The sequence below is a fragment of the Lampetra planeri genome, chromosome 46 (assembly GCF_965212315.1).
Source record: "Lampetra planeri chromosome 46, kcLamPlan1.2.h2, whole genome shotgun sequence".
NCBI classification, from domain to species: domain Eukaryota; kingdom Metazoa; phylum Chordata; class Hyperoartia; order Petromyzontiformes; family Petromyzontidae; genus Lampetra; species Lampetra planeri.
The window spans coordinates 5995982-6140160 of record NC_136152.1 but is presented as its reverse complement, the minus strand read 5'-3'; positions in this window follow the sequence as shown (position 1 = coordinate 6140160).

Sequence of the window (144179 nt, the reverse complement as noted above, 5' to 3'; positions counted from 1 at the left end):
TTTTAATTGAGAAAGCTCAAAACGTTCATCCTTACTGATGTTGCTGATTGGTGTGTTGGCGTTTTTGAAGATTGCAGCAATTTCCGATTTTGCTACGTCTGCAGCGATGTGTCCCAAACCCTTAAGGGCTACATCGACATGGGCAATTATATCATCCACTGGGATGTGTTTAGAGGTGATTGCCAAGTTCAACCCTTTAGACATAACCGATTTTAGGCCGTCAGAAATTTGACTAATACTCAGATTAATAACAACCTTGTCAATGTCTAACTTTTTAACGTGTTGATTTGGCTTCTTCTTGGAAAGGAGGTTGAACATGGAAATCAGGTTATCTTTACATTTTGCTGACATTGTAGCACCTAACGAGGCTGTCATGTTATCTACAGTATATGTTCCCAATCAGATGTAGACATTTTTTCTGTCAATGTTAAGTGTGATTTCAAGAGTGTCTTATCCACATGATTTTGTTCAAATCGGAGCAATTTAATTCTTTCTGAGATCAGGGCCAAGGCTGCTCTGAACCCTTCCCTTGCTGCCAATGGAATGGCACTTGAATGGGGCTACAAATGCATTTTTAAGGAATTGCAGCAAAGAAATCCAAAGGATGTGTGTGTTTCTTTTATATATAAAGAAACCAGCTCTGTGATGTTAAACAAGTGTGCTAGTTAAAAGCATAGCCTACAGGTTGTATTCACCCCGAGTCAGCCTACCGGATTACCGAACTTCAAACCAGGGCCTCTTGCAGCTTTTTCAAGATTTTCGTGCTGCGTTTCCCCCACCCCCCCCCCCATCTCTCGTTATAAAATGTATGCAATGAGTAATGTTTTAATGGAGAGGAGTTGTCACACGTCACACCGCACGAGGTGATAAGCGGCTCACACGTTCAGAGCAGAACGTGGCGGCAAAGGATTGCAGTTGCGCTCATGAAGAGGCTGCAACGGGCGCGGAAACGTTGGGTGGGATGGAGAGCAAGGATTAATAGCGGTTGGTGTGGGCCAGGTGCAAGTGTAGTAAGTTGCAGGAGGCTCGGACGACGTCGTTGGAGGCACACGTATTTATTAACACCAACGTATTTACAGAGCCGGGGATACACAACACTTGAAGGGGTATCGGCCCCTTCACCCGTCTAACAGGGAGGCCCCACGTCTACCCCAGCTAGCCTGCTCCCAGGTCCTCCACTACAGAGCTAAGGGAGGCTATCTATCCCAGCCCTGCTCAAGCTGGGATTCCCGGCACCCTGAGTCTCCAGACCAGCTCTTATAAGAACATCAGTCTGGGCTCTCGGGGCCACGCCACCGGCTTTCCCTGGTCGGTCCTGACAAGGACAGCGAGCCAGGGGAGTTCCTGGGCCTACTCTAGCTGGTCTTCACTCGTCGCTGGTTAAAGCTAACACTCGACCTCGAGCCCTACGGCTCACCACCTTTTATAGTTATCGCCCCCCCCCGGGGGGGGGGGCCGTGGGGGATGCATGTGCGGACGTCGGTGTGAGCACCTTCTCTGTGTACGGCTATAACCACGCCCCTTGTGTTTGTTACCCATTCATGCCAATACACCTTTACAAATACACCTCTACCAGAGGTGTGGACTCGAGTCATGTGACTTGGACTCGAGTCAGACTCGAGTCATGAATTTGATGACTTGCGACTCGACTTGGACTTGCATAACAATGACTTTGTCCCACCTATGAGATGTGGACTCGAGTCATGTGACTTGGACTCGAGTCAGACTCGAGTCATGAATTTGATGACTTGCGACTCGACTTGGACTTGCATAACAATGACTTTGTCCCACCTCTGGCCTCTACACAAGTGTAGTAAGTTCGAGGAGACGAGGTCGGAGTTGAGGCACACTCTTTTTATTAACTCAGTGACAGGCACAATAGTTGAAGGGGTAACGGCCCCTTCACCTGCACTATGGGGAAACCCACCCTAGTACTAAGCCCCCTGTCCTGTTCCCCAGTCCTCCTTTAATGGGCTACGGGAGGCTGACTGATCTGGACCTGGCAAGCACAGATCTCGGCACCAGCTAAGCCGGCTTTGCCCTTACAAGGGCAGAGGTCCGGGAGCTCTTGGGCCGCGCCGCTGGCTTACCCAGCTCGGCCCTGACAAGGGCAGCGAGACAGGGGAGTCCCAGGGCCTAATCTCCGAGTCTTCGATCTTCACTGGTCAGCTTCGTGTCGAACTGGCCTCGAGCTCTCTGGCTCCCCGCCTTTTATAGAGATCCCCTCAGAGGGGCGGGGTCGTGGGGGATAACGGATGCGGACGTCGGTGTGACCACCCGTGTGTGTGAGTGCAGACACCCCTGTGTTTCTCGTCCGCCGTTTCTCCCGTAATAACCCCTACACAAGTACTGAAATGTCCCCCCCACCACCTCTCATTAGCCTGGTATCGTGGGCCCCACCAGCCCGTGGGCCCTGGTGCTGTTGTGCCGCCTCCGCACTTGATGGCCAACACTCATAGCCAAATGATCCCGGCAACCGCCGATTGGCACGGTTGGCTACGTACGGCGCGAAAGAAGTTCCACGTACATACGCACATGCTTTCAAAGGATGTTTGTTGAAGGCGGAAACATTCCGGGAGCCAAGAAATGCTGTGGGTTTTGTCCAAATTGCTGCGGGTCTCTCTTAACCTAAGCCTGTTGTGGGGGGCATCGAGCCCCCCACGGCGCCTACAGTGTCCAGGCCCCTGCCCCCTGCGGGAATGATGGTGCAATTCAACACGTAGGCTTTCACGACCAATATCCATAATATATATTTTCGGGGGGGTTAGATCGTGTGAATATAAATGCGTCGTTTAACCCGCCGTCACCCGACACGGCCAATTAGTAAGGTTTGTCACAAAACAAAACGCGCCAATTAGTTGCTAGTTCGGCACACCCAGTGTGTTGATTGGCTCACAAGTGACGACACCACGTTCATCCCTCTATTTAAGACCTAAAAACAGGAGGATTTCTCCACAATTCTGGCTATCACCTGATGATGCTAGTTGTAATTACTGGCGAAACATCGTATTCGAATAGTAAGTGTTGTGGGTTTACTCTACAACGCACCGGTATGCTGAACTAGCAACGAATTGACATGTTTTGTTTACATGACAATCTTTATTAATTGCCTCTGACGGGTGGTGGCAGGTTTAATGACAGATTCATATACAATGCGATCTATCCCCAAAAACAACTTTTTATGGATGATGGTGCAAGTACCCCGTGGTCAGGACACAAACTCACGACACTGGCTGGATGGTGTTATTTATGCACTCTGAACTTATATACTTCACATATTTTACGTTCTCTAGTGATTTGCTTACCTTTTCTAGACTTCACACTCCAATCGGGTTTGTTTTGTATTGTTTGGTGTTGTAACTTTATGACCCGCCCCAACTGGACATCTGTGAAAGAGATCTTCAAAATCTTGATTTGAAGCTTTCGTGACTGCAGGAATCCGTACTCTTTGGTTCTTTCGGTAAAGTCACGTAGGTAGAAAATGAAATAAATCATGACGTTTCGATCGCAACACAAGCGGTCGTCCTCAGGCGGAAAAATATAATCCAGCAGTGGAATTGCTGAACATCGGATTTCTGCAGGATAAATAAATGTTCTGATTCTGAACCGACACACGAATAGCTTGAGCTGTATGACAGCTTTTAGAGTTGTTATATGTGAGCATGTGTGTGTGAGGTAGGCCTTCATTGGTTGCTCGCTAATAAAACTTGCCCGGACGGTCTGTTAAGGTTGTACGGGGAATCTTTGTGTTTGTAACATTGTAGTGGTTAGTACGCCTCGTTACAAACAAGGCCACCTGGGTTCGATTCCCGTTCACGGCTTACACTAGTGACGATTATCTGAACCTTTCCTGGGCCTCTCCTAGGTTGGCTCAGCCTCAAATGAGTACCTGGTGCAGTGTGTAAATATCGCTACTAGGGAGACAAAGCCGGCTGGACGCGGTGCTGGCCACCCTACCCCCTCGTGTGCCGTGCCTGCCTTCATAGGTGCTCGCTAACAGCACTTGCCCCAACAGTCTGTTGAAGGCTATATGGGAGATATTTGTTTTGTGTGTATGGGAGCAGGAGTGCCGTGGTCGGTGCACTGCGCTGCGAACTCAGCGACCCGACGCTTGATTCCCACACAACATCGGGAACGGATTATCCGAAAAAATCCTGAGCCTCCCCGAGCTCGACTCCTCTGTCTGATGAGTAGCTGGTGTGATGTGTAAACATCGCCACTTGGGGGACAAAGGTGGCTGGGCGTGGTGCTGACCACCCATCCCCTCGTGTGCAGTGCCGGTCTTCATAGGTGCTTGCTATGAGCACTTGCCCCAATAGTCCGGTAAAGACTACACGGGGGTCATTTGTCTTTGTTATATATATCCCACAGTGCGCTTTAATATTATGTGAAATGCAATAATCATGAAAAGATCCAGTCGCTATATATTACTCCTCAAGGAGGTGATTTACGAGTCTCATGTTCATTTAATGATTGATTATCCTCCTTCTGCCAGCACGGGAAGGTATTATGCATGCGATGGCTTTTTCAATCTTGTTTTTTTACAATTGTATTAACATTTAATTCTAAATCGCTAAGCGGGGATGAGCCTGGCCAGAACTAGGATGTGCGACTGCCACCCATGCCAGGTTGTTATATGCGAGTGCTGGCTAGGGGGGCTCTGCTGGTTCGTGGTCAGAAAAGAGCAGTGCCTAAGAGTCAATTGTTGTACTGTACTCTGTGCTTGAACGTCTGTGCACCCCAAGAACCAGACTGGTGAAGTGTGGTCAAACAACGTGCATGACCAGCGGGAAGTCGTTCATTCAGCAGGGGATTAATAGAGGCTGTAAATTGTTGTTATTGGCCTACCGTAGTAGTGATAACATTGTTTTTATTACTACGATAATACTGTGCACAAATACAACCAACTTAACCTCCAGCCCTTGTCGCCTAAGTGCATGAACATTAATGCCAAAAAAGCGAGGCAGCACTAAAGCAGAAAAGTTTAAACTGTGAATAATAGTAATTAGTTTTTTTTTATCGAAAGGGCACCCTCCTGGGTAAGCCATAGCGGACGCCTCGAGCGCTTTGCCTCATCTCGTCTCAGCACATTTTGAAAGGGCGCCCTCAGTAGCAGCAGCCCCTGTGCAGAACAAGGCGACCTGGCACCTGGCACGCATTCGTTTGCCAGTAAGAGGGGGGGGGGAGGGGTGGGGGGACGGATGACGATTGCTGTGTATGGCCCCAAATGAGTGACTTGTAGGTAATCGTCAAGTTTGGACGTTGACTCCGAGACACGGTGGCCTGCTCATGCGAATGACGTCGGAGCGATGTTTGGCGCCCACGGTGAAGTGGACGGCGCCTAGCGCTGTTGCGACACACACCCACAGGAGCAATGGCCACAGGGTGGCCCGCTGAGTTCGAACCGCAAACCTCTGCAACGGGATGGCAAAATGCGCGCTCTCTCCTGCTGTGCCCACATCACCGCCCATTAATCGCACGGCATTGCTTAATGTCTTCAAAAGAATCATGAAAAATATCAATACATATTTATGTATAGCCCCATTTATTTGCTGAATGAAGACCTCCTGCCATGCCGTATCGGTAATGAGGATGTGTTTAACCACACTGTTTGGTCCCCGTTTGTGATGTTAGCCATGGCCAGGAATCGAACCGAGGTATTTAAGTTGTGGAGTGCGATGCGATAACCACTGCGACTGCACCACCCATCCCGAATCATTCACCCCCATCCCCCCCCCCCCCCCCCATGTGTAAAAATCTACGGTTATTGTGAACTCGGATTGCTCCCGGTACTTACACAAACTTCCCACCGTTCCTCTTCGGCGAGCAATGAAAGCTATTCACTGGTATTTTATTTGGTTTTCGTTTTGTTTTACTGCAGCTGTGGGTGTGCTGTCAACTAGCGGATGTGACGGAGGAAGTACGCTTACTTCGCGATCCTCAGGACGCCAATTACGAATGCTCTGGCAGTGGTTACTGCTGGGCAGATACTTTGCAAGACTGCCAATTGAGTTTGCAAGGCTGCCACAAAGTGCTCGGTGAACCTCTGTTGTAGGGCGAGGCGAATGCATTGTAGAGCTGATAATTATACTGGTAGGAACCTCCTGGTTACACCAGCCCACAGGGGATTATTGTGTCCGTCCGTCCGTCGTGCAGGGAGGGGCTCGGTGGGGAGGGAGGGGCTGGGTGGGGAGGGAGTGGCTGGGTGGGGAGGGGAGGGTGGGGAGTGGCTGGGTGGGGAGGGGAGGGTGGGGAGGGTAGCTGGGTGGGGAGGGTGGAGAGGGGCTGGGTGGGGAGGGGAGTGTGGGAAGGGGCTGGGTGGGGAGGGTGTGGCTGGGTGGGGGGTGGGAGGGGTGGGGAGGGGCTGGTCACCCCGTGGTGCCCTTATAAAACTGAACGTTTAACCTACTCACGCCGGCTTGTGCCCGCCCTCACAGTCGGCCATATTTGCGGAATACACCACGCCGCCGTTGAGCCTGGCCATTGACCGAGCAACCCAACGTTCCTACCAGCTCCCTCCGCAGGAATGTGTTTGAAGGGTTCGGTCTGTTACTCAAGATAAACGATTCATTAGGGTGCCATGGTGGCGAGATATTAACTACCTCGACTGGTATGCAAGAGGTCGTGTGTTCGATCACGACCCTGACGCCTGTATATTTGGAGTTTACATGTTCTCCCCGTGGTTGGGTGGAGTTTTACTTCGAGCCCTCCGGGTTTTCCTTCAACATTTAGAATCTATATGCGTTTCGAGTATTTCGCTGCTGTAAATGTCCATTTGTGGCCAGGTCACTTCTGAAAAAGAGCTTTCTAGTTCGATGGGCCTTACCTGGTAAAATAAAAATAGTTTAACACGTAGGCTTTCATCGCGACCAGTATTATCCGTAAATATAAATGTGTCGTTAAACCCGCCACCACCCAACACGTAAAGGTTTGTCATGTTAACAAAACATCCCAATTAGTTTCTAGTTCAGCACACCAGTTTGTTGCAGAGTAATCCCACAACATTTAAAATTCGAGAACTGTGACGTTTCGCCAGTAATTACAACCAGCGGCATCAACGCTGAACTAGTAACTAATTTTGATTTAAAGCTTTCGTGACTGCAGGGATTCATATTCTTGGTTATTTCGGTAAAGTCACGTAGAAGAGAAATAATAACATAATATAAAACAATAAAAATTCTCACGAAGTTTCGACTGCAATACAAGCAATCATCATCAGGTGTGAAATCCACAGCAACAAAATAGAAAAAAAAATTTGAAAAAAAAATTATTGCTGTGGATTTCACACCTGATGATGATTGCTTGTGTTGCAGTCGAAACGTCGTGAGAATTTGTATTGTTTAATGTTTATATTATTTTATTATTTCCCTTCTACGTGACTTTACCGAAAGAACCAAGAATATATAGTAACTAATTTTCAAGTTTTGTTTACGTAGAAAACCTTATTCATTAGCTGTGTCCGCGTGGTGGCGGCTTTAACCACACATTTCTATTTACATGATATAACCCCCCAAAAACACTCTATTATGAAAAATTGTTTAGTTGAACATTCCGAATTTTTAAAACTTGTAATCAGAATAAATAAAAAATTATTCTCCTCAGGCCTCCTAGTTTAGAGTGCCATCTCCGACTCTTATTCACCACCATCTCACTGGTCGCTCCGTGTGTGTGCTGTGAGTGAATGCAGCGTCACCAAATACATTGATTACTTAAGTAATCGATTAATTCTACCAATAATCTTTGTTGTTCTTCCGCACCACCAATTAGCACGGTTGGCTATGCACGCTACGAAAGAAGTTCTACATACACACATACATTTGCTTGAGTAATCTGATAACAAATAGCTGTGAAAAAAGCCTCACCTGCTGGTGCTTCATGTGTGCCGCTGGATGGGAGGTGATGGGCGGGGATTAGCGATGTCGTTGGCATAATCAGCTGCATCACCTGGGTGTGGCTTGTAGGGGGTTTCCCTCCTTCAGGAGGCAGCAATGTCAGAGTGGCTGCTGTTTTGTTGTTGTGGCAACTCTCGATCAGATCTTGAAACTTTCACAATTTTTATAGCGATAATTTCAGATTATTTTCACATTTTCTGATAGCCTACTTCATTTCCGAATGTGAAATGTCTCCATGCTACCGATGGTGACGTGACCCAATGCAACGTGAGACCACTTTTCCAATGGAAGAGGCAATTATTTCGTCATTCGTAACATCGCTAACCCGTTTTCAGATGAAGCTGAAACAGCATCAGCAACACATCCTGACTGAGTTTCCTGCCCCCAACCACAACTTAAATAGGATCTGCTTGAAAAAGTCTTGAGACTGAGGCTTGCCTATGTAATTTATTCTTTATTTTATTAATATATACGTAAAAGTTTTCATCGTGGAATATTAAAGTACGTGTGCAGACTATTATTATATCAACCTGTCCAGCCAAGTATGCAAGCAGGCAGCAGTGAGCCAGATGAGAAGATAGACTCCCAAGAGCATAAATGCTCAGCGTTGCCGTTTCTCTCTCTTTATATATAATAGTCGTCCGTCAATCATCCCAAATCTAATCTCATTCCAATATAGTGTGTATGGGAGTTACAAAAAAAGGAATTGCATAACAGTTGAGGGAAAAAATAGCTTGACATCTGCCATTAGGGGAAGAACATCTCTGCCAAAACTAGGTCGCAGGAGGATTTATTTGTATTTTCCTTTCTCGTTGTACTTTTTTTTAATGCGATGGGTTGGCTTGAGAGTGCCTTGGGCCCAGTTATTGCTTCAAACTTTTTTTTTGAAATCGTGAAGATGCCAGTGCAGACTGGAATTGGTGTTGACAAGTGTGACTGTTTGGAGTACTCTCTCTCTCTCGCAAGAGGAAAAAAAACCGATAATAATGTTGGCCGTGGGAAATCGTGCCATATGGGATGTCGTCTGGCAAGGGAGATGTCGTGTGACCTACAGCGATAGAGTCGGAAAGGTTGCGGGTTCAAAATCCTGGCTCGGGGTTGACTCAGCCCCCCCGCCCCCGTCTTCAGGTTCGATAAAACGAATCCCCACTTCGTGGGGAAGTCAATTGTAGTTGGGCTATCGAGACACTCGCCTGGAGGAATTAGACATGGGATAAATGACCCTATAACTGTGATTTTTATTCAAACTACCGTTCCACCATATTGTCAGTCGCAACATCAAATGCCCTAATATACGTTGATTTTAAATTGCGATGATTCGTTATTGCGTTGGTCATCATTTAACACGGCACTAGTTGACATGTCAATCGCCCCTGATGTGCGCTAAGGCTGGGAATTGATTTTTTTTATCACGGGCGTTCGCTGCGCAGTGTGCCAACCACTTTCCCACCGCTCCACCAATTAAACAAAATCATCTACCAATATTAATTACCAAAAAAACCCGCATTTCTAATTGATTGTTGCAAAACAAGCCACCATATGGCAGGGCCTCTGCAACTTAATTTTTCTCTGCTTTTATGTTTGTGAAGCACATTGTGTTCACACAAAACATATCAGTGTGCATGCCTTTGTGTTTTGTTTTCTTTCTCAAAAGTACGTTTTATTAACAAAACAATTCAGGTACACAACACAGATAATGTCAAAGGGGGCTGACACCAGCACTAACCACACATTACGGAATACAGTGCAATGGAAACCTTGTCTAAACCGCATGTTTCAATACACTCTTACTACCCTAGTGTCTTGCTAAGCTCTGATACTCCTGTAGGAGAAGAAGAAAATGGGGTGGGGGGGGCCTAAATGCCCTCATGAATGCTCTTAAGAATCGATGCCCACTGGAGGAGAGGGAGTCAAGGGGTTCTATCTGCATGCCTTTGTTTAGTCCAGCACGCACTGCCTTCTGGGGGTTAACTTACCAAAGGAAAGATATTTTAAAAATATAGGGTTTTTTTGGGGTTAGATCGGGAAAATATAATTGTGTCGTTATTTACGCGATTTAAACAAAAAAATATATATTAGGGTTGATGTTGGTTGCGAAAGCCTACGTGTTACACAAAGGTGTTTATTTCCCTTTAGGCGAGCTCGATCTGTGAGTAGGCCTCCTGCAGTGATCGTACTTGGCCCTCAAACTACTCCCACCACCTCGTAACGGCATTAACACCAAATGTACGCAGAACCCCATGCTGCCTCCGTTTACTAAACATGCATTTTTTCGTGAGTCCATCTGCTTTTTATTGGCTTTCCACACACACATTAGCAAGCAGCATTATATATATATTTTAAAGCAATTAAATGCTTGATTGGCAGCGTGATGTATGAGCAATCTAGGCAAAAGCTGTGCGCCCCTAGCAGCTCAAAGGGCCTCGGATTCATAAGGACACAAAATGTCTTAGATGAACATGAGGCACCACGGTGGAGAGATGTTAACTACCTCGCCTGGTATGCAGGAAGTCATGGGTTCGATCCCAAGCCTTACGTCTATATGTTTGGAATGTGTCTTTCCCCGTGGTAGCATGGATTTTTCCCTCCAAAATTTAGAAACGTGCGTTCGGAGTATTTGGCTGTTATACATTCCGTAACTTCGTTGGGCTACGAATTTGTAGCCAGGTCTCTTCGGGCTACAAATCATTCAATAAAAATAGTTTAATTACATATATGGAGGTAATTAATTACTCATCTCTCGCCTGTCTGCATCTCATCTATATGTGTGTCCATTGTTTACATCGCACTTAACTATCTCTTTCTTGACATCTTGCTACATCTCGAGCATAATCTCTTTTGCCCTCTCCATTCGAATTAACAAATCGAGGATAAATTTTGTATTAACTTTCATTAGTAGAATAACAATAATGATATTAAGTTATCTTCTTGGTTCTTTCGGTAAAGTCACGTAGACGGGAAATAAAGTAATACAAATAAAACATAATATAATAAAATTCCCACGACATTTTATTATGTTTTATTTTTATTACTTTATTATTTCCCTTCTACGTGACTTTACCGAAAGAACCAAGAAGATGAATCCCTGCAGTCCCGAAAGCTTTAAATCGAAAGATATTAAGTTATTTACGTAGATTCATTTGTGCAACTGCATTGCATAATGCTGCGAAAATCTGCAAACGCGGAGGCGCGCGCACAGATTTAAGATGTTTTCGGCCGATCTGAGTATCTATACAAGTGGTCGGAAAGCGGAGCGCCCGGGGGAAAAGCAATCGACAAAAGTGCGATGAAGCAACACTCTATCCCACACAGCTTTAAGAGATGATATGAGTCCACATTTGCTGTACTGCCCTCTGACAAGTCGGGGTATATTCCCCCACACCCCTGCCTCTGCTCTTTGCGATAATTTGCACGATCCACGAACCCTGGCAGCCTCAATTAGCGCTGGAATACAGGGCACGTGCGTAGACACGAACAGCAGCACCAGGGAGCATTATGGGATGAATGTCTGCACTGCTCCCACGGCCCTACAAAGGGAATCCCCGACGTCCCACGACAACGCTCGATGTCGCTTGTGCGCCGATAACGTGAAGTGATCCTCCAGCGTCTTCATTGTGTTACCATTCAGAAGGGCTGCCACCGTCATAACCCCGACCCAGGGGATTAAATCTTCATAGTGTGGGCTGTTATGGCCTAGAAATTGCATGGGCCGTCCATTAAGGGTATCATCCACTATTAAACATTTTTTTTGCATTTGACAGGGGGATGTGGTGGCTCAGGAGTCTGAGAGCAGAGTTGGGATTGCTCCGAATCCTGTGTTACAATGCAGGCGGCCTGCTTGTGGTTCTAACCAGGTTCTGGGTGTAGTGAGTTTATGGTCTCGGCACGGGCCAACAAGGCGAAACAAAATCAATTTGGTGCTGTACTTATTTTGGGAGAAAATCTGCAAGTCCTCACTCAGCGTGTGCTCACGCAGCACGTTTTCTCCACGGCACGCTTCTTATCAAGGAATGCTTCTTTGTTTCCCTGCACGCAACGCAGAACGAGCTCGCCGTCGCGCGTTTATGAGCCGACACCAACGACCAACTAAATTTAGATTTAAAGCTTTCGTGACTGCAGGGGTTCATCTTCTTGGTTCTTTCGGTAAAGTCACGTAGAAGGGAAGTAATAAAATAATAAAAATAAAACATAATAAAATAATTCTCACGACGTTTCGGCCACAACGCAAGCAGCCGTCCTCAGGTGAAACCAGGTCTGTCGAGACGACAGCGTCTGAATGAACCAGCACACGTGCTTGGAGCATATATATAAGCTGGGTTGGAAGGGGGGGGGGGGAAGCATATTATATTTTTTACGACGTAGAAGTGTAATGTATTACTTACTGTTAGTAACTCAGCTTATTGTAGAGTATATTTAGTATAATGATGATACTATGTAGTTTATACTTTAGTTGTTTACGTGGTGGTTTTAGTTACTGCAGCTCCATACTATTAACACTTCTTCCCTTTATTAATGCTACCCCCTATCCCCTCCCTGTGATGCTGCTAATCCTGCATAATGCACGGGCAAAGTAGCACTAATCACATACCTGCATTTCCCATATCCCCTCCCTTGGATGCTGCTAATCCTGCATAATGCACGGACATAAGTAGTACTAATCACATACCTGCATTTCCCATAAATATGCTAAATTCCTCTTGATATGCAAATTATTTTGTCAAGGCGCACATGCATACATATGTGTGAACCCGAGGTAATTTTTAAGGGATTGCAGAGGTGGATCTCTGGTCGAATGCTTCTGACGAATTTTTTACACAACCAAGTACGCAGGAATACTTTTCTGAACCCCAATTCACACTGCTATCTAATATTCGTTCGTAATTGATGTTTATGGACAAAACATGTGTTATTTGTAACACGATGATGATAGATGACAAAATCATGCGACAACTTGTGATTGTGAAGATATCAACTAAACATTAAAAAAAATTAGCAGGTAAGGGCCATTGAGCTATATAAATATATATATATATTTTATAAGGAACCTGGCCATTAATGATAGCTCGAGGAAGTGGCTTATCATGTGGACATTTATCCCAGCCAAATATTGTAAACGCATGACTACTGAAAGAACATGCAAACTTCAAATATACAGGCATCAGAGTCTGGATCGGGATCGAACCCACGTCCTCGTGCAAATCAGGCGAGGAAGTCAACATCTCGCCACCGTGGCCCCGTTATATTTGACTGTTGGTATCCTGCATGCCTCATTGCAATTTTTGTCCAGCATGGTGACTCGTTAAACTTAAAAAGAGTTGACCTTTTAAAGGTAACAAAAAACAAATCTAATGATTCATTTTATATAGCCATCATTCGTGCAAATCGCATCTCACAAGCTTTGGGGAACCACAGACCAAGCTGGAATGTGGCAGCCAGGCGGTCAGCTGGTGCCTCCCAACAATTTATCTGCCAACAAACGCACTCGCAATGGGCCATACTTCACCTCTCACGTGCACCCTCCACCAACCACATAACAACTGTAAAACGAACTGAATCCATGTGGAGTGCTGGCCGCAGAGGTTTCATGCGATGCGCTACGCGCCGGTTGAGCCGAGTTCGATTCCCAGCCCAGGTTAACATCAGTGGTGAGTATCTGAAACCTTTCTTGGGCCCCTCCTTCATTGAATCCACACTGATCTGGAGTGGTGAAGTACTATCTAGGGTGATGGCGGTGGAATTGTTCACATGTCGTCCGACTAAAGGGTTTCTCGCTGTGTGATGTGACTCCATAAGCAAGGTGCACGCGTCGTGTAACCTGGCACGGGGATGTTGAAATAAACGAGGGCGTGTGGTCAAGAGGTGTTAAAAAAAACGTGTTGGGTTGATGACACACTGTCCTTTTTAAGGTCTTATACTTTATCCATGGATGTAGTACAGCAGGCATTATCGCCAGTATAAGCTACTCTATGGGATGATCGGGATTTGTTTTGTTTGCACAGCATACAGGCTCTGGAATGTCCTGCCCTTGGGGATTGGGAATTTGCAGTCATTGGGGACTTCTTAAGTCCCATCTGAAGAACCCATCACCATCCACCACCTTGTGTTTTAATGGTCTCTCTCTCGTACTCTATCTGGCCTCGTTAGTTTCTATCTCTCTCCCTGGTGACCTCTCACATATTCATTACTTCCTCATCTACGCACTCGGCGCTCTGAGATCCATCGTTCATTTTGGAAGATGTTACTGGCTCTGGATCCACAGGTCCTAACACTTATTTATTCCTCTGTTGGGTTGGATTTCAACTTGACACGGCATGGGAAGGCGTTCATCCAGCAGTAGATTGACCATGCTGTTAGTCTCTTATTATTATTATTTTGTTTACAACAGCTCCTCTCACGGCATAGCTGTAGTTCGTTCACTGCAGCGCTCTATGGTTCGAATCCAGCGGCTAACCTGATTAATACTGTGGGTACGGAAACCATGGTAATAATAATAGTTAAAAACGATCCCCCTGATGTCATTCATTGTGTGCCAGCGGCATGGTCCAAATTTTGCCAAATTTGAGCGATTACCTCCAAATTACTCCGGCTGGAATTGCACGGTAATCGTCGCCCCCTCAGATGGATACTTGGCAGGAGCCTTCTAAAAAAATGGTCATGAGACCGAGTGATTCTATCCTGGAAAAACAAGTCTTAATCACGCAATAATTTTCTCTCTTCTTTTTAGACTATTCACTTGCAACTTTCGATAACCACATTCTCGCCGATGAGGAGTTTCACCTGCAAAAAAACAATTCACGAGAAAATCTTCCTCTATCATAGGCAAGTACGGGGCTATGCGTTTGTATAACACGTGTAAAATCTTCTCCCAGTAGACAGAAAACCGCATTTACACAGAGAAAAAGGGATAACGTTACAAACATTTTTCATTTTTTACAAATTGCATTTTCGTTTACGCGTACGAGACGTGCGCAGCAGAGAGATTCGTCGGCTTCCAATCCGTTGTTGTTTCTTTTTGAAAGCTCAAATAACATCGGAGGTGGCGGTGGCATGGGTGGTTATGAGTAATGGTGAAATTAATCACAAAGAGTAGAGGACGCATCGGTTATGTCCCAAACACGTGATGTTCATCGCTGTCCCAGATTGTGAGTTGATTTTTTGGGGGGGCCCAAGGCATTGGCCCCTGAGTTTCTATAACAAGCTGATGTCTGTCACCTTGTATTCCCATTACACTCTGCATTACGTGTGTCCCCTCCCCCCTTCACTGAATGTGTTATAGGGCTGTCATATGGCTTTCCATTCCGATGATTACATTCTCTTTGTGTGCAAAAGGTGGCGTAAGCCGTGTCAAGTGTGCGTGTGTGTGCAGCACGGTGCAACCGCACCAGGGACAATGGGCCGAAGGCACCAGCCCAGGTGAAGAAGGGGGGGAAGGAACTCGGACAGGCGGAAGGTGTTCGTTTCATTTCCTTGCGGCAGGGCCCTTGCTGCCAACGAACAACTACACGACTCTAGCAACAATATTGCATTCTACATGTAAATCTAGTCGAGGATTGAGTCTCTTTCATCCGACTGAGTGGAGCAGCGGTTAGAGCATGAGGCTCGCAGATCGTAAAAAAAGGTTCACCGGTTCAAAGCCCGCTCGGAGAAAGATGACGTGGCCTGGGATTGATAAATAAACGTGATCACTTTGTGAGAAATCAAACATCCCAATGCGGCATATCTTCCTGGTGAAAGTCTTGACACTCGGTGAAGAGGTACTGGATAATTAAGGGTTGTAATTTAGAACGTGTCAATGTATAGCCCGTGAATATAGTTATATACACTTCGATATAATCAGATTACTTAGGAAACGAACGGTTAAATCCTGATGGGGTCGAGTGGTAGCAGTGGTTAGCTCACTGGAGTTACTGCACTATGAGCGTGAATTAAATTTCTAGCCACGGCTTACAGAAAGTGGCAAGTTGCGTGTGAACCAGTCCTGGGCACGCGGACTTGAACCAACCCGCTCTGACCAGCGTGATCAAAGTGTGGTCAATGAAAGGTGTGAGTGGGCCTTCATCCAGTGGTAGTTTGATAACCGGTTGTAAATTGCTATTTTTGGTACATGTGTAGTGTCAATGATTCAGAGACAGCGTTTCTAGGAGGCACTTTCTTTATTATTAATAACTTTCACTGTCTCATCCACAGTAGCTTAGCCTAGCCTGTGCACAAAACTAGTCATCAAACACTAACGGCGCTGACTTAGATAGTCAACGACTATCCTTCGTAGCGCAACATCTAGCGGAGACGTTTAGCGACGACGGCGACGAGACGACAGCGACGACGAGACGAGTCCATTCCCAGAACCAGCAGCCTCGAGCTCCCCGCTCTTGGCTCCTTTTATGCTCCCAGCGTGGCCTGGCTCCGCCCCCTGACCGCGCCTCCCTTCTCGAACCCGCTAGCAGGTTCCAGGGGCCTCCAGATGGGGTCCTCCATGACCCTTACCCTAGTTCCTCCCCTCTGCCAACACACCCTGCACGCCCTCACCGGCACGTGTACTGTCTGTCCACCACAGTTGCCGCTGCTGTCCACCAGCCAGCGCTATTACACTACACATGCGCAGCCCATTTTGTTAGTACGGCAACTTGCGGGCCGTGAGGGTTAATTGGCCATACTTCACCATGCTCGTCGTGTCTGGGATGGTGCAGGTGGGTAGAGGATGACAATGGGCTTTGTTACATTACCCGCTACTGCCCACAACACCGTCTAGTCCTGTATTCTGTATTCTGCGCAAAGCTGCCATCCATCCGAGCACTGTGCAGGCTCAACTCTGCTTCCCTTTCGTCAGAATCAGAATATTTATACTGGAGAAATCCAATGAGCTATAAAGCTCTTTATCATCAATGTCCATATTCAATAAATAGCTTGTGAGTGGCAGTGTTAAACATGATTCGCGATTGAGTTTGGGTTATGGACACTGATAATCACGGGTTGGAATTGAACCTTTGATTCTTGATATTTATTAAATATGACCAGCATTATGCGTCTGAAGTTTGCACAAAAAAGAGGTCCTGGTAATGCTCTCTAAAATCTTGGACGTTGCGTTATTACATGAGTCACGGGGACCAACTGAATGTGCTGGTTCAATGTTGCATTAATATATTGCTCATAACTACAAATATCATCCCCCATATAGCCTCAACATAACTGTTGGGGCACATGCTGTTAGCGAACACCTAATGAGGGCTGGCACGGCACACTAGGGGGTGGGTGGCCAGCACCAAGCTCGGCCGCCTTTGTCCCCCTTTTGGCGATGTCTATTACTCTACACACCGCACCAGGTGCTAATTTCAGGCTGCGTAAGCCTAGGAGAGGGCGTAGACCGGTTCAAACAATCGTCACTGGATTTGAACATGAGTGGGAATCTAACTCGGGTTAGCAGGGTCGTAACGCAGCACTCGAACCCAGTGTTCTTCATTGCAAGGCCCCGCGGGTGAGTGATGGCCTTTGGTGCGGCCCCTGAAGTGCGGCCCCCCGTGACAATACACAAAGAGTGACAACACCCCCCATCATCATCATCATCGTGCTGCTGTCAAACCTCAACAATGGTTTAAAATGTGTGGCGGCCCTCACACTGATGATGTCTTATCGGCGACAGTGGCCCTGCTCTGAAAATTTATTGAAGAACACTGCTCTTACCGCTACGCTACCTCTCCCCCACTATGAAATTATAGCAAAGCTGCGCCTGCCACCACTCCTCCCCCTCCCTCCGAAAAAAAATGCAAGAGGCAGACCACGAAGACAAATTAAGATTTATGTCATCTGCAAATAGCATCAGCCTCACAAGGGATCCTCGTACACCAGAGCAAATCATGCTTAGTGTCAGCATGCAGCGCGTGGCCTTGTGAGGACGAATGGCTTTTTAGGGCAGCGCTCATGATCATATGTCCTTGGCAGCCGGGTAATGCTCATCACCGGTTGCCGTGGTGTGCTGGTTTCACCCTTGTTAGGGACTGCTTGAGTTGTTGCTGCTTTGGAGACCGGGAGAATTTGATGATCGATGTCCCGTCGCCGAGTTGACGATGGCACGAGTCGCGATTTCTCACTTAACAGAGTGGCCCGTGGTGAAGGTTTGTCATCTCCCGTTCGAAGGGACTGCTGCTACACAGCAATACAGGGCTCGGGAGATACTACGTCGTACAAGATCCACAATCGACCATAATAGCGTTTTTTGATTAGATCGTGTTAATGTCTTTAAAGCCGCCATTAGCCGACACAGCCAATTAGTAAGGTTTGTCACGTAAACAAAACGTGCCAGTTCGTTAGTAGTACAGCACACCGGTGTGTTGGAGAGTAAAACTCACAACATTTACAATTCCAGTACGACGTTCCGGCAGTAATTATAATGAGCATCATCAGATAGACGTTTTGGAAAATACTATGGTTTAACACGCGACACAAAATCCACGGAAAATTGTGCCGCCAATTGTTCTAAATGATACGATATATCGTACGATACAAGAGCTACGATGACTATAACATCTGTTTTTAAAAAAATACATTAAATATTCTACTATGAAAAGATCCACAGTAATCGTATGGGCCGTTTTAGTTTCATATTACCACAAATTGTACAATGAAGGACAAACCAATAATCGTATCGCCCGTTTATGCAAATTGTAGTATTTTGGTCATTCTTGATTTGAAGGTTTCGTGACTGCAGGAATCCATACTCTTTGGTTCTTTCGATAAAGTCACGTAGATCGATCGCAGCACAAGCAACCGCCTTCAGGTGAAGACGGTCGCTTGTGCTGCGTGACTTCACTGAAAGAACCAATTAGTATTCTTGGTTCTTTCGGTAAAGTCACGTAGAAGGGAAATAATAAAATAATATAAAAATAAAACAATAAAAATTCTCACTACGTTTCGACTGCAACACAAGCAATCATCATCAGGTGTGAAATCCACAGACAGAAAAATTGTATTGTTTTATTTTAATATGATTTTATTATTTTATTTCCCTTCTACGTGACTTTACCGAAAGAACCAAGAATATGAATCCCTGCAGTCACGAAAGCTTTAAATCAAAATTTAACCAAATAGTATTTTGGTCATGTTTACGAAGCTACAAATAATTGATGCTCACAGTAATATAATCAACAAGTTGCCTACTAACTGTTAAATAAAATAGACTAGTGCTTTATAAAAATTCCGGCACAGCAATTTTATGACATGTGCACAATAAGCGTTGTGGGGTTTGAAGTCATACTGATTATATAAACTTATGCTGAGTAAGCTGCGGTTGAAATCTATCTTTATACTTGAAGTATATCCAAACGCAAGAACGAGACGCCAAAACTGGAATACAGTTAGAAATGAAGGGAAATTGTCAGCGCGATGATCGTCATTTTGAAATATTACATCGTAATTGTAACTTGATATAAAAACAAATCCATCGCGGCAACCCGATATGGAAAATTGTCCACGCAATAATAACTGCCGTGACGCACTCCTGCAGTGGCACAGCGTTGCTCTTTCAACATCGTATTATTAGTGTTCGTCCGTTCCTCATCTCCGTTGATGCATCCGCAGGATTAATCTGTAGCTATGCATTCTAGGCACATCCGGGCACACAATTTGCACGGGAAGACTGATGTTTGGCCATTATCCAACTCGGGGCGCAGTCACATCATAGGTTTAAACTGTTTACAAAAGTCAGATTCCCTGGCCCTGATAAAGGGGTTGGCCTTGGAGTTCGTTTTTGTTGTTGTTGCAGCCACCCGCCAAATGCGCCGCGTGGTGGCTTCGGTCGCGTTTCTCTCGCTCCCCGCGTTAGCCACTCACTCTTACACTGCGGCCCTCCAAAAACCCCTTCCGTGAGATAGCGGGTCCCGCCGTTCAATTACGGAGAGATGAATTGTTTTTGGCGCAGCGCGTTGGAGGGAGAAAAATGAATCCGATATATCACCAACACCACCACCCCCCACTCGTCTGCCCCCCCACCGCTGTCGCCCCTCCACCCTCCCTGGGTAAAAAACGTTGCCCAGTCAAGGGTCTGGCTGAGAATTATGCACCCAAAACAACAGGCGGTGCTGTTTTACCAGGGGTCCTCAAACTTTCCTATGCACACTGCATATATCTTATTTTGAAGTGAAGAAACAAAACGGGAACAAATACAATATATAAAATGAAGAACAAGTAAAGTTAAATCAACAAACTTGCCAGTATTTCAATGGGAACTATGGTCCTGCTTGTGGCTAATGAGATGGTCAATGCCCGGTTCCATATTTGTCACTGCTAGTCGTAACAAGTGATGCAAGTGTGCATCCGTTAGTCTAGATCTGGTTGGAGATTTCAAATGTTTCATTCTGGAAAAAGTCTGTTCACAGATATAAGTGCTGCCAAAGATGGTTGCCATTTTGAGTGCATGGTTCCTGAGATGAGGATATGTCTCAGAGGGGAGAGATGCATAGAAATTATGAAGGCTGCTTGACTTGAATGCGTCTTTCAGAGAGTCACAATTCTGCAGTTCAGCCAGTTCCATTTGGTAAATTGTATCCACATTTTCAATGTCAATAGAAAATGGGTTACGGAAAAGCTGTATGTCCTGTTCATGGAGATGAAGCTCTTTAAATCTAAATTGGAACTCCTTTTGCAATTTTTCCAGTGAATCCACACATGTTTTGTTTGGGAATGCAACCAATGTTTTTTCCGCTAACAGATTTTGAGTTGTGGGGAGATGGCAGAAGTTTTCCTCCTTCACTTGTTTGATGAGGAGGCCTAATTTTACTTCAAATGCTTTGACATGTGATTGCATATCACAGATGAGCTTCCCCTTTCCTTGAAGTTGCACATTGAAACTGTTGAGTAGCTCTGTTACATCTGTCAGAAAGGCAAGGTGCCATTTCCATTCTGCATCATTGAGCTCTGGTACTTCTTTGTTTTTTGAAAGCAGAAAAGCTGTAATCTGTGGAAGTAAGTCATAGAAACGTTTCAAAACTCTCCCTCGACTCAGCCAACGGACTTCTGTGTGGTAGAGAACATCTTCATAGTCAACATTTAGCTCAGACAGAAATTCCTGAAATTGTCTGTGGTTTAGTGCATGAGCTCTAATGAAGTTAACACAAGATACCACAATTTTCATTACAGAGTCCCACTTCAGTTATTTACTACACAGCGCTTGTTGGTGGATGAGGCAGTGTATGGCTATTGGATGAGAATGGTTATGTTTGTCCATCTCTTGGTTAATGCGAGCAATTACTCCTTTCTTAGACCCCACCATGCTAGGAGCACCATCAGTTGTCACACTGGCTAGTTTAGCCCAGTTCAGCTCCAAACCATTCACAGTTTGGCAAACCTTTTCATAAATATCCTCTCCTGTAGTTGTTCCTTTGATGCTTTGCAGTGCAGCAAGCTCTTCTGTGACTTCGAAATAGTCATTCGTCCCACGAATAAAAATTTGAAGTTGTGCAGAATCACGAACATCATTGCTTTCGTCGAGTGCCAAGGAAAAATAAGAAAGTTTTTTTGCGTAGTTTTGCAAATGCTGATGCAAATTGTCTCCCATTTCTTCAATCCTCCGTGTAATTGTAGGTCCTGAAAGACTCACTGTACTAAATAAATCGGCCTTCTCTGGACACATCTCTTTGGCAACAGAAAGAAGGCATTCTTTAACAAATTCTCACTCCACGAATGGTCTGCCAGTGCACGCTATTAGCTTGGCAACTTGAAAACTTGCTCGCAGTGATGAAATATTTAGCTGCTTCTGCTTCACCAAAGTATTTTGCTGAGTTGTTAATGTATTTTTCAGTTTTAATATTTTATCTTTTCTCACTTATCCGACCAAACAATCATATTCATCTTTATGTTGAGTTTCATAGTGTCGACGTAAATTGTATTCTTTGAACACAGACACTATATTCTGGCATATCAGACACATAGCTCTTTCCTTGTACTGCATGAAAAAGTAATAAGTCCACTGTTCTTTGAATATCCTACACTCCGAGTCAATTTTTCTCTTTCCTGACATCATTGTTTCCTAGGGAGTTAAAATTGCTATTAGTAAAATACCAATATATATATACAGCGCTACAAAAACAATATACCAGCAATAACTTTGCCCACACAGAGACATACAGACTGCACTGCCCATCAATGCAGTCTGATTGGGGGAACTCCGCTTTTACCCCAGGCTCACACTGGTGCGGGTGCCATTAAAAATTAATTACACCTGCAGTTTTGTTCACAGATCGCAGTGCGATCTGCGAACTCGCATAGGAATCTGATCGCATGGGGGAGAAGACCCATGCGATCCGATTCCACTGCAGGAAAAAAGAAGGCACATGTGCCTTTTTTCTTCCGAATCTAATGCAAGTTCAGTCATACAAGCATATGGCTGAACTCGCACTGCTCAGAGATCGCAACAGTATGAACCGGGGCTTACACAACATACAACATATAACCTCATACAAATGAATAGCAATCAGAATATAAATGCCCTTACTGTCATTTAAATTGGGTTTCCTACTCCTCGGCTGTCTGTCACTGACCAGCACGGAAAAAAAGCAGGCAGCCCCTCCAGAGATCAGAGATTACTCTGTTATTACCCCTCTATCATTTACTCAGCAGTGCGTGTGCTGGGGATCTACATCCCCTGCACACAGGAATATCACTGGGAGTGGAGCCGAGGGGCAAGTGAGGGAGCTGAGGGAGGGAGAGCCAGTCAAGCGCAGCCAGGGGAGGGCTGGCAGCCTTAGGCCTGGGGGGCAAGTCCAGTCAATTGGCCCATTGAACCATTCACCAGCGCAGCCCAATGAGTGCCCACCGCCGCAGCTCAATCAGTGCCCACCGCCGCAGCTCAATCAGTGCTCACCAGCGCAGCCAAATCAGTGCTCGCCGCCGCAGCCCAATCAGTGCCCACCACCGCAGCCCAATGAGTGCTCCCCACCTCAGCCCAATTAGTGCTCACCAGCGCAGCCCAATTAGTGCTCACAAGCGCAGCCCAATTAGTGACCATGGACCGGATAAACGTCCTCGGCGGGCCGCATGTGGCCCGCGGGCCGTAGTTTGAGGACCCCTGTGTTTTACGTTCGGGAGACGATACGGCGTATGCCGTGGAATTTCCCATCCTCGCGTTGGTATATTGTCGACGTACGTGTGTAAATATGCACGGCTTTTCTTGGCCTTTGCGACGGGATGAGACTAGGTGATTGCTTTTGAGGCGTATACAACATGTCCCAAACATTGTCTGCCATAAGCTCCTGCTTTAAGAGTAAGTTTTTCAAACAATTGTCATGTTATCGTTTTAAAATATATTTGTTTAACAACATGGTGGTAGAGCTGTGTTATTGAACACGGAGCTGCAAAACCAGTGACCTAAGTTCCATCCCTTGACTACAGCTAACATGAATGGTGAGTATCTGAATGTTTTTATAATACCCTCCCCCTCCTTCACCAACCTTCACTGACCAGAGTAGTGAAGTATGGTCAAACAATCTCCCATGACTGATATGGCATGAGCAGATCTTCATTGAGTCGTGTATTGACAAATAGATTAAATGTATTAGGATAGGTACTATTACTGCTACAGGATAACTCCTCTTATTAATGAAAATATGGGTGGGGGTGAACTTCATCTGCCATTTTTTTTACTGAGAATTTCTCCCAATGTACCTGCGCAAATTATGTATGAATTACGGATAATTGCATGAATTGCCCACAATAGAGGTTGGTTGGTTAGATCGTGTCAATATAAATGCGTCTTTAAACCTGCCACCACCCGACACAGCGAATTAGTAAGGTTTGTCACGTAAACAAAAATGGCAATTCGTTACTAGTACAGCACACCGGTGTGTTGGAGACTAAACCCATCACATTCACAATTCGAGTACTACGTTTCGCCAGTAATTACAACTAGCATCATCAGGTGACAGACAAATTTGTGGAGAAATCCTCCTGTTTGGGTCTCAAATATAGGGATAAATGTGATGTCATCACTCGTAAGCCAATCAAGTGTGAAGGCCAGAGGGGGGGCGGATAATGTATGCATGTAAATTACAATAGATATCCATCACCGGTTGGGTTATTTATATGCTGATCAACATACATGATGAAATACGTTTAGGTGCTAAATGCAACAATATTGAGGTCTGCTAGCCACGAGGGATATTGGGAGAGAGTTTGAATAGTTTTTGTTATTCCCCCCGTCGAAGTCCAATTACGGTATTTGCAAAAAAAAGTACAGAGAGGAAGCCATTGCAGAATGTGGGATGGGCAAAAAAAAACATCTGATAATTGCTGATGATGTGAAGCAATTGGAGTGCGGCTAAAGGGAGTTTTCGTAAACCCTTATAGGTACCGTTGATAAAAACCGTTTAGTTTTAAAAATAAAAATAGTTTAATGGCTTAAGTTTCATAGGAGTATTGAGTACTATAATAGTGCCACGGATAAGAGGACTTCTTTGGGATGTCAACAATGTAATAGTTAATTTACATATAGACTGCCAGCACAAGTTAGCAATGTATTGAAATGCGCTTTTTGTAAAACTACTCTCAGACCCAATTTTTTAAAAACTGTTTGCTTCTAGAAGACAGCATTGCCTTTAATTTCATGCCACAATCATCTCGGTGGAGTTTGTTGTTGTGGAAGAATAATAAATAGGGGCACATAGAGACATATATAATCCCGTATTTTCTGGATTATGAGACGCTGCAGAAAGTAAAACTCACCGAAAACTTGCGCCCATTGTCAAGAAAGTTGTGGAAATATCGTCACAAACACACCTATTCAGGTTCTTTTAGCCATGCTGCGTGTGGCTTGTAATCCGATACTGTGGAAGCAGTGAGGGTTGGTGGATCTCACAAAAAGACAAAGATCCCCCGTATAGCCTTAACAGACTGTAGGGGCAAGTGCTGTTAGCGAGCACCTATGAAGGCCAGAACGGTACACAAGGGTGGCCAGCACCACGCCCGACCGCCTTTCTCTCCCTAGTGACGATGTTGTACACACCGCACCAGGTACTTTTTTGAGGCTGAGTCGACCTAGGGGAGGCCCAAGCCCGGTTCAAATAATCGTCACTGGTGTTGGCCGTGAGCGGGAATCGAACCCGGGTCGCCAGGTTCATAGCGCAGCGCGCTAACCACTACACTACCGCTCTCAAACAAACAAGCGCACACACATTCGTAAAACTCCCTACCCATGGGCACTGAGGTTGCTTGCCAGGGTACAAAGGCGGCACAGCGAGTGGGTTCACTTCCATCTCTGCGGAGATTTTAGTGATACTCCCCCACGCGCGTGTGTGGTTCTTCTCCCGGCTATTCACGTTTCCTCTCGCGTGTATAAACACTCGCAAGGACTCCCATGAAAAGAGAGCCTAAACCGCTGAAATAAATAGCACCCGTCAAATGAAGTTGGCCAGATATCCCAATATAGGACCACAGAGCTTGGGGAGACTTGCTACCGCGTCTGGCGGCCCGTCTGGAGTCTCGCGCGAGTCTCCTCCGTGGGAACAAAAAAAATTGCGTGCTCGACAAATTCTACGGCATTTTGAGAAGCGCATCGTCGTACACAATTACGCTGGATAAAATAAAACTACAGAATAATAATTGTTAGACTCACTCCAAAAACTTTTTTTCATTACACATTTAGGGTTTTTGGGAAAGTTTCGTAATTTGGAGGTGACGAGATATATCATGGTTTATGTTGATACGGTATATGTTGCTGGACCGAAAAATCAGGTTGAAATTAATAGTAGTTTTATTATTCTTTGGGTCTTTCGGTAAAGTCACGTAGATAGGTTCAAAGAAGATAACAAAATAACAAAAAAACTACGTTTCGAACTCAACACAAGCGGTAATCATCAGGAAAAGGGGGGTTAGCTTCTAAAGACAACTGCTTATTAAGGTTTGAAATGGGCATAGCCCAAATGTCAGCAGCCAATGCCAATGCAAGTGGTGGGCAATTAATTCTTCCTTGTTCTGACATGTTTTAGCCACCTCGAATTAATTTTACCTTAAGTTCACGCACTGTTTTCATAAATCGTTAAAACGTTTAACGTAAAAGAATGACTTTTAAACTTTAGGCCTCTACTTTCCAATTCACTTGGGGTGGGGGGGAGGCGGGTGAGGTTGGAGAGAGAATATTTTTTAAATAAAAAATATACTTCATGCATAATATATTCGTCCCAACAAGATTGCTGTACGACCCACAAGCATATTAGTTCCTGAAGCTCATCCAATCCCAGTCTGAGATTAAATTTGAATAAAGAGTACCATTAAGCATTCATTATAAATTGCCTGCAGTGAGACGTGGTCAACTCCAAAACTTTGTAACCGATCCATGAGAAACTTGGAAATGAGAAAAAGAAAAAAAACGTTATTTTTATATATGTGTTATGATTAGATTTATTTATAATTCTTACGTAATAATTGTTTTTATATTAAGTCGAAGTAATTTCATTTATTAATAGTTTTTGATGTACTTCATCAATGTTTTTTTTTTGCGCTGAGCTGATTTGCTTAGGTATAGTACAAGCCTGCCCATCTAAATGTTCTGTGACTACACCCAAGGTAGCACAAATGTTGGGAAATACAGGATATCTCTACTTACGAACGTATTTGGTTTCAGAGATCTGTTGATAAGTCGATTTGGTCGTAAGTTCAACTTTACTCCTGTCGATTCCAAATATGTTGTATGGAGTATACACTAAACATGGGCAATGGCTTTACTGTAGGTGCAGATCACACTGGTTCTCCATGTTCTGCAGATGTATATGCCACTGGTTCTCCATGTTCTGCAGATGTAGATGCCACTGGTTCTTCACGTTTTGTAGATGTAGATGCCACTGATTCTTCATGTTCTGCAGATGTAAATGCCACTGGTTCTTTATGTTATCCAGATGTAGATGCCACTGGTTTTTCACGTCCTGCAGATGTAGATGCTAATTCTATTTGGTGCTTGTGTTTCTTGTCTACTCTCTTGAAAAATTTACCCAGGGATGTCTGCACAGTTGCTCTCTTCTTATCTTCATAAATCAACTTGTAAGAGGCAATAGCATCGTGAACAGCTGCCGAACAGGCTGCAACTGGACATAGGGACAGGTTTAATCTCGTATCTCTAAAAGTTTGTAAGTAGGAGTGTTCCTTTTTAGCTACAATTAGGTAACTATTCGTTCCCATTTAAAACTGTTCATGGAAATACATTTTAAAACGTGTAATTCTCATCACACCTCCTGGTGTAAAGTGCATAATTCAACACCATATTAACTGTCTTTGGCCTCTGTTTAGGTACTATTATGTTTATAAAGCGCCGTTCATTTCCCGAAACGTGGCCGCTTTTTATATTTCTTTGCTCAAGCTAGTGTTGACAAGCACCGACACAAGATGACCACCAACACAAGAAAACCACGTCATGACATAACCGCCAGACGAACTTACGCTTCTAATAAGGTATAAACATCGCATATCCGACAATTTTCCACCCGGTGCAGTTATTCATTGTAAATTATCTTTTTAGCACACCACACTGGATTCAATTAAAACACACACGGGGTTGGGGGTGGAATTCTTTTGAATTATTTTGAAGCAGTTTGCACTTCATCCTTGACCAGTCGCCTTTTTGTACATGGTGGCATGAGAGACATTAGCGAATAGATGTTCACATCAGACCCTTTCACTTGCCCACGTCTATCCGAGTCCACCAAAAAGTCAGACATGCGACCTCGCTCTGTACCGTGTGCTCGCTTCACCGTTTCGGACAAATCGGCACGGTTCTGAGCAGCGGAACATTCTATCTACCAGCAGGTTATGCAATCGGTGACTTTTCAAACGGGCCGTGCCTAATGGATGTTTGAAGCGTCGAGAGAGCTTACTGACAAAGCTCGCGTGCCAAAAATAAAAATATATATATAACAAAACTTGCTCGTAACAGGCGTACACACAACACTGCCTTTACTACAAACTAAAACTCGTAAGTGCTAAAAATTCTGTTTATGATTGTAATAAAAACAAAGTGCTTGTGGTTAACCAGACGAAGAACACAATTATATTCCATCTCTTTGCAAAACGGTAATGGATTGTATTTTGTAACATTTTCCCCAGCAGTGTAGTTGTTAGGTCACTTTGATACTTGTGTAGTGACATCAGGGATGTCACTGTATGATGCCGGCCTGGGAGGGCCGTGGCGTGCGATGTACTTACGTCGCGGACAGCACCGGGTGGGTTGCTGTGTGATGCCGGCTCTAGCACAGCACGGCGTGTGATGCACCGTCATCGCGTACACCCTGTAGGCGGGTGTAGTACCAGCCCTAGCGGGGCTTGGTGAGCGCTGGGATAGCGCGGGCACCATGCATAGCGTGCAGTGCGGGCTCCCACAGGGGGGAGTTGGAGAGTCTCAGCCCAGGGGCAGGGTTGCCCCGGGCCATGGCACTCTAGTTGACCCCGTAGACACGTGATCCGGAGTGTCCACAGCAGAGGTCGCAACCGGGTACCCGATACCCGTACCCTACCCGATACCCGGCTACCCGTACCCGGCCGGGTACGGGTATGGGTAGCCGTTTGCGACCCTGGTGCGGCCGGGTACGGGTACGGGTAAGGAATCAAAACCCGTTTGCGACATCTGGTCCACAGAGAGGGTCCCAGGTGGGGGGGGCTAGGGGGTGATCACGTGTCCAGGGAGAGCGCTCGAGGGAGCTCGAACGCTCGAGAAGGTGGGCGGGACCGAGGGCGGAGCCGGCCCCGACCCGGGAGGATATAAGGTGGGTCCCTGAGAGGGACCGGGGTCGCTTCGTTCTACAAGCTGGAAGCTCTACGTCTACAAGCTGGAAGCTCAACGTCCTACGAGGCATCAACACGTGGCCGGGGACCCGAGTGAGGGTCCAACCCTTTGTAGCTGTAACTCCTACGTATAGTGTAGTTAGCTGGGTGGTCACCACCCTAGACTGTATCTGGTAATGGGGCAGTTACCCGTTTGTATATACGTGTTACAATAAATGTGTTGCCTCTGAAGAATAACGTCTGCGACTCAGTTGGACTCACTACACTTGTGTAGTGGGGTTATTTCACACGGACAACCTCTTCTTTTTCTCCTGTGTCACTTTATTCGAACAGAACTCCTCGCATTCAACACCACGCATCTCCGTCGCAACTCCTCCACTTGCGCTGCTCGCCAGCTATGCTCTGCTCGCTCCGCTAGCCTGCTCTCTCACTCTCTAGCCTCTCTGCTGCTAGCTTATCACTACACACTCTGCTAGCATCTCCACTGCTAGCCTATTACTATACACTCTGCTAGCTTCTCCACTGCTAGCCTCTCACTATATTCTGCTAGCTTCTCCACTGCTAGCCGTATCACACTCACACTTAGGATTTCGCTAGCCTCTCTACTGCCAGCCTGTCTACCCTCACTCCTCCATCCTCGCCTCCAGCGGGGGATCAGCCATCACCGCTGGAGAGGACGAGGTGTGGAGAGCGGGGTCCCGGATTTCTCTTGAATTCTCTCTTGTCTTCACTCCAACCAACCTAACTCCTCTGCCTCACACGTTCCTCTTTTATCCCCCTCCTCATTAAGTGCCCCCAGATGGCCCTCATTAAGCCGGCGTCCTCCCCACGCCTCACCACGTGTTCTCTCCCTCATCGCCACTATCTCTCGCCTCCGTGGCGCCTATTCTGTTTACGTATTTGCAGCCAGCCAATCACTGCCTCGTTCCCTAATTGCTGGCGTCTCTCTGTCTGCTGTCACCCAGGCCACCCGCCTGCACCTGCTTATCCTTAGCAGACCGCACTGTCTGCAACCCTGCACATAATGCAACCGCTGTTTGCAAACCCTGCACGTGTTATGCCACTACATCTGTATATTTTTGGTTATGACATGGGGTACAGTATACAGCACCTATGCCCATCTCCATATATATAAAAGGCAAAGTTGTGATTATGTGTGTCTGTTCAAAATGTTTAGCGTACTTCCCGACATGCAACAAACTTGAAATTTGCCATGTGGGTACTTTCCAGACTGTACACCATGCAAAAATTATAAAAATACACTGTGTTTTGGTGGGGGGGGGGGAGCTCATTAGAGCATATATTTTTTGCACGGCAATTGAGCTGTGACGTCAAATCTGTCATGTGAACCGCGCATGCGGAAGCATAACGCATTGTAGTGTAGTGGTAAGCGCGTCGCGCTACGATCCTGGCGACCCGATTTCGATTCCCGCTCACGGCCACAACCGGTGACGGTTATTTGAACCGGTCCTGGGCCTCCCCTAGGTCGACTCAGCCTCAAACGAGTAACTGCTGTGGTGTGTGAACATCGCCACTGGGGAGACAAAGGCGGCCGGCCGTGGTGGATCCAAGTCCCGGGCGAAGCCGGGTAGTACAGCTAGTATTTAAATAAAACATGTATAGTAAACACTATTGCTGGATCTTAAGGTGCTGTACAACAGACGGACAAACAACAGGTTGACAGGTTATTGGAACATACATAACAGACGGGGGTGGGATCAATAATATATTTCATGGATTGTGATATAATTTGCATTAATATCCAGAACTGCCACCCACAGATTTTTGGATTCCCCACCCCCACTTCTGCCCATCCTTTATTCATTGTCAACAAGCAAAAAACTCAGGCCTTGTTCGGGTGCTCGGCAATCTTCCGATTTTTCCATCGTCCTCTTAAGTGTCCCTGTTTATTAAGGCCGTAGCCATGGAGTCAACATTGGTGGGGACCAAATCTTCCAGGGGGTCTGGGGGTCCCTCCCCCAGAAAAAAAAATCTAAATTTGAAAACGAATTTCGTGACTAAAATATGAAAAAATTAACTAACACATAGGATGGACTTTTTTTTTTAAAATAATGTCTAATAGTGTATTGTATTACATTGCTCTGATTTTTATTTTTTAACTTTATCTTGTTTCATTGTATGTAATGATAGATATTAGGGATCAATAAAGTACAACCATAACCACAATCGTATAAACAGAAATCTATTTTATAGCAATATATTGGGGGGGGGGGGTGACATTTTGAGCATATTTGAATATTAGGGGGGGATGTGTCCCCCCCAATATACATTGCAATTACGGCCTTGCTGTTTATAGTACCTTCCAGCGAGGAGCGGACATGTCTGTGGAAAAATACGTGAGGGAGTGAGTGGAGCAATGGCTAGGCCCACTGCGCCCGGTGAATCTGCAACCTCTGTTCAATTCCCGGCCACAGGTGGCATCGGCGGCGAGTAATACGTGAACTGTCTCTGGATAACCCCCCCCCCCCCCCCACTTTTTTTTAACTGACCTGCATCGGCCAGCCTTGGTGAAGCATGGTTTAAACATTCACCCATGACCACAAGACATTGGGAGGCCATCACCCAGCAGAGTATCGAGTAATTAACATTTGAAAAACGCGAACTTCGTTTTTAGGGATTGTAGCACTTGTTGTTCAGCCTGATTCAAGTTCCGGCACTCAAATCTGCATGACACCAACGCCACGGACGATTGAGTGGGCATGCGCAGCTTTCCAGTCTGTTATGAACGCATGTCCCTGCGTCTGTGTGATGGCACGATCAGGAAGAAAAGAAACGGTGAAGGGGAAAGAGACAAAAACAAAAATCCCACGATAGAAATAGTACGAAAAGTTAGCCCACGGCCGGCGCCGTTAGTGACTTGCAAACCCACCTACTTGCTCGCTCGCTTGTGCAGGCCGTAAGGCTCCTTGACATCAACAACAACAAAACACCCCTCCCCAAATCGCATCCACAGATTCACCGCACGGGATGTGCACAAGCGACAGGCGGTGCAAGGGAGAATCAATTTCAATTCGTTCGAAGGTCCCAATCAATCTTTTTGGGCCAAAATTCAAACCCGGGATACCCACAGAGAGCTGAGCAGGGGTTTGTTGGTAATGTAGTTGGGGCATTGCAGATAGACTATTAGCACAGCGGCTTTGTGGAGAATACCGAACAGCTGCACCTTTGTTTTAATTGTCCACAGCATTTGTTTTGACCTGGGAGCATGGAAATGTGAAGTGTTGCCTTGGAATTACTGGCTTTGCCATTTAAAAATGCGCTGTGTGCTCCCTGTGAATATGTTTTGCTGTGCATAATATGTAAAGAAAGTGTGGACGACAAAGCGTATTGATTTCTTTTCTTGATGCTCTATGACCTTTGGCAAAACAAACGCAACAAGCACGGATGGATCTTTTTTATCCCAGCATCTTGTCGCAATTCGAATAAGTGCAGGCACTCTTTTGAAATTCCCCTCAAAAATACAAACGTTGAAATATTTTCTTTCTACAAAGACAAGGTTGTGACTATGCAACGTTCAATGCCAAGGCACTGACTTTGCAACAACAACAAAGTGATCTTACATGTAAAGTAAATTAATACAGGAATAGAAAGGAGTCTTGTTTCGATGAACAATGTTATTGCGCGTTTGTATATCACATGGCCACCTTCTCTTGTCCTACTTTCAACCTTGATCAGTGTTTGTTTTGGTTTGGGCCACGTGGTTATTTTCCACCAAAATTGTCGTCATTGACCCCCTCTGCCGATGTTTAAACTGGGTGACGAATATTTTTGGCATACAAAGAATCATTGCATCGGCTATGAAAACCTAAGTAAACACTGGACTGGTATGTATTAAATGCATTGCGATGTTTAATTATGGTGAGGCGGTGGTGGTGGTTGGAGCACTGTGTACAAGACCACCCTGACTGATGGCGAGTGTTTATGAGCCCCCTCCCACCTTCGTCAGCAAGCCGCACTAACCAGCGTGGTGAAGTATGAAAAACCCTCCATGACTGACACATCGTGGGGGGGCGCTTCATCTAGCAGTGTCTTAACAAAAGTCTGCAAATTAGATCTGTTATTGTTTGATTACCTTAATACATACTTTCACTCATTCTTCATATATTAATCGAGCTAGGATGTTGCAAATTTAGATGGATAACACGGCGTGTGCGAACTTTTTAAAATCTTACATTTGTCATTGTCGACAGCAATGCACAAGATTAGCATATCGGGAATGCCCCATGCACCGAATAGCTGTGGAAAATCTAGACCGGTTGGAGGGAGCATAGAAGAAGGTGTTAATGTCTTACGATGGGGTGCAAGGTGGTATGCATACAATGACATTATTGACAGAACCTATTCGAAGATATTCTAAACTCCGCTAGCCTGATTCACGTATGGCGGCAAAGGGGCAAGTTTCTACTGATTTTAGGAGGAACGTGAATTCAAATGGCTGTAGAAAGAGTCAAAATATCTTACCGCTAATGTGCATAATGCTGTTCTTGCACGACACTGCAAAAACACACTACATCGCATGCATATTTAAGCACAATTCATCCCGCTGGCTTTATAGAGGCTTATCACAACCCGTTCCTCATCAATCCCTCTTATTCCACTGCCATTAAAACTGCACCACCACTTACAGTAACCCAATTCTTAATTTCAAATCATTGTTATCCTCGGTACAGTTTTATATTTTCTGCAAAGGGCCTTAGTGAAGGCGCGTAAAAAATTAAGAGACAACCACAACCACCAACTACCGACATCAAACACAAACACAACCACCAACTACCGATATTTAGATACAACCACAACCACCAACTACCAACATTGAGACACAACCACCAACCACCAACATTAAGATACAACCACGACCACCAACTACCTCTCTGTCTCTCTCTGTCTCTCTCTGATGGCCTTAATTTAGACTGATGGCCTTAATATAAGTTATATTGTGGTTGTTGTTTGACTTGCATCCCACTGGGATTTTTGTACACAGCGGTGCTTTTTCTGCAATATTTTGCTGTCTTTTCTTGGATTTTCTGTTTGCACATAGTCACTTTAAGATGTTTTCTTGTTCATGTTTTTGTTTGTTGCGGTTGCACCCGATTCAAGAGCCGACTGGCTCACAGGGCTGTACCAAATAAATTAAACTGAAACCTGTAAACCGACTTTAAGACACTACCACAACCGTCAACTACCGACATTAAGATACAACCACCACCACAAACTACCGACATTAAGATGACTCTCCGAGACTTTGTGTGTTTCAAAGGAGATGAACTTTCAAGTACAAGGTTCGTTAATCGCCATCAGCCCTGGCCTTTCCAGGGCCAGCTGAGGGTATCTTGCTGTCCCTCACAGTTCTGCTATGCCAGTGGTTCTTTAACCTTGTCTGTAGCCTTGCATCCGTTTCGTTCTCAATCGTAAAAACATTATGTTAATGCATACAAAAGGGTTTCATGTAACAAAGTAGTTGTACCTACGTACCCGTGCTTAATTTTAGTTTTGAAGATTTACCTTCTAAACATATCTGGCCGTGTCTCGCACGCCCAGAAAGGGCATCTCGCACCCCAGGGGGTGAGTACACCCCAGGTTAAGAACCACTGTGCTCTGCTAACATCGGATGTCTTGTGACCCCACAATGAATTGACCCCGAAAATGCTGTTTCCCTTTTTCTTATTCACGTCTGTTTTCACACCCATTGATATACAATACAAACAAGTATTAAGGTTTAGAGGATTAAAAGGGGATCACAAGAGATCTGGACCACCCTGTACATTTGCTCCAACTCTATATAGCGAGTATCCTCTTGAGCTTGTTCATCCCTTGGCTGTCATTCCATCGCCAGTCTTCTCCCTTAGCCACAATGCCCCCTGAAGTATTTTGCTCCATCGTACTTCACAGTATTTTTTATATATGTCCCAAATAGCGCACGGACCGTTGCAGTAGGTGACATTTCTTAGGTTTAAATTTCAGATTGGCGGAGCGCATTCTGGCGAACACCGCCTCCAACCTCAGTAAATGTTCGTCAAATGTGCGGCTGAAGACGATAATATCGTCTAAATATATCAGACATGTCTCCCACTGCAACCCCATTAATACCAGTTCCATCAACCTCTGAAATGTGGCGGGGGCAGCATTCAAGCCCATCGGAAGACACTTAAATTGAAATAACCCCTGCGGTGTACAGAAAGCAGTCTTTTCCCGCGAGGACTCATCGAGGGGAAGCTGCCAGAATCCCGAAGAGAGATCCAGCGTCGAAAAGAACTTTGCCCCCTACAAAGCATCGAGGGAATCGTCCATACGCGGCAGGGGGTACGCATCCGCCACGGACACTTTATTTAATTTGCGAAAATCAACACAAAATCGCAATTTCCCGTCTTTATTTTTAACCAAGACTACAGGCGCGCCCCATGGGCTGTTAGATGGAGATATTATGTCCGCAGCCAACATGTCATCCACTGCTCCTCGAACATGTTCTCGCTCCGCCGGGCTCATCCGATGCGAGTTCAACCGAATGGGAGCAGCGTCCCCTGTGTCAATATGATGGGAAAGCAGGAAGGTGCGTCCCAAGTCCAGATCGTCGGAGCTAAACACATCGGAATAACTTAACAATAGCGCGCAAAGCGCGGAACGCTGTTTCCCGGAAAGGGAAGAATTTTCCCCGCACAATTCGGCAATCCAGCGATCATCTGGGGCCGCAGGGCCCGAAACACCGGCAACCATATCCCGGCGGCCCAGATAGTCCTGGGCCGTAAACGCCGTAGTGGCATGTGCCACAACCGTTCCAGCCGGCACGCAAACATTTTCCGTACTCCCATTAAGCACCTGCAAAAATGGCTGCTGGTCCGGCCGGATAATAGTTTGCGCCCCGACGAGCGCCGATCCGCCCATTATGGTAGCGGACGGCGATAACAAAACACCAGTTTCTCCCTCCCGACCAGGCACAGGTTTCCGATATCGCAAGGGGATAAACATCTGTGAGCCAGGTGAAATGTCAACAGATACCTCGGACAGCGCCTGCACCTGGCAGACCGGAGCAGGTCGCCCCCAGGGTGACGGCAGAAATGTAATTTTTCGACCCCCCGGTAATTTGATACAATTTTGATTAACTCTTATTAGAATGGGCATTTTGGCCAGAAAATCAGTTCCCAACAAACACGGAACCGCAAGGGACCTCGAGATTAACACAATTCCTGAGGCCGACACTCCCCCGATAGATATATTGGCGTCCACCTGGCCCACAATGCCCATACTTCCCCCGTTCGCCGCAACGCAGGAATCGTAAACCGGACGCACGGCCTCCGGTGGGATGCCCAACAGATGGAAAATGACATCAGATATAATGGTCGCGGACGCACCGGAGTCCACTAAAATGTGCACGTCAACCCCCTGTATAGAACCCGGTACAGTGGACGAACTAGTAGCGGCCGCGACAACCTGCCGTGCCAATTTACGCCACTGCGTTACCGAGCGACATGGCCCAGTCGGTGGCCTCCCGTTATTAACAACACCCGGATCGCGCGGCAATGGTGATGAATGAGGTGTCAAGCCTTGCCGGGTGTCTGGTGCGCACCGACTTGCCTGTCCAGGAGGGTCCTTCCGCGGCACGTCTGCTGTCGAGGCCTCCTGCTGGGGCGGTCCTGGGATACGGGCCCAGCAGTCCCTGGCGTAATGGCCCTTGCGACCGCAGCGGAAGCACTCGACGTCGTTACGACGCACCGCAGTCCCCCCATCCCGACGCTCCCGCGTCGGCGGCGCAGATCGCGGCCCCGGTCCACCGCGGGCTGACCACTGCGCAGAGGCGGCTGTCAGCTCCTGCGGGCCCCCCCCGTCAGGAACGTACACCGCCTTCTTGGGATCCCAACCCACGGCACCTCCTTCGACGATGGGCCCCCCCGTCCACGCTGTCACTTGCTTCCAGCGGCGTAGATTAAACTGGGCATCCAGACACTTTGCGGCCGCCCGGGATGTCAGCTTCTCATGGCCACACACCGGCATAGGGATCCCCAAATCCCTGGACAGCTCGAACATCTTGCCCAAAATCAGGGGTTCCAGTAGGTCAGGCTCCGTATCCGGGTATGCGGCCATGGCTAACTCCAAGACAGCACCCCTGTATGCCACCGGCGACTCTTCGGGTGCCCGCTGGCATTGAACGAATCGGTGGTGAGCATCATCCGGTGGCTCGTACGCATCCGCCATCTCGTCAAAAACTCCTCTCAGTGTCTTCTTTTTCTCAGCCTTGATGGAACGGAAGAATCGGACCGACTCGTCATCGAGAAGAGTTGGCAGAACTTCCAGGGCCTCTGCGTCCGTCCACCTGGCGGAGCGCACCGCCGCTAAAAATCTGCAGGCGAAAGCACTCCAGTCACCACCGATGGAGAATTCTTTAACAGTTGTCAAGTGACGGCTGTGACTCCTCGCTGCGCCGTCCTCCGCAGGTGACTCGTCGCGTGGCATATTCAAGATGGCGTCGCACCGCAACGTGTCAAAAATGGCGGCCCCCCGCCGCGGAGGGCGCAAGATGGCGGCTTCCCGCGGTTCTTCCCCTGCCACGCCCAAGATGGCGTCTTCGTACCGCGTGGCAGAGGGCGCTGGCAGCGCAGGCAAGGCCGTGGCCTGCCGATCACCCCCGGGCCTCCCCGACGCCGTCGCCGGCGTGACGAGGTCATACAGTTGCGCCAATACGGTCTTCAAGGTCTCCAGCTGTGCCGCCATCTGCCTCCATCGTAGGTCAGCGTCCTCCGGCGCGGGCGGATCCACCGACGCGGCGACATCTTGCACTTCCGGACCAGCACTCGTTCCCACTCGGATTTCCTCCTCCATCGCAGGCAGGTCCACTGCCTGAGGAAGGTCGTCGTCGTCGGAAGATGTAGCAGACGATGGTGCAGGGATATTCTTTCTTCTGAGCTGTTTTGACATGCCGTTTCACTTCTGACACCAGTGTAATGAAGGACTCTTCCACTGTGTCTGTCTCCGTTGCCCTTTATTTGGGTTCGTACAACTTCGCCCCGCACGGCCCTCGCTCAGAGCCTTCTCCACCTCCCGCTCAGCAGCCCTTCTGCTGCCGTCGCTCACGTAGCCTTTTCTCCTGGCTCCCGATGCAGCTCCGCTGCTGGCTTTCCTCTCAGCCTCTCCGCCCGTTCTGCAGTCTCTCGGCTGCTCTCTCTGCAGCCCCACCGCTGCTCTCCGTCTCCCCCGTGCCCGGACACCGCTGGCCAACGGTGCCGAGTCCCGTCCTGTGGTGATCACGCCACTTTCCACCCCCCTGCCCTGCGTGGCCTCCTCCCGTCTTTATTCTTACACTCTCCTCCCGTCTCTTCCGGTTCCCGCCCTTAAGAGCTTTCCCTTCTCCCCACGTGACCCAACTCCTCCCCCTGTTACGTCATATCCGCAAGGCCGTTTACGCCCGCATTACAAATGGACGGCACGTCCATCTGATTTCCGTTGTACTCCCTGATCTGCGTTTTTGCCGAGCGTCGATCTCGACACGCTTCTGTGCACACTTTTATATGTCTGGGAATGCCTGCTTCGTGGTGAGATATTCATGACTTGAGAGCAATCAAGAGCAAAAGAGAAATGAATGTATACAGTAGAAGGTAAGTCATTTGCGTTACATTCGTTTCTTTGCAGGTTTATTGTTTAACTAGCTGTACTACCCGGCTTCGCCCGGGACTTGCATCCACCACGCCCGGCCGCCTTTGATTTCCCAGTGGCGATGTTCACACACCACACCAGTTACTCGTTGGAGGCTGAGTCGACCTAGGGGAGGCTCAGGAGTGGTTGAAATAATCGTTACCGGTGGTGGCCATAGCGGGAATCGAACTCGGGTCGCCGGGTTCGTAGCAAGACGCGCTAACCACGAAACTACAACGCGTTACGCTTCCACATGCGCGGGTCACGTGACAGATTTGACGTCACAGCTCACTTGCCATGCAAAACATATATGCATTATTGAGCTCCCCCCCCCAAATAAAACAAAAGTGTATTTTTTATAATTTTTGCATGGTGTACAGTCTGGAAAGTACCCACATGGCAAATTTCCAGTTTGTTGCATGTCGGGAAGTACGCTAAACATTTTTAACAGACACACATTCACAACTTTGCCTTTTATATAAATGTGGAGATGAGTTTTTATCATTATATAAAAAAACAACGTACACGATTCTGCCTTTCATTAGCTATTGAAAAAAAAAACTCATCTAACAATGCACTCCCATCACATTTTTCATTTGAAGATCAATTCATCTTTTACAGAAAAAAAAAATACTTCAGTGGAAATACAATGTGGTGACAAATGCCAGGGTCACCTGGCAGCTCTCCTGCAATTCTCAGAGGCGTGATGAAGAAATTAATTTGTGACAAATGAGACGCGCACACAAACACAGCCGCCGTTTAAACGTCCCAGGGGTCGTTATGACGTACAAAAAAATACGACCCGTAATTGTCATTTTAAATGGGTGCCCGCCATTGGGAAAATGCGGTTCATTTTAACAAAGTTTAGCCGGGGAAGCAGTCAACGTATTTAATCCAGAAACCTTTTATCTCGTTCATTTAATCGACCTAAGAGTGTTTTTATGCTGGAAAACAAATAACGTCAACATGTGCACGGGCAGTGTTTTTGACTTCTTACTTTTTTCAGTGCTTCATGAGGAAGGCTAAGTAAGACGTTCTGAACGGTTTAAAAATGAACAGTTTTGCCTGCTGGGCATTCCAAAAGATTGCTTGGGTGAGTAGAGCCTAATTATAAATGCGGTTGAGCCAGATTGTTGTGTGCAGAATAGCTTGTTGTTAATTCGGTTTATGTTCGTCGGTGAATATCCACGGACTTCCGATTACATGTGCAGTGAGTTCTCAAAGAGACAGACGACGTAGTTGAGGCACACTCGTTTATTTAACCCAAGGCGGTAACAACACTTGAAGGGGTAACGGCCCCTTCACCCGTACTCAATGGGAAACACCCCTAGCACTATTCCCTGACTGTCCTATTCCCAGTCCTCTACTACGAGTGCTAAGGGAGGCTATCTGATCCGGCCCTGGTCAAGCACGGATCCCTGCACCCAGCTAACCAGACCGTGCTCTTTATAGATTTGAAGCTTTCGTGACTGCAAGAATTCATATTCTTAGGTTTTTTCGGTAAAGTCACGTAGGCAAAACATTAAAATTAATAAAAGTTAAATAAAATAAAAATCACGACGTTTCGGAGGCAACACAAGCTTCCGTCTTCAGGTGGAACCGTCACAGCCACGACAGCTGTATCAAGTAAATGAGAGATTACAAGAGCTACCACTCCGTATATATAATGGTTGGAGAGGGGGGAAGGTCCAAGTACGGCACACTTTTTATTAATATGGTGAGGTGAGGCTTAAGAGGCTGCGCCTTTGTTATGGAGAGGTACGGTTTGTGACTAAGCCTGGCCTACATAACAATAGTGTGAAAAAAGAAACAACTAAACATGGTAAACAAGCCTGGCTGTCTATCAATAACCTGTAATAGTTGTCTGTCAAATAAGATGGTCCAAATAAGTGTAGTTAAATCTTTTTTGCATGGTTAATCACATCTTTCCAATGATTACTCAGTTTGTAACCATCATCATGGTTGAAATTATGTCTGTGTTTGTATATTTGTATGGCTTCGTGTACAAACCTTTGATGGTAGCCAGGAGGTTTGCAGAGAACCTTGGTCTCGGAAAAGACAATTTTATGAGAGCCCACCGAGTTGTAGCAATGATCGGCAACGGCCGAAGAATCAGTTCAACCGTGTTTCAGATCTGACTTGTGCTCGCGGACACGATCAGAAACATGACGTTTCGTTTCTCCAATGTAGCAATCCCCACAACTGCAACTCAATTTGTAGACTCCAGGATACTGTAAGTCAGGAATGACATCCTTCACAGATGGAATCAGATCACGGATTTTATGCACTGTACTGAATCGGACTTGGATCTTATGTTTGTTTAGAATTTTGGAGATCTTTTTGGTCACGCCTGCTATGTATGGTACCGTGATAGTTTTGGTCAGAGTTTCATGTGGCTGTTTCTGTGTGGTGGGAGAAACAGCTTGGCGAATAGTGCGGTCAGAGTATCCGTTCATCCTGAGGGCCCGATGTACATGTCTTAATTCACCGGCCAGGTGGTGTTGGTCAGAAATGCCATGGGCTCTGTGGTATAGCGTTTTGATGAGATAATTCTTTTGAGATGGGTGGTGGTGAGAATCCGGTTTCAAGTAGGAATCTGTGTGGGTGGCTTTTCTGTAGACAGAATGTCCCAAGGATCCGTCAGGCCTCCTCTCAAACAGAATATCCAAGAATGGTAGTTTACCATCTTTCTCCACTTCCATGGTGAATCTGATGGATGGGTGTCTGGAATTGATGTTGTCCAAGAAGTGGTTCAATGCTGGGAGGCCATGTGGCCAGATGACGAAAGTGTCATCCACATACCTCTTCCACAGGGAAGGACGCAGGGTGGATGTCTGGATGGCGTCTGATTCAAACTTTTCCATGAACATGTTGGCTATAACTGGTGACAAGGGGGAGCCCATAGGGGTACCCTCATTCTGTTTGTAGAAGGTGCCATTCCAGGTAAAATAAGTGTTGGTGAGGCAATGCCTAACCAGCGCAGGTACATCAGAATTCAATCCATGTTGGACTAAGTCCTTAATTATTGTTAGGGTGGCCGGTACTGGGACTTTGGTGAACAAAGATACTACATCAAAGCTGACGAGGATGTCATCAGGAGATAGTACCATGTCCTTAACCATAGAGACTAATTGGGTTGAGTTGAGTACTGCCGAAGAGGTCTTGCCTGTGAAGGGGAGCAGAGTATCTGATAGAAAACGGGCTAGTTTGTACGTAGGAGAGTTTATCGTCGACACGATGGGTCGTAGCGGGGTGCCTTCCTTATGGATTTTGGGAAGACCATAGAGTCTGGGAGGTCTAGCCGCCGATGGTTTTAGAGAGGGACGTTTGCTTGGTTCGATTAGGGAAGTCGAACTCGTGATGATACTGTTGGTTTTTGTCGTTAGGTTTTTAGTGGGATCGTTTTTAATTTTGGAGTAACTCCCATCATTAAGAAGGTCCAGGATTTTGTTGTTGTATGAATCTTTATCCATGATGACCGTGGCATTGCCCTTGTCTGCCGAGAGGATGACTATATATACCAGTAGAGGATGTGATTTCTCAGATTGATGTAGCCTTCAGAGGCATATGACACATCCATGCGGATGTAGCAAGAGCTGAAATAGCTACTATTCTTAAGAATGCTAAGAAACCCACTAGTAACATCAGCAAAAACGAACGCTCTGAACTCACGGACCTAAAAAAGAGAGATGATATAGTCATCCTCTCGGCAGACAAGGGCAATGCCACGGTCATCATGGACAAAAATTCATACAACAACAAAATCCTGGACCTTCTTAATGATGGGAGTTACTCCAAAATTAAAAACGATCCCACTAAAAGCCTAACGACAAAAACCAACAGTATCATCACGAGTTCGACTTTCCTAATCGAACCAAGCAAACGTCCCTCTCTAAAACCATCGGCGGCTAGACCTCCCAGACTCTATGGTCTTCCCAAGATCCATAAAGAAGGCACCCCGCTACGACCCATCGTGTCGACAATAAACTCTCCTACGTACAAACTAGCCCGTTTTCTATCAGATACTCTGCTTCCCTTCACAGGCGAGACCTCTTCGGCAGTACTCAACTCAACCCAATTAGTCTCTATGGTTAAGGACATGGTACTATCTCCTGATGACATCCTCGTCAGTTTTGATGTAGTATATTTGTTTACCAAAGTCCCAGTACTGGACACCCTAACAATAATTGAGGACTTAGTCCAACATGGATTGAATTCTGATGTACCTGCGCTGGTTAGGCATTGCCTCACCAACACCTATTTTACCTGGAATGGCACCTTCTACAAACAGAATGAGGGTACCCCTATGGGCTCCCCCTTGTCACCAGTTATAGCCAACATGTTCATGGAAAAGTTTGAATCAGACGCCATCCAGACATCCACCCTGCGTCCTTCCCTGTGGAAGAGGTATGTGGATGACACTTTCGTCATCTGGCCACATGGCCTCCCAGCATTGAACCACTTCTTGGACAACATCAATTCTAGACACCCATCCATCAGATTCACCATGGAAGTGGAGAAAGATGGTCAACTACCATTCTTGGATATTCTGTTTGAGAGGAGGCCTGACGGATCCTTGGGACATTCTGTCTACAGAAAAGCCACCCACACAGATTCCTACTTGAAACCGGATTCCCACCACCACCCATCTCAAAAGAATTATCTCATCAAAACGCTATACCACAGAGCCCATGGCATTTCTGACCAACACCACCTGGCCGGTGAATTAAGACATGTACATTGGGCCCTCAGGATGAACGGATATTCTGACCGCACTATTCGCCAAGCTGTTTCTCCCACCACACAGAAACAGCCACATGAAACTGCGACTAAAACTATCACGTTACCATACATAGCAGGCGTGACCAAAAAGATCTCCAAAATTCTAAACAGACATAAGATCCAAGTTCGATTCAGTACAGTGCATAAAATCCGTGATCTGATTCCATCTGTGAAGGATGTCGTTCCTGACTTACAGTATCCTGCAGTCTACAAATTGAGTTGCAGTTGTGGTGATTGCTACATTGGAGAAACGAAACGTCATGTTTCTGATCGTGTCCGCGAGCACAAGTCAGATCTGAAACACGGCAGAACTGATTCTTCGGCCGTTGCCGATCATTGCTACAACTCGGTGGGCTCTCATGAAATTGACTTTTTCGAGACCAAGGTTCTCTGCAAACCTCCTGGCTACCATCAAAGGTTTGTACACGAAGCCATACAAATATACAAACACAGACATAATTTCAACCGTGATGATGGTTACAAACTGAGTAATCATTGGAAAGATGTGATTAACCATGCAAAAAAGATTTAACTACACTTATTTGGACCATCTTATTTGACAGACAACTATTACAGGTTATTGATAGACAGCCAGGCTTGTTTACCATGTTTAGTTGTTTCTTTTTTCACACTATTGTTATGTAGGCCAGGCTTAGTCACAAACCGTACCTCTCCATAACAAAGGCTCAGCCTCTTAAGCCTCACCTTACCATATTAATCAAAAGTGTGCCGTACTTGGCCCTCCGCCCTCTCCAACCATTATATATACGGAGTGGTAGCTCTTGTAATCTCTCATTTACTTGATACAGCTGTCGTGGCTGTGACGGTTCCACCTGAAGACGGAAGCTTGTGTTGCCTCCGAAACGTCGTGATTTTTATTTTATTTAACTTTTATTAATTGTAATGTTTTGCCTATGTGACTTTACCGAAAAAACCTAAGAATATGAAAGACCGTGCTCTTAAAAGAGCAGCGGTCCTGGAGCTCTTGGGGCCGCACCACTGGCTTGCCCTACTTGGCCCTGACAAGGACAGCGAGCCAGGAGAGTCCCAGGGCCTAGTCTTCCGTCTTCACTGGTAAAGCTTCAAGCACTGGCCTCGAACCCTATGGCTCCCCGCCTTTTATAGGAATCCTTTCCGAGGGGTGGGGCTATGGGGAATCACAGCACCACCCATGGCCTCCCAGGGTTAACCGTTGCGGACGTGGATGTAGACACCCGTGTGTGGGTGCAGACACCCTTGTGTTTCTGTCCGCCTTTCTCCCCGTAACAACCCCTACACATGGACCAATGTAAGCACTGATTGGCATTGTCATCTTAATCCCTTGACAACATGTCGTCTAAAGTAGGTATAATTTAAAGTCCTTTGTAAATCCACTGCTGGATGAAGGCCTACCCACACTATCTCAGTGTGGTGGGTATTATTTGTCCATGCTTCACCACGCTGGTCAGCGGAGGTTGGAGGAAGGAGCTGCCTAGGACTGATTCAGACATCACTCGCCGCTGACATTAGCCATCTGCTGGGAATCGAACTCTGGTAGTTAGGGTTTGGAGGGGACTTTAATTGGTTAACATTCCCAAGCGCTCGTCGTGAGTTCAAGTGTAGAGGTTGATGCAGCCCACCCTCTGCCTCCCCCCCCAGGGTCAACCAAATAAATATCGCTTTGTGGAAAGTTGTTCTATAGCAGTTTAACGAAGAGATGGGACCCCGTCACGACAATGGGGAATTTCCACCATCGGTTTCGGCGCCATCGGCAAAGATGATTATTGCTGCTGAAAAATATTTTAAGAAATACTCGATTTTTTTCCCCGCAAACGAATTATTTTTCTTCAGCTACTTTGTCACTCCACTGCTGGATGGAGGACATTTGTCAAGGGGAAAAAATAATTCAAATCCGTGTTTTTCCTCATCTTCTGAGTGGGATAACATGAATCGAAATTAATACAGCCGGTACATGGGAGTGAAATGTGATAAAGGTACAAGCTTCGATAATTGGCGACCTCCAGACATTGTGGGGAAACCAAAAATAAACGTTTCGAATGTTTGACTCATCGTGTTTATAAGTACTGTACATACATTACGATTTGTTGACGTGAAATTGGGTCTTTTTAAGCCACGCATATGGCTTTCCGTGCTGCTATCAGGATTGCGTCACGAGACAAAGGGGAATCAGAGTCTTTATTTAGACTGGAGGAATCCGATGAGCTGTGAAGCTCCTTTTCACAGACATCCAGTAGAATCTCGCAGCAACGCGTCCCACGTGTGCAGAGAGAACAGCTGCGGGAAGGGATTTTCACAGCACCTGTGAATAATCCCTGCGTGCTAATCGTTTCGCGCAACGGCAGCTTCACAATGGTGATGTATTGCATTCAGATAATGAAATAAACAAAAATCGTACACTTAGCACTCGCCTCTTAGAGGCCGCTCACGGTTGTTTATGAACCCGCGCCGATGGGCAAATCGAAGGGGTTTATGAAGCGCCCAGCACGTGATTTCTCCCGGGACCGGGCTCGTTGCACTTTAGCTTGTATCGCCACTTTGGTGAGCCGCGGCCTACACGAGAGGCGATTATGTGTTTCATTACAGCATTGATTTTTTCCCCCCCAGCACAGATTTAAACCGCGCTTTAGAAAGCAAACAACTTAAAAAAAAAGAAGACGAATAATAAGAAAGGAATAGAAAATCGCCCAGTAGGCGGGAATAACATAAAATCGCACGGCTAAATAAAGAGCGACAGCCGATGATGACACTCATTTGGAGATGAGGGCTGCTCAGTTGCTTACGTATCGCAACATATTTGTCACTCTTCATTATTCTTTCATTATCGTTTGCTCTTCTTGCCAATCCAGGCGACAGCTGCTTCATCCTCGGCAGCAGCATGGAGGGGCAGTGCCCTGAGTCCACCGTCTCGGAGTCCAGTCAGGGGTCACTCGTCGACAATGTGCCACATGGTCTGTGGCTGGCTACGTCCACGTAGTGGGTTGTTGTGGTTCACGACATTTGCCCCGGGCGTGAAGGGTGGTTGGCTGCTGTACACGAATCATTTGCCAGTACGGAGCCTGTCAATCAGGGCCCAGGATGGCGGGCGCGGCAGCTAGAAGCCAGGAAGATGAACGGTGGGGTAGGCGATGAGGAAGTGGTTCTTAATGTCTTGTGCGAGACCATTCTTCACGCCACCGTGGTATCAGCGACGAGTTCCTACGTGGCACGCTGGTCCAAATGAGGTGTCTTGATGATGAGAAGGCTCGTGGAATCTTCGTTTTTGTCTCACGATTACCAACGCATGGTTGTGATTTATGAAAACAAAAACATATGCCGCTTAAGAATTTCTGATTACCCCAATTCACGTGTCGTGAAAATTTCACTGCAGGAATGAAAACTGCACATTGCACGGTTATTCGTTTGAATGTGTTTTTAAAATATATAAATTAGATTTTGTAAAATTTAATGTTTCTCATTTTAACACGCAGGCTTTCGCTACCAATATCCATAATAGAGGTTGTTGGGTTATATCGCGTAAATATCTAAATGAGTCGTTAAAACCTGCCACCACCCGACACAGCCAACTAGTATGGGTTGTCACGTAAACAGAACGTGCCAATTCGTCACTAGTACAGCACACCGGTGTGTTGGAGAGCCAAGCCACAACATTTACAAACTGAGTACGACGTTTCGCCAGTAATTACAATTAGCTTTGGCGAACGTGCGTTTTTTGTTTCATGTTCGTACGGCGAGGGATATCAGGAACACGTCCGCGGATCCCTTCACTGAACCGCAATGAGCAACGCGGTGGAGTATGGTCAAACGATCGCCCACGACTTGCGCGACATGAGGGAGGCCTTGGTCGTGGATTGGAAGATGTAAATTACTGTTATGATTACAACAACCGTGCTTATCTGCTGTGATGTGAGGGACCAACAAAGATGATCCTATTATCTGCATGTTTACTCCACTTATCCATGAAATAAAAGAACCGTTTTGAATAGGAAGAATAGGGTCATAAATAATAATAGTTTTTGTTGACCTTATTTGTGGGTAAGAGGGTCGCGGATAAAGGAAATTGTGTATTTAGTATTCCTTACCTGTTGAACATCGTGGTGATGTTATCGTTGCAATGCGGAATGGATGCGATTTTTAGGAGTAGATGGAATTTTTGTTTTACTTGGCACCATCACACACACCAGATTTTGCTTTATTGCAAGTAAAAATGTATGCACGGGGATTATTATTCAATTGAAGCCAGAGCAATTTTTTTTGCGATCAAGTTAGCATAATGAGATGGATAAAATGAGCTGTAGTTTACAGTTGGGTTTTTATTTATTTACATAAGTAACATTTTTACAAGGTATTTAATGTGCTGTACAATAAAACAAACTGAGGTAAATAGATACATCGCTGGGCAAGGGAAGGAAAAATGTAAGAAGTATAGACGCTAATTCGGAGAACTGAAAGCAAAAGAGAAGAGATCGGCATCCATCATTTGAAGCGATTCACGCAGATATCCGCCACCAATTCCGAACGGCTTCGTCGTGTGCATGCATTATTCAGTGGTGCGAACCGGCCACGGCATGTGCACAAGTCGCTCATTGGGACTCGGTTTGGCACCACTCTCTCCGATTTTCGGTGCGGTTGGCTTACGCATGGGGAGAAAGGGAGATCACGTTTCAACCCGCTTGAGATCCTGGTTTTCCCTCGCCCTCCACCACCCTTTGCTCTGGCTGCCAGGGACTGTTTAAATTGGTGCTGCGCAGGTTCGTCGATTGGCAGGTCACGGCGTGTGAGTGGGGGTGTGTTGTGTATACGCCCCCTTTTTATTTTTTTTAAATATTATTTGTTAATATTTTTTTTTTAGAATTATTCTGCCAACATATAAAATATCGTTTTTTTTTAATAGACACGGGGCAACGTGAGAACGGACACGCCCCCACACTCCCACAGATGTGCGCACACCTCATTTCAAAGGAAAGAGGGCATGAAAGAAGGGTAATCAAGATCATAAAAACTCCCCGAATTTCACACAGGAGGAACAAGGGAGGGGGGAATGGCAGGCGGGGGGTTGGAATGACACCCTCTCGAAAAAAAAACCGTGCAGGGCCGGGCACCACGGAGGAATATATAATTATATTCTTAACAAAGGAAACAACATTGACGATAAAAAAAGCACATACGGGTCTTTGAACCATGTTAGATGCACAAGTACCAACTTAGCCATGAATATTAAGCAAACAGTATCCATCCTCACTCCAATTGAAAACCAGAGTCGCGATTCATCAATTGTTAATTAAATACGGACATTATTTACCTTAAATAATTCCTACGCGGCCGGGCCGAAGCACCAAAGAATAATTATGACTTGAGTCACCCCAAAACAAAATTCCTAGACGGGATACCAAATTAAATAATCACGAAGTCAAATAATAAGTACGGAATTAAAGAAGAAGAGGAATCAAGGGCGGATAAGGCTCTCAAAATTAACCAAACACAACAACCATGGGAAGCGAGCAACACGACCGTCTTTGTCTTTCCGAGAGGATCTCCACACGCAGGCACAAAAGCGAGGAAATGACACCCATAAAGGGGGCAGTGGCTCAAAGGAAATTAACACGCTCTCGGAAATAAATAAATAAGCGCATGCGCCGGGTGCTTCCACCGTGGAAACAACCGTCTTTGTCTTCCCACAACACGGACAGCAAAAATTGCACACGCAAGGAAATAACATTTCCATGAGAGATTGGGTCACGATGAAACATCGGGAACACGGTTTCGGCATAACTGGGGCATAATGGAAATAAGTCGCATTTCAACTTCCAAACCAAAACAACTTAAGCTGTGTGAGACAAAAGATATGATCCCGAGCAAGGGAGGGAATAATTAAGCTCGCTTAATGCGTAGGTTTTCGCGACAAATATTATTCAGTAACAAAAACATGGATTCGAATATTTCTTTTATATATATATAACTCGACGCGAATCATCGGTCTGGCTAATGGATAACTTCGGTGGCGCCGTCACGAGGCCCCCACCCCCCCCCCCTTCCAGAACGACACACAGCTGTGTCTTCAAAGCGAATAAACACACGGACAAACACGCACGCGAAACACACGGACGGACACGCACACGACACACACACACACGGATGCAGATGGTCCCACCCACAGGAAGGTTTTATGACAGACTTTGAACAACTCGGGAAACTGAGTGGATTTTCTCAATATAAACCGAAGGAAAATCCATCCAAAACACAGATCATCCGGGCCACGGGCCCCACCACAGATCGCCAGGGCTCTGAGCCCCATCTCGTCGCCAGGGCTTCGACTCCACCACAGATCGTCAAGAAGTTTTCGTCATCCAGAATGACGAGGTTCGCGAGTTAGCGACGTGCCGCTACAAGCCGAGGTCTGCACCAACTGAGAAGAATTGCTACCCTGAGTCGCCGAGCTGCGAGCGAAGCCAACAAAGACGCCAACGTCCACCCTGCCACGAACGAAGCATCGCTCCTCGTCAGAGTGACGACCAGCGAACAACCCGCAAGAAAGGCGGAGATCGCCAAGCGAGCGCCACCGAGCGCCACCCAGCGCCAGCAGAGCTGCGCCACCGAGCGCCACCGTGCGCCACCGTGCGCCACCGTGCGCCACCGTGCGCCATCGTGCGCCACCGTGCGCCACCGTGCGCCTACGAGCGACAACGAGCGACACCGAGCGACGCCCAGATCGACCAGCGTCAACCCAAAACCGACTCGTCATCCCGCCGTGGAGAAAGAGAGTCAAAGCCTTCCGTACGAGCGCCGCCGCTCACCTCACAGCGGAGAAAGTCTCGGCTACAGCTCGCACCGACAGCCGAGAGAGGTCGTATCGCTCCCCACATACAGACTCAAGGAAACACAGAGGAAATCTTGTCAAACCAGTTTCCTTTGTCATAGAGTCTCGCCGAAGAATTAATTAAAACAGAGCCAGATTCGCTCTCCCACACGAACACGCCCTCACCCACCACTATATCAAACATTCCGTTTTAAAGGATTTATACTTGCCGATGAATCTATTGACATATACTTTCGCCTCTGGGATACAATAAGTTTTTATTACCGCAAAATGAAGTGTGTCATGCTTGTTTTCAAACTCGGCCTGTCGCCGATTGTGATCGATACAAAAACGAACTAATGAGATGCCTGGTTGTTAGGAGGGTTTTAGTCATTCAGTTCGTTAAATGCATAAGAGTTTTGAGTTGTTCTCGCAAATGCATAAGTGTTTATTCATTCATTTTAGTCAAATGCATAGTCTCGTAATTGCATAAGGATTTTAGTTATTCATATTAATCGAATGCATAGTATCCCAAATGCATAAGAGTTTGGTTATTCATGAATTATTGACGCATGTTTGACCTGCATGATAGAATGTCACATGCTTGTTAGAATAAAATTGCTTAACACCAACTGTTCGAGTGCTTCTTTCCAAGTCCATGCAAAACTATCTTATTTTTTATAACTGTATCCTGTGATGAGATATGAAAATGGAGACCTAAATATCATAACACACACTAGGATAATCGGTAAACGTTTAATCAATGATCATCGTGTTATCCTGATTGACATAACTCTGGATAAACGAAGCTGAGCCTAATTATCACAACTGCTCACATTAACATCATCGCAAGCATCCGCATAAATGACTACGATTATCTCAGCGATTATCATAATTTATGCATATCATTACACGCATTATCATAATTTATGCATATAATTACTCACACCATCATAATTTATGCATAGCAATACACACATTAACATAATTAATGCGATTTGCACATTTTTCGGAAAATTATTAATTTTTATTATTTTCATCAAAAATTCATAACCCGACATATACAACATAATGGGGTGGCGTCGTCCGGGATCTCTCGCAGACAGTGTTTTGCATGGATGAAGGAATGAATCACTTCGTGTTAACCAGAATATCGGGATCGAACATTGCATGGTGATTGTAAACGGGCGTAAAACAAAAAAAAATGCCCTCTAAGGTAAAAACCCAGAATAGCAGGTTGAAACAAAGAGTGGAATTAAGATAATATCGTATCGAACCAATTGCATCCTGTGATAAATGGTGTTAGAGGTACACACTCTGAATCGGAAAATTACAGAATAGCTCGAGTCAAACTGACCACACTCTGTGAGATAATTGTTTTATATGCACTCTAAAAGGAATTGTCAAAGTAACTCTTGCCATACCTAAGATGCTAGGATTAAGAATAAATTTTGAATGGGTTACGGGATACGGGGAGCTCGTATTAAAACGTACCGACCAATCTGTTACAAAGCAGTACAGTCAGAGAGACATATGGGAAGGGAGCTGTATCGATAACACGAACACACCTCGGGGGAAACTAATTGACTGGATAAAATGTAACGAAGGCGAACACGATGCAAAAGCTGCAGAGAAGGCAGGACAGGACTCATTCCTTTTCACACAGGCATACAGACAGGGATTGTGGAATGAAGGAAAATTCGGAAAGGAAACAGGAGAGAAATCGTCTCTAATAAACGAGGAAAAATGTCCTCACACCATCGTAAGGGAGGAGAAATCAGTGCTCGCGACACCAGCGAAACTCACAGACGTTGATCCACAGAATAAATATGGAAGTAACAGTAAATCACACTCTTGGGTACGTGGACAGAGTCCAGGGACTGATCGCAAAAAAATTATGGATATCGAACAAAAAATCCTTGACAAAGGGAAACCCTCACAATTCGAGAGAAGGGAGGGAGAGATACATATGCAAACAAAAACATGTGAGACTGACAACTTCACAGATAGAGGGAGGCAAAATGTTAAAGTAAAGTCGACTGGACATGCTCCACTAAGGGCAGAGGCAAAAACTGAAGGGAAATGGCAACACGAGCGACACAGCACTGGGCGCGCACACAGAAAATGCACACCGCTTAATCACGCCCGACACAGTACAGATCAAAGTGACAGATTGCCTGATGATAACTTGTTTGATGATGACGCTGTCGGCGATCAACTTTCGGAATACTTATTCAACAGTAAAACCCTTAAATTGATGGACAAGGCTCTAGTCAGAATTCCCGATTTTGACCCACACAATCAGACTATGGATATACACACACATATCGCAACAGTAGAAGAGGAGGCAATGATTAGAGGGCTGAGGAGACGGGATGAAAAAGCGAGTTTGTTGAAACGGAGCTTACAGAAAGAATCTATTCCATGGGTAAAGTCACTACCACACAAGGTTAGAAATGATTTTAAACAACTGAGCCTGGCAGTGATTCGGAAGTTTGGAGAATATTCAACACTCACTGAGGGGTTTTATGCTGTAAAATCGATGACCCAGGGCATGGACCAAGATCCACGTGACTACCTCGTACAATTTAAAAGAGCGTATTACGCAGGCGATGTGAATCAATACCACGAAGGAGATAAAATGTTCAAAATTATGTTTTTTGAATCCTTGAGCCCAGAGATTACAGAAAGGGTGAGAATGGTTTTGAATCCAGAAACCGCATCCTTACGCCGCATAGAGAGCAAGGCGTACATGGCATGGTTATACAGAGCTAAGAATCGTAATTCGGATCCAGAACACAGGGAGAGGGATAAGGAACCCAGCCTCTCAGAGAGGAATAAAAGTCACCGAGCAGTCCCACAATGCAGGACGGAGCAAGGGCGCACGCACACATGGCAAAATAACCCGGAGAGAGGTTGGCACGAGAATGAGAGCGGCACAAAGCCGAACATTCAGAGGAATCGCAGGAGGGGGAGGTTCAAAACAGAACCATACCAACACCCCATGCCACGACACACACGAGGCCAAAGTTGCACACTAAGATGGCGAGATAACCACCTAGCGGGAAGGTGTTACACAGACCGCGGAGGTATGGATGCGAACATTCAGGAGAATCGCAGGATGGGAGGTCAAACACAATCGATCCAATTCCGACCAATTCCTCCACCGGCTATACCAGGAGGGAATAGAGGAATAACACAGAATGCGGTCCAAATACATGATGAACCACCCGCCGAGGTTTTGTTAAACCCCGAGCTCAATGGGAAATACAAGCAGGCTGCAAGTGACAGGGCGGGCAAAAACACGAGCAGTGCTCTTGTAAATGACGCGCGGATCGAATACAGGGACAGGGTTGCATTGAAGCGTGATCGGACAGTAGATAACGGACAGCAGAGACAAAGAGAGCACACAGAGACACGCCCTGAGGAGCGCAGGCGTGAGCCTTTGAATGAAAAATATCCAAGGGAAACCAAAATTTATGTGGATCGGAGTGCTAAAATGGAGACGAATGTTCATTACATATCGGGAATGGTGTTGGAATCTAACACACTCGTAAAAACAAAGAGGGCAACATTACGAGGCACAGGAGTAAATCGACACACTGACTCGGCAAATGTGCATGTAATCGCAGAGAAAGCGAACGCCACGAACCAAGTGTCAAAGTGGGTCGTGTGCACGAATTCTGGGTATGTGCAGCACAATTTTTCACCACACACTACCACGACGCGAGAGAGTGAGAAAGGAAACTACAAAAACGAACCCGAAAACCGTAATCGAATTATCAAAGTGATAAGTGGTAAACCAGGCAACATGAGGAAGGTGACGCATAAATGCGTTCGAAACCGCTACCTAGCGTTTCCCAGGATTTAACAAAAACAAAAATGAATATTCGTCGGAGTTATGATGTATGAGAACCGATGTAACGCAATATCGATGTTTAACGTGTTGTAATTTTCTTTGCTTAATTCAAATGTAACCATGTTGAGCAAAAACAAAAAAGGAAATTCGTCGGAGTTATGATGTATGAGAACCGATGTAACGCAATATCGATGTTTAACGTGTTGTTTATTTTCTTTGCTTATTTCAGATGTAACCATGTTAAGATTGTAATACGTGCACGCGCGTCGTAAGAAATAACCGCCGAGAGTAAGGGCGGCTGATGGGATGCATGACATAAAAAGGGGGCATTACTTTGTTTGAAAATTCGCCAGTGGCCAAATCGACCCCTGATAATTTTCAAACGGGCGGACTGTTGTGTATACGCCCCCTTTTTATTTTATTTTTAATATTATTTGTTAATATTTTTATTTTAGAATTATTCTGCCAACATATAAAATATCGTTTTTTTTAATAGACACGGGGCAACGTGAGAACGGACACGCCCCCACACTCCCACAGATGTGCGCACACCTCATTTCAAAGGAAAGAGGGCATGAAAGAAGGGTAATCAAGATCATAAAAACTCCCCGAATTTCACACAGGAGGAACAAGGGAGGGGGGAATGGCAGGCGGGGGGTTGGAATGACACCCTCTCGAAAAAAAAAACCGTGCAGGGCCGGGCACCACGGAGGAATATATAATTATATTCTTAACAAAGGAAACAACATTGACGATAAAAAAAGCACATACGGGTCTTTGAACCATGTTAGATGCACAAGTACCAACTTAGCCATGAATATTAAGCAAACAGTATCCATCCACACTCCAATTGAAAACCAGAGTCGCGATTCATCAATTGTTAATTAAATACGGATATTATTTACCTTAAATAATTCCTACGCGGCCGGGCCGAAGCACCAAAGAATAATTATGACTTGAGTCACCCCAAAACAAAATTCCTAGACGGGATACCAAATTAAATAATCACGAAGTCAAATAATAAGTACGGAATTAAAGAAGAAGAGGAATCAAGGGCGGATAAGGCTCTCAAAATTAACCAAACACAACACCCATGGGAAGCGAGCAACACGACCGTCTTTGTCTTTCCGAGAGGATCTCCACACGCAGGCACAAAAGCGAGGAAATGACACCCATAAAGGGGGCAGTGGCTCAAAGGAAATTAACACGCTCTCGGAAATAAATAAATAAGCGCATGCGCCGGGTGCTTCCACCGTGGAAACAACCGTCTTTGTCTTCCCACAACACGGACAGCAAAAATTGCACACGCAAGGAAATAACATTTCCATGAGAGATCGGGTCACGATGAAACATCGGGAACACGGTTTCGGCATAACTGGGGCATAATGGAAATAAGTCGCATTTCAACTTCCAAACCAAAACAACTTAAACTGTGTGAGACAAAAGATATGATCCCGAGCAAGGGAGGGAATAATTAAGCTCGCTTAACGCGTAGGTTTTCGCGACAAATATTATTCAGTAACAAAAACATGGATTCGAATATTTCTTTTATATATATATATAACTCGACGCGAATCATCGGTCTGGCTAATGGATAACTTCGGTGGCGCCGTCACGAGGCCCCCACCCCCCCCCTTCCAGAACGACACACAGCTGTGTCTTCAAAGCGAATAAACACACGGACAAACACGCACGCGAAACACACGGACGGACACGCACACGACACACACACACACGGATGCAGATGGTCCCACCCACAGGAAGGTTTTATGACAGACTTTGAACAACTCGGGAAACTGAGTGGATTTTCTCAATATAAACCGAAGGAAAATCTATCCAAAGTATATCGCCAGGGGCTCTGAGCCACCTCGTCAAGGGCTCCGGCTTCAACACAGATCATCCGGGCCACGGGCCCCACCACAGATCGCCAGGGCTCTGAGCCCCATCTCGTCGCGAGGGCTTCGACTCCACCACAGATCGTCAAGAAGTTTTCGTCATCCAGAATGACGAGGTTCGCGAGTTAGCGACGTGCCGCTACAAGCCGAGGTCTGCACCAACTGAGAAGAATCGCTACCCTGAGTCGCCGAGCTGCGAGCGAAGCCAACAAAGACGCCAACGTCCACCCTGCCACGAACGAAGCATCGCTCCTCGTCAGAGTGACGACCAGCGAACAACCCGCAAGAAAGGCGGAGATCGCCAAGCGAGCGCCACCGAGCGCCACCCAGCGCCAGCAGAGCTGCGCCACCGAGCGCCACCGTGCGCCACCGTGCGCCACTGTGCGCCACCGTGCGCCACCGTGCGCCATCGTGCGCCACCGTGCGCCACCGTGCGCCTACGAGCGACAACGAGCGACACCGAGCGATGCCCAGATCGACCAGCGTCAACCCAAAACCGACTCGTCATCCCGCCGTGGAGAAAGAGAGTCAAAGCCTTCCGTACGAGCGCCGCCGCTCACCTCACAGCGGAGAAAGTCTCGGCTACAGCTCGCACCGACGGCCGAGAGAGGTCGTATCGCTCCCCACATACAGACTCAAGGAAACACAGAGGAAATCTTGTCAAACCAGTTTCCTTTGTCATAGAGTCTCGCCGAAGAATTAATTAAAACAGAGCCAGATTCGCTCTCCCACACGAACACGCCCTCACCCACCACTATATCAAACATTCCGTTTTAAAGGATTTATACTTGCCGATGAATCTATTGACATATACTTTCGCCTCTGGGATACAATAAGTTTTTATTACCGCAAAATGAAGTGTGTCATGCTTGTTTTCAAACTCGGCCTGTCGCCGATTGTGATCGATACAAAAACGAACTAATGAGATGCCTGGTTGTTAGGAGGGTTTTAGTCATTCAGTTCGTTAAATGCATAAGAGTTTTGAGTTGTTCTCGCAAATGCATAAGTGTTTATTCATTCATTTTAGTCAAATGCATAGTCTCGTAATTGCATAAGGATTTTAGTTATTCATATTAATCGAATGCATAGTATCGCAAATGCATAAGAGTTTGGTTGTTCATGAATTATTGACGCATGTTTGACCTGCATGATAGAATGTCACATGCTTGTTAGAATAAAATTGCTTAACACCAACTGTTCGAGTGCTTCTTTCCAAGTCCATGCAAAACTATCTTATTTTTGATAACTGTATCCTGTGATGAGATATGAAAATGGAGACCTAAATATCATAACACACACTAGGATAATCGGTAAACGTTTAATCAATGATCATCGTGTTATCCTGATTGACATAACTCTGGATAAACGAAGCTGAGCCTAATTATCACAACTGTTCACATTAACATCATCGCAAGCATCCGCATAAATTACTACGATTATCTCAGCGATTATCATAATTTATGCATATCATTACACGCATTATCATAATTTATGTATATAATTACTCACACCATCATAATTTATGCATAGCAATACACACATTAACATAATTAATGCGATTTGCGCATTTTTCGGAAAATTATTAATTTTTATTATTTTCATCAAAAATTCACAACCCGACATATACAACAGGTGTCTCCCTCTCTCTCTCTCTTCAATGGCAGGAGGGACAAGTAGCGGTTTTGAAACGCGTTCGAGTAGATTCTGCATGGATTGCAGTGATACTACCGCCAGGATGTTGCGTGGTGACACGTCTTTGATGGTTCGGAGGTCGCCATAATGGCAGTTCGGCGATTCTTTAATCGTGTGTTGGACTTCTTACGTAGCCAACCGTGCTAATCGGGGGCGCGGATTCGTCCGTTTGCGGAAGGTGTTATGCACAGGGGCTCCCGTGTTACGTTCCAGCGAGCTCCATGGTAGTTGCGTGAGAGAAGGCCCGGTATAGTGGGGTAAAGTGTGGGTACACTGATCTTGTCCAAGATGTCGTGCCAGCGTGGAAGAGTAGGCGAAATACCCTCTACAAGGGGCTCCTCAGAGCACCTTTGTGGAGACCCGTCAGCAGTGGTATGATCAAGGAATTGCATGGTTTCACCTTTACATTGTATCACTCTAGGTATGTATTGATTCAAAAGGGAATACAGCTTCCAACTTTAAAAAGTGTAGCAGCACCTTTGTTCAGGATTATTGTGTGGAAACCGGTTATCAAGCGAGATTGGAGGGTGTGCATTGTATTTTAAGCTGCAAAAACAGATTACAATACAACGGCTGTTGGGAATAGTTTCGGGTCACACCCCAAATGTAATGCATTTTCAATGAGTTCTTCTCAGCGTGTGAGTGTCTGATCTGTTAATGGGCGATACGTAACTCTGAACACAGTGTTTATGATGTACCTACATTTCACCAAAGCAAAACAAATGAGAAATTAAATATGAATTGAACAAATGTCTATTCTCAAATGAGCATTGATTCTTGGTCGTATATATTTTAAGAGGCAATGACTGTGATGGAAATTCCAAATTTCATTGACGGCAAATCTTCTTCGGAGGATGACCACTGTTGACTTTCCTCAAAGGTGGTACGATTTTTATCAACCCCCTAAAACTATTTCAAGCATTTTGATTGGCAGTGCCAGACTGGCACTGTACTGCCCTGGCAGGCACATCATCAACAGCTATTGTTGTCAATCCACCGCTGGATGAAGACCGCATCCAAGGCTGTCCGCCATCTTCCAAGATCCTGTGAAACCACAATCTGCCAAGCGCCTGGACACAAACTAATGTAATCGCTCCATCGTCCCTCGGTGGATGTCCTCTTATATGCGTTCCATTCCTTGGCTGCCACTCAATTCTTAGTCTTGACCATCAGCCATAATCCCTTCTGGCAGTGAAGTGCCCTGCCCCAAGCCCACTCACTTTCCTGAACATTTTGAATCTTGTCATTCAAATAAGCATGTGAGGACGTGACAGTCTGGGTGACGCCGAGAGGGCACGTGACTGGCACAGGGTAGCGAGGGGGCCGAAAGGGGAGCTTGAGGGACACATGATGCTGGCCGAGATCCTTCTGGTGAGATCCAGAAGGGGGCGTGGCCGAAGGCAGAGCAAGGCCACGCTCCGGAGCATGAGAGGGAAGTCCCGAGAGCGATCGGGGCTGTTCTCTGGAATCAACCCTTGGTGCTACGTCTCTCCGATCTTCGGTCTCCGCTCGTTGGGGTCTAGTTAGCGTGTGTACGTTTATGTAGTTATCCCTGTTGGGGCTGTGTAATAAACATGTTGCCTCCAAGTCAAGTGTGTGCCTCTGTAAAGAACACTACATATATAATAATACGCTAAGACACTTTTTTCATGTAACGTTCTGCCGCCCAGGTTGGCTGTTTAGTCGTGGTGACGTCATGCACTGCAACCAATCAGCGCGTGCGACGAGATTCATTACCATCATTTTATACTAAGCACCATCGCACAGGCTGGGTAGCTGCTTGCTAAGTGTTACGTCACCTATAAATTGCCTTGAAACTCGATGATGCAAACTTTCGATGATAAAATAAAGGCGAGACACCCTATCCGTGGAATCAATAATCCCGTGTTGCATAATGCTACATTATTTGCAACTCACCGTCGTAACACTTTAGACCAGTCCTCGCCTTACGAACGGGTTCTGTTTCTGAGGCCCATTCATTGGTCCAACTCATCGTAACGTCGACACACTAATTGCACGAAAGCTCCACTTAGGACAACACGGAGATGAACAAATTCCGTGGAAACAACTGGTTGCAAATGCCTACTCGCATTAGCAAAACGAACCGCTGTAATGAGTCCTCACATCACTACTTGGAGTGTGTGTATGTGGTTGTTGAGAGCGGGTGTCTATGTGTTTTGTGTATGGATGTGTGTCAAGAGCGGTTGTGTGGAGGGTTAGCGCGCTGTGCTACGAACCCGGCAACTGGAGTTCAATTTCCCCTCACGCTCAACCCCAGTGAAGATTACCTAAGCCGGTCCTGAACCTCCTCGAGGTCGACTCAGCCTAAAATGAATACCTAGTGTAAACATCACCACTCGGGAGACAAAGGTGGCCGGGCACGGTGCTGGCCACCCGCCCTCTTGTGTGCCGTGCCGGCCTTCATTAGGTGCTACTAATAGCACTTGCCCCAACAGTCTGTCAAGGCTATATGGAGGATTTTTGTCTTTGTGGGTGTGTGTAAAATTCTAAGAGTTTACTGATGAGAAGCGCTCTGATCCTCATCATAAAATCCTCGCGGAAGTTCGGCGGATTCCTGCTTGTATACAATTATCCTGCGTATGTCGTCTAATCCACGTGTTCCACAATATCTGTTATTCCCAGCATGCGTCTCCTCTAAGCTCCTTTTTGAGGACTCTTCAGCTTTTATTCTACATCGTACGCAAAAGACTGTGCCTCTGAACCGTGTTTCACAGCAGGTGGTGCATACGGAATGATAAACCTTCGCCATTAGGCGTGTTAACTACGTATTGAATAGCGTTTAAAATATGCTTCTTATTGAGAAATGGAATTCAGCAACAGGCAAGGAGACCATTTGACAAAACGATGTTTTGTCATATTTCCTCCTTTGAATCTAATTACAGTCCTTTTAATAAACACTGAACTTTGATGGCTGGTTTGGATTGGGATGGGAAGTATCTTGAGCTATTGTTCCCACCGCAACGCTCGGGCAATACAAATTGCATGATAGGCTGATAAATTAATAACTTGCAACCCTTGTCAATCCGCTGCTGGATGAAGGGCTCCCCGCGCTACGCTCTTCATGGGGTTGTGACCATACCGCACAAAGGTTGGTCGGAGTTGGTTGGTGGCACCCATGCAGGCGGCCCGTCCATATTGGTGAACTAGGTGGTCGCCTTGGGTGCCACGTTAAGTAGTAGTATCTACAAAATATATAGTAGCATTGACTGACCGTAGTAGTATCTACTGACAGTATAGTAGTATCTACTGACTGTAGCGGTATTGACTGACCGTAGTGGTATCTACGGACTATAGTAGTAGTAACTGCTAACTCTATAGCAGTATCTACGGATTCTGTAGTAGTATCTGCTGTCTCTATAGCAGCATATGCTGACTCTATAGCAGTATCTACTGACTCTATAGTAGTATCTATTGACTCTATATGTAGTATCTGCTGACTCTGTAGTTGTAGCTACTGACTGTACAGTAGTATCTACTGACTCTATACTAGTATCAACCAACTCTATAGTAGTAAATACTAACTCTACATTAGTATCTAACGGCTATAATAGTATCTACTGAATGCATAGTATATATTGACTCTATATTAGTATCCACTGACTATAGTAGTAACTACTAACTCTATTGTATCTGTTGACTCTATAGTAGTATCTGCAGACTCTATAACATTATCTGCTGACTCTATAGCAGTATCTCCTGACTTTATAGACGTATCTACCGATTCTGTAGCAGTATACTGACTACAGTGGTATCTACTGACTGTAGTATTATCTACTGACTCTATAGTAGTAACTACTGACTATAGTAGTATCCACTAACTATGGTAGTAACTGCTAACTCTAACAATAGTATCTACTGATTTTATAGTAGTATCTACTGACTGTAGTAGTATCTACTGACTGTATAATAGTTTCTACTGACTGTAGCAGTATTTATTGACCGTAGTGGTATCTACTGACTATAGTAGTAGTAACTACTAACGCTACAATAATATCTACTGACTCTATAGTAGTGTCGTGGGTTCCACAGTGGCACACACTCGAACTTGGAGGCAACAGGTTTATTCTTAATACAACTGGGTAACCATATAACCACTTGATTGGATAAGGATATAGGGTGGTAATCACCACGCGTAACTACATAACCACTCGATGGGATAATGACTTAGGGTGGTGACCACGATGGATAGCTACGTAACCACTCAACGGGACAACTATATACTCGGACCAGGTCAGCCAATTTCTTGTCTGATCCACGATGCCATGCGTGAAGCCCAAAGACCGAAGATGTAGCTGGCGGATTCCATTCCCAGAGATGAACAGCCAAGATCGCTCTCGGGACTCGGCCTTTATGGACTGCGGCATGGCCAGGCTCCGCCCTTGGCCACGCCCCCTTCCAGATCCTTTTTGAAGACTCTGGGCCCACATCACGTGTCCCTCTCACCTCCTCTTTGGCCCTCCTTACTACCTCATCCGGTCACGTGCCAGACTACCATGTTCTCACCCGACCTCTCTCACGCTGTCACCAGAACTATGTCCTTTCGGGGCCATTCCATTCCGTATTCATCCCAGTGCGAGAGCGACTCCACACCTACAGTACCGCCTTTCTCTCGGTACTGACGCTACACCACAGAGACACTATACACGCCACTACAGTAGTATCTACTGACTGGAGTAGTATCTACTGACTGTATAGTAGTGTAATAATCCTTCTTGAGACGGCTTCGGAATCAGTCCTTTTTATTTCCACTTCCACAATACACTTTACTCACTCACTCTCCGTTGCTGGCAGACAACGGAGAGAGGACAGACTTCACACTAAGTCCCCACCGCGCACGTGGTACCCAGAGCCCCCGTACACGCGTGACCCTGCTCTTGTCGTTTCCCAGTCTGCTCCCGATCGTTCTCTCTCACTCTCTCTTAATCCCTTCGTCACGTGGTCCCCCCAGCCAATCCTCCATGGACAGCCTTGACCATTCTCGATGGTTCCCTGTCAATCCCGGGACCACGCCTCTCATCCGGCTCCCCATTAGCTGGGGCCCCGAATGGCTAGGCCAATCACTCCTGATGACATGCCGTGATCACGCCGGGGCCATGCTCCCTATCTCAACCCTTATTGGCTACAAAGCAGGACCGGCAAGCCAATCCCCACGTGAACCCTCTATGGCTGTTATTACAGTAGTATCTACTGACTGTAGCAGGATTTATTGACTGTAGTGGTATCTACTGACTGCAGGAGTATATACTCACTCTATAGTAGTATCAACCAACTCTATAGTAGCAAATACTGACTCAACAGTATTATCTAATGACTATAGCAGTATCTACTGAATCTATAGTCGTATCTATTGACTCTAAAGTAGTATCAACTGACTATAGCAATAACTATTAACTTTCCAGTAGTATTTGCTGACTCTGTAGCAGTATCTGCTGACTCTATAGTTATATCAACCGACTCCAGAGCAGTATATACTGACTGTAGTTGTATCTATTGACTGGATAGTAGTATCCATTGACTATAGTCGTAACTATTTACTTTACAATAGTATCAACTGACTATATAGTAGTATCTACTGACTATAGCAGTAACTAACTCTATTGTAGTAACTTCTAACTCTATAGCATTATCTGCAAATTCTATAGTAGTATCTGCAGACTCTATAGTAGTGTAATGAGCGATTTCCACGACACGTCGTGTAGAGGGTACTCTTCTTTATTCCACGTATGGGCACAGCACAGGCCAACGTTATCAGCTTCCTCTCCAAGTACACATTTAGATATTAACTTTCTACAGACTACACACACGGTTGATCACATGGCGGGTTCCGCCCGTCCGCTCCCGGTCTCACCGCTGGCTGACGGCATGCCGGGGAGGGCGGTGGAACTTTGCAGGAGATCTGCCACGTGGTCGAACAACGGAGAGAGATGACGGCGATCAGCGACGCAGTCTGCACCCAAGACTCCACACACCGACCACGAGTCCTCCGCTTATATTGCCGCAGGCGCGGCTAGGCTCCGCCTCCGGCCATGCCCTCTCGTGGAACTTTCTAGCCGTTCTCAGAGTTTCTCGGCCGGCCCCGCCCTTCACCTTTGGCCCAGCTACCTCTCCCTATGGGGATTGGATAATGTTTATAATGGTGCCTGTAATCGTGCTTCCCTTTTCCAACCAGTAGATGTCACTATCTCATTACATTAGTATCTGCAGACCCTATAGAAGTGTAGTGAGTCCAACTGAGTCGCAGACGTTGTTCTGCAGAGGCAACACTTTTATTGCAACATCAACCTAACACAAAGGGGCAACTGCCCCTTCACCAGATACAGCCCAGGGTGGTGAGCACCCAGCTAACCACTCCATACGTAGGAGTTACAGCTACGAAGAGTCAGACCCTCACTCGGGTCTCGACCACGTGTTGAGCTTCCAGCTTGTAGACGTGGAGCTTCAGCTTGTAGGATGCAGCCACCCCGGTCCCTCTCAAGGCCCTGCCTTATATCTTCCTGGGTAGGGGCCGCTCCGCCCTTTGCCCCGACCACCTTCTCGAGCCTTCTTGCTCCTTCTCGATCCCTCTCAAGAGCTCTCCCTGGACACGTGATCAACCCCTAGCACCCCCACCTGGGCCCCTCTCTGTGGACACTCCGGATCACGTGTCTATGGGGTCAACCAGAGTGCCATGGCCCGGGGCAACCCTGCCCCTGGGCTGACACTCTCCCACTCCCCCTTGTGGGAGCCCGCATTACACTCTATGTGTGGTGCCCACGCTATCCCAGCGCACACCAAGCCCCACTAGGCTGGTACTACACCTGCCTACGGGGTGTACGCGATGACAGTGCATCGCGCGCCACGGCCCTCTCGGGCCGGCACCAGACAGTGACATCTCCGATGTTACTACAGAAGTATCTGCTGATTATAGCAGTATCTACTGCCTCTATAGTCATATCTACTTACTCTGCAGCAGTATAAACTGACTATAATGGTATCTACAGACTCAAGTACTATAACCTGACTCTATAGTAGTATCTACTGACTATAGTAGTAACTACTGACTCTACAGTAGTATCTACTGAATCTCTAGTAGTATCTATTTACTCTATAGTAGTAGCTACTGACTATAGTCGCAACTACTAACTCTATAGTAGTATCTGCTGACTCTATAGCAGTATCTAATGATTCTACAGTAGCATCTACCGACTCTGCAGTAGTATCTCCCGTCTTTACAGTAGTATTTACCGACTTCACAGTAGTATCTACCGACTCTATAGTCGTATATACCGACTCTATGATAGTACCTATCGACTCTATAGCAGTTAACTACTTACTCAACAGAGTGCCGTGGTGAGACCTAGTCCCATGCAGAGCCCCCGGCCTCGCCTAGATTGCCAGGCAGCCGAGGTGGCACCTTGGCAGGCTGGGGCTGGGCTGCTACACCGCCGCCCACCACCCGCTCTACCATAGCAGTAACTACAAACTCTACAGTAGTATCTACCAACCCTATAGTAGTAAGTGCACACATTGGTGTGGGGGGGGAGAAGAGGATATCACACTTTGAAGAATTTACCTCAGCGTTGTGTATTTTTTTTGCATTTGTAAGGCGAATGAGAATTCCCCCCTCCCCACACTGATCGTGTGTGTGCATTGCTAGGGGTAACCACCGGTCAGCGTTTCGCGCATGCGCAAATGCGTGCTTTGGCGCACGCTCAGCGTAGTAATACAAGAATAAATAGTACTAAATTCCAAATTTAACTACTTTAAAGTTGACGGATGTGAAATATGAATAGCACTGGCTCACCACGGGGCTTATCGCGTGGTGTCTGGGTACTTTTTGGAACCGTATACCCCACGGTTTGTGAGTTAAATCCGTCGCAAGTTGTGTCCACACACAGACACACAGACAGACAAAGAATGACGTTTATAGGTAAGACTAGCCGGAAGTACCCGGCGTTGCCCGGGTGAAAAATATCTTTCAACACTTCTCTTAAAAACCTTACATACACAGATACTAAGGTATTGTGAAAGCCCGGTGGGCCGTTTGTCCATTTCTCCACCAACAAAATTATAAGAGGCTTGCAAAAGTCCAAAAAGTTAAAGAAAATGTGGGGTAAATAGTTGATGTAAAAGGTTTCCGAAAATTGTGGACCCCACCCTCAAAAAATATCTTTACCCCCACGTAGGTATATATACCTACACACCCTACATACAATAGAGGAAGTAGTATCTATTGACTCTGTAGTTGTATCGACTGACTGTACAGTAGTATCTACTGAGCCAGTAGTAGCCATTGACTGTGTAGTAGTATTTACTGACTGTAGTAACTACTGACCGTAGTAGTATTTACTGGGCCTACAGTAGTATCTACCAACTCTATAGTAGTAACGACTAACTGTATAGTAGTATATGCTGACTCTATAGTAGTATCCACTGAATATAGTAGTAACCAGGGGCGGTTTCTTCATTAGGGCGATTGGGCGACGCACCACCAATGTCATTCAACCACAGAGTCACGCTAGCCGTCACTGTGCCTCTGGATATAGTCCAATCAGCGTCATGTCCCGTTCTGTGGAGTACCGCCTCTTTTTGGGCGATTTCACTCCGGCTGACAATCGCCCAGAGTGGTCCCATAGACTTACATTCAAAGATGTTTTTTTTCGAACGGGGGGCGCTGCAATGCATTCTCTATGGCTTCCGGGAGGGCTCGCACGAACGTGCTTACGTCATCATACGTAAGCACGTTGCATCCAACAATATTATTTGTCGCCACCTAGTGGAATCTTTAATAAAAGAAACTTGAGTGGATTGTATTAATAGTGAGTATAGAAACAAACAAGATGTATTGTAACAGTCACTTTATTTTTCATTAATATTAAAGAAGTGAAGTTGCCTTTACATGCTTAAGCTGTTAATTTATCCTTTGCATGGGTGGACCTTATCCTTATCAATCATCCAGACATTTGCCCCCCCTGAGAGATTTTGCAGGAGCCGCCACTGGTAGTAACTACTAACTCTATAGCAGTATCTACTCACTCTAACGTAGTATCCACTGACTCTAGTAGCGACTCACCGTAGCAGTATGTACTGACTGTATAGTAGTATATACTGACTGTAGCAGACAGACAAAGAATGACGTTTATAGGTAAGATGCTACAGGCCTCGCTTTAGCTTGGGGGTGGGGGCTGATTGCATAGTTTTCCTTGGGCGCCAGTTGCTAGCATCTAGTCTAGGGACACCCTTGCATGTAGGGACCATTCATAAATCAACCTCCACTGGAGGTTGATAGCCATCGATGCGATTGGAACTCGGGGAGCCGAATGCTGCACTGCAGATACACTGATTTTCGCAGTGGATGCTCTAACCGTTGCTCCACCACTCCATCCCGATTGAAGCTTTTACTGACCGTAAAAACGTGAAATTTAACGCCCACTGCCAGCACTGTCAAATTATGAGGAGTACTGTTTAACCGAAATGAAAGGCATGCATGCATTCGGTTACCAGTGATCTCAAGCCATTCCACACGGACGTCTGAAATAGGTGAAATGCTTTTAAATGTGTATTTGTTCTGATATCGCGAAGTGAGCAATAAAAGAAGAGAAACGTCTTTGTATCAGGTAATTGACTCAGCCGTGCTACGGCTACTTTAAAATCAGCTCTATCCTTTTTTGGATACGCATGGATTTGGTCAGAAAGTCGTACATTACACAATATACTCCCGCAAGCCCAGCTTTGTTCGCTGCTGGTAATCACAAGCATCTAATCCAATTCATTGCATTCCCCAAAGCACGGAACAATCCTTCCCGTCGCTAATGAGGGTGCCACCTTAATGAGAGCCCCCCCCCACACCCCCAGCTGTATGCAACAGATGCCGATAATTATTTTTCCACGAGACGTAAAAAAAACTACTGCCCTTCTTAAAATATATACTAAGGCGAAGTTTAAGACATCATTAATTTTTGTTTAATATTTCGTCTCTTCTCTCTGGCATCTCTATTTATGTGATATGCATGAGTGCCTTTGCCCAAACATGTTGCCTGTTTTATGTTTCCTATTAGAGCATTGTTATTAACTCGCGTGCGGTTTTGTGTGTGTGTGTGCTTGCTCACCGCTGGCAGAAGGGCCGCCTCCACGACAGGGCAGCTCACGACAGCCCCTCCTCGACGTTAATTGACCAGATGTCTTGGAAGAGAGAATACTCACACTCTACCCCACCGCAATTGACCCTGCCGATCGACTAACGGTGGTCCACCCATTTAGACTGCTGGGTGAGCAGAGGTGGGGGGGAGTGAGTTAGAAAACTTCTTGTTGTTGAAATTTACCTTTGAACCGGCGACTCCTGGATTGCAAATCCGACACCGCAGCCGCATCCATCAATTGTGCATTTGTTTTTATTATTGTGCCACTATGAAAATCCCATACTTGATATTGCTTTCATTGTGCAATTATAATTAACGGCTGTAATGGATGGTTTTACTCATCAAGTGTGTTTCTTTTTGCATATCTTTCGTAGTTGACAAAAGGAAGTACTGTATATTGCCAATGAACACGGTGTGCTGCACTAGTAACGAATTTCCATGTTTTGTTTACGTGACCAACTTTACGAATTGGCTGTGTCGGGTGGTGGCGGTTTAATAACACATTTATATATTTACGCAATCTATCAAAATGAAACTTATATTATGGAGAATTGTATTACCGTTGAATCCCAACGGCTGTAATCGATGGTTTTACTCCAAATGTTAAATTCATGTGTGAGGTTGATGTTCCGAGACTCCATTTTTATGCAATTGGGCTCAGACCGTGTGCACCCCTAAAGCTCTCCTCGTGCGTTTTTTTTCTCGCCAAGTACCGCATCGATGAAGCGTTACAGACAAATAACCGCGAACAACCTACTCCGCATCGCGTGACCCTTCACAATAACACCTTCGTGGATGGTCAGATTCTGATCTTAGCTCATTAACTGAAGCAAGTGGTAGTGCTGGAGCCATGTGGCACCTCCGAAGGACTTCTGCCTTGAGTCTTTTTAAGCGACCGTCATGCTCCCCCTCTACAGTGGGGACTCAACGTCACGTGGGGCGTCGCTCACTCCCTGAGGACGATCGCTCAAATTGCCACGAGATTTCCAATGCAACCGCTGACCCCTACTGCGTTTTGAGCAGGAGTCCACTTGAAGGGATCTCGACGGTAGCTCTGTAGCATTTGTTTCTGTGGGTCATTCTCTGACGCGGAGGGGTGGCACTGCTGTGCGAGAGATTCGGCGATGTATGGCGTCGTCTTCAAGACGTGACGCCAAAAGCACAGTCGAGATACAATTTGGTCTGGGTGGGGGGGGGGACAGAAGATTAAACTTTGTCCCTTTTGCCTATTGTTAGGCTACACGAGGTTAGGTCAGCTGTAAATACAACACTCAATAAACTCGATCCGTTATATCGCTCACACTTCGATTTGCACTGGATGTACCATACAAGGCCCAGCACCGTGACCTTTACCTGAACTCAAATCTCACCTCGCTCGATTATCAGAAGATAGCCCTTCACTGCGCTCTGTTCACCTTTAAGTGTTCTCGGTGGCAAAGTCTGCACCAACTACCCAACTCCGCAACACCACTGGCTAACTAACTCTGAGGAATCTAAGAACAAACATCGTCACCTAGAATGACAATCGGATTTGGTCCCAAATATTTTTGCTGCAGTTTTTGAGGCCTCTTAAGCTTTTGTTCTACATCATATGCGTGTGGCATCCTCTTGTGTCCTCTCAATGTGACCACTTTGCCGTCAAGAAATGCCCTTTAAGCTCGCACTTAAATCCAACTTTGGCCACATTTGCAACTGTGACTTGCAAGTTCCCGCACCACCGATTATCGCAGTGGGCTACGTATGGCGTGAAAGAAGCTCAATATACATACACATACATACAACTGATTTGCAACTATGATTTGGCAACCGTAAATTTTCAGTTGTATGTTCTATCCTGTCTTAGTACAATTTGTGTTCTTCTAAATAATTCTCATTATTTCTTTGCGTTTTATGGATTTTTTTTTAATTTATCGAGCCCAGCTTTGGGCTGGACACGTGAGACAAAAGAGGCTCCGTAGCTCATTGGATGATAACCAGCTTAAATCAAATGTCCGTGTCTCTTTGGTGACCCACTGTGAACCCAGCCATTAATTAGAAAACCAAAACTTGCGATGTCTTAAGTTTTTATTGCAAATTTCCCACTTTATTTTTTTTATATAGATACGTCAGTTTTATGAAGGTCACACATATGCGATTCTGGTCCGTGAAGACAAATTGCTGGATTTAATACATATTCACATTTGGAAATGGGGGAGTAATTTAAGATTATGGAAATCGGGCATTTAAATGTCTTTTTTTACTTTTAAATGTGGCCCTGAGCAGGTGATGAGTAATTGTGAGCATGTAGGAATCTATTCCAGTCCACATCTTCCAACCAAATCTCCTAAACACTCCAGCATAAGTCGTTGAATGTTTTTCTATTTCAGAAATGTTAAGCGAACGCAAAAAAAGTTAATTTTCTCATTTACTTTTATTGTAATAATCGGATTATACCAGCAAACACTGCCTGACCTTTTACTGTGAGTTAAGTACAAAAAAAACAAAACATAAAATATCGTGACTTCAAATCAGCACACCACACTGGCCTCTTCTACCAGATATTATAATCAGTCCAAGGTCCCCTTCCAGATGAAATCGGTTCCAGTCCACCACTTGTGGGATGCTGCTGCTGTGGTGTCATGGTCAGCACAGTGGACTTGCAGGTTCAGAGGTCGTCGGTTCGATCTCACGGTGCGGCCGAAGCAACGTTGCGAATTTCTTAAATAACCCCCACCGCCCTCTCGACTGCCTCTGTCGACCCAGCAGTATCAATGTACATCTGTGAAAACGAGCTTCATAGCTCATCGGATTACTCCACTGTAAATCCATCTTCTCATTATGTGTACACAGCAGCTAGTCAATCAGCAGGTCACGTGTTGTGGGGTATAGTGTGGGTGCACCCACCTCTTCCCAAAATGCCTCCTCCAGAGTGGAACAACAGGCCAAAATTACCCCCCTTGAAAGGAGGTTGCCCGAGCTACCTCTGGTGGTGATTTGTCCCGCCGGCTGTCGTGGGAGCAAGGAATTTGCAGGGTTGTATCTCTACTTCTCGCTGCTCGTGCCATTTTCATAGCAAACCTCATTTTGGAGGCATTGACTTAAATTATGGGTTGAGGTCTTAATGGACAATCATTTGATGGATAACGTTTATGTTGTGTGCACAAGGGTAGTCTTAACCTTTATCCAAAGCAGTTAACTTGGCTTATTAATCATTCTCAAATGAGGCTTGCTCTGATTATTACTGCGGGTGCCATAACCATAATGCTATGCGCCGTCTGCTTCGGAGGACGTTAAATATCCCGTGGATGTAATTCGAACGAGCATGCCACTATGTGCCAGCGTCAGAGTCTAAGTTCTGAAATTGCGCTGCAAATAAACTCAATTGGGATTCCACACATGGTAATACTATGTAACCAAATTTTTGTTCCTGGGTACTAAGTGTTATTTTTTTTATTGCTTATGCCTAAAAAGTATAGAAGATGGCTATTATTCCCCATAAACTTTGTTTTTGTGACCAGCACTTTATGCGATCGAAATACACAACTACACATGTTTTCTCATTGAAAATAGGTACACTTTAAAATATTACTGTCCTGGTCACAAAAGCAGTTTGTGGGGAATAATAGCCATTTTCTGTACTTTTGAGGCATAAGCAATTCGGAAATAACACTTACTACCCAGGAGCAATTTTTGTTGTTACACAGTGTATAATCACCGCTCCCCCACCGCCCCACTGGCAGACAAATGCCCCAGGTCACTCTTGCAATTGAGACACACACCCTCGTACTTTGAGTTCTCACCCAGCTTTGAGGGAAATAACAGTGCAAACTGCGTGTACCATTGGACGTGTAGAGGTTGTCCCTACTGTAGTGGACACCGTGAAGACAGAGACGTTGAGGTAGAGGCAACACTTATTTATTAACACTTAGCCCCCGTTACAGCTCCACACTGGAAGAGGTAACGACCTCTTCACCCGCTGCTCTCAAGGGAGGTATTCCCAGCTAACTCGCCTACTGCCCACCTATACCCCGACTCTCCTCTCAAGGAGGCTACCTGACCTGGCCCAGCCAAGGCGCAGGTCTCGACTCCTCTGGAAAACATGACTTAGTACTTGGTAGCAAAACCCCTGTTGGCAATCACAGAGGTCAGACGTTTATTGTAGTTGGCCACCAGGTTTGTACACATCTCAGGAGGGATTTTGTCCCACTCCTCTTTGCAGATCTTCTCCAAATCATTAAGGTTTCGAGGCTGAAGTTTGGCAACTCGAACCTTCAGCTCCCTCCACATACTTTCTATGGGATTAAGGTCTGGAGACTGGCTAGGCCACTCCAGGACCTTCATGTGCTTCTTCTTGAGCCACTCCTTTGTTGCCTTGGCCGTGTGTTTTGGGTCATTGTCATGCTGGAATACCCATCCACGACCCATTTTCAATGCCCTGGCTGAGGGAAGGAGGTTCTCACCCAAGATTTGACGGTACATGGCCCCGTCCATCGTCCCTTTGATGCGGTGAAATTGTCCTGTCCCCTTAGCAGAAAAACATCCCCAAAGCATGATGTTTCCACCTCCATGTTTAACGGTGGGAATGGTGTTCTTGGGGTCATAGGCAGCATTCCTCCTCCTCCAAACACGACGAGTTGAGTTGATGCCAAAGAGCTCCATTTTGGTCTCATCTGACCACAACACTTTCACCCAGTTGTCCTCTGAATCATTGAGATGTGCATTGGCAAACTTCAGACGGGCATGTATATGTGCTTTCTTGAGCAGGGGGACCTTGCGGGCGCTGCAGGATTTCAGTCCTTCACGGCGTAGTGTGTTACCAACTGTTTTCTTGGTGACTATGGTCCCAGCCGCCTTGAGATCATTGACAAGATCCTCCCGTGTAGTTCGGGGCTGATACCTCACGGTTCTCATGATCATTGCAACTCCACGAGGTGAGATCATGCATGGAGCCCCAGGCCGAGGGAGATTGACATTTGCGAATATTCGCACCAACTCTTGTCACCTTCTCACCAAGCTGCTTGGCGATGGTCTTGTAGCCCATTCCAGCCTTGTGTAGGTCTACAAATCTTGTGCCTGACATCCTTGGAGAGCTCTTTGGTCTTGGCCATGGTGGAGAGTCTGGAATCTGATTGATTGATTGCTTCTGTGAACAGGTGTCTTTTATACAGGTATAGAGGAGTGAAATGGGGACGTGACGTCAGGTGTGCCGTTCAGTGCGATGACGTCACGTCTCCTAGAGTACTTAAGGGAGACCCCGTGACGAGAGCGGGGTCACTGTGGGAACGAGTAGAGCAAACAGGGTGAAGAGGGAACCAGGGGTAGAGAGAGGGATCGAATAGGGAGTCTGGGGAGAAGCCGGTGGTAGCTGTAGAGGTGCTTCTCTCTCCGGTCGGTGGAATTGGCAGAGTCCACGATCCGACACGAGAGAGAGAGACCAGAGCTAGCCGGGCTGGGACCAGACAGAGCACGGTCGTGTGGCAGGACTCGTTGTAGGACCCCTAACCCCTGGGAAGCCGGTGGTAGCCGTGGAGGTGCTTCTCTCTCCGGTCGGTGGAGTTGGCAGAGTCCACGATCCGACACGAGAGAGAGAGAGACCCGAGCTAGCCAGGCTGGGACCAGACAGAGCAGGGTCGTGTGGCGGGACTCAGTGTAGGACCCCTAACCCCTGGGAAGTTGTATACCCTGGTGTGTGTTATTGTTATATCCTTGATAAACCTTTGGCGGAAGCCTCTCAACTTACCTGCGTCTCCGAGTGCGTCCGTGGGACCTCCTCAACACAGGTGTAGGGGTGTTAGAGAGAGAGAGCCGTTATGCATGGCAGCTTATGGGAAACAAACACAGTGGGCGGGGCTACGTGAGTGCACGGGGGGGTGCTCTCAACGACGTCCGCACCAGGCAGCCCGGGCCCCACCCCTCAGCGGGGGTGGAGTATAAAGGGGGATGTGTCAGAGGGCTCGGGGCAGAATGTTAAAGCTAAACCAGTGAAGAGCGAAGATCGTCTAGCTAGAGCCCTGGACTCCCCTGGGACGCCGCCCTTGTCAGGGCCGCGCAGGACCGAGCCAGCGGCGTGGTCCCGTGAACCAGAGCCAGGACTCTGGTACTCCGGGTACCGTAGCCTGACTGACCAGTGTCGGGTCAGACAGCCTCCCCTAGCCCAGTAATTGGAGGATTAGGAGGCAGGCTAGGGGTAGCTAGCCGTGTGTTCCCAGCTATCCGGGTCAGGGGGCCGATACCCCCTCCAGTACTGTATGTCCCCAGTGACTGTTGTGAAATAAATACGTGTGCCTCTACTCCGGTGTGCACGCGTCCTCAACGGTACTACATCTGGTGACAGAAGTGAACTAATACGAAAATGGACACGCGCCGAACAGCTCGGGCCGGGGTGCAGGAGGCAGAGGACACCGCGGGAAGTGCGGTGCCAGAGACGGCTGATGAGGGCAACGAGCAGCCGGGGCCGAATGCATCCTTACCGGGGCATCAGGAGGAAGGGGAGTCGCCATCCGACGGACTTCGGCTGGCGCACGCGTGGCTGGCGGAGCTGCTGTATGCTGCTGCCGCCACACTCGAGAGCATCACTCGGCTGGGGGCTGCTGGACCACCGCGGGGCGAGGACGGCCGACGACCGTTGCGCCTTCCCGCCATTTCTACTGACTTCAACTTCGAATCTCCCGCCATCGCCGCAGCAGCTGCCGAGGGCGTGGCCAGCCTCAACTTGGGGTCCGACATCGACCTCGCAGGGGCTGCCGCGTCATCACCAACGGACGGAGCGTCACCATCAGCGCGACAGACGATTCCATCTGTCGTTCGTGCCGACGCTCAGCCGAGTTGCGGGGACAGCAAAGCGCGGGCCTCCACGGCGATCGCTGCGCTACACCAAAGGCTGCCCCCGCTGAAAGAGTTTGTAGCTGAGGAGTGCGACTGGGGGGGGGTCCAGCGGCGCTTCCTCGCGCACCAAGGAATGGCGGGGTGGTCGGACGCCGAAGCCCTCTGCGCGCTGCCGGCGCTCCTCGACGGCGACGCCCTCGCCGCTCTTACGTCGGCACCGAGGGACAAGCGCTCCACTCTTCAGATGGCACTGCAGTTGCTGGCTGGGGTCTACGGACCTTCGGCGGAATGCAGACAGCGATTTTACGACCGCCAGCGGGGAGCAAAGGAGTCGCCCCTCGCCTACCGTACGAGCCTTCTGGCATTGGCAAAGACGGCCTTCCCTCGTATGGATGACCAAGGCGTGGACGCGATGGTCACTGAGAAAATTCTTCTGCTGGCGGACGACCTGGACATCGCCATCGTCGCACAGGAAGACACGGAGATGGGTTCCCTCCAGGCGGCGCGGCTCCTCCACGCTAACCTCCTGTCACAGCGACGGAAGGCCAGCAGGGCAGCGACCGGGCATACGGTGGCTGCCGTCACCCCCCCGACGGAGGAAGTCTACGCCGCCGACTTCCGACAGCAGCAGAGGGTGGGAGTACGGGCGGGCCGGGATGGGTCGGGCCGCTCCGACCGTCCGTCATCACCGCCTGCGCTCCCGCGCTGCTATAACTGCGGCATCCGGGGCCACGTCGCCTCGGGGTGCCGCTCTCCTCGACAGCGGGGGACGATGCCTCGCCGGGACGCCGGCCCTCCTCCTCCTTCCAAGCTCCATCAACATGACCCGGCGAGTCGGGGCACCCCACATGTTTGGCCAAAGCACACACCCGTTACACACAAGCACACCGCAACGAACGGGGGGCCAACATTGCGCACCGTCGGGCCAACACGCACCACTATGGGGACCCAAATCGAACCCAGGCAGTGGTCCGTGTTGGCCCATCGCGTTGTGGCTGCGTCGTCGGGGTCGTCGGCCGTAGTAGGGCACATTGACGGGGTCGAAGTGCGTATCCTCGTCGATACAGGAGCGTCGGCGACTATCATTTCGGAACTCATATACAACATTCTCCCTGTCTAGAGTCGTCCTTTGCTACCGGTTAATGTCCCATTCTACGCTGCTAATGGGGGTTCATTGGGTATAATGGGTCAGATTCGCGCACAAATTTCCATCGGTGATATTAAATTGTCCGGCCCGATTTTTGTTTCCTCCTCGCTGGCGGTTCCGTGCCTGCTGGGGACGGACTTCTTGGGCAAAATGCCAATTCGGATTTTGATTGATCAAGGTTGCATTGAGCTCCCGTCGGGACGACGGATGGAGTTTTTGCCTTCCCCTACTGCGGCTCGGTCGGCGTTCGCGACGGTACCGGCGTTTGTCGTTCAAACGGTTCGCGTGCCGCCGGGGGCACAAATGTTGGTGCCCCTAAAACTTCGCAGGCCCTTCGCTAAGGGTGTTGGGGACCAGGGTGTCCTGCTGGGGCCATCTAGGGCCGGGGTTAGCGGGCCGCATTTAATTCCCGCCCAGACCATCGTAAGGGGGGACGGGGACCCTTTCATCGCGGTCCTCAATGTGGGGTCGCAGGCCGTGGTAATTCCTCAAGGGACAGTACTTGCTCACGCAACGCCGGTGCCCTGCGAGGAACCTGTCGCCAATCACGTTGGCACTGCCACTCTGCCGCTTCCACATTCGGACACCGATGAAGGGTGGATTGAGGCGTTTTTGTGCGGGATCGACGGACCTGTCGGATGTAGAGCGTCAAAAACTTAGGACACTCCTGCGCGAATTTGCCGACGTGTTCAGTCAGAACAAATTCGATTTAGGCTGTACCCATTTGCTGCGTCACCATATTGATACGGGTGACAGCGCGCCCATACGCCAAAACCCCTTCCGGCTGAGTCCCGCCGAAAAGGACCATGTCAAATCGGCTGTTGATGACATGTTAGCCGCCGACATCATTTCTCCCTCTACCAGCCCGTGGGGGGCGCCGATCGTTCTGGTTAAGAAACAGGATGGATCGTTGCGGTTTTGCGTCGATTTTCGCCGCCTCAACAAAATTTCCGTTGCTGACGCATACCCGCTTCCCCGTATTGACGAATCGCTGGACGCCTTGGCGGGGGCGCGATTCTTCTCCACATTGGATTTGCTTTCGGGATTCTGGCAGCCTAAAACTGCATTCCGTACACCACATGGTCTCTTCCAATTTAACCGGTTGCCGATGGGATTACACTCGGCGCCGGCGACTTTCCAGCGATTGATGGAATTGGTTTTGGCTGGATTGCAGTGGGATTCGTGTTTAATCTATTTGGATGACGTTATCGTCTTTAGCAGAACATTTGACGAGCATCTCCAGAGGTTGCGGGCCGTTTTCCTCAAAATGCGGGCTGCTAATTTGAAATTTAAACCCCAAAAGTGTCATTTATTGCGCGAATCGGTACGTTATTTGGGGCACATCGTTGGACGCTCGGGTATTGCTACCGATCCCGCCAAAATGCAGTGCGTCAGCTCCTGGCCGACTCCCACCTCGGTGGGAGAGGTCAGGAGCTTCGTTGGTTTCACGTCATATTACCGACGCTTTGTCGCGGACTTTGCCATCATTGCTAAGCCCCTGCACGCTTTGACGTCAAAGGGGGTCCGCTTCCATTGGGGACAGGAGGAGGAGGCTGCGTTCCGCTCCCTTCAGGACGCTCTGGTTAATGCCCCTCCCCTGGTTTATCCCGATTTTTCAAAACCCTTTGTGCTCGATACCGACGCGAGCAACACAGGTATTGGGGGCGTGCTTTCCCAGGTGGTTGAGGGCGTGGAACGGGTGGTCGCGTACGGTAGTCGAGTGTTGTCTCCAGCGGAGCAACGATATTGTGTCACCCGTCGGGAACTGCTGGCAATTGTCTATTTCATCCAGCAGTACCGGCCATATCTGTACGGGCAGCGTTTCACCGTCCGTACAGACCATGCGGCGCTACAGTACGCCCTGCGAGTCCAACAACCATCGGGACAATTGTCTCGATCGCTGGAGGTTCTCCAGGATTTTGATTTTGAGACCACGTACCGTAAGGGCGTTCTCCACACCAACGCGGACGCTCTGTCGCGCATGCCAACCACCCCCGAATGCGCATGCCTCCTGGGGTCGGGTCGGTGCAGGCATCCTGGTGAAATGCCTGTTCCGGTCTTGGCGGCTGCTGGCGACGCAGCGTCAATGACGAATTCCATCGCACAACAGGGATCTGATTCCCTGTTGGGGTTGCCTGCCACGGAATGGGGGCGTTTGCAAATGGAAGATACCTCCCTCCTTGCGTTGCGCCGCCGCGTCGGGGACCGGGGGCGGGGGAGGGGTGATGCCGACGCATGGGAAATGCTCGGTGGGTTGTTAATGCATTGGGACGGGAAATCCCATCGACACCGGCTGGTGGTCCCTTCGGGGTTATGGAGTAGGGTGGTGTGGGCCGCTCACGAGCGCCTCCTCCACCTGGGAACCCAAAAGACCCTGGCCTTGCTCCAACTTGATTTTTTTTGGCCGGGCATGACAAGGGATGTCGGGGATCTGTTAGGGTCGTGCCCTAGGTGTGCGCAGCGGAAACCACCAGCGAGGGAGTCGAACCCGCCCCTGCAGTCTATCAGGGTCTCCCGAGTGAACGAACTTGTCGCGCTGGATATTCTGGGACCGTTCCCCGCCACCCCCAGGGGAAATAGATATTTGTTAACCGGGTGGAGTACTTCACGCGCTGGCCTATGGCCTGGCCCCTGGCCAACCAGTCGGCAGCAGCCATCGTGGAGGCCTTTGTCCAGGGATATGTCCTTGACAAAGGTGCTCCCGAGCGGCTGCTGACCGACCAGGTTAAAAATTTTTCTGGCAAATTGCTCCAACAGGTCTGTGAGATCCTGGGCACGAAAAAGATTTGTACCTCTCCATATCACCCACAAACCGACGGGATGGTCGAGCGGTTGCATCGTACCATCACGTCGATGTTGTCACAGCAGGTTTCGGACTCACAGACAGATTGGGACTTGAAAATTCAGGGGGTCCTGGCAGCATACAGATTGGCCCCCCATGCTGCCACGGGATTTTCCCCCTTCTTCCTCATGTATGGCCGCGAACCTGACCCACCTGTTCGGGCCCAGCTGCAGATCCCAGCGCCACAGGGAAAAACTCAATTGGCCGAACATGTTAAATTTAACCTGGAAAAATTGACAGAGGCGCGGGATGCTGCCATGCAGAATTCTGACATGCGGCAGAGGGCTAATGAGCGCCTCAGACTGGGTCGCGCGTATGTGCTACAGTGGAAGCAGGGGGACAGGGCATGGCTGCACTGTCCCCAGGTACCGCTCGCGACCTCCTCAAAACTGCTGCGGCCGTGGCGGGGCCCCGTCGAGGTGGTTGAGGTCCTGAGACCTCAGTGCATACGCATTAAATGGGGGAAGCGCCGGTGGTTTGTACACCCCTCCAGGCTCAAACCCTTCGTTGCGGTGCGAGGTCCCACTACACACGCGCGTGGCCAAACATGTGGGGGGGCGACCGACTCAAAGAGTTCGTCTCCGCTGCTCTCGCCTGACGTGTTGCCGGCTGTCCCGCCCCCAGGTGCACCGGGAGTGACGGGCTCACGCCCGACGACCCCCACGGGGGATGCCGAGGGTCTTGCGACGTCAACAACAAACTCACTCGGAGATGAACACTTGCCACCCGACGGCCTGCCGGCCGGGGTTATCCCGTGTGACGGGCCTGCGGCGAGGACGCGCGCAAAAATGCGCAGACTCTTGTGTTGCACGGAGTGAAAATGAAAAAAAAAGAAGAAAAATTTTTTTTTTTTGGAAATATTTTTTTTCCTGTGTACATTCACATGTTATGCTCACTGTGTGCGGCGTCGGTGGTGTGTTCCTGGCACATTGCATTGGACGAATGTTGTGTTCGCTGTGTGTTGTGGGTGTGCTGGGGGGTTTCCTGGAAAAATGTATATACGTTGGTTGTACGGATTTCGTATTTATTCGGGGGTGGGGTGCATCGTTTATTTTCCCTTCCTGTTGTTCTTCTCGTTGCGTTATTGTTGACAAATAGTGAGGCACACGCGCGGTCAGGTGGTAAATGCGCTTTTATTGTCGTTTTTTTGCATGTTGGCAGCCGGGACGGCTGCAAGCTATGAGGGGGGGGGGTGATGTAGGGGTGTTAGAGAGAGAGCCGTTATGCATGGCAGCTTATGGGAAACAAACACAGTGGGCGGGGCTACGTGAGTGCACGGGGGGGGTGCTCTCAACGACGTCCGCACCAGGCAGCCCGGGGCCCCACCCCTCAGCGGGGGTGGAGTATAAAGGGGGATGTGTCAGAGGGCTCGGGGCAGAATGTTTAAGTAAACTCTTGAAGACCGAAGACTGCCTAGCTAGAGCCCTGGACTCCCCTGGGACGCCGCCCTTGTCAGGGCCGCGCAGGACCGAGCCAGCGGCGTGGTCCCGTGAACCAGAGCCAGGACTCTGGGACTCCGGGTACCGTAGCCCGACTGACCAGTGTCGGGCCAGACAGCCTCCCCTAGCCCAGTAATTGGAGGATTAGGAGGCAGGCTAGGGGTAGCTAGCCGTGTGTTCCCAGCTATCCGGGTGAGGGGGCCGATACCCCCTCCAGTACTGTATGTCCCCAGTGACTGTTGTGAAATAAATACGTGTGCCTCTACTCCGGTGTGCACGCGTCCTCAACGGTACTACACAGGTAACAAGCTGAGATTAGGAGCACTCCCTTTAAGATCGTTCTGATTGAGAGGGGGTCAAATACTTATTTCCCTCATTAAAATGCAAATCAATTTATAACATTTTTCACATGCTTTTTCTGGATTTTCTTGTTGTTATTCTGTCTCTCACTGTTCAAATAAACCTACCATTAAAATTATAGACTGATGATTTCTTTGTCAGTGGGCAAACGTACAAATCAGCAGGGGATCAAATACTTTTTTCCCTCACTGTATATATATTTGGGGACATTTCCCCATAAATATATCCCCAGTGTACTTTTCTGAGCGTGTTCTCGCCGGGTCAAACACAATAAAGTTGGCGAAGAGAATCCATCCGCGAATCTCTCCGAGCAGTGTTGATCCCGTCTTCTCAAAACGGGTTTGCAACAGATTCTCACAGAACCTGCTCTGAAAAATAAACAAAGTTGGCGGTTTTTTCTTCTATATTTAAACAATATGGGGGGGGGGGGGGTAATTGTGTTCGTCAGGGTATGAATTTGGTTCTGGGAAGTGAAGCGTCAGCAAAATAGTGCCTGACAGCATGCAGTAGAAATCTATTTGTAATATGAAATCGGGCCATACATTGTCTATTTTACATATTATGTTTCCCTTAAGGCCACAGTGTAAATTGACAAATGTGAATTATTAGTTATTTGTGCCTGTGCACCATTGCAAATCCAGCCAGCAGCCAGCACCGAATGAATCTGTTACAATGCAAAAACACATCTGACAGCTGGACAGCACTCCGCCCCCACAACCGCGAACGCCTCCAACATGGCAGCATCGTTTAATCCCAAACACAAACATCGTGACTCAACTAAAAGAACGAAACGCCTGCAAATTGTCACAACGGTTAACGCATTAAACAGTGACCGGCCCAAAACGTATATTTATTTTTGTTGGCATTAAGTGTTTCTTGGACGAAATGACATACATTTTTTAAAAAATCGGCTCAAGCTCCCCCCGCCCACCGCCCACCTCTGCTGTCGCCCAGGATTTTTTTTCTTGCCCGTGTCGAACATTGAACAGGAGGAAGTGTTCGCCCTTCGGCTGGGACATTTACAGCCTTGACTTAAAGTGGCTGAAAGTGACGGCTACTCGGACGAGGCTGCTGCGAGTGCCGTGGTGCAGCAGTGAGAGCAGAGTGGGTGGGGGGTGCAATAGACTTGGGAAGCTGTGGGAGGGCGGTGGGGAGGTCGGGGGCAGCAAAGATACCATTGTGAAAACTAGGGCATTGCGCAGTATGTCAGAAACACCCATTAAAACGTTGTTTAGATGCAAGAGCTGAGTATCACCAGTTACTGGTTGTAATTGCGTCCTTCCTAATGAATTGTAATTAGTATCGTTGTAATTTAGGCTCACAAATACCGATGTAGATCTAATTATAATTGACCCCAAGGGTCTGGGAAGGTTCGGGGTGTGGGGGCCCAAAACTGGTTTGGAGGCCACGAAGCTGGGTCGTTAGCTCTAGATTTGCAAGTTCAGTGTGCTACCATTACACCATAGCAGCATGCCTGATAAAATGACGAAATTGTGCAGGATGTGAATAACTTAACAATTACCATAAGTGATCACCAAATTGGGCACGCAGCTCAAGAGTGAAAGCACTGAGTTCAATTGCTCCCAACACATCATGATAGGCCGTGGTCAATCCACTGCTGGATGAAGGCTCTCCCCAAGCCACTGCCATCTTTTGCGATCTGCGCACGTGCCAGTTTAATCGCTCCATCTCCTTCGGCTAATGGGCTCTCGGACGCGTTACATTTCCGGCAAAATACGGGCGTCGTGAAACGTGCTTTTGGGGGGGGGGGGGGTGCCGTTGCCGAGCTGTGAGACTGGCGTGTAAGAACAACAAACAAAACTGTACGGGGGTGAGAGAGGGGCACCAAAAAAATACGCAACGGATTTGCGGGGCCGAGGCTTGGTCTGCTAATTAAGCAGGGTGGCAGCGCTGAACACCGGAGGCTTAGGTTCAATGTCTGATTCCGAGACATTGATTCTTGGCTCACGGTAATGATCTACACTTTAATTGCAAATGAGCACAAAAATAACAGACTGCCAGATATGTTCCTGTATCGAGAGACGCCACAGCGAGCCCCCCCCCCCCCAAAACGCTAAAAAGATATGGCTATTAAATATGACAAAGAGACATTCTGCTGACAAGCGGAACAATGAAGGGTTATTTTATTAATACATGCTTTTTTCTAGGCAGTGGCCTGACATATTGATCAATGTGTTTTTTTGTTCTTGTACCCGGTTGCTCAGCTGACGCTTAAATTACAAAGTAGAGGAACAGAAATGGAGTATGGCGCATAGCGATAGGTGAAATGAACAAATGAAGCTGTGCTCGTGTATTTCTACGTGAAATTTAAATTTCCTCGTCCCGTTTTGTTGACATTAATCGTCAGAAGTTCTCTCCCTTCTGAGACCCTGAAAGGCAAAACCAGTCCAGGGCATGTGGCAAGTACACAAATAATAATTATATTATATTTAGGCAGAAATACAGAACAGAGGGCAATCCATTTGCAGTCATAATTAGGGTTGCCATTGTGTATTATAGAGATACGCAAAGGATGTTTGTTTGTTTATATAATTTGGCTTCCAGAATATACCACAACCATTTCCAGTGAGAAGCAACTGTGATAGGCGGGGGGGGGGGGTATCGGGTGGAGCTTATTCGTTAAAAGTCGATTCTCGTAACTAAATGCGCTGCTTCAACAAAGGTAAAGATGCAGCCCTGCAATTCCTTGCATCTACCACAACTTGCAGGAGGGCCTCGACTAGAGGGAGCTATGGAGGGCCCCTAAAGAGAGGATTTGGCCCCCTCTTACACACTGGCCAGATGTCTTGGAAGAAGTAGGAATACCCACACTTTAACCCACTATTCTCCACAACCTGCCGATTGACTTACCTAGGTGTATCCATGATATGCAAGGGCGCCACGGTGGTGAGAAGTTATCTCCCTGAGCTATATAGCTCTTTTTCAGAAGCGACCTGAACACAAATGATAGCTCAACGAAGTGGCTTATCGCGTGGAAATGTACAGCAGCCAAATACTCTAAACGCACGTTTCTAAATGTGGAGGGGAAAAAAATTCAACACGAAATATACAGCAGGCGTCAGCATTAGGATCGAATCCACGACCTCCTGCATACCAGGCGAGGGAGTTAATACCTAGCAACCGAGAGATCGAACCGGAGCGTTGGCCGTTGTACCCAAAGCCGTCAGTTTAGAGCAGCAGCAGAAAAAAAAATGCTCCTCTAAAATGAGCGCGGGTCGTATCTCGTTAAGTCCACAGGCACAGGGGGAGGGGGGGGCAGGGGAGGGAGGGGGTGGAAAAGAATGCCATTCCTAACGTAGTAAATAAATAATGCACAAACATGCATTTGTACGAAACTGGGCTGTCCGGGAGAGAGGATGGAAGGGCGTGGTGGGGGCTGGGTGGGGGGGCTCGTACTTAGATAGCAATTAACAGCATTGCTTAGAATAATGGGTCCCGTGGGAGAATGGAAATGCCAAAAGTGTACTGCACTCCCACCATAAATCTACTGGGGATCGGCAATCAATGTCCTATTTTATACTAATGCTGTCTCCTTACAGTAATCCACTGAGCGTTACAATTGTATTCAATTTTTTTTCTGTTATTCTTCTGGCAATGATCTAACTTCTGTAGCTAATACATTCTTGGTTGGTTTTAGCCGTTTGCAGCTCGTGATCGGAGTGTAGTACGACCAAAAAACGGAAACTCTTTTTGAAAGAAGAAACATCCGATCTATTGTGTATTTCATACGCAGTACAAACGTCGTAATATTTCACCTTCACTTATCTGCCCCAACCGATAACCCTCCCTCAGATCCAGTGCAGTATCTGTGCAATATACACATTCGCAAATCTGACCTTTTCCCACACACAGGCACACAGTAATATATTATTAATCTCGCGTACATTCACTCGCTTTGAAAGCAGTCAGGCATTGCCTCCTTTTTAAAGCAGTATGAGCACCTATTTTTGGTCCCAGTAAACCTATTTGCGCGTGGAGTAACTTGTCATGAAATAAAACATAGATATCCGACCTCTTTGCATATCCGCCGAGTTCTGAAGTGGGCTATGGACGTTGTGTTGTGTGTGACTGTGTGTGTGGTGGGGAGCGGTTAGCGCGCTGCGCTACGAACCCGGCGAACCGAGTTTGATTCCCGCTCACGACCACCAACACCAGTGACGATTATCCGGACCGGTCCTGGCCCAGGACCGATCAAACTCAGCCTCAAATGAGTACCTGGTGCGGTGTGTAAACATCGACGCTGGGGAGACAAAGGCGACCGGGTGTGGTGTTGGCCACTCGCCCCCTCGTGTGCCGTGCTCGCTCACAGCACTTGCCCCAACAGTCTGCTAAGGCTATACTGGGGATCTTAGTTCTTAAAAACACAGCAAGTTGGCTCAGTAGAGGGCACAGCTGGTGCATCGGCTATCTGCAAGCGGGTGTTCGACACTTCACGTGGCCTTTAAGTGCACGCAGCCTGGCACAGGCGTCGTAGTGACGTCATCGCCACTTAGTGGCGAATGGCGGTTGTTGTTGTTGTGTGTGCTGGGGAGTGATGGTAGAGTTGTTTCCATACTGCGCTGCAGTCCCCAAGTTTAATTCCTGGATGGTTCGGCATGAAAGCCAGTGCCTGGTACATTGCTTCATCATCATCATCAACCATGATTAATCCCTGGCTGGATGAAGACATCCCCAAAGTCTCTCGCGCTCTCATGATGCCACAATTTGTAGAGTTCCTGCATACGTGATTTTAACAAACGTCGATCTCCAAGGAGACCTTCCTCCTGTACGCGTGCTTTGGTTGTCATTATTCTTTGCCACCAGCCGTCATCCCATCACGTCAACAACTCCTGCCCGAGCCACTTTTCTCATCGGTCGGCATGATGTCTCTAACTTACCCGTGTTCTCTGATCCATCTATTCTCTATTCTCATTTGCTGGCTCGCAAGTGGAATTCCGAATATATCCGTCTCTATTTCTCCTTTGCTAACTAATAGCAGCCAAATACTCTAAAAAGTACAATTTAATGTGGATTTGAAAAGCGGAATACCTGGAGAAAAATCCACGCAACCACGGGGAAAAGAGAGACACACACAAACTCCAAATATACAGCAGGCGTCAGGGTCGGGATCGAAACCACGACCTCCTTGCTCCACCACACCGCTGGGTGGACAGAGGTGGGAATATTTTATCAAACGTACCGATTGCTTCTACTGCCGTGACGGGAGATGGAACCGACGACTTTCGCGGATTGCAATCCCAGCGTGCTGAGCGTAACACAGTGGCAGCAGCCGATACATTCTACGCATGTGACTTAATATTCTCCGCTTCACCCCCTTGACGTGCACGAGAATGCATATCGTGTGACAGGTAAATGAATGCATTGCAAAGCAGCAGTGGCGTTGCACCTCCAGTGCATTTCACAGGAGCCGCACCCGGCGCAAGCCTCAGATGTCATCGGCGTCCTCCGAGGAATGCTCGAATATTTGCGCCTCCTTGCAGAGATGGAGGCAATGCCATGAATGTTGATCACCATTGCATATTCTGCAAAAATAACAATGTTATACGTCATCTTCTTCTTTTTCTGCTTGCACATGAAACAAAAAACAACGGTGTGTGCGGATAGCTCGAACCACGGACAACGAAAAGGAATCTCGTAAAAGTGGGAGCAGAGCGATGGCGCAAGTGGTAGTTTGCGCCCTGCGCTATGGACACCGAGAGTCGAGATTTATTGCCAGCTGTGGGTAACATTTAGCGTCGAGTGATATTTGTGTGTCCTACTTGATTAACATGCACCAACCACCATGGTTAAGTACGATAGAAACAACCCACCCCTCTCCTTCCCCCTGGCTGGCATGGCAGAGGGAGATCTTCATCTCGTGGTGGATAGGACAAACACCTCAGCCGTGGCAGATCACTGTTACAACTCAGTGGGCTCACATGACATTGACTTCTCCAAGACAGAGGTTCTCTGCAAGCCATCTGGCTATCATGAGAGATTCGTTCATGAGGCGATCCACATATACAAACACAGAGACAATTTTAACCGAGAAGATGGATTCTGGCTTAGCAATCACTGGAAGGACGTAATAAACCATTTCGATACACATTAGGGTGGGTAGAATAATACATAGTGTTATATTAAAATGTATAAGGTATATAGGGTGGTTTATAGCAATACAGTATGTAATTTAATGTTGGGTTTGTCTATGGCAGTATATAGTACGGTATAGACGAGTGTGATGTAAGAGAATAAAGTTTAGATGGAAGCATATTATATAATTTTTTACAACGTAGAATTTTGTATGTATTACTTACTGTTAGTAACTCAGCTTATTGTAGAATATAGTAAGTATACTGATGATGCTATGTAGTTTATACTTTAGTTTGTTATGCAGTTTATACTTTAGTTTTTTTACGTGGTTGTTTAGTAACTGCAGCTACATACTATTAACATTCCTTTCCTTTGTTAATGCTACCCCCCTCCCCCCCCCCCCTTTGATGCTGCTAATCCTGCATAATGCACGGGCATAGTATTGATTTGGAACCCCCCCAGCCCACCTCCTACGCATTTTCCATATGCTGAATTCCTCTTGATATGCAAATTATTTTGTCTAGGCCCTCTTCTTCCCACCTCCCCCCCTCTAACCCAGCTTAAATATACGCTCCAAGCTTGGTGGTGTTTCATTCTTCGCCTGAGGACGGCTGCTTGCGTTGTGGCCGAAACGTCGTGAGAATTGTTTTATTATGTTTTATTTTTATTATTTTATTACTTCCCTTCTACGTGACTTTACCGAAAGAACCAAGAAGATATATATATATAGTTTAAATGGATTATCTCTCGGAGGAATGAAAATAAAAGGAGGGAGAATGCCACAGGCTAGAGAGGGCAGCCGAATGAAGATACTTTCAGCGAGAGAGGGGGAGGCATTCAGTCATAGACCAAAGCGAAATGTTTGGGGCTTGAACTTGAAGAGAAGGGTCTCTGCAGCCTGGACACATCGGGGGAAATGAACCCTGAGGAATGATGGGCTGAGTTGACCCCGGACCTGGATTTGCATTGCGCCCTTTGCTCTGCAATTTAGTCGCTCTGTCATTGTCATTGTGCTTGCGACTCAACTGGATTTGGTTTATAGTAGCCGCCTGGCCTGGTTTTCCCAGGATCGTCCTCTTGTTGGGATAACTGTCCTGGGAAATCTATAATGAGTCTTCACCGAAAGATGAAACAAAGAAAGTCCCACCCAGTGTGTCGGTTGCAGTCCGGTGAGAACTGGTTTTGCTGCTTTTTTGGACATTGTCAAAAAAATCCGTACTGCAATCTAAATATGAATAATATCATAATTAGATTATTTTGTTTGGGTTAGATTGTGTAGCTGTATAAGGTTAATATTTTAAACATTTAAATTATAGCTACACGATGTGACATCAAAATAAACTAATTGCGAATCAATATTGGTCGTGAAAAGGTTACGTATGACATTCAAACAAATAATTTGTCCACTTTGATGACGGGAATATGCTAATGAACTGCCACGCTGGGATGGTTCTGGCTGTTGTGCATTCCTATTTTGTATGCATCAAACTATTGACGTTGCAATAATCAGCCATATTTACAAAAATTATCGATAATTACTGTCAAAATGTCACCACGCGTAATTAGGGTGATTTTAAATGTGTTGGCTGTGAAGTTGCTCAACGAGTGAAACTACTCCAACTGTTAACTTTGAGAAGAGTTACTTTGAGAGCAAGGATGTGCAAACTGCAGAACATGCGCCAAATCTGACTAACCAATTAATTTATTACAACCAATAGCGTCACACAAAGTGCTTGCCACAAATGAACCACAATGCCTTTATAATATCCAAATCAAGTTTTTTTTGGGGTAAGATCGCGTAAATATAAATGTGTCACTATACCTTGCTGATCTCGTCAAGGAGCATAAAACATCCCGGCAGTGGCTTTTGGCTAACCATCGAACAAAGAGGGTGACTGTGTTGCACGCTTTGAGATGTGCTTCTGTGGCCATCCACGCACTTTAAAATCTAGATGAAAAACAATTTTCTTTAGAACTGCTTTTTGTGTTTTTTAATCCTTTCCACCCGCACTTCCGATTAGCACGGTTGGCTACGTAGAGTGCAAAATATGTTCAACATACACACATATATATATACATACAGATATAGAAGCTGGGCAGTGTGGTGTTAGTCGTTGGATCGCTGATCGGGTGTTTGTTGGGCACGTTGCTTGAACCTCACAAAATTTGCCAGCGCTGCGTCAATACTGAAAGTCAATATCGTGCAGAGTTTGGTGCCATATTTCCAAAACGGCAGAGTTCTAGAATCTCGGCCGTGGAAGGAGGATGTGTTTTTTTAGATGATCGTTGACAGGTGTGTGGGTCGACTTCTGATGCGTTCGGTTCACGGAGCTTTGCAGCATCGTGGCGAATATCCAGTGGAACGATTGTTTTAGCAGTGCAGGGAGCCAAAGCACTGGTGCAGGTTTTTTTAATTTAGGTCGAGTATCGACGACTAGACAGTGGTGGGCTTTGGCCTAAACCTGGTTATTACTGCAGGTGTATTAAACTTAAAAAACGTGCCGTTTACGTCACAATGGACATTAGAGATCCCGTGATGTGTTTCAAAAAGTGTAGGCCATTGTGTGCCGGCATCGTGGTCCAAATATGAAAATGACTTGCACGTTACTAGAGTAGTCTCTCGTTATTCACGAACTTGCTACCCGCCATTTTGTAAAACCGCAAATCGCATCTGGAACTCGACGGGCTACTGCGTCGAGAGAGAGAGAAAGAGATGAGAGATAAAGTGACGAACGGTAACTTATCGAAGCTTTAGAAGCATCTGCAAGACATTGCGCGTGAACGATATTCGTAGGCCAAAATCATTATCCGCGACATTTGCTATTCACGAGCATCTCCAGAACGTATCCCTCGCGAACAGTGGGGGAATGCTGTAATTGGGGTTATCCACATGGCAACGTTGCCTCCTACTCTGAAGCCACTGCAGACTGCGGCTGCGAAACTTAACTTAGCACCTCCGTGACAGCCCTCGCACGACATAAATGTATACCAATACACATGCACTATTGCTTTTAAAATGTTCTTCCCGTTGGCTTTGAAATTTCAGCGAAAAATGTAGTTTGGCCCCCAAACTACTGACTGCAATGATGAATTGAGTGAACCCTCTTGGTCAGCGTGCATGGTCTGTGGTAACATGACAGGTGGGCGGAATTCATTGGAGACACTGCATTTGTTGAGGTCATGTCTGTAGCCACTGCTTTTTATAAAATGTACATCTCTCTTGTATATATCTCTGATCTCTTCTGAATACGTATTTTAAAAATCTATTTGATAGCTCCCTCCTCAACACGTGACCCTTGCCATCGTGGAGATATGTCTCTCCATCTGTCTCATCTGAATGCCGTACATACCCCCTCTGCACTCTAGTGTGAATGCATTTCACATCTTTCGTATAGGTTTTCTTTCGAATACATCTCTCGTTTATCCCTCTTTAAAAAAAAATACTAGTACACCTCTCTCCATATATCCCCAATAAACATATTATACCTCTATCCATGGGACGTTTTTGCCAGTATCAAAATTTGAAAAAGTAAGAATAGGTATTCTTTGGATCTTTCGGTAAAGTCACATAGATTGGTTCAAATAAAATAACAAAAAACTACGACGTTTCGATCACAACACAAGCGGTCGTCATCAGGAAAGGGGGGTTAGCCTCTAAAGGCAAACTGTTTATATGATTTCTCTAAAACGAAGGTACTTTGCAAACCCACTGGCTATCAACAAAGATTCGTTAATGAAGCCATCCATAAAAACAAACATAGACACAATTTCAACCGAGAAGATGGGTACAAACTCAGCAATCATAACTGGCTGTAATGTTTCCATTTTAGACCTGGCAGACCTTTAATTGCTGGAATCCCACCACCAGGACCATCACTACCCACTACTATATCATAGGAACTCCTTTGCTAGTACCAAAATATGATAATAGGTTTTCCCTTTTATTATGGCAACATAACAGGTGTTAAGATATTAAAACATCAAACTGAAACCTTTAACAAGGAATTATGTCTGCGTTAACCACAATGCTTGTGGTCAGAATGCAAACAAAAAACATACTCTGATAATATATGCATTGTCCTTGAAACTGATTGGTCCACACCAGAGACAGCTTTCTTTTGAGCCTCGTCCCAAACGGTGTTAGACCTTTTGGCATCCTCTGGTCTCACACCGGTATGACGCAACTTGTTTTACAGCACAGCGCTTCGCCGTGCGTGAATCGCGATGGAAACGTAACTTCAACTTGCCGCCACGCCAAGCGATGTGAGGTTTCGAGTACTGACCCAGAAATGTACGATGTCGGCAAGCAAAACTAAACTTATATCCCTTCCGTTTCTTTAAGAAATTGCTGTCACAGCGTTGACTTTTTTTGTTAATTTACTCGGCTCTGCTGTGTGCTTGCTCAGTATTTCAGAAAACATATCCGAAAGAGAAATGTGGTATGGTGACAGTGAAACCTTTTTTTATATGGGCTTGTACGCTTTGGCTTCGTCCCTACTCGAAGCACTACAAATCAAGCCATTTGACGAAATCCGATTGGGAAGCTGTTCCTTTTTTTTGTTTCGAAGGAAAAGGAATGGTTGTACGCCGGTAATTGCCGACCTGTGGGTCCGTGCGTCACTGGTGGAGGCTCCAAGGCTGTGGAGAGAGGTGCGTGGAACTGTTTCGGGAACGGGGATTTTATTTTTGTTTTACAACGATACACCAGATATTTTGTACTGACCCATTGCGCACCTTTGTAGGGGTCGGTCAGCTTATTTTGGTTAATATCCATTCAGCTAAGAAGGTCTGTTTCAATGGCGACTCGGCACAAGCAGAAAGAACGTTAGTATGGGAAGAGAGGCTTTTTATGGGTGGTGTACAACAAAATTGTGGACAATTTATCAACATGAAAAATAATGCTAATTAATTGATACAAAAAACTACTATGTACGGGGTGGTCCATATAACTTGTGTCCCCCATTTAATTCTCTAAAACTTAATATATATTTTTACCATAAGTTTATTTAAAACAGAAAGGAATATGAAAAGGAAAAAATGTTACAGGTCACAACACATCTGGTCCCCCCTGTATAATGGAAATCTATTTGTAAAAATTGGCACGGCATTTGAAATGGCACTTATAACAGCAAGAATAGCAAAAATGCATTTCCTCATTTGAATTCAAATTTTCTAAGAAATGGCACTTAAGTTGCAAATCGCTATACAAATGTCATTCACAAGCAGGGGAGATGGTAGGTGTTGCCTCGAATGTAGCTAACGGAGGGTAGGGTCCGGAAATACTGAGATGAGAAACATATATGCAAAAGGTGCCATTTTGGGCCAATGGCCTTTCTTTATAGCACGTAAAATATGGGCCCATTCCTTAAAATATCACCGATTATATTGAATGTTATGTTTTAAATACCAAGACGGTTATTTAGAATTGTGAGTTTTTGTTACTTGTGCTCCATTGCCAATGCAGCATCACCATATGAATAGTTTTAATTAGATTTGTCAATAAAACTATTTTATAAATTTGTAGTGAGTCCAACTGAGACGCAGACGTTGTCTTTGGAGCAACACTATTTATTACATCAACTCAACACAACATAACGTAACCTACACTCGGGTGTTGAACGCCCATCTAACCACGCTACGGCAGAACTAGACACGGTCCCGCTAGCCCAGTCCAGACCACGGGCGAGAGGCTTCTTCAACCCGACGTGCATCTTCTTCACCAACAACCCGAAGAACCCCGAGACCCTCACGGGGCCTCCGTTATACAGTGGAACCTCGGTATAGACCGCTTTGGAATACGTCGAATCTGGTTTACGTTGTGTTTTTTCGAGAGAAAAAATGTCTTGGGATGCGACGTCTTGCTTGGGATACGACGCGCTTGCTAGAACTTGTATGGGTCGGGATGAGTCACCGCGTACAGTACCCGCGTATGCCCCGTTCATGACTAAAACAAAGCGAGAGGCGGCTGGGTGGCATGGGGGAGAGGGGTGGGGGACGTGGGGGAGAGGGGCGGGGGACGTGGGAAGGAGGGGCGGGGGACGTGGGGGAGAGGGGCGGGGGGCGTGGGGGAGAAGGGCAGGGGGCGTGGGGGAGAGGGGCGGGGGACGTGGGGGAGAGGGGCGGGGGGTGTGGGGAGAGGGGCGGGGGGCGTGGGGGAGAGGGGCGGGGGGCGTGGGGGAGAGGGGCGGGGGGCGTTGGGGAGAGGGGCGGGGGGCGTCGAGGGCTGCCCCCATGGAGGGTGGAGCCCTGGGTCGAGGTGAGCGCGACGTGTGGGGTTGAGGCACGCCACGTGACCAACGCAGCTGGCAGCATCGCGGGTCACGTGGCTTCTGCATGCATTTTAATAATTAGTGTCTAAATTATTTTATACAACCCCATTAATGTATAATATGCCATATAAAATATTATTTATTTTCCTCTGGAACGGATTATTTCCTTTCCCTTTATTTCTTATGGGAAAAATTCGTTTGGTATACGTCATTTTCTATATAAGTCCAACCTTCTGGAACGAATTAACGACGTATACCGAGGTTCCATTGTGTTGGCCCGGGCTGGGGCTGGCTCCGCCCCTCGCCCCGCCCACCTTCTAGATCTCTCGAGCTCCTTCCCGAAGGCTCCCGAGAGCTCCTCTATACCACGTGACCACCCAGTGGCACCCCGTCCACTGGTGGCCCCCCTCCAATATCATCCGGTCACGTGTCAGCAGGTCAACCAGCGTATCATGCCCCAATGTAACCCTGGCTGGCTGACACTCTCTCTCGCTCCTTCACCAGGAGCCCGCACCGCACACTGTACGTGGTGCCTCTGCGCTGACCAGCAGTCACCCAAGCCCCGCGAGGGCTGGTACTATGCCCAGTAACCGGGCTGCATATAATGACAACATATTATCCGCCGTGGCCTCGCAAGCCTGGCACCACACAGTGATATTCACAGTCACTACAAATCTTCTTGGTTCTTTCGGTAAAGTCACGTAGAAGGGAAGTGATAAAATAATAAAAATAAAACATAATAAAATGAAATAATTCTCACGACGTTTCGGCTACAACGCAAGCAGCCGTCTTCAGGTGATGAATGAGACACTACCAAGCTAGGAGCTTATATATAAACTGGGTTGGAGGTGGAAGAGCGCCTTAACAAAAAGAATGTGCATATGAAGAGGAATTTAGCATATTCATGGAAAATGCGTAGGAGGTAGGCGGGGGGGGGGTTTCAAAGTCATATTATGCCCATGCATTATGCAGGATCAGCCGCACCAAGGGGGGGTGCAGGGAGTAGCATTAACAAAGGAAAGGAATGTTAATGATATGTAGCTGCAGTTACTAAACAACCACGTAGAAACTAAAGTATAAACTACATAAAAAACTAAAGTATAAACTGCATAGCACCATCAGTATACTTACTATACTCTACAATAAGCTGAGTTACTAACAGCAAGTAATACATTACAATTCTACGTCGTAAAAATTATATAATATGCTTCCATCTAAACTTTATTCTCTTACATCACACGAGCATATACCGTACTATATACTGCCATATATGAACCCAACATTAAATTATATACTGTATTACTATAAACCACCCTATACCTTATACATTTCAACATAACACTATGTATTATTCTACCCACCCTAATGTGTATCGAAATGGTTTATTACGTCCTTCCAATGATTGCTAAGCCAGAATCCATCTTCTCGGTTAAAATTGTCTCTGTGTTTGTATATGTGGATCGCCTCATAAACGAATCTCTCATGATAGCCAGATGGCTTGCAGAGAACCTCTGTCTTGGAGAAGTCAATGTCATGTGAGCCCACTGAGTTGTAACAGTGATCTGCCACGGCTGAGGTGTTTGTCCTACCGTGTTTCAGGTCAGCTTTATGTTCACGGATGCGGTCCGAGACATGTCGTTTGGTTTCCCCAATGTAACTGCTACCACAGAGGCAACTTAGTTTGTAGACACCAGGGTACTGTATGTCTGGAACCACATCTTTTACAGACGGTACCAGATCACGGATTTTATGTACTGTGTTGAATCGGACCTGGATCTTGTGTTTAATCAGGATTTTGGAGATCTTTTTTGTGACCCCAGCAATGTAGGGTAAGGTGATGGTCTTGAAAGGCTCCTCAACAGGATCCTTCTTGATGGTTGGAGTGATGGCTTTGCGGATTGTGTAGTCGGAGTAACCATTAGCCTTAAGAGCTTGGCGTACGTGTTTGAGTTCACTGGAAATGTGTTCATGGTCGGAGATGCATTGGGCTCTATGATATAGAGTCTTGATGAGGGAATTCTTCTGGGATGGATTATGGTGGTGGGAATCCGGTTTTAGATAAGCATCCGTATGGGTGGCTTTCCTGTAGACAAAGTGGCTCATTGAACCATCAGGTCTCCTTTTGATTAGGACATCCAAAAAGGGTAGCTTGCCATCATTTTCGACTTCCATGGTGAATCTGATGGCTGGGTGTATGGAATTGATGTGGTCGAGAAAATTTGCTTGTAGAAAGTTTCATTCCAGGTGAAGTATGTATTGGTTAAGCAGTGTCTCACCAGGGGGGGTACCCCAGCATTCAGTCCTTGATGAACCAAGTCTTCAATGATTGCGATGGTGTCAGGGACAGGAACCTTGGTGAATAAGGAAACCACATCAAAACTGACAAGCAGGTCGTCTGGGGACAGGGCAATCCCCTTGATTGTCGATACCAGGTCAGTAGAGTTTAGTACTGCAGAGGTGGTTTTTCCAGTGAAAGGCCGTAGGATTTCAGACAAAAAACGAGCCAATTTATAGGTGGGGGAGTTGATAGTAGAGACAATGGGACGAAGAGGTGTATCTTCTTTATGTATCTTTGGCAAGCCGTATAATCTTGGTGGCCTGGCTGCAGAAGGTTTCAACGAGAACTGTTTGGTCTGATCAAATAATGCGGTTGAATCAGAAATGATTTTGTTGGTTTTAGTGACGAGGCTGTTGGTGGGGTCTCTTTTTATTTTTGTATAGCTGCCATCGTTGAGTAGTTCTTGCATTTTGTTGTTGTATTCTATTTTGTCCATGATGACAGTGGCATTGCCTTTGTCGGCTGAGAGGATGACAATGTCATCCCTCTTTTTTTTTAATTGAGCTAATTCAAAACGCTCATCTTTGCTGATGTTGCTAGCTGGCATCTTAGCGTTTTTAAGGGTTGCAGAGATTTCGGATCTTGCTACGTCTGCAGCGATGTGACTCAAGCCCTTGAGAGCTACATCTTCTCGAGCAATTATATCATTAACTGGTATGTATCTAGGTGTGACTGCAAAGTTTAGTCCTTTAGCTAAAACGGATTTCAAACCTTCAAAAATAGAACTGTTACTGCGATTAATTACGACTTTGTTAACATCTAGCTTTTCAATGTGTGGGTCCGGTTTCTTGTTTGAGAGGCGGTTGAATTTGGAAATCAAGTTGTCCTTACATTTAGTCGACATAGCGGCATCTGAAGAGGCAGTCATTTTTTTTACATGTTCCCAATCCGATGTGGACATTGTTGCACTCAAAGATAAGTGTGATTTGTAGAGTGTCTTGTCTAACTGATCTAGTTCGGTGCGCGTAAGTCTGATTTTCTCTGAGATAAGAGCTAAGCTAATTCTAGACAGAATTCGTTTCGCATTAGAAGAAGTTACAGCAGCAGATGTTAGTGTAAATGCGTTTGGTATTACCTTAGAGTCGCGGCATCTCTTCAGAAAGGTGAGAGACTCGATTAGCTGATTAGCTGAGCCTTCTTATCACGGAGCTTGTTGAAAAATGACTGCCTCTTCAGCTGCCGCTATGTCGACTAAATGTAAGGACAACTTGAATTCCAAATTCAACCGCCTCTCAAACAAGAAACCGGACCCACACATTGAAAAGCTAGATGTTAACAAAGTCGTAATTAATCGCAGTAACAGTTCTATTTCTGAAGGTTTGAAATCCGTTTTAGCTAAAGGACTAAACTTTGCAGTCACACCTAGACACATACCAGTTAATGATATAATTGCTCGAGTAGATGTAGCTCTCAAGGGCTTGAGTCACATCGCTGCAGACGTAGCAAGATCCGAAATCTCTGCAACCCTCAAAAACGCTAAGATGCCAGCTAGCAACATCAGCAAAGATGAGCGTTTTGAATTAGCTCAATTAAAAAAAAAGAGGGATGACATTGTCATCCTCTCAGCCGACAAAGGCAATGCCACTGTTATCATGGACAAAATAGAATACAACAACAAAATGCAAGAACTACTCAACGATGGCAGCTATACAAAAATAAAAAGAGACCCCACCAACAGCCTCGTCACTAAAACCAACAAAATCATTTCTGATTCAACCGCATTATTTGATCAGACCAAACAGTTCTCGTTGAAACCTTCTGCAGCCAGGCCACCAAGATTATACGGCTTGCCAAAGAAACATAAAGAAGATACACCTCTTCGTCCCATTGTCTCTACTATCAACTCCCCCACCTATAAATTGGCTCGTTTTTTGTCTGAAATCCTACGGCCTTTCACTGGAAAAACCACCTCTGCAGTACTAAACTCTACTGACCTGGTATCGACAATCAAGGGGATTGCCCTGTCCCCAGACGACCTGCTTGTCAGTTTTGATGTGGTTTCCTTATTCACCAAGGTTCCTGTACCTGACACCATCGCAATCATTGAAGACTTGGTTCATCAAGGACTGAATGCTGGGGTACCCCTCCTGGTGAGACACTGCTTAACCAATACATACTTCACCTGGAATGCAACTTTCTACAAGCAAATTGAGGGCACCCCAATGGGCTCCCCCTATCTCCGGTTGTAGCCAACATCTTCATGGAGAAATTTGAGACGGACGCCATCCAGACTGCCACTCTACGCCCGACCTTATGGAAGAGGTACGTAGACGACACTTTTGTCATCTGGCCACATAGCCGGCCTGCTCTAGACCAATTTCTCGACCACATCAATTCCATACACCCAGCCATCAGATTCACCATGGAAGTCGAAAATGATGGCAAGCTACCCTTTTTGGATGTCCTAATCAAAAGGAGACCTGATGGTTCAGGTCTCCTTTTGATTAGTCCATCCCAGAAGAATTCCCTCATCAAGACTCTATATCATAGAGCCCAATGCATCTCCGACCATGAACACATTTCCAGTGAACTCAAACACGTACGCCAAGCTCTTAAGGCTAATGGTTACTCCGACTACACAATCCGCAAAGCCATCACTCCAACCATCAAGAAGGATCCTGTTGAGGAGCCTTTCAAGACCATCACCTTACCCTACATTGCTGGGGTCACAAAAAAGATCTCCAAAATCCTGATTAAACACAAGATCCAGGTCCAATTCAACACAGTACATAAAATCCGTGATCTGGTACCGTCTGTAAAAGATGTGGTTCCAGACATACAGTACCCTGGTGTCTATAAACTAAGTTGCCTCTGTGGTAGCAGTTACATTGGGGAAACCAAACGACATGTCTCGGACCGCATCCGTGAACATAAAGCTGACCTGAAACACGGTAGGACAAACACCTCAGCCGTGGCAGATCACTGTTACAACTCAGTGGGCTCACATGACATTGACTTCTCCAAGACAGAGGTTCTCTGCAAGCCATCTGGCTATCATGAGAGATTCGTTCATGAGGCGATCCACATATACAAACACAGAGACAATTTTAACCGAGAAGATGGATTCTGGCTTAGCAATCATTGGAAGGACGTAATAAACCATTTCGATACACATTAGGGTGGGTAGAATAATACATAGTGTTATGTTGAAATGTATAAGGTATAGGGTGGTTTATAGTAATACAGTATATAATTGAATGTTGGGTTCATCTATGGCAGTATATAGTACGGTATATGCTCGTGTGATGCAAGATAATAAAGTTTAGATGGAAGCATATTATATAATTTTTACGACGTAGAATTGTAATTTTTCGATTTAAAGCTTTCGTGACTGCAGGGATTCATCTTCTTGGTTCTTTCGGTAAAGTCACGTAGAAGGGAAGTAATAAAATAATAAAAATAAAACATAATAAAATGAAATAATTCTCACGACGTTTCGGCTACAACGCAAGCAGCCGTCTTCAGGTGAAGAATGAGACACTACCAAGCTAGGAGCTTATATATAAACTGGGTTGGAGGTGGAAGAGCGCCTTAACAAAAAATAATGTGCATATGAAGAGGAATTTAGCATATTCATGGAAAATGCGTAGGAGGTGGGCGGGGGGGGGGGTTTACTTGCTGTTAGTAACTCAGCTTATTGTAGAGTATAGTAAGTATACTGATGGTGCTATGCAGTTTATACTTTAGTTTTTTATGTAGTTTATACTTTAGTTTTCTACGTGGTTGTTTAGTAACTGCAGCTACATATCATTAACATTCCTTTCCTTTGTTAATGCTACTCCCTGCACCCCCCCTTGGTGCGGCTGATCCTGCATAATGCATGGGCATAATATGACTTTGAAACCCCCCCCGCCCACCTCCTACGCATTTTCCATGAATATGCTAAATTCCTCTTCATATGCACATATGAAGAGGAATTTACTCCGGGGTGCGATTCCAAAAGGGTTGGAGCAGCTGTAGTGAAACGCTGCTCTGTCAGGACTTTCGTGGTTCAGGGGTTGGTGAACGACTTGCGGGGTGAGGTATTTACTTCCCCAGGGATTGACTTGAGTCTGGTGTTGATCAATTGCATGTATGTTTACGTATGTTGAACTTCTTTCCGCACCCTACATAGCCGACTGTGCTAATCTGAGCTGCGGGGGAAGGATGACAGACTAAACACAAAAAGCAACTTTCAAGTAATTATATAAAAGTGCATAGCGCCAGTGGCTTCCTAATATCTGATGCAAGTGCGTTCCAGACGGCCGCAAAAGCTCATCTGAAAGCGACGTGCGATGCAGTGCCCACCGTTTTTGTTCGAGAAAATATGGAAGGCCATGGGATTGTAGCATGGTGATAACGAATGTAAAAGTTACTCGAAGAGGGCGAATTTCATTGCAACTTTTTTAATGGGATAACTTCAATGCGCTTACATTGCCAAACACTGCTGGAGTCGCAGAAAATATACTCCAAATGCTCTATTTCAAGTAACGTGTATTGTTACGACCAAATTTGGCTCCAGCTTCTGATTCGCACAGTCATTTCGGTGTACAGTCGAACTCGCGACTCGCCAGGGACCGAGTTAGAAATATGAACATCTACATCACGTGACGGATTGTGCACAAGGAACAAAACTAAACACATTTTGTCAATTTAACACGTAGGCTTTCGCGACCAATATTATTTATAAATAACGCGATCTAACCCAAAAACGTTGATTATGGACATTTTGTCAATGACGCCTGCCGGTGATGGATGAAGGAACGTCTGGATACGTGATAGCAGGTGCTGTCTTTCCAGTTAGACGTTTGGAAGGATCCACCATGCAGAAGTAGCAGTTGCTTTAGTGGTCAGTGGGTTCCCGCCAAATTCTTTGGAAAGCGAACTTTATGGCTCTCTTTTCCCCTCTGTACAATCCTACAAAAATACATTTATTTCACGCATGATTAATGTGTAAGACATTCTCGCAACATTTTTTATGTATGATCTTTTTTTCCAATAACATTGGAAATTGTAAAACATTAAAACATGTAATTTTTTTACAATTTACATTTTTTAAATTTATGACGTAAAATTCCGTGAAACAATTGTACATCTTACCTTCCAGAGTTCTCTTGCGTTGCTCACAGGTGAAATTAGGTGCCCAGGGTTTGTCAATGACGCCTGCCGGAAAATAAAATCAAGTCGGCAGATGTTTCGGGCAAAGGCCCTTTCATAGCACATCAATAGAGGGGCTAGAGAGAGATTGAATAATACTTGGAAACTGCACTTTAAACGATGGGGCATGATGAAAATTACATTAGGGATGATTTGAGTAACGGAGAAGCCCTTCAATAATTCTAAGTGTATTCCTAAATAAACTGATTTTTGTATTAAAAGTAACATTATTCAATGTTGCTGGCACATTCCATCTTGGGAAGATGTGTTCTTGTGGAGAAAAAGGCACATTCCTGCCAGCAGCAATTAATCCCTGGGTCCAATCGCCCTTTGAATAAAATGAATTTGACGGCCCATGCAGAAGTAGGTTTTAAAATAGTTTACGTAACGTTAAAGATTCCACAATCCCCTCAAAAAGACCCACACATCATTGGGGTGAAACATTGGAACTCTGTCAATTTTAAATCTACCGGTGATCCCTTAGAACAAAGCAATCTGTAAACTTGTGGTTCTTGTTGTGTTTGAGTCGCAGCAATTTGAAACCGTCTGCTATTTCCTTCTAAATTGGGCTCAGAATATTGGGTACCATTCTCATATGACTAATGACAGATGGGCGGGTGGAAAATAATGGAAGTGCTCGTAAATGCATCCACTTTCCTCTGAGGATATGTTTGTCTGCCCGTATATATATATTTTATTAAACTCATCACGCACGCACAGGCACTTATTTAAATTCTACCGAGCGCTTATTTTTCACGATGATTAAGTCTACGCACAGTTAATTCAAAATCACACGTTTTTTGCAACCAATTGCAAGTGCTTGCATTAAAAAAGTCACTGACAAGCAATTCATTTTAAAATTATCCGCTTTTAATGTTGGGGGTGCTCGAATAGCAGTTGTGCACATGAAAGCTGGCATTAGGATACAAACACGTGAGTGTATTTTTGTTTGTTGTGATGCATCTGCGATTTATTTTCACGTAGCATTTGTAATATATGATCAAACTTATCTTGATTTTATAATTAGGTTTATTTTGGGTTAAATAGTAACGTAGGTACCATGCCAACTTCCTGAATAATCCTTAACCACCCAACAGAGTCAATCAAATAAAGCTGTCACTTGTGCAAAATATGCAAATTCACGTCTTTATTTCAGCAAAATTGGCACGTTGAAAATCAGGCAAATTTATGATAATTGGTGGTAAATTCTAGTAAAAATAAAAAAACTTGCAATATATGATTTGGTTCTTTTTGTCTACATTATAGACTGCCAGTGCGCTCACTCAGGTTAAGAACCAGGCTACAGTCTGCATTATAGACTGCCAGTACGCTCACTCAGTTTAATATCCATTGCTGCAATCTACATTATAGACTTCCACTACGCTCACCAGCTTAAAAGCCAGGCTACAGTCTACATTATAGACTGCCAGTACACGCACCAAACTTAATAACCAGGCTACAGTCCACATTAGAGATTGCCAGTACACTCACTGCGATTAAGAACCAGGCTACAGTCTACGTTATTAGTAGTCTTTGGTTTTTTCGGTAAAGTCACGTAGGTAAAAAATATAAATAAATTAAATGAAAACAAATAAATTAAATCACGACGTTTCGGAAGCAACACAAACAACCGTCATCAGGTGTAGACTGCTCCAGCAAAACAAAAAATGTATCATACGACTCAGTAATTTTGCTGGAGCAGTCTACACCTGATGACGGTTGCTTGTGTTGCTTCCGAAACGTCGTGATTTAATTTATTTGTTTTCATTTTAATTTATTTTATATTTTTTACCTAAGTGGCTTTACCGAAAAAAAAACAAAGAGTATGGATCCTTGCAGTCACGAAAATTTCAAATCTAGAATTACGTTATTATTTTTATTTTTATTATTTTTATTCACTTTATTTTTAATTTTTATATCTACGTGACTTTACCGAAAGAAGCAAAGAACATGAATTCCTGTAGTCACGAAAGTTTTAAGTAAAATTTGACTTTTAATATATATTTTACACGATTAAAAACATTAATCTTAATAACAGTCAAATAAACGATATAAGAAAATAGATATTTTTTTTAAATTATTCATCCGCTGTATTATGGGCAACGAACATAATGCGAATACTGCGAATTTACTTCACTTATCCATGAAAAATAAAACACGGATCACTGATGTTAATCCGTGGCTGTGAATCAAACTCCGGTAGCTGGGGTTGGCGGCACAGCCCGCTGTTCCCTCTCACGACGACTGCCATCTCATTATGTCACCAAAACGGCAGGAATCAAACAATTTGTGAATGTTTCACGCAGCTGGCACGTCTATATAGTGTTTGTGGTATATTTTTTGTATTCGTTGCTTGTCTCACATCCCTGTCAATACAGACTGTTTGTTAAAAAATGGGTTATTACCAAAAACATTAACCTATCAGAATGTTTTCTTTATTTCCCCAGTGTAAGACGGCGTTAACCATGAGGGTGGTGACAGTTTGTTTTGATTTTTGCTCACGGATACCTTTGTCAACGCAAACCTTTTTTGTACTCTGCTGCGTGTAAACTGGCCCCAGTGTGCAAAGCCTGCCAACCGCAAGGACTTTTCCCCCAAGCTGCTTGGGTAATGTGTAATAAAACAAACATTTATATTTTAAATATGTATACAGCCGAGTACCATATTAAGTTGTGCGACGGTTTCCAACAAAGATGGCCTCGAAAGAAAAGTGAAATGTTTTTCAATGCTTTAGAGTTGGCCGGATCTCTCGCTGCTCCGTGTGCAGTTTCAACTCTCCGTTGGTATGTCTTGGAGATCCCACGTGGACTCTTTGATGCAAACCAGTAGCCGTGGCTATATTTAAGCGAGGGGCATCCTACAGAAAGTCAGTGGGAAGGGAGGGGCATTAACACAATCGATGTTAAACACATTTTAAGCAAAGGTTAAACGCTAAACAAAATGAGTTACCTATGCGATGTGCTTTTGTCTATCATGCATTCTGCTGTACGGTATTTCTCACCCCTGTATATACAAGGCTGTGAAGCCACTGTGTACTCCACGTTTCTGGAATACCCTTGTTCCTCATATTCCACTTGGTTCCATCCATCCATTCACTCCACTGCATCGCGCGCTTTCAGACACACTTTTGTGGCTCTCTGGAACGCTCTTCCTTCCGATATTAGGAAGCTGCTGGAGCTATATACTTTTAAATAATCTAGATTGAAAACTAATTTCTTCAGAACTGCTCTTTGTGTTTAGATTGTTGTCCTTCCACCCACAACTCCGCTTCGCACGATTGGCTACGTACGTTGCGAAATAATTTTACATACACACACCTACCTATGTCTCTATTGGGCCAAAACGCAGAACTTACTTTCACCTGTAGCTTACTTTGTTCTGGCACCTCCTTTCTCTCACACACGTTTGCACAATGTTTTGATCCGCGTCTGATTATCACGGCTGGAGTAAATCGCAGAGCTTACTTGGACATGCACCTACATTTCTGGCACCTCTTGCTGTCACACTCTACTTTTCCACAGTTGTTTTATTCGCCTGCATTTCGCTTCTGACCATCAAATACCCCTCCTTCATTTGCCATGCAAATATTCATTAGGGACTCCGCTGCACTCGTTCTCTGCAACGTTTAATTTGTTACCGCTTCTGTGCTCGCACACCGCGGATCTCCCGTGTAAAATAGCACCAAGATAACACTATTTTGAAATGTACCTATTTTCAATGAGAAAACTGGCGAATTTGTGTATTTTCGTTCACATGAAGTCAGAAAAAAACAACATATGAATACAAATGTACATGTATTTATACCAAGGTAATACACAAATTACTACAAAAGATTTATAAGTGAGTAGTTTTTGTGATTTACGAGTATACTGTAAATAACTTTCACGAATCAGCCCCCAAATGTAGTCTCCCATCATGTTCTCGTTATACTGTCCTTGGTAGTGGCATTCAAAGTCCAGGATATCCTGGCGGAAGCACTCGCCTTGCTCCTCCATGTTCTCCTTGAATTTATCAAGATGAGCATCAAGGATATGAACTTTGAGGGACATCCTACAGCCCATTGTGCCGTAGTTCTTCACCAAAGTCTCATCCAGCTCCAAATAGTTTTCGACCCTGTGATTTCCCAGGAAGCCACGAACCACTGCGACAAAGCTGTTCCAAGCCGCTTTCTCCTTACTAGTGAGCATCTTGGGGAATTCATTGCACTCCAGGATCTTCTTTATCTGTGGTCCGACAAAGACACCGGCTTTGACCTTTGCCTCAGACAGCTTAGGGAAGAAGTCTTGGAGGTACTTGAAGGCTGCCGACTCCTTATCTACAGCTCTGACAAATTGTTTCATGAGGCCCAATTTGATGTGCAGTGGTGGCATCAGCACCTTCCGTGGGTCCACCAGTGGCTCCCACTTGATGTTGTTCTTCCCCACAGATAACTCGGTCCGCTGTGGTCAGTCCTGCCTGTGGTAGTGCGCCTTGGTGTCCCTGCTGTCCCAAAGGCAAATATAGTAGAAAAACTTGGTAAAACCGCCTTGGAGACCCATCAGGAATGCCACCATTTTGAATTCTCCGATGGCCTCCCAGCCGTATGCATCATACGTCAAGGCGTCCAGCAAGGTTTTGATGCTGTTGTAATCCTCTTTGAGGTGCACCGAGTGAGCCAGGGGAAGAGACGGGTACTTGTTACAATTATGGAGTAGCACGGCTTTCAGGCTCCTGGGTGAGCTGCCAATGAAGAGGCGCCACTCATTCTGGTTACAGGCGATTCCGATTGCCTTGAACAGACTGGTCACATTGTGGCAGAAGCAGAGCCCATCTTGACGGGTAAAAAAGCTGCAAAAAGGTTGGTGATGCTTCCTTTGAGCAGCGATTTGGACACTTTTATCCAACAAGTTCCACTGCTTGAGCCTAGACGTAAAACAATTTGGCATTGGACTTGGTGAGACCAAGATCTCTGATCAAGTCGTTGAGATCTTTTTGGTTGGGGTAGTATGGGTTTTTCTCCTCAGCTCCACCTCTGAAATTGTCATCTGGATCTACAACGTCTTACTCGCTCTCTGACTTGCTGCTCTCTTCTAAAGATGGCTGCTCTCTCTCCGGAGGAGTGGGTACGGGGAGCTCATGGCAGTGTGGCATCGGGGTGATGGATGAAGGAGCGTCTGGATACATGATAGCAGGTGCATTCTTTCCAGTCCGACGTTTGGAAGGATCCACCATGCAGAAGTAGCAGTTGCTTTAGTGGTCAGTGGGTTCCCGCCAAATTCTTTGGAAAGCGAACTTTATGGCTCTCTTTTCCCCTCTGTACAATCCTACAAAAATACATATATTTCACGTGTGAATAATGTGTAAGAGATTCTCGCAACATTTTTCATGTATGATACTTTTTTTCAATAACATTGGAAATTGTAAAACATTTTAAAATGTAAAACTTTTAAAAATTTTAAAATTGTTATTTATGACGTAAAATTCCGAGCAACAATTGTACATCTTACCTTCCAGAGTTTTTTTGCATTGCTCACAGGTGAAATGAGGTACCCAGGTTTTGTCTTGATCCCCGACAGGTATGCCAAAATATGCCTTGTAGGCCTCACGCATTTTTGCAGATGCTTCCACAGAGTACTTTTTCGCTCTTGTCTTGATAAATTGGCCGCAGACATAGCAAAATGCGTCTGCCAGATACTTGCAGCCTCTTGATGACATCTAAAAAAAATGCAGATGTGTCCACTTAGGCAGTTGGAACTAAACTGAACTGGTGGGCTTAATGTCCACGTACCTGTATGTATACTACTATTAATATTACTGGAAAGTTCTAGAACGTTCTAGAAGTTAATCCACGTTTACTCAAAACTGAATCTATTTGGAATGTTCTGGAAAATTGGTAAATTTCTAAATATCACTGTCCTGGTCACAAAAGCAAAGTGTGTGGAGAATAATAGCCATGTTCTGCACTTTTGAGGCATACGTAATAAGCAAACAACACTTACTACCCAGGAATTTTTTTTTTTACACAGTGTAATCAGCAGGACCATCTGTGTAACAAATAAAATACATTCAATCTGAAATAATAGCCTATTTGTACTTATTTTTACATTGTGCATGTGTGTGCGCATGTCAGTCCCCTCCAACGATTGCAGAGAGTTATTATAATAGGGATTTTTTGGGGTTAGATCGCGTAAATATAAATGCATCGTTAAATCTGCCACCACCTGACATAGCCAATGTGTAAGGTTTGTCACGTGAACAAAACATGCCAATTAGTTATGAGTTCAGCACATCGGCGTGTTGGAGAGTACATCTTGTGGATTTACTCTCCAGCACATCGATGTGCTGAACTACGAACGAATTGCCATGTTATGATAACATGACAAACCTTACTAATTGGCTGTGTCGGGTGGTGACACATTTATATTTACGCTTTCTAACCCAAAAACCTATATTATGGAGTGCTAATATCATCATGAGAAGAATGGAAATTTAAAGGACATTGCAAGCAGAACAGTCGGTGTGTTAGCAGCCATTGCATTGTGTGGAACACAATTGTTTGTGATTTTACCATTACATTTTAGGAGGGGGGTTGGAATTGCTTTGTCAATAAAAGCCTCAACAAATGAATGCTAACTAGTGTCAGAATGCGTGCAATTCCTTCAACTGCCATACCATTTACCGCACTGGTAAAATTATATCGATGAGTAATCCAGAGATTGATTTGATAATGGGAAATATCATACCGGCGTGTCAACAAAAGAAAGTTTTAAATCGGTGCGTATTAGCTGCTACGACATTGATCAGATCGACAAACAGTGACAACAAAAATGAGAGATCCATTCTCAAAATTAGACTCAGAATTTCAGAGAGATCCATAGCGTTACAGAGATTCATAGTGACAGAGTTCCAGAGAGTTACATAGGGATTTATAAAGGGACAGAGATTCATAGATATGGCTGCTAAGGCACCATTGATCTAAACGGCTCTGTTACAAGGATGACCACAGCCCAAGACTGTGGCCAGTGGTGGCATTTGCAGGACATTGCAGGGAGGGAATGGGCGATCCTCATAAAACGACATTTATTTACACGAAACGTAATGTAAACAGGTCTTTCGGTAAAGTCACATAGATTGGTTCAAAGAAAGTAAAAAAAATAACAAAAAACTACGATGTTTCGATTGCAACACAAGCGTTCGTCATCAGGAATAAAAAAGAGGGGGAAAGCTGCTGAGGCAGACTGTTTTAAAGTATTAAAATGGGTGTAGCCCAAGGGTCAAAAACGAAGTGGGCGGGGCTAGTGATGTTAATGTGAAAAATTAGCATGTTAATATAAGGTCGGAGAGCGACATCCACAACGAGAGCGCGGGGGTGGTTATGTTAATGTGAGAGATTAGCATGTTAATGGCAGATCGCAGAACAGCAACGTCGAGCTCGGCGAGTGAGGTGGCTGTGTTAGTGTGGGGAATTTAACCTGTTAATATAAAATCAGAGAGACGAAAATATCAACTAACATTGGAAGGTGGTAGGATGGGAACATCACAGCCAGTTATGACTTAAACTGGTTGATAATGTCCTTCCAATGATTACTCAGTTCATGCCCATCTTCTCGATTGAAGTTGTGTCTGTATATGTGGATGTTTTGTAGCCAAAGTTTTCAAGGAAAATTTTGAGACAGATGCCATCCAGGCATCCACTCTACATCTGTCCTTGTGGAAGAGGTACTTAGATGACACATATGTCATCTGGTCACATGGCCGACCAGTTCTGAACCAATTCCTCAACCACATTATTTCCATACACCCAGCCATCAAATTCACTATGGAGGTGGAAAAAGATGGAAAGCTACCATTCTTGGATGTTTTAATCGAAAGGAGACCAGATGGCTCAATGGGACACTCTGTCTACAGGAAAGCCACCCATACAGATGCATATCTAAAACCTGACTCCCAGCACCATCCTTCCCAGAATAATTCCCCCATCGAAACTCTACACCATAAAGCTCGATGTATTTCCGACCATTATCACCTAGCCAGTGAACTGAAACACGTACACCAAGCTCTCAATATAAATAGAAATTCAGACCACACAATCCGTAAAGCTGTCACCCCAACGGTTGGGAAAGAACCATCTGAGGACTCAATAAAAAAACATCACCTTGACATACATAGCAGAGGTCACCAAAAATATCTCCAAAATCATGAACAAACAGAAGATCCAGGTTCGACGAAAACACAGTGCATAAAAATCGTTATCTGATCCCATCTTTTTTTTACGTGGTTGTTTAGTAACTACAGCTACATACTATTAACATTCCTTTCCTTTGTTAATGCTCCCCCCCTTCCCCCCCCCCCTTTGATGCTGCTAATCCTGCATAATGCACGGGCATAGTATTGATTTGGAACCCCCCCCGCCCACCTCCTACGCATTTTCCATATGCTGAATTCCTCTTGATATGCAAATTATTTTGTTTAGGCGCTCTTCTTCCCACCTCCCCCCCCTCTAACCCAGCTTAAATATACGCTCCAAGCTTGGGGTGTTTCATTCTTCGCCTGAGGATGGCTGCTTGCGTTGTGGCCGAAACGTCGTGAGAATTGTTTTATTATGTTTAATTTTTATTATTTTATTACTTCCCTTCTACGTGACTTTACCGAAAGAACCAAGAAGATGAATCCCTGCAGTCACGAAAGCTTTAAATCGAAATTTAACCGCCTCTACGGGGAGGGTTTCCACATAACTTTGAGATCCTTCAACAAGCTCCGGGACAAGAAGGCTCAGCTAATCGAGTCTCTCACCTTTCTGAAGAGATGCCGCGACTCTAAGGTAATACCGAACGCATTTACACTAACATCTGCTGCTGTAACTTCTTCTAATGCGAAACGAATTCTGTCTAGAACTAGCTTAGCTCTTATCTCAGAGAAAATCAGACTTACGCGCACCGAACTAGATCAGTTAGACAAGACACTCTACAAATCACACTTATCCTTGAGTGCAACAATGTCCACATCGGATTGGGAACATGTGGAAAAAATGACTGCCTCTTCAGCTGCCGCTATGTCGACTAAATGTAAGGACAACTTGATTTCCAAATTCAACCGCCTCTCAAACAAGAAACCGGACCCACACATTGAAAAGCTAGATGTTAACAAAGTCGTAATTAATCGCAGTAACAGTCCTATTTCTGAAGGTTTGAAATCCGTTTTAGCTAGAGGACTAAACTTTGCAGTCACACCTAGACACATACCAGTTAATGATATAATTGCTCGAGTAGATGTAGCTCTCAAGGGCTTGAGTCACATCGCTGCAGACGTAGCAAGATCGGAAATCTCTGTAACCCTCAAAAACGCTAAGATGCCAGCTAGCAACATCAGCAAAGATGAGCGTTTTGAATTAGCTCAATTAAAAAAGAGGGATGACATTGTCATCCTCTCAGCCGACAAAGGCAATGCCACTGTCATCATGGACAAAATAGAATACAACAACAAAATTCAAGAACTACTCACCGATGGCAGCTATACAAAAATAAAAAGAGACCCCACCAACAGCCTCGTCTCCAAAACCAACAACATCATTTCTGCTTCAACCGCATTAATTGATCAGACCAAACAGTTCTCGTTGAAACCTTCTGCAGCCAGGCCACCAAGATTGTACGGCTTGCCAAAGATACATAAAGAAGATACACCTCTTCGTCCCATTGTCTCTACTATCAACTCCCCGACTTACAAACTGGCTCGTTTTTTGTCCGAAATCCTACGGCCTTTCACTGGAAAAACCACCTCTGCAGTACTAAACTCTACTGACCTGGTATCAACAATCAAGGGGATTGCCCTGTCCCCAGACGACCTGCTTGTCAGTTTTGATGTGGTTTCCTTGTTCACCAAGGTGCCTGTGCCTGACACCATCGCAATCATTGAAGACTTGGTTCATCAAGGACTGAATGCTGGGGTACCCCCCCTGGTGAGACACTGCTTAACCAATACATACTTCACCTGGAATGGAACCTTCTACAAGCAAATTGAGGGCACCCCAATGGGCTCCCCCTTATCTCCGGTTGTAGCCAACATCTTCATGGAGAAATTTGAGACGGACGCCATCCAGACTGCGACTCTACGCCCGACCTTATGGAAGAGGTACGTAGACGACACTTTTGTCATCTGGCCACATGGCCGGCCTGCTCTAGACCAATTTCTCGACCATATCAATTCCATACACCCAGCCATCAGATTCACCATGGAAGTCGAAAATGATGGCAAGCTACCCTTTTTGGATGTCCTAATCAAAAGGAGACCTGATGGTTCAATGAGCCACTCTGTCTACAGGAAAGCCACCCACACGGATGCTTATCTAAAACCGGATTCCCACCACCATCCATCCCAGAAGAATTCTCTCATCAAGACTCTATATCATAGAGCCCAATGCATCTCCGACCATGAACACATTTCCAGTGAACTCAAACACGTACGCCAAGCTCTTAAGGCTAATGGTTACTCCGACTACACAATCCGCAAAGCCATCACTCCAACCACCAAGAAAGATCCTGTTGAGGAGCCTTTCAAGACCATCACCTTACCCTACATTGCTGGGGTCACAAAAAAGATCTCCAAAATCCTGATTAAACACAAGATCCAGGTCCGATTCAACACAGTACATAAAATCCGTGATCTGGTACCGTCTGTAAAAGATGTGGTTCCAGACATACAGTACCCTGGTGTCTACAAACTAAGTTGCCTCTGTGGTAGCAGTTACATTGGGGAAACCAAACGACATGTCTCGGACCGCATCCGTGAACATAAAGCTGACCTGAAACACTGTAGGACAAACACCTCAGCCGTGGCAGATCACTGTTACAACTCAGTGGGCTCACATGACATTGACTTCTCCAAGACAGAGGTTCTCTGCAAGCCATCTGGCTATCATGAGAGATTCGTACATGAGGCGATCCACATTTACAAACACAGAGACAATTTTAACCGAGAAGATGGATTCTGGCTTAGCAATCACTGGAAGGACGTAATAAACCATTTTGATACACATTAGGGTGGGTAGAATAATACATAGTGTTATATTAAAAATGTATAAGGTATAGGGTGGTTTATAGCAATACAGTATGTAATTTAATGTTGGTTTTGCCTATGGAAGTATATAGTACGGTATAGACGCGTGTGATGTAAGAGAATAAAGTTTAGATGGAAGCATATTATATAATTTTTTACAACGTAGAATTTTTCATGTATTACTTACTGTTAGTAACTCAGCTTATTGTAGAGTATAGTAAGTTTACTGATGATGCTATGTAGTTTATACTTTAGTTTGTCATGCAGTTTATACTGTAGTTTTTTACGTGGTTGTTTAGTAACTACAGCTACATACTATTAACATTCCTTTCCTTTGTTAATGCTCCCCCCCTTCCCCCCCCCCCTTTGATGCTGCTAATCCTGCATAATGCACGGGCATAGTATTGATTTGGAACCCCCCCCGCCCACCTCCTACGCATTTTCCATATGCTGAATTCCTCTTGATATGCAAATTATTTTGTTTAGGCGCTCTTCTTCCCACCTCCCCCCCCTCTAACCCAGCTTAAATATACGCTCCAAGCTTGGGGTGTTTCATTCTTCGCCTGAGGATGGCTGCTTGCGTTGTGGCCGAAACGTCGTGAGAATTGTTTTATTATGTTTAATTTTTATTATTTTATTACTTCCCTTCTACGTGACTTTACCGAAAGAACCAAGAAGATGATCCCATCTGTGAAGGATGCGATCCCTGACATGCAATACCCCGGCGTCTACAAACTAAGCTGTGTCTGTGGCAGTAGTTACATTGGGGAAACTAAGCGACATGTCGCGGACCATGTTCGTGAACATAAGGCAGATCTGAAACAAAGGTAGGACCAATACCTCGGCCATTGCTGATCATTGTTTTAAAGCTCACACGAAATTGATTTCTCTAAGACGAAGGTACTTTGCAAACCCACTGGCTATCAACAAAGATTCGTTCATGAAGCCATCTACATATACAGACACAGACACAACTTCAATCGAGAAGATGGGTATAAACTGAGCAATTATTGGAAGGACGTTATCAACCAGTTTAAGTCACAACTGGCTGTGATGTTCCCATCCTACCACCTTCAGAAGTTAGTTGTTATTTTCAGCTCTCTGATTTTATATTAACAGGTTAAATTTCCCACACTAACACAGCCACCTCTCTCGCCGAGCTCGACATTGCTGCTCTGCGATTTTCCATTAACATGCGAATCTCTCACTTTGACATAGCCACCTCTGCGCCCTCGTCGTGGACGTCGCCCTCCGATCTTACATTAATATGCTAATTTCTACCATTACCATCACTATCCCTGCCCACTTCATTTATGACCTTTGGGCTACACCCATTTTAAACCTTTAAAACAGTCTACCTCAGCATTTTTACCCCTTTCTTTTCTTCCTGATGATGAACGCTCGTGTTGCTATCGAAGCGTCATAGTTTTTGTGATTTTTTGTTATTTTCTTCAAACCTATCTACGTGACTACATTGAAAGATCCAAGAATATGAATTCCTGGAGTCACGAAAGCTTTAAGTCAACAACAACTGTGTGCGTATTTTTTGTATTTTTTGTCGATAATCCTGTCATGGATTGTGCAATCCATGAACCCCCCAATGGCCAAACAAAGACACATATCCCCCATATAGCCTTAACAGACTTTTGGGGTAAGTGCTTTTAGCGAGCACCTATGAAGGCACGGCACAGCACATGAGTTCGTGATTGGCCAGCACCACACCCGGCTGCCTTTCTTTCCCCATTGGCTGAGTCGACCTAGGGGAGGCCCAGGACCAGTTCAGATAATCGTCACTGGTATTGGCTGTGAGCATGAATCGAACTTAGATTGCTGAGTTTGTAGTCCAGCTGCGCTAATCGCAACACCACCGCTCCCCACATGGCCAAACAACACACGGTTGTTTGGCCACGTGCCGTGCAGCACAACCACGGAAAACTACACGGTGGCTAAATGTTGACCCCGTTTTTTTATCAAACGCCAATGAAAAAAAAAACACCGACGATTTTTCTTGAAATGCTTAATCCGGTGGGTGTGCATTTTCATACATTTGTTGCATCGTAGAACCACGCGGAGACAGAACTTCTTGTAAGGGTTTTCGCCATTTATTAACACTGTTTAAACACTCAGGCTCACACCAGGGGTTCTCTATACTCGGTCCTTCCCATGGACTCCCGTGCTATACTCGTCCGAACCTATGGCTATCCCTTGGGCTCTCTCACTCGGGCCGGGACGGGGGTTCATCCAACACCGCCCGGCTGAGGAGAGAAGAACCCCACTAACTCTCAGCCGATTCTCACAGACTTCTTGGAGCCCTACTCTCGGCTATCTCTTCGGCTCTCCCACTCGTCAACCCCGGATGGGGGTTCAGCCAACACCATCCGGTCACGAGCGGGAGAGACCTCCTGCAGCCGATGCACACTCCGGGCTCCCACAACGACCCCGCCTTCATCACGGGGTCCCCCTTAAGTACCCCTTGGGTGGCTCCTCCCCTTCACTCGGACCCGCCCCTGTTTCCGAAGGTATCCCCTTACAGCACCCATGACATGACGTCATAACACTACTCCTCTACACATTTTATGGAACGTGGCAAAAGGAACATTTTATGTTGCATCCAAATAAATGTCCGTGCTCTGTAATTGAACAACTTATAACGCAGAACTGCCTTGTGTTTTCATGGCAAAAACTTTGCCCCCCTCACCACCCTCCTCCTCACAGAGGCTTTGTGTTTCACTATTAATCTGAATGAACGCACATTACAGGCCCGACACAAAGTGGCAGAAAATGACTTTTCAAAATGAATAAGGCTATTATAATGCTCATTAGTGGACCATAAAGACTTTAATTCGCATGTATGTGTTGCGTTTGCTCGGTGCAATGGGGTATTTAATTTTTTTTGTTGGCCGCCCGTCTGGAAAACGGACACAAAAACGGCCAGAAGCGCCGTTAATGCTTTGTGTGTCCGAGTGACAAGTTATTGATACAGCACATATTTTAAGGAGGTTAATTTCTACTCTGAGCAGGTTCGTCCGAGATAATTTAATTCGCAGCCTTTTTAAGGGCCGGGGGGATCATTCTGGCCACAGTGGCGGCGTTCTGTAAGCGATTGTATCGTAGATGCGGCAGCTCAATCAACATTGCCTCACCATGGTACTAAGTGCTTATCCCCCACACGTTGTTAAGCTGACTCATTTATTTAAACATTTTAAAAGCTCTTTATGGCTCCGTAATTTGTTTTCCTTTGTAATTTCTCTCTTCCAGATTTTGTCTTGCCTCTCTGGAATTTACAATCAGGTGTTCAGCAAATAGCGTTTTCACTGTGGTAGTTGTCTAAAGAAGATCTGGATAAAAAAATAATAATCCATAATCTGGACCTGAGTCCAATAAGGCAAAAAGTGAATATGCAGCTTTGCAATTGCTTCCTCAAGCCCATTCTGGTCAAAGGTATTCTGTTAGGGGGGGAGTTTAGAGAGCCCCTCTAGAGGATATTTGGTGTAAAAAACAAAGACAAAGATTCCCCATATAGCCTAACAGACTGGTGGGGCAAGTGCTGTTAGTAATCACGTATGAAGTTCAGCACGGTACACGACAGGATGAGTGCCCAACACCACGCCCATCCGTAGTTTACACACCAAACCAGGCACTCATTTGAGGCTGAGTCGACCTATCGGAGGCCCATGACCGGTTCAGATATTATTCACTCGTGTTGGCCGTGCAGCTAACCACTACACTACTGTTCCCCACATCTACAACAACCGCCATTCGCTACTAAGTGGCGGTGACATCACCACGGCACTTGTGCCAGACTATGTACACGTTAAGGTCACGTGAAGTGTCGAACGCTTGCTAGCAGGAGGTCACAAGGCAGACCCATGGGTCGATCTTGACCCTGCTGATACCAGTAATTGGCAAGTCCACTCAGCTCCACATCCTCTTGTACCACATCACTCCATCTCTTCTCTAGCCCATACCACGGCCGTTTAGTCCTCTGTATCCGGCCGAACAAAAGCTGTTTAGGCATGCCGTGGCTGGGCATGCGAGCTACATGACCCAGCGAACGCAGCCTTGCCTGCCAGAGGAGCTCACCGATGGCACTTTATCCAGCTCTTTCCAGGATTTGTGAGTTCCTTACACAATCCAGCCTGGTTAAACCAAGAATGGATCTTAGGCAGGCCAGACTAAATATTTCTCACCGGCGAAGATGTTCCATTAAGGAGATCCACGTTTTGCAAGCGTAGAGAAGGGAGGGCATGACCATGGCCAAGCAACCCGAAGCTTCGTGTGGAGCAATAGACCAGGTAGCTTCCACAGCCGATGAAAAGATAATGCCGCTCGACCTCTGCTGTCAAACTAGAGCCAGTTATTAGCACACTGCCCAGGTATGTCATCGGCATACAGTATATAACATGGTTGACCAATCAGGAGCCATCCCTTGTATAATATACCTCCCATTGTATCTGTACCAGATGTAAATTCCTCTGATACAGCCATCTATCTACGAGGCTTTACCAAAACACCCAAAGAATAGCCATCAAAGACTTCACGAACTATGTGGTTTAATAGATGTAAATTAATATGACAGCCAGAGGACATCCCTGTCACAAAAAGGTTAACAGGGAATGGCTCCGACTCCCGGCCATGTAGATTTACCCGGGCCTGCTCACCATCATGAAGGTCCTTAATGATTGTGAGCAGAGAGTCAGAGACTCCGAAAGCACAAAAAACAATCCAGAGCTCAGGCCTGCTGATGGTATCATCGGCCTTGCCCAGGTCAATAAAGCAGAGATGTAGGTCTTGTTGGAATTCTCTATACCACTACTGTAGCAGACAGAAAGAAATATGGCATCTGTGCAGGACCTCCCTTTCCTGAAACCACATTGGGGCTCCGCAAGTCACTCCTCAGCGTGCCTGGCAAGGCAATGTTGAATAATCCTTGCCAGGACCGTTCTTGGCACACTGAGGAGTTAGATTCCCCTGTAGTTGTTACAGTCTGTACGGCCCTTCTTAAAGAGGGGGACCACCAGGGCATCCTTCTAATCTTCATGAACCCGTCCAGTGGTCCAGACTGTTATTTTGATGTCATGTAGGGCAGTCTGCGCACAAACGCCACCCTCCCTCAGCATTTCGCTTGGGAGATCATCTCTGTCTGGTGCTTTTCCTGGTCTCAGACTGTGGATCGCCTTCTGTACTTCATCAACAGATACCCCCTCAGCCAGTCACTCACAGGGGGTGATTACTTATTCTAATATTTGAGGCTCTATCCCTTGGGGCCAGTTTAGCTACCACCTGTGACAGGAGGTCATAGAAGGCATCTGACTCATCGGCCTTGCCTGCATCCCTGCTCTGTTCATTTTCGGTGGGGCATAAGTAACCACGACCACCACTACTTGCCTCTGGTTGATGAGAAGGCGAGCCCAAAGTAGCCTAGGCTTACAGCTCCCCACACCTCACCAGCACGCTCCCACACCCCCTTCATTTTATTGTTCAGAAGAAGAGCCACTCCCTGTTGTTTGGCAGCCTCGTGCCCCGAGTAGAAGACTGCCCACCCCTCATGGTGGCAGGAGTAACAGCCTGTCCACCGGACCTCCTAAAAACCACAGAGATTCAGGCGGTACTGGTCCAGCTCCCGACAGAGGAGTAGCAGCCTCTCCTCTACAGTGAGCATTCGAACATTCCACATGGCCACCCAAAGTGGCTTTTTGCTGTTTCTGGAGAAACCCGAGGGTAAGGATTCAGTCTCCTTACTCCACCAAATGGGGTTTGGCAAGGAGATGGCATAGATGCCTGTCTCCTCGTGGCCTCCAGCACAAGCTTAGCTGGATATTTTTTTCGTGGTTTAGTGGTAATTTATTGAAGGTGGAGGGGTTACCATCCCCTTGCACCAATCCAGAGCCCCCTTTGTCCACTTGGGTGGCTACAAACGCCATCAGGGGAATGGCCAATCTAAATTGGCCCTCCTCCCATGGCACTGCTCACCACAGCGTTATCGTCTAGCACCAACGAGGAGGTTGGGAGTTGTTTTGCCAGACTTATATACACACACAGACACACATGAACTTGTGGTCACACAAAGACAAATATCTGCCGCATAGCCTTAACAGACTGCTGGGGTAAGTACTGTTAGTGAGCATGGCACACAAGTGGTTGGGTGGCTGGCACCACGCCCGGTTGCCTTTGTCTCTCCAATGCTAATGTTTGCACACCACACCATATACTTATTTAAGACCCAGCCTTACATTTAAGACTGACCAATGATCCTCCCAAATTGAAGACGCTCCCAGCACCTGAAGCCAAACAGTGGACATTGTGCCCAACAACAAATGGTACAACCCGAAAACACATCAACGAGCTGTACAAAACGACTGAATGGCTATGCAATAGCGTACTTTACTTCTCCCTGTGTGGTTCCTGTTGTCCGTAATTGTCCACTATCATCTACATCTCATCATTATCATCAACGTCCATGGTCAATCTACTGCCAGGTAAAGGGGCCTCCTCAATCTAGCACCATCTCTCACGATCCTGCACTCTACTGATCCACAGGGCACATGCACACGAGCAGATACATTTCTCCGTCTCCCCGGTGCACGCATGCTCTCGCCGTTGTTCCATTCCATGGCTCCCGCCCCAGTTGTTTATCTTGACCGTCCGCTATCCCTTCATGTATCAACTCCAAAACTGATTTTCCTCATTATTCCTGAAATAAAATCATAATAATAATCAGTTGACACTCAACTAAACTTTTCTTGATAAACAAATACATTATTCACTGCAGTAATGTATTATATTACAATGTAAACATTGATAGAAATTGTAAAATATTAACACTTTTCATTCCTTTACCAATGCGCTGCTCAATGAAGGCCTCATTGCTCTTTGTCGATCATCGTCAGGGATGTTAGACCATACTTCACCATGCTGGTCAGTGCGTGTTGGTTGAAGTGGGCATGCAGGGCCCGTACGGACTTTAGCTCTTGGCTGAATATTGAACTGAGATCATTCAGACACCTTAGTTGGTACTTTAGTCCGATACTGGTCAATGTTAATGACAATAATGGGGCAATCATTTATAATTGGATGTAAACATGAACTAGCTCCCATCATAAAGCAAACCACCAACTCTAGACAAACGCCAAACTATACATGTAGTATTTAAAAAAAAAGTATTTGGAATGAAGCGTGTCTTCGTTAGTTTGATGTATGAGGTTGTATTTATTGCCTTTGATGGCTATGAAATATCAGTCATAGAAAAACCCATTGTGGCTTGCATTTCCAATTTCAATAATCGCCTTAAGTACAGGGTGGGCTATAAGTTACTACCTGATTTATTTTGCCGATAACTTTAAAAAAAAAATGAAATGAAAAACACAAACTCTAAATGATAGAACATTTTATTCATGGAGATTCGATATAATTACGCATCAAAAATAATATTTTTTGACTAAGCCGGTAAAGGGGAAAATGGGTTTCATTTGACATGATTAAATTTGTAATGAAAACATCGTCTTGGTCTGCAAGTTCCATGAAAGCAGGCGAGTACTCTATGCGGCTTTGATGGTCTCTGGGCTGCAATTATATGCACCAGCTGAATCTGACATGGAAAAAGATGCAAGTCCTGTACCAAGATTCGCCGAAATTGCGGGGTTCTCATTGACACTCTCCTTACTCGCTCAATAGAAGTCGGAAATCGATTGGTTCGAGGTATGCCAACACAACGCTTTGCATCTGCTGTTGCTCCTGATTCCCTAAATAGGGAAATCAACGCCCGAATACGGTGCAGAGTTTGAGGTGTTCGGGTCTTAAAATATCTGCGATAGTCTCTCCCTGTTGAGATAATTGAATTGTTTCTGAAATAAATGTAAACTGTTCTAGCACGCTGCTGAGGTGTATACCGATTCATCATAAACTCCTCGGCCTCTACTTTATTTGTGCAAAAAGAAATAAAAATATCATTTAACAAAAAATACCGCTATTTCAAATCAGGTAGTTACTTACGGCCAACCCTGCATGTATATACTGAGATACTATTTTTCCAATTGTGTTTCTCAGAGATATATCTTATTTGTTTGCCAATTTATGCGTGAAATTTATTTTGCTAATATCCACCTGGAGTCCTACCTAATGACCTTCTTTATAACGTTATCTTAGTTCCGGTAATTAACATCCATTGGTTGTTAGTACCAATGTAATCGGCAAATCTGGGTATGGTAAATATTATCACCATTTACATTCATGCCAATGCAGAGCACAACCGTGTTTGTCTATTTAAATAGAGAATTTTAGGCAAATGTTCTTATTCAAAGCAGGGAGCTAACGATGAAAGGATACGCTTATTGGCACTTATGGGGTTTAAAAAAAATCACATTTAAGATCATTCCTTAATATCTCCAATCTCATTTTCCGAAAATATCCTCGAACATCGCTGAATATCATTGTGGAAAGCACGTGCCTCATCGCCGACTTCCCTTCTGCAAAAATAGTTGTTATTTTATTTTACACAATCTGATTATAGACATACTGTATCAATTTTTCAACATGTTTTTTTTTCAAACGTATTAATAAATATTTATAAGGCCAAAGGCAAAACATGACATGGCCGGCATATCCACTAGGTGTATGGCCTGGTGTATCCCTACATTGATGTCGTCACACATTTATATTCATAAATTGATAGCAATACCATGACTTTGTGATGCCATTTCTGTGGAATATATGTACAAGGAGGAATGGCTTGTTTGACTTGTTCTATTTCAAGATAACTTGTAGGGAATTGCAGATACTTTTCTGTTGCATGAACATACATTGCACATGTAGTCCGTGCACATATATAACAACAACGAAACGAAAGCCACCTGCAATATTAATCAGAACAAGTAAACCCGTAAAAACAAAGTTTTTCACTATAAATCCTTTATATGCGTGGCAGCGAACTTAATATAAAGGATTTAAAAATATATTCGCCTGTGGAGGACGCGGGGATCGATCCCGCGACCTTTGGCATGGGAAGCGAGGGCGCTACCAACTGCGCTACTCCGCCACGGCTTGTGGAGGGGTTACGCTCTGGGCTCTTACACTGTGACGTTCAGCCAAAGCCATGAATGAGTTCTATTTGAATATATGTAAAATAAAAAAATTTTGCCTAAAAAGTGTAAAATTTTGGGAATTTTTTTTCACGAACATTAATTGTCTCGCACAACGAGTCTGTGTGGAAAATGTCAGCTCGATTGGATTACGGGAAGTGGGTTAAAAAACGACCGAAAGATTTGCACGGTCGTAAGCAAGCAAGCAAGCACGCAAGCAAGCAAGCACGCAAGCAAGCAAGCAAGCACGCAAGCAAGCAAGCAAGCACGCAAGCAAGCAAGCACGCAAGCAAGCACGCGAGCAAGCAAGCACGCAAGCAAGCAAGCAAGCGAACTTAATATAAAGGATTTAAAAACAAAGTACAGTACACAACTTTTGGAAAAAAATTTAAATATTGCTCTTGCAAATGCATTCGCCGTATAGCTTGTATTTTACAGATGTCACTTCTATTTAATAGATACATATGTGTAATAAAACAACCCATATGTATTTTATTATTACATTTTAACTGTAACATTTAATTAAACATTGCGTCTGTAGATAAATAAGTGATTCACGGCAGAGTAAAACACGTTTAATGATTTATTCTGATTTGGTGGTGCTAATCGTAATGTCGCTAAGTTCAGCCCGTTTTCTATATGGGGACGATAGAATAACTACCACTTTGTGAGAACTCCATTATGGAGAAACTGAACCCCTTTATGGGAATGTGGAACGCTCACCATTCCAAGTTATGTCCTGCTCAAATGAGAATTGAGGCATTTGGAGCTCATCTGCTGTTCACAACCTTGAGCCAATGGTGGACATTCCACATTCCTATGGTGGCGGTGAGTCTCCTCCCCAGAAGGATGATGGGGCCGAGACAAACCCCAACCATGATTTTAACTTTAGAGCCGAGGGTCATCGAATGTGGACTCATTTTAGCACGGAGTAAACTTGACTTTAGTGGTCACACAACCAGCATGTGCCATCAAGTTCTAATTCGGCTTCCTTTAACCACCGTTACTGTGGTGTCTCCGTCACGTCTACTTAACTGTCTTTTTGTTAATTCCCCCGTATAATATAAAGTTGTTTTTTTTTGTAATCCTTGAATCGAGTTGCTCCACTGAAAGCAGAGGTCCCGCTTTAAAGGGTGTCCTGCGGTTTTCACCTTTTCACGTCTAGTGCTGTATGTGTGCATGCGTGTGTGGGGAACGGTAGTGTAGTGGTGACCCGAGTTCGATTCCCGCTCACGGCCAATACCAGCGACGATTATCTTAACCGGTCCTGGGCCTCACCTTGGTCGCCTAAAATGAGTACCTGGTGCGGTGTGTAAACATCGCCATGAGGGAGAAAGGCGGCCGGACGAGGTGTTGGCCACCCACCGCCTCTTGTGCCGTGCTGGCCTCCATAGGTGCTCGATAACAGCACTTGCCCCAACAGTCTGGTAAGGCTATATGGGGGATCTTAGTATTTGTGTGTGTGTGTGTCAGAACATCAGTCAAATACCGTTTGGGGTGCGTTATGTTGGTCACATAAACTGCTCGTTTTGTTTATGCCGGCATTCACAGGTGCTTGCTAACAGCACTGGTTATGACCAAATCACCTGCAATGTACAGAATCTGATTAAATCTCAGGAGTCACGTGCTGAGGATATCTGGGTCTTGACCTACTCGCCAGCAATTCTGCACACAGACATCCCCTTTCTCCTAATTGCTTGCTACAGTCTTCATACATATTTTATCGTGAAGTGTACAACTCCGTGCTTCTGGGTAACAAAACGGCAAACATACAAACAATGCTGTCTCACCAACATTTTTTTAAAATTACGTTTTAGTCCATCAGATTTTGGGCACTTCTGGTCCAATGCTTTCTCACCAAATCAGAAAATCGCCCAGGAATGTGCCCGATCTCAGATGACCAAGCAGAGTTCAGCCTGGATATCGCTAACATAGGGAATCACAAGTGCATGACACTTGTTACTTTGGAAAAATAATAATAATAATCGTAAAGGATAATAAAGTAACATTTCCAGCATGAATGTGTTACATTATTTGTAAATACCGGATGTGTAATTTATGCATGGTAGTGACGTCACCACGGCGCTTGTGTCATGCAAGGTGCACTTTATCGGCCAACTACAAAGACAAAGATTCGCCCGTAGAGCCTTCAACAGACCCTTTGGGGCAAGTGCTGTTTGTGAGGACGATACGGCACACGAGGGGGTGGATGGCTAACACCACGCCTAACCGCCTTTGTATCCCTCGTGGCGATGTTTTACACACCGCACCAGGTACTCATTTGAGGCTGAGTCGACCTAGGGGAGCCCCAGGACCGGCTCAGATAATCGTCACTGGTGTTGGCCATGAGCGGGAATCGAACTCGGTCACCAGATTTGTAACCGTTCACTATCTCCACCCCCACCCCAACCCCATGTCATCCATGTGTAGTGGTGTATTCACACGGACACTGTCAGCTTTTATCCTGTGTCACTGTATTACTTCGCATCCCGCACGGATGCTCCTAACTCTATACACAACGCACTCTTGCTCCGAACTCTCTCTCTCTCTTACTCCGCTAGCCTGTGACTGAATACTCCGCTAGTCTGTCAGCCTTCGCTCACACCTCCAACCTCGTCCGTGGCCCCAGCGGGGGATCAGCCAACACCGCAGGTGAGGACGAGGTGTGGAAGGCGAGGTCCCAGGCTTCTTGTCTCCGGCTCTTGTCCTCTTCATTCCTTCAGCTCCAACCAACTCAACCCCGTGTCCTCCGCACACCCCTTTATATCCCCCTCCTCATTAAGGGTCCTCGGTTGCCCACTATGAAGCCGGCGCTTCGGCGGCGCCTCCTGCACGTGCTCTCTCTCATGTATCGTCTCTCGTCTCTCCGGCGCCTGCTCCGTGTTGGCACGCTCACACCTGCCTGTACCCAAATGCACCCACCTAATTACCGCTTCTCCCCTTAATTGCTGGCGCCTCTCTGGCGGCTGTTCCATGTCCTAATGCTTGCACCTACTCGCCCTGAATTTCACCCGCTGTTTGCAAACCACGCGCGTGACTGCATCCGCTGTTTGCAACCCTGCGTGCGTTACACCACTACACATGTAACAAGTGGCATTTATGAAAATACCAGATGTGCCAAATCTCATGTATTTATACAGCCACTTACAATATTTCTGAGATTTTTTAAATTCAAATCCACGATTTCTGAAAAGACAATTTATCTCCTTGCCAACAGTGTAGTCTCAGTCACTGTCAATCGGGCTTCAGTGCATTAACTAATTAAAACAATGGACAGTGGTAGACAAGCATAAATCTCTGAAGGGTTATTGCCTGAAATGTCAGCCATATATATATTTCCATTAGAAGGCAGAGTTAATGACACATGTGGTTTGTTTGTTATTTAATCAATATGTTAGTTTACTTGAAAGGTCATGACCAGTGTAATTAATCTTTAAAACTCGGCGTGGAAGGAAAATGTAATTTTACCCAATAAATTGGAAGCTGGTCTTGTTGTTGTACTTGCGCAATAAAAAAAACACCGTGAAAGTGTCCATAATCTCAAGCTTTATACATATATATAAAACTTAGTCCAACACCAAAGGCTTGAAGTGCCACTTAAAGCCGTACACATCAGTGCTTATATACACAATGGGCAAGCACCGGTGCATGATTTATGGGTAATTTTTTAAAAAGGTTTTCACAGCATAAACATTGGGGAAAAAATGCATAAAAAATTATACTCTCTCCGGCGCAATGTATTTTTTATTGCACATACAACTTGAGTCATTTTTGGACCTTTGTGTCTTGTTGGGACCCCCTTATGGTACAAAATTAATGCTGGTACCTTCGAGAAATGCTTGATGTCTTCTAAGTCTAAGGGAAAGGATAACCACATTGTATTGAAAATTAAAAAATCCACCGGCTGAAATGAACCAAACTCCGTTGACTTTTTTTAATGGTAACCTTGCAAATAAGAGCAACAACAACACAAAAAATACCCTGCACTATTATCTGGGATCTGTGCCAATGTCTAAAACGTTAATACGCGTTATTTTGGTCCAGTGACGGGCTGTGCACTTTCGAGCAGATGTGTTTTAACGTTTAGCTTTCAAAGGGGTGGCATTATTTTATTTTAAATAATACATTTTTCAGTATAGCCTCTCGTAACCATAGACATCTAAAATAATTGCTACCTTTTATAAAGAGCATGAGTTATTGTGAACAATTTTTGTAAAAACATGTTTTAATGGAATATGTAATAACATATATTTTGAAATGCGTTTGCAGTCCTGCACACAGACTGCCTTGCAGGGAAAGGCAAATGCCGAGCCCTGAAATTGCTTGTTGACAGTTACTGTTGGCAGAAGAGCCTCCACCCTAGAGGATTTTTTGGCCTACAAGTCAATGCTGGTCAGACTATCTTACTAGTTTTTGTATTTAAATAATGTTTAACTAGGTAAGGCCCACTGAGCTATATCGCTATTTATCAGAAGTGACCTGGCCACAAATGATAGCTCAACGCAGTCGTTTATCATTTGTAAACGTATAGTAGCTAAATACCAGTGGCGGCTCGTGACATTTCCACTATGTGGGGCAGTTGTGAGTGACCTCTGAAAATACGGCATTCTAATGAAAAAAAAACTCGTCATGTTATTGGCCTTCCCGTGAAACAATACAAAAAAAACAAAGCACTCAAATGTTGTTCCCATGACCCTCAAGTCCACACTACTGCTGATGTTTCCACCTAGAGCGTGTAGGCCCGTGACATGAAATATTTGCACAGTGCAGCCTCGCGTTGTGACATCGTCATTACAGCCATGGGCGCCTTTTCACCGCCCTGAATGGGTCTCAAACGGCATGGCTAAAATACGAAGCTAATCGCAATGAATGAATTGATATCACTCACTCAGACGCATTCACAACTGCTCCGAGACCTTTCCGAGGCACACATCAGACTGTGGTGTTGCAGCGGTTTCTAATATGAACAACTTAAAATGTTATCTTCATTAGGCAATTCACGTTGAAAGAATCACTATATAAAAAAAAAACTAAAACACAACAAAACAATTGATACAAAAGTATTTTTTATTTGAAAACAGAATTTCTCTTCTCCTGCTGTTTAGTGGGGCGCCCGCGCTACAATAATATTATCTAAGCGCTATAATATTAATATGTACGGACTCTATAGTAACTGCATGCATCGGGGTGGGGGGGGGGCTGGTGGGAGGACATCATCCTGTGAAGAATTTACCTCAGCGTTTTGTCTTTTTTTATATCATTTTTTTAACGCGAAATAAATTTCCCCCCTCACCCCCACCGAAGGCGTGCGACTTGACAGGGGCCATCTCCTCCACTGAAGGCATGTGAGTTGGTATGGGCGAGCGCGCGTAAGAAATAATTAAACAACGGTAAAATCACACTAAATCGCTAATTTAACTACTTAAAAGTTAAAGGACGTGGAAAACAATTAGCGCCTGGCCCACCGCGGGGCTTACGGCGTGATACCTGTCAAACAATTTTATTACGTGAACTCCACCGTTTGAGAGCCAAATCCTTCGCAAATGTGCTGACACACACACATACAAACAGATAGACGGACAGACAGACAGACAAAAAATGCCTTTTATAGCTAAAAAAATTGGATAAAGCACAGTCCGCGATAACACGTGAGATACGTATGCAGGGTGAACAACGACTGAGGGGCATTGGTAGCGTCTCGAAGCATCCAGCAGCATCCCGAGTTGTGCGATGCTCCGCCGAGGCATCCGTACAACCGCTTATTCCTAGTTGCATAACTTAGTTCTGTTCACTCAATCGCGTTATATCCAATTCCCATCCGCGTTGTAAAAAAATATGTGTTCCCTCATACGTTTGTCGCGTTATATCCAATTCACGTTATGTCATCAACACGTGTTGAAGGAGAACAAACTGTATTTAGAATTTGGGAAAAAAATTTCCCGTAATGTCGACGCGCATTTTCCTCCTCACTAATCACTCCACGGTATCTTTTAACGTCTGCCGTGAAGCAGAGGACGCGTAGTCGTTTACAATTAATAGGCCAACGGTATTTGCTAGGGCGGCTGCTGGGCTTGAACAACAAATCTCTGCATTAAACGTCAAAAGCACTGACTGCTCAACCAGCGTGCTGGAGTACAATTAACAAGGAAGAGAAAATCATAATCTTCATAAGTTATTTGGAGTACATCCACTGATGGACATTGAGCTCATGACAAAAATGCCCTCAGCCTTGATAGGCCGAGTAATTCAGGAAAACCAAACAACAGTTTTGTAAAATTCAGCAATGGCGTTACAACCAACATATCGATCGCTTCGGGCTTTCTATTGATCTTTTATAGCCGTAAATGCAGCCAAATGGGCAGACGCGGAGATCAAACCCGACTGGCCCCAAGAATTGCACACGAAGATTTCGGTCTTCAGCTGCCCTGGCTCAGGTGACATTTTTGATTTGCTACAATCCCCTAACCACGTTAAACTTGTTCATGAAGGCTAATGGAAAGAAAGCTGCTCTTTTAATGTGTAAACAAACAACAAGAAAGTAACGGGTGCAGCCCTGCAATTGCTCGCTTGGAGCATCTGCTGTCGGAATAGACGTCACTAGAGAAGGGAACTCGAAAGAGCCACCCTTGAAGATGGTTTCATCCTACTCATCACGCTGGCCAGCATCTCGGACAATATGGCACTAACCACCTCATCGACTAACTGTAGTATTATACGCGTTTATACTTCTCATTGGCGGGGGGGGGGGGGGGTGGATGCAGTTAAGAAACCTTCCCATTGGTTAGACTGCCAGCACTGGGAGATAGTGGTGGGGATAATGTGTGGGTCACTCCCACTTCTTCCACGATATTTGACCCTCATGGAAGAGTAGGCCAAATATCGTCTGTCTGGAGGCCCTTCCGCCTGTCATGGTGTGACGTTAGTATTTGCACGAGCTGTATCTTCACCTGTTTTTTTTTTTACAACAGATAGATAGTATGAAATGCGCATTCCACTGAACAACCGTAACCGTGGCTCTGTGTAATATAAATCGTTGCTGGTTAACGTAGGTGGTGTTTGTCGGATCCGTCACGTAAAACAATTGCAATGTGTGTCCTGTGTGGTGCAGAGGCCATTCTCCATCTGACAAGATGCAACGTATAAACGTGACCGATAACAGCGATAAAGACGGCATTCGAGTTTGCTGAATATAACATGGAACAGTAACATACTGTTACGCTTCAATACGCGGCCGGGTACCAATGCTATGAGGAGCGGTATCGGTGTGCCACGAAGCTAGTAAATAAGATGGGTGAAAGTGCAGCCCTGCGATTGCTTGCTCATGCCACTGTTGGTGGGAAGGGCATTTACTCGAGTGAGCTCAAAAGAAGCACCCCTTGAGGGTAATGTTTGGGCCCCGCTTCCACGTTGGCCAGACCTCTTGGAAAGCTACCCACACTTTATACTACCACACGCAACCTGTGGTGAACCCAGAACAGAGGCGGTTGAGGTGGAGGGTGGGAGGGATGGACAGACGGGGGGGACGGGGGGGACGAGCGGGATGGGTGGAGGGGGGGGCAGAGGGATTTAAGAAACTTGCACCGTTGCTTCAACTGCCATGCCAGTGAGATTGCAATTGAAGCGGTGACTTTCGGATGACGAGTTCATTGTAACCAACCGTGACACCACGACTGTCGGAGCATCTATTGCCCAAGTCCTCTGCGCGAAACAGATACGCCGTTTGAAGTCATCACACAAAAGCTTCAAAGTAATTAGGGTTTAGAATATAGAATTGGTTACTTTTCGGTTCCGCGAAAAAATAAAGTGCGTTCCCGCACACTTTGGGGGAATAAAGTAACGGGGCTCAACTCTGTTGCTCTTTACCCTGACTGAGCTCTGTGACATCGATCCATAATTTAAGAATAATCATAATGAATGCTGGGCGCGTTCCATTCTAGCGCACCGCTGGCCATTCATCTCTCCATTCCCGGTACACCCAGAGCACTCCCGCGACAAAGGGAGCGGCGATTTATCTCGAGCCTTCTGCCGCCCGCCGCTAAAAATGTGAAATCGAGTTGGCGCGCCGCGCGTTCAGGAGTTTAAAATTGAATTTTGCATCTGCCTCGCCGCTCTGCGTGGCGTTCTGAATGACCGGTGCAAATGCCGCGTGTGTGTGCGTTGTGTGTGTATCGCCGGCCAACAATTTACATTACGGATGCTTTGAATGTTCCAGACTGTTTAATCAATGGCTTTTTGATGTTGTTGTTTGCTATTTAGTGCAAGAGTCAGCCTAATTTCATGGATTTAGCAGTAATTGATTTATAATTAATTTATACCGCAATCATTTGCAGCCCTTTGTCAATCCACCGACGCATTAAGCACCCCGCCCCTCCATTCATGATGGTCATGGAGGTCTATGCTGCACCGCATTAATGAGAAACCACATTCGTTCTCTTCATAATCACGTTTTTTTTGGGTTAGATTGCATAAGTAGAAATGTGTTGTTAACCCGCCACCACCCGACAGCCAACCAGTTAAGGTGTGTCACGTCAACAGAACGTGCCAATTAGTTACTACTTCAGCCCATCGGTGGGTTAGAGAGTAAATCCACAAAATTTACAAATTGAATACGACGTTTCGCAGGTAATTAAATCCAGCATCATTGAGAAATTTTGCCAGAATTCTAGCAAATTGTTAATGTTGTGAATCTGCTCACCAACACACCGGTGGGCTGAAGCAGTAACTAATTGCCACGTTTTTTTTACGTGACCAACCTTACGAGTTGGCTGTGTCGGGTGGTGGCGTGTTAGTGACACATTTATATTTACGCAATGTAACCCAATTTTTTAAAAATATTATTACGAACAATATTGGTCGAGAAAGCCAACATGTCACGCGTTCTCTATCTGTCCATCACCGGTCATCCCATCACTGGTCTCGTTCATTGGCCTGCGTCCTATCGAGGCATGCACCCTGCCCAAGTCGATTTATCTTTCCTAATTGTCATTGTGCCATCTCTGAATTGTCTTTCGTTCCCTGATCCACGTGTTGCTTTTTTCTAGACTCATTGCTATTCTCGGCATGTGTCTCTCCGCTCTCCGTTCTGCTTTGCGCAACTGCTCATCCCTTTGTCCCCTTTGCGACATCAATGTCCACGTTTGTGACACATATCGGAGCGGGCAATACACGTTGATGAAAAACTTTCTTCCTTAGGTTCATTGCAACGTCACTTTTCAATGTTATGTTCAGTTGTCCGCACGTGTATCTTCGTGTATTTGTCTGTTTCTGATCCATATGCCATGGTTAGCAGTTATGTAAATTTTTGTTACGTTTAAGTTCGCTGCTCCTATGGCTCGGCCATTCATGGTTGACCGCGAGTTTCCTGTATGCATCGTTAAGAAGTACTTGTACTCTGCTCGCGATGATGCTGCTGCGAAAGAATACACAAACTATCATCATTCATAGGAAGAAAAGCATTTTAGTTGGTTCTTTTCTAAAACTGCATATTTTCTGGGCATGTCATTATCCTTATCTTTATTGTGAGGTTTACTTTTAAATATGTATGTGTAGTGACATGGAATGGGTCACTGCGTAGCATAGTGCGGGTTGCTGGCGGGGAAAGGGATCTGCAGTTGCAGCAGTCCTGTCTGTCAGCAGGTCACGTGATAAGCCAGAGAGAGGGATGCAGGGGAAAAGTGAAAGTGGGGGCACGTGAGGTTAGCCCAGGAACTCACTAGTAGGTTCTAGAAGCGGGGCGGAGCGAGGCCATCTTGGGAGGATAAAAAGGGACCCCGAGGAAAGGCTCGGGGCTGTTGCCTGGAGTGGGATCCCGTCGTGCTGCTGGAGTCTTCGCGCTATCTACGTCTTCACCTTCTCAGTGTCGTCAGTCAGGCAGTCTGCCTGCTGTCCAGACTGAGACTTGCAGTTACCGCTTGTAATGTGTGAAGGCTGATAATGAATAGAGTGCCTCCTGCTCCTAGTGTCTCTGAGTGCGTCACTACACATGTACAGTACTATACACTACGTTATGTATTTTCTTTCTTTCAGTGCATTTACTGTACAAGTTATTAATAACACCATAGAGAATATTAATCATTTTATGTAAAAAATTAGTTTAGGTTAATGTATGGTATTATGTATGAACGATGAACCAACCCCTATTTTTCCCAAAATGCCTTTTTAGTTTGCGGATTTGCAGACTGAGGCTATTTCCCCCAAAAAAAACATAACCCCACGATGGGCAAGGTTTTGGTGTATTATGTAAAACACCAACATTTGGTATGGTGGGTTTTTTTGTAGCCGTATTTTGGTTGAACTGAGCTCAGATTGCAAACCTGGTGCCTGAGCACGAAAGGACTTGCACAGTTCTAGAAATGACAAGAGCCAAGACCTGTCATAACCACAATTCTCTTAAATTAGTATAGAACTTTGGGGTGGTTAGGACCACTCGTATGTTAACTGTCAAAGCTAGAGTAAAAAAAATGAAACGATATGAATAGCATATCACCTGATTGAAAACATTTATATTGATACTAAAAACATTCATTCGTATTATTAAGGCGAAAAGGACACGTGATTACCTCAGCCACGGACCTGTTGAAGCTTACGCATCGAGTCCTTCATGGATTTGCCTTCCTGGCAGCTGATTGGCTGGCATATTAGGAGTGATGATGTAATCCATAGCAACCACTGCTATGCTCACAACATTGCACTCTCACCCGGACAACGCGTATATCCTTTGATTATTCCATCTTTTTTTTATTCTCTAACGACATTTCTGTTGTTACTTGCAATTTCTGCCTGACATAATTTTTTGGGGGCATTTCTACTCATGCCCCTGGTTTAATCCATGGGCGGCTGAAACCCAGATTTGAACCCACAGTCTCTCGAGAAGGGATGGCTCGATCCTCCAAGATGGCACGAGCGCGCCCCATGCCCCCCATGGCAAGTTCACTTTTAATGACCTATTGAATTGCTCCGAGGAAGTGGGAATATAAATTGTGCACACTCTGTATGCAACTCCAACGAGGCTGCTGTGCATAGAAATGCCGTGAGAAAAAGAAAAAAAGTGGAGTTTTTGCGCGAAGAAACAGGTGGCTCCTTCCCCTCTCATCCCAAGACATACGGTGGAATGCATTGAAACAAAATTTAATCCATGCAAATACATCTCTGAGGGAACTCTTAGAGAGATGCTCCAATTCTCTGATGGCAGAACCTGTCATGTTTATTTATCACAGTGGCATCTACTTGTATTTTTATATTAAAGGTAAAGGATTAGCCTTGCAGTTGCTCACTCACACAACATCTGGAGGAAGGTACTCCACTCGGGGGAACGCTGGCTTACTCTTTCACTCTGGCCGTACGTCTTAGAAGACGACCTGTTGATTGACTTTACTGTGGTATGTACCCATACGTACTGCTGGATGGACAGAGGCGGGGGCGGGGGGGGGGAATTTGAGCAACTTGCAACATTGATTCAACTGCCATGACGGGAGATCGAAAAGTCCACCACGGAAGCATGAATTAATATATTATGTGGCAATATAGTAATAAATGTACCATAACAGTTCATTAGCAGATGAAGTCCTCCATGCTTTGGGAGTCATCATTGGCCGCCTGACCGTACTTAGCCATTACGTCCGATTAGCACGGTTGGCTACGTACCGTGCGAAAGAAGTTCAACATACATAGATAACCAATTTGGTAAGGGTTGGAGAGCTGGAGGGGGCGGTTCACATTCCAGATGCCACTGATGTTTGCCGTGTGTGGGAATAGAACTCCGGTGCCGGGTTCATGGTGCAGTGTCATAACGACTGCGCCATCACTCCACCCACGTTTATACGTACAACTACGAATTTACACACCTTAACGGTACTGGGAATAATATTCCAAGTTATAGCTATTCGGTGGCACATAATAGCAGTGGGACACAAAGTAAGACAATGCACAATTATAAAAAGTCCTGGGTTGGAGTAGATATTTTTTATTACGCTATTTTCCCAGGAAAGTCATGGGACCTCAATAAACCTCACGCTTTTTGTGGACGCTCCTTGCCAAATTTTCACAGTCGGGAGTGATGGTTGCTATGGACATTTTAATTGGGCAATTTGGATTGTACACTCCGTTCTCCTTTAATGAATGTTGTTTTCATAACGTGAATTGGATATAACGCGATTGAGTAAACAGAACTATGTCGCGCGAGTACGAATGAGCGGTTGTACAGCTGCCTTGCCGTAGAATCGCACAAGGTGGGATGCTGCTGGATGCTTATAGACGCTACCCACGTGCTTCAGTCTTTGTTCAGCCTGCATATGCATCTCACGTGTTATCGTGGACTGTGCTTTACTTTTTATTATCTCACCTATAAATGTCATTGTTTGTCTGTCTGTCTGTGTGTCTGTGTATCTGTGTGTGTGTGGCCAAAACTTGCGACAAATTTGGCTTGCAATCCGTGGGGTTGACGCTTAAAACAAAGTAGCCACGTACCACGCCATAAGCCCCGTGCTGAGCCAGCGCTATTCCGATTTCGCGTCCATCACCTTTAAAGTTGTTTAATTTGCGATTTAGTGCTGTTTTTGGTCATTTATTTATTTGCTACCGCGTGCTGGACCATACCAACTGACGCGCGTTCGGTGGGAGGGAGGGCCCCTACCAAGTCACTGCGCAATGTAACACACACAGATTTACAGCTCCCTTCAAACATTTATTACCATGACTGTTTACTCATTACAAATTGCTTTTAAAGGTAAGACATTTAATGACAGGGATTAAGCAATGTTTTACGCTAAGTAACACAATTTTTCTCCCCGACTACCACTATCTTTGCTTTAGCGACCACGGCTTTACGTGAAGCCACGACACACGTTTTCTCTTTCTCTTTAAAAATAGGTATATTTCTAAATATTCCTCTTGATATGCAAATTATTTTGGTCAAGACGCTCTTCGCCCCTCCATCAGAGCATAAATAGTCGCTCCAAGCCTGGAGCGTGCCATTCATATTCTGTCTACTTGACGGACCTGTTCTCCACCTGAGGACGGCTGATTGCGTTGTGGCCGAAACGTCGTGAGAATTATTTTATTATGTTTTATTTTTATTATTTTATTACTTCCCTTCTACGTGACTTTACCGAAAGAACCAAGAGGATGAATCACTGTCCTGCTCACAAAAAACAGGTTTGAGGGGAAGAATAGCCTTTTTATGTACTCTTGAGGCATAACCAGCCACGTAATATCACTTACTGCGCAGGGGCAAACCAATAAATATACTCATTGCTATTCCGTCTTCATTCTATCTTATTTACACTGGCCCCCTCAGTACGGGGGTTCTGCAGTGACGTTATGTCAATGACGCTTGATTGGTGCGCATCTGCTCATAGTTACAGGTACGTTAAGTTAATTTTGTATTCGTTGGCTTTAATTTATTTGCCGCTCTTGCTCGCGGCAAATGTTTGCACCAAAATGTTGGAACACCCTCGTAGTCGCTCCTAATTACTTACTTATTATACACGCGTGCATTTCCCCTCTCCCTTGCTTCTATCGCTAAAGTCACGTACATAGAAAACTATTATTTACAAACTTATTTAGTCTATCTAAAAGTTAGAGTGTGTGTGTACGTCCATGTGTGCGTGTGAATCCATATATGTGTGTGTGTGAAAGGTAAGGCATGTGTTCACTGGCCAGGGGACCCTTACATGGAAAGCGTTTTCCCACAACATCACAGGGGCGAAAGAGCTTAATGGCTGGACAGATGCACAGGCGTTACGGCAACTTACTATGAATCTGGATGGGCGGGCAGCTGACTTCATAGAGGCGCTACCCACAAGCGACCAAATCCAGCTAGAGGAGTTAATGCGCCGACTCGACCTACGTTTTGGCACGCGCAATGTGAGACAGGCGAAGACGGCCTTAGAGGCACGCCGCCGCCAACCCGGCGAGGACTTTCGCAATGACGCCGAGGACGTGCGATCGCTGACCCGGATCGCCCATCCAGAGTTCGCGACAGAGGTCATTGACACGCTAGCCACCGACAAACTCCTCATGTATCTAGCTCGCACCGCGTGGTGGCAGCCCAAAGTGGGTAGTGCAAGCCTCCCTTTTGATACCCTCGTCGAGCGAGCGCTTGAGTGCGAGGAACTTTCCGGCGAGCGCACGCAACTCCGACGGTCGGGACGGGAGTGCGTCGTCGCGAGCCTGCTCCCAAACAAGGAAGAGGAGCTCGCCAGAGCGATAAAGGGACGGGCAAGGGAGCCCCAGAGACCCCACGAGACATCCCCGGGGTGGGTGGCAGGGCTACAGAGCGGCATAGGAGATATAGCCGGCCAGGTATCCCGAATGGACGATAAGGTGACCCGAGTGGGCGGGGAAGTGACCCAAGTACACGGCCACATTACCAAATTACAGTCTTCCGTTGAGACCATCCAGTCTGAGGTGGGAGAGCTACGCTCCTCTGTAGGAGGGTAAACTGGAAGGTTAGCCCGACTAGAAGCAGAGTATGGGCAGTGGCGTACTGGGGGGGAGGGAGTGGGCAAGAAGCCCACTACGGAGACGTCGCCCTTCCCCGGGCATGCTACATGTGCGACCATCTCGTGAGAGACTGTCCTCAGATCGCCCGCGCTAGACATGCGCAAGGGTTAAATTCCAACACCCGCTAGAGAGTGGACCAACTAGGGGTGCAATCGACGCGGTCCCGTCACAAATATATGATAATGAGAATAATGGCGAGCAAGTGACTTCTACACAGATCCCAGCAACAACACCCAAGGGCGCAGTGACTCCAGGTGACTGGCTACGGGAGCTGTGGCAGGAATCACAGGGGCCACATCGCTGGTGGAAGGGCAGGTCAACGGGCGGCGTACCCGGATCCTGTTGGACACGGGGGAGGTGCCCTCGCTCGTGAGCGCGGTGCACTGCAGCATGTTCGGGGTCGACGTGAGCTGCCTACAGGCCCCGGACCATGCACTGCACATGGCGAGCGGAGCCGGGATGGGGCTACTGGGGAGGGCCACCCTGGAGATCCGTATAGGATGCCAGGTGTGCACCCAGGAGTTTTACATCTTGAGTGTGTTGTGCCACGGGTGTATTGCAGGTACCGACCTCCGGAAAAAGTTGGGGCTCAACGTGCAGTCCCGCCAGCGATGCGCCACCATGGAGGGCAGCGGGGAGCGGATTCCGTTCCTGGGACGAGAGCCAAATCACCCCCGCTTCGCATCCGTGGCCGCTACCCTGGTGACGACCGGCACCATCGGGCTGCTCGCCGAGATGCTGGTGCCGGTGGCAACATCCTCCACCGACCCCACACACCGACCATCGGGTGAGGTAATGTTAACTCCTCGCCGGGAGTTGGCGGAACGGTACGGGGTTGTGGGATCGGCCATGCTGGTAAACGCAGATGGGGGCCGATTGTTTATATGCGTATTCAACCCCCACAGCACCCCGGCCATGCTGCGATGGCGCACCCCTGTAGCCACCGCACACCCCCTACATGCGTGCCACTCTGACGACTCGATGTTTGCAATCTGGGCTAAGGACCCCGGTCGTCCCGAGGACAACCAAGACCTGGCCTGGCAAGTCGGCCCGACTCCCCGGGCTGAGGTCGTTCCCTTGCTTGACGCGTTACATATGCCTTGGGCAGATTTCCCTAAGGGGGAGGCCGATCAGCTGCACGGGTTACTGCGGGAGTACGCCGACGTGATAAGTAAACACGACTTAGACGTGGGTCGGACAGACCTCGTTAAGCACCAAATTGACACCGGTGCAGCCCAACCCATCAAACTCCCCGCATACCGAGTGGGCGCACCCGAACGGGCCAAGATCAAAAAGGCGGTCAGGGACATGCTCCGCGATAACATAATCCAGCCTTTGGCGAGCCCCTGGTCTGTTCCGGTGGAACTAGTAACGAAAAAGGACGGGTCAACCTGGTTTTGCGTCGATTACCGCAAATTGAATGTGGTCACCCTCGGTGACGCCTTCCCCATACCCCGCATCGACGACACCTTTGACAGCCTCGCCGGAGCGCAGTATTTTTCCACCCTCGATCTCGCTTCCGGGTACTGGCAAGTGGAGATGGCAGAGGAGGATCGGCCAAAAATGCATTCACCACCCCGATGGGACTATTTGAGTTTTGCGTACTCCCGTTTGGACTCAACAACGCACCCACGACGTTCCAGCAGCTGATGGAGTTTGTGATGCGGGGCTTGCAGTGGGAACAGTGCCTGATTTATCTGGATGATGTGATAGTGTTCAGTAGATCTCTGTCTGAGCACTGGTCTAGGTTACGGGAGGTGTTCCAGCGACTGCAAGCGACCCATCTCAAGCTCAAGCCGCATAAGTGTTACATTGCACAGTGCGAGGTGGGGTACCTCGGACACCACGTCAGCGAGGCAGGGGTGCGCACCGATCCGGAGAAGGTACACGCCGTAGTGGATTGGCCACGGCCAAGGAACCTGACGGAGATCAGATCATTCTTGGGACTCACCACCTATTATTGTCAATTTCTAAAGGGATTCAACGAGATTGCACGCTCCCTCACCCAACTCACTTCCCCAAAGAACCCCTATCAGTGGACGGAGGCCTGCCAGACTCCCGCGCTGCGTACAGGCTAACATCCGTCGCGAATACCCGCCCCCACAGTCCTTTAAATCATCTTTAATAAAAAAAAAACAATAGGTTACGCGGGTACGAGTGACGTCTCAGCTCTCTGACCCTTGATTCACCGTGCATCGTTCTGAGACCCATCCCGAATACCCGCCCATCTACAGCCCTTTAAATGCTCTCCATTACCCACCCACGGCGGTAGCGTGTGTGCGAGCGATGTCATTGCCCTCCGACCCCTGACCCCCCCGTTCAGCGCGTTTGATTGGTGCGCGGGGTTGTGCGAGCGGAGACATCGCGTTTGAGTGACTGAGAAGCGACAGGTTGATTTCAGGCAGCCCTGTGCCACCCCGAGCTATGCCCCACAAGCAGAACTTGCGGACTCGAGGGGCTACGGCGCGGGGAGAGGAGCCGGAGAGCGGCAGCCCTTCTCCCGCTCAGCAGCAGCGGCTCTCACATGAGTGAAGGATCCGGAGACAGCGGCCTCCCTCTGGCCGGCCCCCGCCGGGGGAGGACCCGGGGGCCAGCAGCCTCAACATGTGTGTTGTGTCTGTGCGAGTCCGTGTGTGTGTGCGTCAATGTGTGTGTGAGTCAATGTGTGTGTGACAGTCGCTGTTTGCTTATTTACGTCCATGTGTGCGGTGTGTGTTTAAGTCGATGTGTGTGTGTCAGTTGATGTGTGTGTGTAAGTCCATGTGTGTGTGTTAGTCCATATGTGTGTGTGTGTAATTCCATATGTGTGTGCAGAGTTCCATGTCGTGTGAGTCTATGTATGTGTCTGTTTGTAAGTCAATGTGTTTGTGTGTGTTAGTCGATGTGTCTGTGTGTGTGGGTCTATGTGTGTCAGTCGATGTGTGTGTGTGTATGTTGAAATGTGTCTGTGTGAGTCCATGTGCGTTTGTAAGTCGACATATGTGTGTGTGTAAGTCGATGTATTTGTGTGTGGGTCGATGTGTGTCAGTCGATGTGTGTGTGTACGTCGATATGTTTGTGTCTGAGTCCATGTGTGCGTGTATTAGTCGATATGTGTGTTTGTGTACGTCCATATGTGTGTGTAAGTCAATGTGTGTGTGTCTGTCGTTGTGTGTGTTCGTCGATATTTCTGCATGTTAGTGGATGTGTGAGTGGCTCTATGTGCATGTATGAGTCGATGTGTGTGTAAGTCGATGTGTGTAAGTCTATGTGTGTGTGTATTAGTCAATATGTGCGTAAGTGCATATGTGTGTGTGTAGGTCGATGTGTGTGTGAGTCTATGTATGTGTGTGTGAGTCCTTGTGTGTGTACGTCCATGTGTGTGTGTATAAGACGATGTGTGTGTGTGCAAGTGGATGTGTGCATGCGTCAGTCCATGTGTGTGTGTCAGTAGATGTGTGTGTGTGTAAGTCGATGCGTTTGTGGGTGCATCGATGTGTGTGTTCGTCCATGTGTGTGTGTATAAGTCGATGTGTGTGTGCAAGTCGCTGTGTGTGTACCTGATTCGATGTGTGTGTGTGTGTGTCAGTCAATGTGTGTGCATGGTGTGTGTTTGTAGACAACTAATATTTAACAATTAAGTTCGTGTATATGACTCTATGTATGTGTGTGTTTAAGTCCATTTGTGTGTGTGTTAGTCGATGTGTTTGTGTTTGTGTAAGTCTATGTGTGTGTAAGTCAATGTTTGTGTGTCTGTCGTTGTGTGTGTTCGTCGATATTTCTGCATGTTAGTGGATGTGTGAGTGGCTCTATGTGCATGTATGAGTCGATGTGTGTGTAAGTCGATGTGTGTAAGTCTATGTGTGTGTGTATTAGTCAATATGTGCGTAAGTGCATATGTGTGTGTGTAGGTCGATGTGTGTGTGAGTCTATGTATGTGTGTGTGAGTCCTTGTGTGTGTACGTCCATGTGTGTGTGTATAAGACGATGTGTGTGTGTGCAAGTGGATGTGTGCATGCGTCAGTCCATGTGTGTGTGTCAGTAGATGTGTGTGTGTGTAAGTCGATGCGTTTGTGTGTGCATCGATGTGTGTGTTCGTCCATGTGTGTGTGTATAAGTCGATGTGTGTGTGCAAGTCGCTGTGTGTGTACCTGATTCGATGTGTGTGTGTCAGTCAATGTGTGTGCATGGTGTGTGTTTGTAGACAACTAATATTTAACAATTAAGTTCGTAATTTTTACAATAATAATGTGTCTCTAAGTCCATGTATGTATGTAGGTCAATGTGTGTGTGCGTCCATGTGTGTGTGTCAGTCTATGTGCGTGTGTGAGTCGATGTGTGTGTGTGCAAGTCGATGTGTGTGCGTGGGTCCATGTGTGTGTGTAAGTCAATGTGTGTGTGCGTCCATGTGTGTGTGTCAGTCCATGTGTGTGCGTGTTCGTAAATATGTGTATAAGTGCATATGTGTGTGTGTGTGAGTCTGTGTATGTGTGTGTGAGAGTCCATGTGTGTGTGTGTAGTATATTATAATGCGATTTTTCCATAATGCGGTGTCCTTCAGGAACACAACTACCACGTGAGAGGAGAACGGGCTAAAATGTTTTAAATGGGACAAATTTGGATCATAACCCTAACCACAAAATTCAACGGCCTGCTCTTGCGAACAACATCACTGCATCTCTAACATCAACGGTGAAGCAGATGGCGTATATTTTTACAGTTACTAAACCCGCAGTATTAATGGGAGGACCGCTGGATTCAAACCTCGAACTTGCAATCATCACGTATGCAGATGCTTCTAATGCTTCGAGAAATATCTCTCCATTTCTGTCATCTCTTTATCTCATCACTTTAGCTCATCAATTTATCTCTCATCACTTTCTTTCTCTCATCACTTTTTGTCTCTCTCTCTCGATGCAGTAGTCGTGTAGAGGTCCAGATGCAATTCGCAGATAGCCAAAATCGCAGATAGCAAGTTCGTGAATAACGAGGGACTACTGTAGTGACGTGCAGGTCATTTTGATATTTGGACCATAACGCCGGCACACAATGGTCTATACTTTTTGTAAATACATCACGGGATCTCAATCGTCCACTGTGAAGCAGATGGCGTGTATTTTTGCGGTTATTAAACCCGCAGTATTAATCGGGGCGGCCGCTGGATTCAAACCTCAAATCCACCTGCAACCAAGCGGCTGGGCGTACTTACCGGTAGGCCACGTCACCGTCCGCCTTGTGCAATGTGCGACGAGCCCAGCCACCCCGAGCTCAATTCCCATCGCAGCTAACATCAGTGGCGCAATGCTTGCCCCTTCACCAACTCACATTGGTGAGGTATGGCAAAGTAACTCCCATGACAGAGATGACACAGCGTGGGGGCGTGGGAGGGGGTCTTTGTCGATCGAGACTGGGTGGAATGTGCTTGTTTATTATTTATTTTATAACAAACACTGATTTGAAATGGCTAGGGCACCACAGCGGGTCTCCCAGTTGTGAGATTGTGAATTCAAATTCCACAAAGGGGTCATCTGAATCCTTTTTTTATCTCTTCAGTATTGTTAAAACGAACACCTGCTGGACAGGCTTTGCGTGGCACTTAATGGGAAGTCAACCAGTGGTCGTCTTATGGGGATTTTCCACCACTGGCTGAGAGAGGACAACGTAAAAATAAATCGCCGTCCAATTCTCAATCGAGGATGGAGACACTGGTGCCAAATGCATATTTCGGTGAGCATTCATTTATGTCTTTTGTTTTTTAGACCTAAACCTCCCGACGCGTCTATCATAAACGATGAGAGGAAAATCATCGACGGTGATGCGGCCGAGCGGCAGTGCGTTTGCCACCTTCCGTTGCAGAGGAATCGCAGTCCAAGCCCTGCGGCCACCCTGGTTAACACCTCGCTTGCATTAACCGTGAAAAAAATACCACGCTTCACAGGAAACGTTCAACATCTCACGACGTTCTTCGACGATCAGTAGGCCACGTGTGACTTTCTAAATTTTAACAAAATAAAAAATACATAATACTTTATTCGAATAAAGGTCACATAGCAGCATCGCCCCCTGTTGTGAAAGTACTGCTGATTATAATAGTGCATGAAACATCATTCTGCCGTGGTAGCTTTTCGCCATAACAATGAAGCGGATACCGCAATGCGAGCACGATTAGGATTTTCCAAGACGATACTTGTTGCCCATTTCTGGAGGAATATTTTAATCTCCTGGCCCGTTGCCTTTGATCGAACAAGTTGAGTCTTAATGCGTTTTGTTTTGACGAAGAGGCTTTACGACCGACGCTCGCGCTCCGTTTTTTTTATGAAAAGCTACCAGTGAGAGTATTATGAAAAAGAGTGTGCTCTCTAATCTGCAGAAAAATGTGCGCACACTGCCAGAATTGTTTTCATTTGTCTTGTGCAGATTAAATGCCTTAACATGACTAACAACTTGTAAGTGGTTCCAAGCAGAACGCACGGTATATTTAACAATTGGCGATTTTTTTTTCCGGTAACGTCAGAGAAAATTTTATCTTTTTATGTTGTTTCTGCTGCGGAAATTACATTCTTTGGGGATAAAATTACTTCGTCTCACGTGACCGTTAAGGTTCTATAATGCAATGGGGCTATGGCCCTCTGCATGCATTACATCAACGTGTGTGATAGTGCATGACTCCCGTGCACACTCATAATCAAATACAGCACTTGATCAAGTATGTTGTTTCTCAAATTTAATTTGCCCTGTTTCCGCCATCAACTGAAGTTAAAAAGCACATTCCGTATTCTTGTGAAAAATCTTGCAGATATATTTTGTGGAGTGCATTTGCAGGTGCGCTATTTTGATGGAGATATTTTGAGTTATTTTACTTATTAAAGTATCTTGACCCCGTCACATTTCTGAGGCCACCCTTCAGTGCTCGGTGAGCCATTCGTTCAAAGCTTTCGGTAATGGGCAGCACCTCGACGATTCTTGCAACGTAATTGAGAATCATTTGTGTGTTGCGTGCGTTTGTTAGAAGTGATCATTTCGCTCTGGGCGCGCGCAGCATCCTTTGATTCAGTATCCACATGGCACAAGTGTAGGGGTGTTACGGAGGGGCTGTATACATAGGATCACACGGGAAACAAACACAGTGGGCGGGGCTTCGTGAGTGCACGGGGAGGTGCTCTCAACGACGTCCGCACAGGGCAGCCTGGGGGGCTGGCCCCACCCCTCAGCGGGGGGTTTTGGTATAAAAGGGGATGAGCCGGAGAGCTCGGGGAACAATGTTAAAGCTAAACCAGTGAAGACCGAAGATCGTCTAGCTAGAGCCCTGGACTCCCCTGGGTCGCCGCCCTTGTCAGGGCCGTGCAGGACCGAGCCAGCGGCGTGGTCCCGAGAACCAGAGATAGTGCTCTGGGACTCCGGGTACCGTAGCCCGACTTACCAGTGTCGGGCCAGACAGCCTCCCCTAGCCTGTTAGTGGAGGACTAGGAGGTAGGTCAGAGATAGCTAGCAGTGTATTCCCAGCTAGCCGGGTGAGGGGGCCGATACCCCCTCCAGTGTTGTATGTCCGCGGTTGTGACAACTGTTGTGGAATAAATACGTGTGCCTCAACCCCGGCGTCCAAGAGTCCTCAACGATATTACATCTGGTGTCAGAAGTAAAGATCTACGAACATGGACACGCGCCGGACAGCTCGAGTCAGGGTACCGGAGGGGGAGGACACCGTTGCAGTCGGGGAGCCCGGGACGGCTGAAGAAAACACGGAGCAGTCGGGGTCGGATGCGTCCACACCGCAGCAACAGGAGAATGGAGAGCCGTCGACAGAGGGGCTGAGGCAGGCGCACGCTAAGCTGGCGGAGCTGCTGTACGCCGCTGCCGCCATGCTGGACCAGATCACACAGCTGGGGGCTGCTGGACCGCCACGGGGCGACGGCAGCCGGCGACCACAGCGCCTTCCCGCCATTTCGACGGAGCACCACTTTGAAAATCCCGCCATCGCAGCAGCTGCTGTTGAGGGCGTGGCCGGGTTGGGCATCGAGTCCAACGGCGGGCATACAGTACCTGCCGCATCATCACCAACGGACGGCACGTCACCACGGGTGCGACCGGCGATGCCATCGGTTGTTCGAGCCGCGGCACAGCCGGGTGGGGGAGACGGAGTCGCGGCACAGCCGGGTGGGGGAGACGGAGTCGCGGCACAGCCGGGTGGGGGAGACGGAGTCGTGGCACAGCCGGGTGGGGGAGACGGGGGAGTGCGACCTTCCGCGGCAGCCGCCGCGTTACATCAGCGGCTACCTCCACTCAAAGAATTTGTGGGCGAGGAAGGCGACTGGGGCGGCTTCCAGCGGCGCTTCCTCGCTCACCAGGAAATGGCGGAGTGGACAGACGCTGAGGCTCTCCGCGCGCTGCCGGCACTCCTCGACAGCGACGCCCTCGCCGCTCTTACATCGGCGCCGAAGGACAAACGCTCCACGCTACAGATGGCGCTGCAGTTGCTGGCTGCGGTCTACGGACCATCGTCGGAATGCAGGCAGCTCTTTTATGATCGCCAGCGGGGTGCAAAGGAGTCGCCCCTGGCGTACCATACCAGTCTCCTGGCGCTGGCGAAGACGGCCTTCCCACGAATGGACGACGAAGGCGTGGACACGATGGTAACGGAAAAGATCCTCCTGCTGGCGGACGACCTGGACATCGCCGTCGTTGCACAGGAGGACGCAGAAATGGGTTCCCTCCAGGCTGCACGGCTCCTCCACGCCAACCTGCTGTCGCAGCGACGGAAGGCCAGCAGGGCAGCGGCCGGGTGTACGGTGGCTGCAGCCACCCTCCCGGCGGAGGAAGTTTGCGCCATTGACCATCGACTGCAGCAGAGGGTGGGAGTACGGGCGGGCCGGGATGGATCGAGCCGTTCCGACCATTCGTCATCGCCGCCTGCGCTCCCGCGCTGTTACAACTGCGGCATCCGGGGCCATGTCGCCTCGGGGTGCCGCTCTCCTCGGCAGCGCGGGACGACGCCTCGACAGGACGCCGGCCCTCCTCCCAAGCTCCATCAACATAACCCGGCGAGTCGCGGCACCCCTCATGTTTGGCCCACGCACACACCCGTCACACACTTGCACACCGCAACGAACGGGGGGCCGACATTGCGCACCGTCGCGCCAACACGCACCACTATGGGGACTCAGATCGAACCCAGGCAGTGGTCCGTGTTGGCCCATCGCGTTGTGGCTGCATCGTCGGGGTCGTCAGCCGTGGTGGGGCACATTGACGGGGTTGAGGTGCGCATCCTGGTCGATACAGGAGCATCGGCGACCATCATTTCGGAACTGATTTACAATATTCTCCCTGTCCAGAGCCGTCCTTTACTGCCGGTTAACGTCCCATTCTATGCTGCTAACGGGGGCCCACTTGGCATCATTGGACAGATTCGAGCACAAATTTGTATTGGTGATATCAAATTGTCCGGCCCGATTTTTGTTTCCTCCTCGCTGGCGGTTCCGTGCCTGCTGGGGACGGACTTCTTGGGCAAAATGCCGATTCGTATTTTAATAGACCAGGGCTGCATTGAGCTCCCGTCGGGACGACGCATGGCGTTTCTGCTGTCCCCTACTGCGGCTTGGACGGCGTTCGCGACGGTACCGGCGTTCGTCATTAAAACGGTTCGCGTACCGCCGGGGGCACAAATGTTGGTGCCTCTCAAACTTCGTCGGCCCTTCGCTAAAGGCATTGGGGACCAGGGAA